Below are 144,179 nucleotides of genomic sequence, written 5' to 3'. Positions count from 1 at the left end.
GAAATCTAGCAGCTACAATGGCAAGGGCCTTGATGGTAAAGAAGTATTCTATCCCTTGCCAATTGATTGTTGTATGAATGGGTCCTAATGCTTCAATCACGCCCGGAGTCCTCATGAGGTTCCTATGTTTATTCCACAACTGTAATGGATCTCTAGGCTCAGCTCTTACCCATAAGTCTAATCTGTTTTCTTGTCTTTGGAAGGCATTATAGGCTTTAAGCCATTTGATTTGATTAACTCCAAACGAAATAAATGCCTGCAGTTGGATGTCCCCAACGAAAGGGCTGGGGTTCTGCTCTATCTCTTGATCTAACACAAGGTTATGCAGATAGAATTCACACAATAATCTTTGGACCTTTATTCCATAGTGCTTACAACAATTTATGAAATCATCAATAGTATTAATTTGTATAGGGGCTCTTGCTTTGACAGCCTTAATTTTCCATTGCAAATATCGTTCCATTAAAAACAAAGCATAATTCTTAGCAGGGGCTCTACATGCTAGGATGTCAATGTACAAAGAGCTTAAGGTATCCGTCTGTCTGATAACTACATCTAATCTATGAGTTACCTTGGCGACTCTTTCTTATTCCTTTTTCCATCCTTCAAAAACCTGGATTTCAGATAAATTGACATTCCTTAGCTGTTGTTGTAATTCTTCATACTTTTCTCTAGAAATCATTTGTTCTGTAAGTTTTTCTACTGCTTGTTGAGCTTGCATCAAACCCTCTTGCAGGGTTACTGTTCTCAGATCACTGTCCCACATGGTAGTGGTAAGTGGAGGATTTACTCGAATCTTCTTATTGTGTCACCTCATGTTTATGGTTCGCATTTCTTTAGAGGGTTGTGCCTCTGTCTGAACTTCCTTGTCGCAGGCCGATATATCATATGTTTGCACTTCAACGTGGGTAATAGCTAAATGTTGTTCTTTTTGGTTTTGAACGACAGTTTGGACTTGAATCCTCCTAACCTTTTTCTTGAGGGTCTCACCGGGGTGGTTGCATGTCTTACCCCCGAGGTCCTTTTTGCTCTCTTTCACATTTTCAAAACCCTAATTTGTTGTCAAAGTCGTGCTATCACATTCAACAATATTTGTTGTTCTTTTCGTAATCTTTTAATTTCTTCTATTTTCTTAGAAGGAACAATTGTCTGTTTACTCGAGCCTGGACTGTCATCTTGGCCAATTTCCTGGTTTTCTTCTTGGGGTGCCCCTTCGTTATTCTGACCGGGTTGCTTAGGAGTAAAAACCCTAGCTGGTTATGTTATTTCCTAGGTGACTTCTTTTCCACCCCTTCTTCTCCATGAAATTATTCCGGTGTAGTCTGGCTGGGAACAGATTCTTCCACTTCTGTATCTTCATCACTTTTATCTCGAGTTATACTTTCATCATGAACAGAATAATTCTCTTCTTCTTCTTCCTCGTCGCACAACTCTTCAGGTGTATTTTTATCCTGAGTAGAATGCTCCTTTGGTTCTTCTTCAATATGGAGGCCTAGGGGGTTGAGAGGTTGGGCATATTCACCCATATTGGCCAAAATTTGGGCCAGTTCATCCTCTTGCGATGGATTTTTCAATGGGCTCCCTTCGTGTTTCTCTACCTCTTCCTCCACCTGCCCAGACTGCTCAGTCTCTTCCTCTGTTTCTCCTTCCTTATTTTCCTCCATCTCTTTCTCATTCTCCTCTCCTTCTAATTGCGGGGGTTGCTCATCCCCTGAATCATCTATCTCCACTGGTTGGCTGGTATTCCCTCGGGAATTTTCCAGCCTCCCTCGGGAATTTTCCAGCCTCCCTCTGATCCATGCCAATCTAACTGATTTCCTCCGTTTCAATGGTCTATTTGATGTACTGGTAGCATGTTTTCGTTTTGGGGCTGGCAGAGTCAGTCCCCCGTCTATCGTGGCAATTAATTCTTCCCAACTGCTCTGTTGCTGAGCAAGACTATGGCTAACTATCAATCATATCAGCCCATGGTGACTTACTACCGATTCCACATGTTGTAATTTTTTCATGCTTCGGGCAACATCATGTAGTAAAGAATTTTAAAATGTAGGTAAGTTCACAGAGCATTTCTGTTTTAATACGGCTAAAAGCTTAAGGTGTCTTGGTCTTACCACGTCTTTTCAGCCTTCACAAGTGATGCAGCTCTGGATGATCTTCGCCAATTCTACCCACGGTTCTCCTAATGCTGCTGGTAGAACTCCCTTTCCTCTTATGGTCAGGTTCTGGCCTTCGTCTTGAATTTTTTTTATGATTTTTCGCAGTCTCTCCTTCTTTAGAATCCACACAGGTCCAGTGGCTGGTAGTCCCGAGACCTCTGCAATTATGTCATCAGTGACTTCTATGTGTCTCCCTCTTACCGTGGAGTGATATTCTTACAAGTTCTGCAAGAATTCTATTGCTACAGTCTCGTTGGATTCTTGTAGCCGATTGAGATAGACTATCCATCCTGCCCTTGTTAAGATTTCCCATGCAGCATCAGAAACTGTCAATACCTGTGGTTCTCTCCAAATTGATCTTCCTCCCATGTTTTAGCACACTGTAAAAACGTAGAAATGGCAATGGAACAACAAGCTGTTCAAACTGTTAAAAATACAGAGAAAATAACGAAACAACAAACTCGTTCAAATCCTGAGTCACTTACTAATTGCTACAGAGCATGATATGGAAATAGCTTAAGAACAACAGGTCATCCAAATTGAAAAATGATATACCGTTAAGCCTTGCTATTCCCAAGTAAAAGTTTCTCAAATAATAGTTTGACACGTATATCAGCAAATTATGAGGTCACCTGCTTCCCCCCTGCAATGTGATAGGCTATCCTCAGCCATCAAATGAGAGAGTGGCATGCTGAACTGCCATGGTACAGAGTCATAAAGGAACATCGTATACCAGAATGCCATGTTTATAAAAGGAATAGATTGTCGAAATCGAGGTGTATAGTAGGATTGCTTAACAAGTAAGAGAATGTTGTGATATGATGCGAGGCTGGGAGGATAGGACAGTTGACGTGCACAAAAAGTCTGATGCGGTCATTATCAACTTTTTCCATCATGATTGGTTGTAATAGATTTTCATGTGTTTAAAGGTTCGGGGAAGTGATATACATAATCTCATTTGACCCATTACAAAGGTATAAGACCAAGAAGGGTGTTGATGATTGCTATTGGTGTATAAGGAATGTGACTTCGATACCATCAACAGAGCTCTGTTGCCCACAGGTGTCCATAACCTTGACAGAGTTGTTTGTTTCACCCATGGAACCATGATCCTTTGTGTATGCTTTAGGAAGTGTTGTGCAATGTCAAAATGGAGGTCATTATGCTGGCTTGGTAACTAGTTAAACCATAATGCCATTCACCGGGAAGAAGTGAAAGGTGGGCAGGCCGGCTTGTGATGAGACCTCCAAGGACTCTTTTTTTTTGTGATGTGCCTCTTAGATCATATCCCTGGTGTGGTGGCCATAGTGGGAATGCCACTTCACTTTCTTCCTTATGATCATGGTAGGCTAGCTCTTGATGAGACCCCCTATCCTTCATTTGACAACCGATATCATATAAACATTTTTCTCTTTTTCTCTTTTATAAAGTAATTTCCTATTTCTACACAAAGGGTGGTTCAACACTCCTTAAGAGGAGGAATGGTGGAAGAAGTCTTAACATCTCAATAGAAAAATATATCCTTTTTTCTTATTCCTTAATAATGATGAAAGAAGATTATGGGAATTCAAAAAAGAACCATCATGATAAATATAACCAATCATATTAGTATTAGTAGAATAATGACAACAGAGATGAATAATTGTGTCCTATCCTCTTTCCTCCTATCAATTCAAAGAAATTTCTTGTAAAAATAGCGATTTTATGTAATTTACTGATTTCAGTGTGTTCTAGTTTTTCATAAGTGTATGGCTGTGCTCCAATAGACTCGAAACATCAGGAACAACAGGTGTCTTTGAATTAGAATGGCAAGGAGAACAAGAATAAGTAAAAGGAATACAAAAAATGTTGGTGTTTCAAAGGGAACAACAAAAAAATGCAAGCGTTGTTCCTTTGGAAAAGAAACAGAGAAAAAATACAAGTGTTGTTCCTTCGGGAAAAAGGAACAATAGAAAATACAAGCGCTGTTCCTTCAAGAAAAAGGAACAACAAAAAAACGCAAGTGTTTTTCCTTTGGAAAAGGAACAGCAAAAAAAATTGAAGTGCTATTCCTTTGGGAAAAAGGAACAGAAAAAAATATAAGTGTTGTTCCTTTGGGAAAGGAATAGCAGAAAATACAAGTTTTGTTCCTTCGGGAAAAAGGAACAGCAAAAACACAAGTGTCATTCCTTTGGAAAAGGAACAATGAAAAAAATGCAAGTGTTGTTCCTTCGGAAAAAAGGAATAGCAAAAACCAAAAGTGTTGTTCCTTTAGAAAAGGAACAGTAGAAAATACGAGTGTTGTTCCTTTGGGAAAAAGGAACAGCAAAAATGCAAGTGTCATTCCTTTGGAAAAGGAACAGCAAAAAAATACAAGTGTTGTTCCTTCGGGAAAAAGGAACAGCAGAAACCAAAAGTGTTGTTCCTTTGGAAAAGGAACAACAAAACGAAAGTGTTGTTCCTTCAGAAAAGGAACAACAGAAAAACAAAAGTGCACACAAGTGCTGTTCCTTCAGAAAAGGAACAGCAAAAACGACAGTGTCGTTCCTTCGGAAAAAGGAACAACAGAAAAAATGCAAGTGTTGTTCCTTTGGGAAAAGGAACAGCAAAACGATGGAACTGGTGAGCCTACAAAAAGGAACAACAAAATGCAGGGTTCCTTGAAAAAGGAATAGCAAAGTGGTGAGAATGCTATTTCTTCCTAAAAAGAACAACAAAGTGAAAAAAAATATGTACAAAAAATAATTTATGCTAGCAAAACAAAAGAATTATGTACAGGATGTAAAAAAAGTTGAATCACTTAATGAACTAGAGGTGAGGAAGATTTCTCTTCCTCCTCCAAAATTTGGATGTTGGATTCTTCGCGGAGTTACTGGTAGAAGGATTCCCGAGTAAGTGGTTTGTGGTATAGTCGAACTCAGAGGCCGTTCACCTTGAAGTTATGTCCAGATCCGTCAATGGTGATTAGAGTAAGGGTGCCATTATCATGTACCTTCTGGATTTTGTATGGCCCCAACCAACGAGTCTAAAGCTTTCCGGGAAAATCCTGAAACCTGGAATTGTATAGGAGCGTCGAATCTCCTTCGCGGAAGACTTTCTTTTTAATGAGGGTGTTGTTAGTGTCGGTCATGATGCCCTCCATCGGTGATCAAAAGCTCTTTGCATTATGCATAGGTAGGTGTCTCATCAATGTCAGTTTTGCATTCCGTTAGGCATGCCATAAAGCTGATGGAGGAGCTGGTCCTTGTTCCCTTCTTGGCTTTGCTGGATCAGGTCATATCAGTTAATGAGCTTATGTCACATTTGTTTTACTTTGTCTTGAAGTCCAAAGTCTTAGGTCTAGGGTTTCGGTCAAAAGTCTTTGCAATGTCATGAGTCAAAAGTCCATGAATCCCCAACAAGCCGGAAGGAGGTATGTAAATATGTTTCATGGATATTTTCATCAGGTACAACTCATTTATACCTTGGATTTAAAAACCATGTTTTTAAAGCCAAGGTCATGTCAATTTTGCAAAAAATAAGGAAATTTTCAAAATTCTTCAAAATGCCGGCAATAACCCTGGTCTCCTCACTAGAGTCCATCAGATGGTCAAACTGCAAAAAGAACGGAGTTAAAGCACCCAAAAAGTCAAATTCAAGACAAAGCAAACTCAAAACAGTGTTAAAGAGAATGTCAAAACAAAACATTAGAAAGTGGGTTTGGTAAGTAAATTTTTTCAAATTGGGCTTATAAAGAGTCAAATTCCCTCTAAAACACCCTCATTGTGCATCTAAGAGCTTGCAAAGAAGAGTGAGAGGGCGAAGAAGGCGAAAGGAGGCGAATTGCAGAGAATTTGGGTCATTTTCAGGTGCGCGACCACTCAGGAGCTGTGCGCGACCAGTTGGGCAGTGCGCGACCAGTCAGCAGCTCCTCCGCAGTGTTAATTCCTAACGGGCGCGACCAGTCAGGCTGTGCGCGACCAGTAAAAGCCCGTGCGCGACTAGTCAAACTGTCTTCCACAAAACCACTTCAAATTTGCTCAATCGCCCTCTTGCTTGCTAAATTGATCGAGGTAGGGTCTTCTAACATGCTGGATGTTTGAAATCAAGGATGTTGGGCTTGTGCTTATATATATTTGCTACCAAGAATGTGAAGAGGAATGGATTTTAGTTATTGCTTGTTCATGTAGGCATTATGCTAGGGTTGGTGTTCTTTTTCAAGGTTTTAAACTCCCATTTATTCCCTCCATTGTTTCCCATTAAATTCACAATTGTTATGATATGTCTCTATCTTATGTCATTTGCAAAGAATGTTAAATTTCCCATCCCCAATACCTAAACCCTATCCCTCCCTCACATACATTCCCTAAACCCTAATGCCCTCCATCTAATCTACCCAAAACCCTAACGTCCTTCACACAACAAGGATAACAAATAAACACAGCAAGAATAAAATGATGTGCAAAAAGAAAAAGGCAATATGATGGCAAAATGACAAAAACTAAAAGAAAGGCAATATGACTGTGCATAGTCATTACAAAACAGAGAACATATTTGCTGTGTATATTCAAAGCAAAAACAAAGACAATGCAGCTGTGTATATTTATCAAAAAGACATATTGCTTTGAGTATTCATTACAAAAATAATGTTGCTGTGTCTCCCAAAACCAAACCCTGTTTTTCCTTTTCCCTTCTATCCCCTAATATCCTTGTTTCAATACAACTTTTTTTTCCTGTTGAAGTTGTCAATGAAATCCCTTTTCCCCTATGACAAATGTAAAAGAATCCCTTGTTTCCCTTAGCATCAAATGTACATGAATCCCTTGAAAAACAGAGTATGCCTTATAATGTACAGTCAAAAGACAAAATCAAAGAGCAAGTTGTTGATGCTAGTGATCTATGATGCCCCATACCCTTGTTATACATGCCGTCCCTTACCCAGTGTTGAGCATGTATATCCTTTCTCTTGGTTATTATCATCCATGTTTCCCTAATAAAAACATTTCTTTGCAAATGATTTCCCGGTGATTAAGATGAGATTGTATGTTTGACAGTTTGTGAATTGTCCCTTAGAAATTCCCTATTTTTATATGTTTCTCTTTCCTTATGAAAAATCCCCTCCCCTAACATTTCCTTCATGATTTTGTTCCCCTTGAAAACAACATACAACTCAGTATTTTTGCAGGCAAGGGCAGGAGTTTACTTTATCTATTTTCTCCACTTTGCTCAAAAGCACCATGTCAAACACTAAAACCTATGAGCAAGGTGATGACCGGTCTTCTTCCACAGAGGTTGAGGTACAGCAGAGGCCTCGTAGGGGTGGTCATCATAAGAGAGAAGAGCCCACATCTTTAGCATAATTACAAGCTTGCCCTTTGGCAGTGAATTGTTTCCGTTATATGTCATGTTTTCAGTTCTGTGAGAGGCTTGCCCAGATTCATCACCACAGGGAGTTGGCCCGCTTATTTGTTTTGCACCTTCATGATGGGCAGGTCACTCTTGCAGGGGTGAATTTTGTGCTATCTCCGGAGGTGATTTCAGAGGCTACTGGGATACCAGATGTGGGTGAAGTGTGGCCCAAGTGCAAAATGCTGGATTATGTTTATTTTGAGCCATATGTCAGGCCAGCATTCATGAGCCACTTGTCGGGGTTCTTTCCTTTCAGATTCCTCCGAGGGGAGTATGCTCCGATCATGCGGCTTATCATGCATTAGTTCACATGTGAGGGGAGATTTTCACAGGTCTTCTCTTATCACATTTGCCTGTTGATGCACTTTACCCGAGTGAGGATGATGAACATCCCGGTTTTCTTCTTCCAGGACATTTAGAGGATGGTGTCCGTGTTTCAGAGGCGGTCCCCAGCTCAGCAGTATAGGAGTTTGTGCCATCATGGTCTCATTCAGCTCATTGTTTCCCATCAGTTGAGTCAGCAGGGCATTCCATGGGCAGACTTCATTTCTCATGAGTTCTTTACAGTGCCACCACAGCCACACCCGGAGCCAGAGGTCATTTATGAGGAGGGAGGTCCATCTCACCAGCCCGAGATCATTGTTCCGAGACAGGTTGCTTCCTCACCTCAGGTCACCTACCAGAGAGGTCACAGGACCTTGTTTGCAGCAGCTCGATGAGTACTTTCTTCACAGCAGGTGGAAGGGGTCTCGCCATCATCATCTACAGGTCAGCGAGTGTTATCTCCACACCAGGTGGAAGGGGCCTTGCGTTCTCCATCAACAGTACGGGAGGGAAAACAGCCCATGACAGAGGAGGAGAGAGCCGGTGACACACAGGTTGACATCATTGATCTTGATGCTCGCTCCCCCACTTCAGATTTGCATGAGATCATCCGACAGAGAGAGGCGGAAAACCACTTGTTGCAGCAAAAGCTCCAAATGGCTCAATGGACCATCACTTATCTGGAACAACGCACCAAACAATTAGAAGAGGAAAAAGAACTTGATGAGCTATGGAGGATCCGTAGTGATCGAACTTTGAACCGTAGGAGGCCCGGTGACCCATTGCCTGCTGACCGGGAGTCTTTGCTCATTCAGGAGAATGCTCGCTTGGAGAGGCTGTTGGAGAAGGCCAACCAGGACAAGAGGCTGCTACGGAACATGAAGAATCACTATTGGGCGAGGATGCATTTTTGCAAGGCGAAAATGAAGATGTTCCAAAGGAGGTTGTCCGAGGCCCGTAAGAGGAAGAAGAAGACCAACCCGCTCCGTATCTTGGATGAGGCCTCTCTCACTCACCATGATACTCATTAGCATCCTCCTAGCAGCAAACCCAAGAAATTTTGAGAGTTTTGAGGCAGTTTTGGCATTTTTGGGAATTTTACAGGTTTTGGCCATTTGACTGGTCTCACCCCGCGCGCGACCATACATGGGGGCAACTCAGAACGGGGAAAACTTTGCATTTTTGGAATTTTCATGCAAAAATACACTTGCCTATGGATGGGTTTCAGATTTTATGGAGATTTGGGCTTCCAAAAGCTCAAAATACATGCAAATTTTGACTTTCTGCCCCTATTTTGAGTTGCAGAAAGCTGTCTTGGGAGAAATGACTTTTGAGGGGTCAAATCAACTCCAAATTCAGAAATTCTAGTGGGGTTGGAAAGTAGACTCGCAGACCTTTCCAACGAGCTATCTTGCACCTGATTTGGACACCGGTAAGGCCCTCAAACAGAGCTATGAATGTGCATGACCAGTCAGTGTGATGTGCGCGACCAGTCAGGGAAATTTGCCTGTTTTGACCAGTTCGGCCAGCAAAACACTGTTTTCATCTTGGTTGACTTTTGAGGCATGTAAATGATGGATTTTTGTGTAATTTTCATGGCATTTATATGCTTTTACTCTCCTTCATCACTTCTAGAAGATTCTTTGATGTAAATGGTAAATATTTAATGCATGGATAGGTTCCCTAAGTTTTAGAGGCAAGTTGTTTTGACTGCCTATTATCTAGTGCTCAGTTTAGAATTAGTTGAAACAACTCCTAGGAAGCTGAGCTCGACCCCTAGAGGTGGGGAAAGGAGTTAGATCATCTATATTATGCCTTCTCTTTCTCATTTTCATGGTTGGACCTTTGAGGGAGAAGCTCCTATTGTATATTTTACTTGTATCTCTGCAATTTGAGGAAAAGGAAGACCAGGGTTTTGCAGACATCATTGGGATTCTTGTGGACTTTTGTGTTGATGGTGTGTTCTCTTATTGTAATTGTAAGTGTGTTTATGTGTTCCATCCCTTTCTTTACTGCTGCTAATTAAACAAATGAAGTGATAAAGTTTGAATTCATGCTTGCCATGCTCAGCTTTCAAATTTGTTTAATGTTTATGTTTTCCACTGTCTAGAGAGGATTCAAAGTCATTGTTTGCCCTCTTTAGCTTCTCTTTTTTCTTCCTTGATCATCCATCTCAGCTAAAGGCATCAGCACAAACTCCTACCTTGCCCCAAAGACCCACCTGCAGAAACTGTGTCAAATCCCCGCACCCTAAAATTGCAGATCCTCAATTTGCCACCAAAAAACCCCAAAACCCCCAAATCAACCTTTTAATCAGTTTACTAGCCTAATATCAGTGTCACTGTATTGGTCATCTCTGTCCATTGAATATTTTACTGAGATTGACCGGAGAGAGCCTTCTCATACCCCGTAGGGCTAGCTACGAGGTGAAATGGTTTGATGTTGCCTTGAAGGTTTACCTTCCTCAGCCTAGGGTGAAATCTCAAGCGCTAACATAGTGGCGACCATACTGGGGACAACAAATTAATCGTTTGCTCATTGACATGTTATTTCATAAGTCTTAGACGGAGCCTGAAGTTACGCCAGGTAGCCTTCGAAAACACTCTTGTTTTACATCAGCGTTAGTAGATAAACGCTGCTTCAGTCAATCTCCATGAGCTTGTGAACGTAGCGCTTCATTGACACTTTACCCCAGTACATGTAGCAAGTTCAGATCTGATTGTTGATGGTGAACAACGATCAGACACTTGAAAGGCTGAAATCTTTCACTGGCGACTCCTCCACTGAAAACTCTAGAGATCAATGTTTCATGGTGACTTCACTGTAGGGAGATCAGTAGCTTTGAGATTTTCAACATGGATCGGATTGCAAAAAGATATGCTCCCTTGAGCCGAGATCACATTCCTGGTTTTCCAAATAAAATTCCGAAGGTAGATTGGTCAAGGAATCTGCCTACATTTAATGATGATGGTAAGAAGGATGCTGCTTTACATCTAGTTAGATTTCATATGCATATTCGCAAGTTAAAGGTGGATTTTCCGGAAGATTTCTTGATGAAGATATTCTTGGCTACTCTGGAAGGTAAAGCCCAATCATGGTATGAAAGTTTGCCGCCTGCTTGTATTTACTATTTAAAGGATTTTCATGCCTTGTTCATTGAAAGATATAAGGACTCTTATCCATCATTGAATTTAGTTCAAGACTGTTGCAAGCATGCCTATAGTTTTATTGAAAGCCTTGAGAAATATTATGAAGATGATAATTTCATGGATGAAGAGATCATGGAAGCCATGTATGAAAAGCCGTTTCAGCAGCACATAGAAATCTTAGAGGATACTTGTCAAGATCAACAGGTTGAAGATGGCCATATGGCTGTAATTGATGAAAGAGAAGAGCTTGTTTTAGATCTACCTACAGAAGAAGACAGCGTGCAAGATAGCCAAGATTCAATTTTAGAATGTAATGCAGTCAACTCAGCTATTTCAGATCAAAATTCAGATCATGGTGACCAAGAATACCTTGTGCTGAAGCCCATCAAAGAGAGCTCTACTGTTGAGATCATAGACAGAGTTTTGGATTCAGATGTTCATGAACAACAAGGTGAGATCTTTGTGCAAGTAAGTGATGAATCTCCTTTCAATAGCTCAGTAATAAATGACAGTTTGAGTGCCCTATCATATGAACATAATTACTGTTTAAGCAGAAGAAAACAAAAGGCATTGTCTCCTTTGTCTGAAGAGGAGATAGATCAACTCTTGAAAGGTCCTGTTACAGCCCAAGCTACAATAGATTTGCAATGCATACATAGTCAGGAAAGTGTTGGGAAAACTTCTTCCTCTGTTGAAGAAGATGATTGTCTTGTAGATCAGCAAATAGATAATGTTTTCCTTCACAAAGATGATAATCCGGCTGTCATATCATTTGAAGATGACCTACCATATTGTCAGACTACCGAAGATCATAGCATTCAGGATTCCATTTCAGATTCTTCCTCATATGTCTCATGTTTTGAAATGTTATTTCAAGAGGAGATCTGCTCATCTACTTGTTCAGAATTTTTTGAGGACCAGGAACATACTCTTTTCGAAGCAGATGATGAAGGCAGATCAGAATTTGAAACAAAGGATACCTTGTTCTTTCAGCAGGAGGTGGCAGTGGCAAATCTTCATGTTCTTCAGGATCCAATGGCAAATTTGTTGCAGCCAGCAGTGATAGTGTTTATTGCAGTATTCAGTGATGAAGGAGAATATGGTCAACTATGTTTTTGGATGCTCAGTTATAGGTTTGTATTGTTGACCAGAAGATCTGATACGAAGAATCAGTCAAGAAGGCATCTGCTTGATTGGTTGCATTGGCATTTTGATATAGTTTGATGTATATTGTCTTGTAAGAAACACAGGTGGTTGTCATCATGATTTCAAATCTTGATGGACTGCTGCCCTTCCACAAGCTTTGTAAAGTTTTGTTTTAAGTCGGTCATGAGTCATTTGTGTTTGGTCTATTGAGTGAGTTTTTCCAAGTTATTTCAGTTTGCCATTGAGTCGGTTTGAGTCAAGTTTCAGTTAAGTTTTAGTCAGTTTTTAGTCAAGTTTCATTCAATAAATGTGTCAAAGTTTTGTGTCAAAGGTGCAAATAATGACTCCATAGCCCAAGGATTGAAAGGCACTGGTCTGCTCTCCCAGTGGTCTAAGGTTCTTGGTACCTCCAAGGAGCTACCATCCCCATTGGAGCCAATGTTAGTGTCGGTCATGATGCCCTCCATCGGTGATCAAAAGCTCTTTGCATTATGCATAGGTAGGTGTCTCATCAATGTCAGTTTTGCATTCCGTTAGGCATGCCATAAAGCTGATGGAGGAGCTGGTCCTTGTTCCCTTCTTGGCTTTGCTGGATCAGGTCATATCAGTTAATGAGCTTGTGTCACATTTGTTTTGCTTTGTCTTGAAGTCCAAAGTCTTAGGACTAGGGTTTCAGTCAAAAGTCTTTGCAATGTCATGAGTCAAAAGTCCATGAATCCCCAGCAAGCCGGAAGGAGGTATGTAAATATGTTTCATGGATATTTTCATCAGGTACAACTCATTTATACCTTGGATTTAAAAACCATGTTTTTAAAGCCAAGGTCATGTCAATTTTGCAAAAAATAAGGAAATTTTCAAAATTCTTCAAAATGCCGGAAATAACCCTGGTCTCCTCACTAGAGTCCATCAGATGGTCAACCTGCAAAAAGAACGGAGTTAAAGCACCCAAAAAGTCAAATTCAGGACAAAGCAAACTCAAAACAGTGTTAAAGAGAATGTCAAAACAAAACATTAGAAAGTGGGTTTGGTAAGTAAATTTTTTCAAATTGGGCTTATAAAGAGTCAAATTCCCTCTAAAACACCCTCATTGTGCATCTAAGAGCTTGCAAAGAAGAGTGAGAGGGCGAAGAAGGCGAAAGGAGGCGAATTGCAGAGAATTTGGGTCATTTTCAGGTGCGCGACCACTCAGGAGCTGTGCGCGACCAGTCAGCAGCTCCTCCGCAGTGTTAATTCCTAACGGGCGCGACCAGTCAGGCTGTGCGCGACCAGTAAAAGCTCGTGCGCGACTAGTCAAACTGTCTTCCACAAAACCACTTCAAATTTGCTCAATCGCCCTCTTGCTTGCTAAATTGATCGAGGTAGGGTCTTCTAACATGCTAGATGTTTGAAATCAAGGATGTTGGGCTTGTGCTTATATATATTTGCTACCAAGAATATGAAGAGGAATGGATTTTAGTTATTGCTTGTTCATGTAGGCATTATGCTAGGGTTGGTGTTCTTTTTCAAGGTTTTAAACTCCCATTTATTCCCTCCATTGTTTCCCATTAAATTCACAATTGTTATGATATGTCTCTATCTTATGTCATTGCAAAGAATGTTAAATTTCCCATCCCCAATACCTAAACCCTATCCCTCCCTCACATACATTCCCTAAACCCTAATGCCCTCCATCTAATCTACCCAAAACCCTAACGTCCTTCACACAACAAGGATAACAAATAAACACAGCAAGAATAAAATGATGTGCAAAAAGAAAAAGGCAATATGATGGCAAAATGACAAAAACTAAAAGAAAGGCAATATGACTGTGCATAGTCATTACAAAACAGAGAACATATTTGCTGTGTATATTCAAAGCAAAAACAAAGACAATGCAACTGTGTATATTTATCAAAAAGACATATTGCTTTGAGTATTCATTACAAAAATAATGTTGCTGTGTCTCCCAAAACCAAACCCTGTTTTTCCTTTTCCCTTCTATCCCCTAATATCCTTGTTTCAATACAACTTTTTTTTCCTGTTGAAGTTGTCAATGAAATCCCTTTTCCCCTATGACAAATGTAAAAGAATCCCTTGTTTCCCTTAGCATCAAATGTACATGAATCCCTTGAAAAACAGAGTATGCCTTATAATGTACAGTCAAAAGACAAAATCAAAGAGCAAGTTGTTGATGCTAGTGATCTATGCTGCCCCATACCCCTGTTATACATGCTGTCCCTTACCCCCTGTTGAGCATGTATATCCTTTCTCTTGGTTATTATCATCCATGTTTCCCTAATAAAAACATTTCTTTGCAAATGATTTCCCGGTGATTAAGATGAGATTGTATGTTTGACAGTTTGTGAATTGTCCCTTAGAAATTCCCTATTTTTATATGTTTCTCTTTCCTTATGAAAAATCCCCTCCCCTAACATTTCCTTCATGATTTTGTTCCCCTTGAAAACAGCATACAACTCAGTATTTTTGCAGGCAAGGGCAGGAGTTTACTTTATCTATTTTCTCCACTTTGCTCAAAAGCACCATGTCAAACACTGAAACCTATGAGCAAGGTGATGACCGGTCTTCTTCCACAGAGGTTGAGGTACAGCAGAGGCCTCGTAGGGGTGGTCATCATAAGAGAGAAGAGCCCACATCTTTAGCAGAATTACAGGCCTGCCCTTTGGCAGTGAATTGTTTCCGTTATATGTCATGTTTTCAGTTCTGTGAGAGGCTTGCCCAGATTCAACACCACAGGGAGTTGGCCCGCTTATTTGTTTTGCACCTTCATGATGGGCAGGTCACTCTTGCAGGGGTGAATTTTGTGCTATCTCCGGAGGTGATTTCAGAGGCTACCGGGATACCAGATGTGGGTGAAGTGTGGCCCAAGCGCAAAATGCTGGATTATGTTTATTTTGAGCCATATGTCAGGCCAGCATTCATGAGCCACTTGTCGGGGTTCTTTCCTTTCAGATTCCTCCGGGGGGAGTATGCTCCGATCATGCGGCTTATCATGCATTAGTTCACATGTGAGGGGAGATTTTCACAAGTCTTCTCTTATCACATTCGCCTGTTGATGCACTTTACCCGAGTGAGGATGATGAACATCCCGGTTTTCTTCTTCCAGGACATTCAGAGGATGGTGTCCGTGTTTCAGAGGTGGTCCCCAGCTCAGCAGTATAGGAGTTTGTGCCATCATGGTCTCATTCAGCTCATTGTTTCCCATCAGTTGAGTCAGCAGGGCATTCCATGGGCAGACTTCATTTCTCATGAGTTCTTTACAGTGCCACCACAGCCACACCCGGAGCCAGAGGTCATTTATGAGGAGGGAGGTCCATCTCACCAGCCCGAGATCATTGTTCCGAGACAGGTTGCTTTTTCACCTCAGGTCACCTACCAGAGAGGTCACAGGACCTTGTTTGCAGCAGCTTGACGAGTACTTTCTTCACAGCAGGTGGAAGGGGTCTCGCCATCATCATCTACAGGTCAGCGAGTGTTATCTCCACACCAGGTGGAAGGGGCCTTGCGTTCTCCATCAGCAGTACGGGAGGGAAAACAACCCATGACAGAGGAGGAGAGAGCCGGTGACACACAGGTTGACATCATTGATCTTGATGCTCGCTCCCCCACTTCAGATTTGCATGAGATCATCCGACAGAGAGAGGCGGAAAACCGCTTGTTGCAGCAAAAGCTCCAAATGGCTCAATGGACCATCACTTATCTGGAACAATGCACCAAACAATTAGAAGAGGAAAAAGAACTTGATGAGCTATGGAGGATCCGCAGTGATCGAACTTTGAACCGTAGGAGGCCCGGTGACCCATTGCGTGCTGACCGGGAGTCTTTGCTCATTCAGGAGAATGCTCGCTTGGAGAGGCTGTTGGAGAAGGCCAACCAGGACAAGAGGCTGCTACGAAACATGAAGAATCACTATTGGGCGAGGATGCATGTTTGCAAGGCGAAAATGAAGATGTTCCAAAGGAGGTTGTCCGAGGCCCGTAAGAGGAAGAAGAAGACCAACCCGCTCCGTATCTTGGCTGAGGCCTCTCTCACTCACCATGATACTCATTAGCATCCTCCTAGCAGCAAACCCAAGAAATTTTGAGAGTTTTGAGGCAGTTTTGGCATTTTTGGGAATTTTACAGGTTTTTGCCATTTGACTGGTCTCACCCCGCGCGCGACCATACATGGGGGCAACTCAGAACGGGGAAAACTTTGCATTTTTGGAATTTTCATGCAAAAATACACTTGCCTATGGATGGGTTTCAGATTTTATGGAGATTTGGGCTTCCAAAAGCTCAAAATACATGCAAATTTTGACTTTTTGCCCCTATTTTGAGTTGCAGAAAGCTGTCTTGGGAGAAATGACTCTTGAGGTGTCAAATCAACTCCAAATTCAGAAATTCTAGTGGGGTTGGAAAGTAGACTCGCAGACCTTTCCAACGAGCTATCTTACACCTGATTTGGACACCAGGAAGGCCCTCAAACAGAGCTGTGAATGTGCGCGACCAGTCAGTGTGATGTGCGCGACCAGTCAGGGAAATTTGCCTGTTTTGACCAGTTCGGCCAGCAAAACACTGTTTTCATCTTGGTTGACTTTTGAGGCATGTAAATGATGGATTTGTGTGTAATTTTCATGGCATTTAGATGCTTTTACTCTCCTTCATCACTTCTAGAAGATTCTTTGATGTAAATGGTAAATATTTAATGCATGGATAGGTTCCCTAAGTTTTAGAGGCAAGTTGTTTTGACTGCCTATTATCTAGTGCTCAATTTAGAATTAGTTGAAACAGCTCCTAGGAAGCTGAGCTCGACCCCTAGAGGTGGGGAAAGGAGTTAGATCATCTATATTATGCCTTCTCTTGCTCATTTTCATGGTTGGACCTTTGAGGGAGAAGCTCCTATTGTATATTTTACTTGTATCTCTGCAATTTGAGGAAAAGGAAGACCAGGGTTTTGCAGACATCATTGGGATTCTTGTGGACTTTTGTGTTGATGGTGTGTTCTCTTATTGTAATTGTAAGTGTGTTTATGTGTTCCATCCCTTTCTTTACTACTGCTAATTAAACAAATGAAGTGATAAAGTTTGAATTCATGCTTGCCATGCTCAGCTTTCAAATTTGTTTAATGTTTATGTTTTCCACTGTCTAGAGAGGATTCAAAGTCATTGTTTGCCCTCTTTAGCTTCTCTTTTTTCTTCCTTGATCATCCATCTCAGCTAAAGGCATCAACACAAACTCCTACCTTGCCCCAAAGACCCACCTACAGAAACTGTGTCAAATCCCCGCACCCTAAAATTGCAGATCCTCAATTTGCCACCAAAAAACCCCAAAAACCCCCAAATCAACCTTTTAATCAGTTTACTAGCCTAATATCAGTGTCACTGTATTGGTAATCTCTGTCCATTGAATATTTTACTGAGATTGACCGGAGAGAGCCTTCTCATACCCCGTAGGGCTAGCTACGAGGTGAAATGGTTTGATGTTGCCTTGAAGGTTTACCTTCCTCAGCCTAGGGTGAAATCTCAAGCGCTAACAGGTGTCATGCCATTTAGCTCGCTGTTGTTGGATCAATGCAGTGTGTTGAAGGGCAGAGAGCCTGATTTCATGTAGCTCATTGATCTGTTGTAATTTATTAATCTGTGCCTCGTTTAGATCTAGACCGACTTCTTGTGCTGTTCGTAGTGTTTGTATTTCAAATTCTATTGGGAAGATGGGTTCCTTTCCAAATACTAGTTGGTATGGTGAATAGCTGGTAGTGCTTCTCCATGTTGTTCTGTAAGTGCACAAGGCTTCTGGTAATCTTGCAGCGCAATCGCGTCTATGTGATGCAATGGTTTTTGTTAGGATTGCTTCTATTATTTTATTGTTGTTTTCTACTTGACCATCTACCTGTGGGTGGTATGGAGTAGTAATTTTATGTTGGATATGATAGTTTTGTAGTGTTGCAGCAATCTTGTTACCAGCAAACTGTGGTCCACCATCTGTAATTATGTCTCTTGGAAGCCCGTATCGGACAAATATACAGAACAGGAACTGTATGACGGAATCCTCTGTAGCTCTTGGTAATGCCTCTGCTTCAACCCATTTGGTGACATATTCTGTTGCTACCAAAATATATGTTTTCTGGTTCGAGAATGGGTTAATTGGACCAACAAAATCAAGGGCCCATCACTCGAATGGTTCAATAACTAACTGTGGATTCAAGGGGCATTTCGTCGGACTTACCAGGGCGTCCTGCTCTTTGGAAACTGTCACAAGCTTGAATGAACTTCTTTGCATCTTTGAAGATCATGGGCCAATAGTACCTTGTTTGCAGCACCTTATGTCCAGTTCTATGATTGACGAAATGTCTGGCACATGGTCCGTCATGATAAGCTTTCTAAATGTCAAAAATTTCATCTTCGCGAATGCATCTCCTGATGTGCATATCTGCCCATATATGGAATAGGTAGACCCCAATCCAAGAAAATCAAGTACTTCGCTAGATAATCTATTTTCGTTCATTGGGGGTCAGATGTTTTGGTAATTTGCCTACTGCTAAGTAATTTGCAACATTAGCATACCAGGGTGTTTTAACAGTGACAACAAACAAATGCTCATCTGGAAATTGATCTTCAACTACTACTGCGTCCATTGGTTTTGGCATTCGCGAGAGAAAGTCAGCTACAAGATTTTCTTTTCCAGGTTGGTCCTTGATTGTGATATCGAATTCATGCAATAAAATTAGCCATCTGGTTATTCTACCATTTGTGATTGGTTTATTTGCTAAGTATTTTATGGCAGAGTGATCTGTATACAAGATAATAGGATATACAGTAATGTAATGCCTAAACTTATTGAAAGCATGTATTATAGCTAAAAATTCTTTTTCGGTAACAGTATAGTTTAATTCAGCGAGAGATAAATTCTTGCTAATATAATAAATTGCATATGGTTTTTTATCTTATTCCTGCCCAAGGACTGCTCCAATAGCTATATCTGAAGCATCTGATGAAATTTGAAATGGCAGGTTCCAATTTGGACCTCTAAGGACTGGGGCTGTTGAGACAAGATTTTTCAGATCCTGGAAAGCATGGTCACATTTTTCTGTCCAAAGAAAGTCAACATTACCTGTCAGTGCATATAGAGGTGCAGCAATATGAGAAAAATGTTTTATAAATCTTCTATAATAACCAGAAAATCCAAGAAAACTACATACCTCTGTTTGAGTGGTAGGAGTGGGAATTAGCAAAATTATTTGAATTTTGGCCGGATCTACCTGTATTCCAGCTGCTGAAATATAATGGCCTCGAATAAGTCCTTCTATCATCATCATATATGTTGGGTCCCTATAATACTAGTGATTACCCCATTACTATTGTAGTTGCATCCCTTATTAATATTTTTGTGCCCCTATTATCCCCATATTGTTATTATTGTGCCCCATAGAATCCCTCTATTGTTATTTTTGTGGCTTTATATTATTATTGTTAGCTCGGCTGGGTTATATTGTGACTCCTTAGACTCCTATATATAGAAAGGAGGTTTTGTCATTTGAATTATCTAAGAATTATTCATTTATGTAATGTAAAGGAGGTTGCCCCCTCGAAGAGGCTGAATTCTAAGGCGTTGATCTATCTTTTCTATCTTTTCTTGAGCTGGTTTCATAACATTTGGTATCAGAGCTTTGGATTCTAGGGTTTCGCTGCTCCAAATAGGTCATCGTGAAATTTTCACTATAACTTTTTTTCTGCAATGTTTCAGAAGCTAAAAAAAACACCTGTTTGAGAAGAAATTGCACTGAACCTCGGGTCCAAATTTCAGAGGTTTTCGTGCTATATTTGCGGAGATATGATCTAAGGAAGTTGGGTTTTTTGCAGACTCCTGAATTACATTCCAAACAGGTGACCTGGGGAAAATCGTCATAACTTTCTCTCTGAGCATCGAATTGAAATTTCATAAGAAGGTATAGAAAGAGGACGGATTGTAGTTTCTTGTACATATTTTTTAGAGCCAAAGGTCAAAACAGTGACTCGTGGCATGTCGTACAAGTTCGCTCTACTAAACTAGTCTATAATCAAGTCACTGTGGGAGATTCCGCATAACTCTTCCTTCGAGAATCCAATTTGGATCAGATTGTTGGCATTGGAAAGAGGACACAGAGGGCTACTGTAGATCTCAATTTAAAAACTAGATGATCCGAAAGTACAGAGATACATCAGAGGCAATATCGAGCTCCTACAAAGTGAAAAAAGGTGTGTAGACTCTTTTAAATTTTTGATTAAGATTGGTTTGAAAATTTATTTTGAAGGAATTCAAAGGGCATAATAGAGCATTACTATCGGTAACTAATGGCCCTAGGAAAGAAAATGCAAACACCCAGTAAGCAACCTGAAAGCTCTAGCATGACTCATGAAGAAGAGGAAGAAATGCTACATGATATATCAAAATTACAAGAACAAATGCAACAAATGTCACTCTCGAAAAAGCTAACAGAAGCTAAGATAAATGGCGTGGAATCTAAAATAAAGGGTGTGGAAGCTAAGTTGGACGATTTGAAGATAGATTTGAAGACATATTTGAAGAGAGACATGGCAGATTTGAAGACAGACATGGCAGATTTGAAGACAGATTTGACAAATTTTCTACAAGAAATACTTACTAATGGTGAAAAGGTAGTAAAGGAAACTCATGATGCGAACAAAAGAAATGTTAATCATGATTTCTTAGACCCTAATGTGGGATCGAAGACCCACCATATTCCAAAAATCGATATGAGGAAGTTTCATGGCAAGGATCCTGCAACATGGATATTACAGATAGAACAATTTTTCGATCTCAATAATGTGCAAAACACACAAAAGGTACATATTGCAACTTTATATTTGGAACCAAACTAGTTTGTATGGTATCAATGGCTTTGCTCTCGTAAATAAATTATCACTTGGGCAATTTTTACGGAAGAATTGACAGCACATTATGAAGATACAAAAAGCAACACTTTTTTTAGCCAATTGATAAGTCTCAAACAAAAGGGTTCAATAATGGAGCACATTGAGGAGTTCCAAAAATTGAACATAAGGGTAAAAACTATTCCAGAGGAGCATAGGATTGACGTGTTCATAGGGACTTTAAAAGATAATATCCAACATGATGTTCGCCTTTGGGAACCTGATTCATTAGAGAAGTCATTCAGGTTAGCAAGAAAAATGGAAAGCAAAATTATGGCAACCAGGAAGCATACCACTCACCACTATAAAGATGGAAGTGTTGTTGCCCCTAGTCTTCCACAACCTATAAGGTTGACACCACAACAATTGAAAGAAAAAAGAGCAAAAGGGATTTGTTACAGTTGTGATAGCAAATACACTAAAGGTCATAAATGTGCTGAGAATAAATTATTCTACATAGATTGCGAAGAGGAAGAAGAAAAGGAGAAAGAAAGGTCAAAAGAAGAGGATATACTCCAGGAACAAAGCCTAGATAAATAAGAAATGAATCTGACCATATCTTGTAATGCATTGGCGGGAATTACCACTCCTCAAACCATCAAGATAGAAGGACAAATAAAGAAGAAAAAGGTAATAGTGTTGATTGATTCAGGAAGTACCCACAATTTTATTCATTGTAAGGTAGCAAAAGTATTGAATTGCTTCATATATCTAGCACCAAAGTGTCAAGTGATGGTTGCAAATGGAGGAACAATAAATTGCTCTGGAAATTGCCATAATATCAAGCTATCGATGGGAGAATATGTATTGACTAGCCCAATGCTTTCCATTCCAATGGGAGGTGTTGATGTTGTACTAGGAGTCCAATGGCTACAATCCTTGGGTACAATAGCTTTTAATTTTCAAGAACTTTTCATGAAATTTTCTGTGGAAGGAAAGGAAGTTGAATTAAGGGGTATTGTAGGGAAACCGAGAAAGATAATCATCTCTAACAGTATGACAAAGCTTCTAAAAAAGGAACAAAGGGGTGTAATTGCACAATTATGTTCGCTAGATGTTTCCACATTGGAATCATCTATTTCTTTAGATCTCCAAAAAGTCTTGGACAATCATTCCAAGGCATTTGAGACTCCCAAAGGTCTCCCACCTATTCGTGATCATGATCATGCTATTCCTATGATTCCAGGAAGTGTTCCTCCAAACATCAGGCCGTACAGATATCCCTATTCCCAAAAGAGTTAAATTGAATGTATGGTTGCAGAAATTCTCCAGTAGTATTAGTTCACAAGAAGGATGGATCATGGCGCATGTGTCCAGATTATAGGGAGCTCAACAAGCTCACTATTAAAGATAAGTTTCCCATTCCCGTCATTGATGAATTACTAGATGAATTGCATGGCTCAATTTACTTCACCAAATTGGATCTTCGTTCAAGATATCATCAAATCAGAATGAAGACTGAAGACATTCTGAAAACAACATTTAGAACTCATGAGGGTCATTATGAATTTTTGGTCATGCCTTTTGGCCTTACCAATGCACCTTCAACATTTCAAGGTTTGATGAATTCCATTTTCAATCCATTCCTTAGAAAATTTGTGTTAGTATTTTTTGATGATATACTAATCTACAACAAGTCTTGGAAGGATCATGTTGAACATGTTGACAGGGTGCTACAACTATTGGAGGAGAAACAATTATATGCAAAAAGATCCAAATGTTTCTTTGGAGTACAAGAGGTGGAATATCTGGGTCATATTATATCTCATGAAGGAGTTAAGGTAGACCCTAGCAAAATTAAAGCCATTAAGGAATGGAAAATCCCCACATCCATAAAGCATCTGCGAGAATTTCTTGGGTTGACGAGGTATTATCGCAAGTTTGTTAAGAATTATGGGAGAATAGCAGCACCTCTAATAACATTATTGAAGAAAGATGCATTTTCATGGACTCCAGAAGCAACAAAGGCCTTCATACATCTTAAAGAGGCAATGTGCCAAGCACCGGTCTTAGCTACACTGGACTTCACAAAAACCTTTATTGTGGAATGTGATGCTCCAAGAAATGGAATTGGTGTTGTTTTAATGCAAGATGAAAGACCCATTTCTTTTGAAAGTCATCCAATCAAGGGAAAGTTTTTACACAAAGTTATTTATGAGAAAGAAATGTTGGCAATACTCCATGCACTTAAGAAATGGCGACCCTACCTAATGGGAAGACACTTCAAGGTAAAAACGAATCATGATAGCCTTAAATACTTTTTAGAACAAAGATTATCCTCTGAAGAGAAACAAAAGTGGGTCACAAAGATGTTGGGTTATGACTTTGAAATCATCTACAAAAAAAGGAAGCAAAATGTGGTGGCAGATGCACTCTCAAGAAAGGATGAGGATGTGGAAGCATTGTTGTGCGCCATTTCTATTATCCAACTAGATTGGATAAACGAAGCAAGGGAGGAATGGAAGAATGACGAAGAAGTGTGGGCACTTATTTGAAAGTTACAACAAGATTCCAGTACGTCTGATATATTTAGCTGGAAAAATTATTCTTTATGGTACACAGATCACTTATACCTCTGTAATAATTCCCAACTAAAACAAAACATTCTTATGGAATTGCACACTTCTCCCTTAGGAGGGCACTTAGGATTTTTACAAAACTTACCACAGGGTTAAGAAGGAATTTTTTTGGGATGGCCTTAAATCAGATATTCAAAAATTTGTGGTGGAATGTTTGGTTTGCCAACAAAATAAAGTTGAAACAATTAAGACACCGGGTTTATTACAATCTTTATCCATTCCAAGCCAACGTTTGGAGGAGGTTTCAATGGATTTTATCACAGGTTTACCCAAGTCTGAGGGAAAGAGTGTCATCATGGTGGTAGTTGATAGACTTACCAAGTATGCACACTTTTGTGCATTATCACATCCATTTAAAGCCAATACAGTTTCTATTGCGTTTATGGAAACAATTCAAAAGCTACATGGAAACCCAAAGATTATTGTAAGTGACAGAGATCCCATTTTTACTGGAAATTTTTGGACATAATTATTTTCTTGTCTTGGTACTTAGTTAGCTCATAGCTCATCTTATCATCCTCAATCTGATGGGCAAACTGAGATAGTAAACAAATGTTTGGAAGGATATCTTTGTTTCTTTGTATATGATAAACAGACACAATGGGTCAAATGGTTGCCTCTGGCTGAATGGTGGTATAACACTTCCTTCCATACAGCAACAAAAATGACCTCATTTATGGCACTTTATGGATATCAGCCACCATCCATCACATCATATTTAAGAGAAAATTCTAAGGTTCAAGTAGTGGAACATCACATCGAACATCAACAACAAGTCCTCCAACTCTTAAAGGATAACCTCCTGTTGGCACAGAATAGAATGAAACAATAGGCAGATCAACATCGCAGTGAAAGAAGTTTTGATGTAGGTGATTGGGTATTCCTATGGCTACAACCATATAAGCAAATGTCCCTCAAGCAAGCTAAGAAGGATAATAAATTATCACCAAAGTATTATGGTCCGTACAAGGTGTTGTAAAAGATTGGTACTATGGCATACAAATTGGAGCTTCTTGCAACTTCTTGACTGCACCCAGTTTTCCATGTTTCATGTTTAAAGAAGGTTATAGGCGACAAGCTCCCAGTTCAAACAATATTGCTAGAACTTGACGCGGAAGGAAAAATTATATTGGAACCGAAAGCAGTCACAGAAACAAGAACTCGACAGCTACGAAATCGATCAATTTCGGAGTATCTTATCAAGTGAAAGAACTTATCTGTTGAAGATTCCACATGGGAGGATGAGAATTTTATACAGAAGCATCCATAACTACTCAAGCGTTGAGGACAACACTTTTCTGAAGGAGAGGGGCATGTTGGGTCCCTATAATACTAGTGATTACCCCATTACTATTGTCGTTGCATCCCTTATTAATATTGTTGTGCCCCTATTATCCCCATATTGTTATTATTGTGCCCCATAGAATCCCTCTATTGTTATTTTTGTGGCTTTATATTATTATTTTTAGGTCGGCTGGGTTATATTGTGACTCCTTAGACTCCTATATATAGAAAGGAGGTTTTGTCATTTGAATCATCCAAGAATTATTCATTTATGTAATGTAAAGGAGGTTGCCCCCTCGAAGAGGTTGAATTCTAAGGCGTTGATCTATCTTTTCTATATTTTCTTGAGATTGTTTCACAACAATATAGCGTTTTTCATGGCTCAAACAGAGCCTAGTGGCAATGCAACACTGTAGCATTTTTTCCAGTGTGTCCAATGCTGGATCGAAATCATCCCCGTATGGTGTAAAATCATCCATGTATACTTCAAGCCCTTCATTTATTAAATCTGAAAAAATGCTGAGGATAGCCCTTTGAAATGTGGCAAGGGCATTGCATAAGCCAAAAGGTAGAAGTCTGTAGGCAAATGTTCCTTAAGGACAAGTAAAACTAGTTTTGTCTTGGTCTTTAGGGGCAATCTGAATTTGATTGTATCCACTAAAGCCATCTAAGAAAGAAAATAATTTCTTTCCTGCCAAAGTGTCTAATACTTGATCAATGAATGGAAGGGGAAAGTGGTCTTTTTGTGTTGATTTATTTAGCTCTCTATAATATACACAAATCCTCCACTTTCCATTCTTCTTTGTTACCACAACAAGCAAAGAGACCCATTTACTATTGGAGATAGGGTAGATGAAGTTCACATCTAAAAGTTTTTGAAGTTCAGCCTTTACAATGTCTTTTAGATGAGGATTAAGTCTCCTTTGTGGTTGGCGAACAGGTCTCGCATCTTTTTCTATGTAAATGTGGTGCATACATAACTGGGGATCTATTCCTTTCATGTCAGGATAGTCCCATGCAAATTCTTCTTTATATTTCCTTGGTAGTTGGATGAGCTTCTCTTCTTGTTCGGAAGTCAGGTTGGCATTAATGTTTAAAGTCTTTCCTAGCTCAATTTCTACAATTTTGCTATTTGAGACAGAGGTAGTAGGTATTGTTTGATCGTGTGTATCTTTAAGAGGATCTTCTTCTAATTCATTATCAAATGCTTCTTCTATCATGTGACATTGTATGTGGGATCTGGATTCAACTTGACTAATAAATTTGTTAATGGCATCATCTTCTATTTGGTCTTTGAAATCAAGGGCCTCTTCTATGGTTAATGGAGATCTAATATTTTCGGTGAGGTATGATACAGGATGTTTGTTAGTTTTTATTATTGTGATGCTTGGCTGTGCCGGAGGGTATAAAGCTAGATTCTTGATATTAGCCCCCCTAGTTATGGTCATACTGCCTTGTCAGCAGCTACTATAAGCATTGGCAGTTGAAAGCCAAGGTCTAACTAAAATCAATGGATGTCCATCAAGTCATTTTTTGGGGTTTATTATCAGAAAATCGGAAGGATACTCCCAGGAGTCAACAGATACCATGACATCATGTAGTGTGCCTTCTAGCCTAACCACAGATTGGTCAGCCAGTTCTAATTTGGCTCTACTAATGTAATGCCCAGTTTTTGGCAAGTGGTAGTTGTTAAGATATTGATTACAGATCCTAGATCAACTAAGGCGTTTGAGAAGGTTTGTCCATTGATTTGTACAGTTACTATTGGATTTCCTGGGTCTTCATATTTAACGGGTGTTTCTTTTCCTGATAATAGGTGAGATAGAGTGCCAACTACTTGGACTTTTGGGTTATTTGTTATTTTCCTCCTTGGTTTCTTTATACATAGCTCTTTGATAGTCTTTGCATATATTGGGATGTCTTGAATGGCTTGTAGGAGTGGGATTTTTATGTACAAATTTTTTAGTTCTCCTAGAATGTCAAAATTAAGATATTGTATAGGCCGAGATATAATTAATCATTCTAGGAATGGGGGAAAGGATGTGGTTGCTTGATCATGAAATTGTTATCTGGTCACATCTTCTTCTTGTGGCGGTTGTTCTATAGGTAACTGATTTTCAACTTGAGTGGTTTTATCTCCCTCTGTTTCAATGATGCGCCCAGATCTTAATTGAAGGTCATTACACTCCCTTAGATCGGTTCCTATTTCTGATGTTTCAATTATTTGAATAGATTGGACCGGTCTGTTATTTGGATTGGGGTTGGGTTGGGCTGGGAGTTGTGGTCTTAAGTTAGACTGGGGATTTTGTTGTAATGCTGGCAGTGTAGGTTGAGGGAGCGGAATGGTTCCTACTGGCTAATTCATCGGTCTTTGCCAGTTTGTCTGCTAGGCTTGACTCTGTGAAGTAGGAGGGGACCATTGTGCTGGATATACATTGTTTTGCCAATATGGTGGAGTGTAGGGAAAATTTGGCCAATTGGGTTGGCTTGCTTGATTCGGCCATGAAGGAAATGGTTGTTGTAACCAATTCAGGAAGGGAGGTTGATTTTGCCACATTGTATTATATTGTTGAGCATGATATTGTGGAGGCTGAAAAGAAGAAGTTGGGTCTGAGATCATACCTAATTGTCGTGGCTACCATTGACGGCGCTGATTGAGTAGATACACCGGCTCTGGCTCTTCTTCTGCTTCCTTGTATACTGCTTTCAATCCAGGAAGTGAGGGACAGCTCTCTGTAGAGTGGTCTTTCATACAAATGGCGCAAACTTGGACTGCATCTAATGGACACTCCTTGTGACTGTGTTTCTTTCTGCATCTGGGACAGAAGATTGCCAAATTCTATTCTGCCTCTGCTTGCTTTTGTTTAGCCTGCATAATATCAAGTTGTGTTGTCAGTGTCCCTAATATGTCAGTTTTAAAATTTTCTAATAAATTTCCAATTTCTGCACGAGTTACTCCTTCTGCCGAAATTTTGTTATCTCTTGCAAATCGATCATGTTCTACTGGTTTTAGCCTCGTGCTACCTCTCGAGCTCCTGATACATAGATTAATAATGTCAGCAAAATTTTCCTGATAAATATCTCCTTTTCCCATAATATTTAGTGTTTCAATCCATTGTTCCTTCATTCCCCTAATTAATGTTGTTTTTAATACATTATCAGGTAAGGGTAATGATGCATAAGGAGATCTTTGAAGATTATACTGAAAACGTTCAACATACTCTTCTAATGTTTCATTTGGTCTAGCTACCATATGAAATATTTCATCTTTTCACTCTATAGACCTACAGTAATCTTGATATTTTTTTAGAAAGGACTCTTTCATTTGATCCCGGTTATTTATAACACCACCACCCAATCCCATAAACCATCTTAAAGCAACTCCTTTTAATGTAGAGGGAAATAATTTCAGTTTCTGGGGATCAGTGGTGTTACACTAAAATTTGTCACCATGACTATTTGCAGTTAGTATGGCTCCATCAACTGTCATACTATCCTCCTTGGCAAGTCTTATACCTCTGCTCTTCATGTCAAAATCCAAAAAAGAGAGAAAGTCCTTAAAAAGTCAAATAACTCTGGGTACGCAGTTTCTCTTAGCCTTAGTTGCGTGTACGCACCCCAAGTTCACAATACCTGCGTACTTGTACGCTCTGTCTGTAAGGGGGTGGGTGCGTACTCTTGTAAAGGTCAAAAGGCGCAAGTTTCACTTCAAAAAAGTTACTTGTGGTCATTTCTAGAGCATTCTAGAAGTTTGTTTGACGTGTATTGAGCGCCTCCAGATGGTTCATGTATCCCTATGAAAGAGGAACTTATCCCATCAAGAGGGGAGCTATCCCATTCAAAGAGGGGCTTATCCCATTGATGGTGGACCTGATTAACTTCCTCTAAAGCACTATAAATACAGGCATTGGGCCAGAGGGAGGAGAGGTTGAAAGCTGAACATTCCTAAGGGTAGATGCTGCTGGAATTAGGACTCCCTTATAGAGCTTGAGAGGAGAGATTCCCATCCTTTCCTAGCCTTATTTGGAAGTGGGTGAGCTAATCAAAGTAAAGGAAAACTCTTGTTGGACCCTGGGAGGGACTTGCACAACACCAAGGCTCAGGTTGTAATGGTTTCTTTTGTTTCCACTTAATACAAATAAACTCACTTTTCTCAACAGATTGTTATACATGATTTGTTTCATATACTCCTTGGTCTGTATGATGAATATGTGTTATTTTATAAGTTATTCAGGTGCTATGTAATCTTTTGGCTTGTTAGTGAATGCAGGTTTCAAAGAGAAGGAGGAGCTCATCCGGATCGGCGAGGCTGGACTACTACAAATCGTTGGACTAAAGGTATGTTATGAACACCTGATTACTTGTATTCTAAATGCATATTTAGAGAAAGGTAGTGTTTACTTGTCTTGTTTGTCACTAGAAAGCCTTAGCTTCTAGGGAGGTCGGTTTTGTCCGCCAAATTGACTCTTTCCACATGCTGTTACACTAAAATTTGTCACCATGACTATTTGCAGTTAGTATGGCTCCATCAACTGTCATACTATCCTCCTTGGCAAGTCTTATACCTCTGCTCTTCATGTCAAACTCCAAAAAAGAGAGAAAGTCCTTAAAAAGTCAAATAACTCTGGGTACGCAGTTTCTCTTAGCCTTACTTGCGTGTACGCACCCCAAGTTCACAATACCTGCGTACTTGTACGCTCTATCTGTAAAGGGGTGGGTGCGTACTCCTGTAAAGGTCAAAAGGCGCAAGTTTCACTTCAAAAAAGTTACTTGTGGTCATTTCTAGAGCATTCTAGAAGTTTGTTTGACGTGTATTGAGCGCCTCCAGATGGTTCATGTATCCCTATGAAAGAGGAACTTATCCCATCAAGAGGGGAGCTATCCCATTCAAAGAGGGGCTTATCCCATTGATGGTGGACCTGATTAACTTCCTCTAAAGCACTATAAATACAGGCATTGGGCCAGAGGGAGGGGAGGTTGAAAGCTGAACATTCCTAAGGGTAGATGCTGCTGGAATTAGGACTCCCTTATAGAGCTTGAGAGGAGAGATTCCCATCCTTTCCTAGCCTTATTTGGAAGTGGGTGAGCTGATCAAAGTAAAGGAAAACTCTTGCTGGACCCTGGGAGGGACCTGCACAACACCAAGGCTCAGGTTGTAATGGTTTCTTTTGTTTCCACTTAATACAAATAAACTCACTTTTCTCAATAGATTGTTATACATGATTTGTTTCATATACTCCTTGGTCTGTATGATGAATATGTGTTATTTTATAAGTTATTCAGGTGCTATGTAATCTTTTGGCTTGTTAGTGAATGCAGGTTTCGAAGAGAAGGAGGAGCTCATCCGGATCGGCGAGGCTGGACTACTACAAAGCGTTGGACTAAAGGTATGTTATGAACACCTGATTACTTGTATTCTAAATGCATATTTAGAGAAAGGTAGTGTTTACTTGTCTTGTTTGTCACTAGAAATCCGAGCATAGTTCTTTTCCTGTGTCAAGCTCGTTAAAAAATGAAACAAATCCTCCTCTAATTGAGTCGAGAGTTTGACTAGATCTCATAAATGTTAAGTTGTATATTTAGGTTAGTTATTTCAGTTTTTGCATAATTTTCTTACAGTTTAGGTCGAGTCTTTCGAATGATCTCGTACATGAACCTTCATTCCATCCAGCTTGTACTTAGTTGAATGAAATGAAGCTGGGGGGCATGCGCTCTAGCAGTTATGCTTAGGGGGCATCAAGCACAGTTTTCTCTCTGTTTCAAGCTTGTGTAAAAATGAAACTACTTTGAAGCATAGTTTTTCTCTGTTTCAAGCTTTTGTAAAAATGAAACCTATCTCGAGTCAATTTCAGTTATTTTCAAGACTCGTTAAACTCATGAAAATCCCGAGATTATTTTTCTATTTTTCATTCTCGTAAAACAAATGAAAATGCCGAGTTCTTTCCGTCTTTTCCTGCTCGTAAATTAAATTGAAAGTCGGCCATATGAGTACATTTTTATCATTTTTTCGAACTCGTTAAAACTTACGAAAAAGTGACACCTCAGAGTCATCTTTTAAGCCCTTTTCTGACTCCTAAAACATGAAAAGATTGCCGAGCGTTTCTTTTACACTCGTTAAAACGGAATTAAAAGACGGTCCCCTTATAGCTCTTTTCTGACCGTAAAAACAGGAAAAGATTGCCGGATTTTTGTCGTTTCAAATTTGATATTAAAAATAAAACGACGTGTCCTTGATCGCTTTTTACTTTTCAAGTCAAAGACACTAATCATGAAAGTACTCCTTGGTCGCAAGATCAAGCGGTTCTCTCAAGTATTATTTTATACTTTTTCGGGCTTGGGAGACACAAATTTACGAAAAAGTTCAACCCTGGAGTCTTCTTAAGTTTTTTCAGACTCTCTAAAATTGAAAAACGCCGAGTTTCTCCTATACTGGACTCGTTAAAATTTCACAGTAAAGGACCTGTTCGATTACAAACAGGAACGGACCACTCCTTCTTAGGGTTCGAATCTAAACTAAGTTGGACTCATCCGAAGGATGAGCTTATAATCAAGCATATGTTATCCTCCTCAAGCTTGTAAAAAATAAAGAGGTACTTGCCAGAAATGGTGGGGGAAAAGAGAGAAAAATGAGCCTACTTGTTATCCTTTGTCTCAGAAGAAGCCTTATCACCACTCTTGAACACGACACTTTTCATTCACCTGGGTTGGGAAATCCTTTGCCTCACAGTTGATCAAACCACATTGAAAGTCTTCAGCCGGGTATTAACTTTGGGTCAAATGTCACCAAGCCATCTGTTTGTTCGTTATGTGTTCAAGAGGTCACTGCAAATAAACCATTCATCTGCAAAATACCCGTCATCCATCTCGACCATCCCTGAGTCAGTCCTTACAGCTACATTTCTTCAACTTGATCTATGATTTCGTGTTGTGGGCTTGCCTGCAACGGGTCGCTTTCTATCGACATCAGCACATTATCTAGAGAGATGACCTAGAAATCGTCAGTACCTTGAAATCTACATGCATCAATGGCAGGTTTCTCGCCTTTGACGACGGTTTACATCATTGACTTTCGATCGAAGGACTCCGTGAAATGTTCGACATCAACTCATTCATTCACATCTCATGGATTGTACTGGGTACTTTGAGAACCATTGACATCACTGGTGGTCTCTCTCACACTTGTTAACAGTTTACATCATCGACTGGTAATCAAGTGGTTTCTACCATGTTCGACATCAACTCATTTATTCGCATGGATAGAATCGTACCTTTTCGGGAAGTAGAAATGAAGACCCTGGATCTAGTTTCCACCATCCAGGCTGCGAGGAGTTTTGTATTCATTGTATAGTAGACCAACTATAAACAGATGGCTGCGTCCATACTGTGTCTACACAAGTCTATGATTATGATGTACTACGAAATCATTCCTGTATCAGAGCAGTAGTTATTTTGTTAGTTAAAGTTTTTGATCTGAGTATGGGAATGCCTACCTCAGCGATGATATGATCTCATACATGTATTTTGTGTTGAATATTTGTAGGTTCCGACTGGGCTCTCCACAAGATAATCCTTGAAATGATAAAGTACTTCACCCTTCCTAGATGATATGAAACCCTAATCTACTACAGGCTTCGCACTTTAGGGGGCAATCTGTTACACTAAAATTTGTCACCATGACTATTTGCAGTTAGTATGGCTCCATCAACTGTCATACTATCCTCCTTGGCAAGTCTTATACCTCTGCTCTTCATGTCAAACTCCAAAAAAGAGAGAAAGTCCTTAAAAAGTCAAATAACTTTGGGTACGCAGTTTCTCTTAGCCTTACTTGCGTGTACGCACCCCAAGTTCACAATACCTGCGTACTTGTACGCTCTGTCTGTAAAGGGGTGGGTGCGTACTCCTGTAAAGGTCAAAAGGCGCAAGTTTCACTTCAAAAAAGTTACTTGTGGTCATTTCTAGAGCATTCTAGAAGTTTGTTTGACGTGTATTGAGCGCCTCCAGATGGTTCATGTATTCCTATGAAAGAGGAACTTATCCCATCAAGAGGGGAGCTATCCCATTCAAAGAGGGGCTTATCCCATTGATGGTGGACCTGATTAACTTCCTCTAAAGCACTATAAATACAGGCATTGGGCCAGAGGGAGGGGAGGTTGAAAGCTGAACATTCCTAAGGGTAGATGCTGCTGGAATTAGGACTCCCTTATAGAGCTTGAGAGGAAAGATTCCCATCCTTTCCTAGCCTTATTTGGAAGTGGGTGAGCTGATCAAAGTAAAGGAAAACTCTTGCTGGACCCTGGGAGGGACCTGCACAACACCAAGGCTCAGGTTGTAATGGTTTCTTTTGTTTCCACTTAATACAAATAAACTCACTTTTCTCAACAGATTGTTATACATGATTTGTTTCATATACTCCTTGGTCTGTATGATGAATATGTGTTATTTTATAAGTTATTCAGGTGCTATGTAATCTTTTGGCTTGTTAGTGAATGCAGGTTTCGAAGAGAAGGAGGAGCTCATCCGGATCGGCGAGGCTGGACTACTACAAAGCGTTGGACTAAAGGTATGTTATGAACACCTGATTACTTGTATTCTAAATGCATATTTAGAGAAAGGTAGTGTTTACTTGTCTTGTTTGTCACTAGAAAGCCTTAGCTTCTAGGGAGGTCGGTTTTGTCCGCCAAATTGACTCTTTCCGCATGACAAGTGGTATAGTCATATCCTCTACACAACACATCAAATTCAAATAAGAATGCATCTGGATTTTCTGATGTAAGGCCATGGAATGTAGGGATATGCTGGAGAGGAATTGCTTTCATAGGTGCGTTAGCTGCAGTATCCATAATGGGGTATTGTAGTGTAGAGGTTTGGGTGTTTGGCTGGTTCTGGGCCATTTGGTCAAATATATGCCAATAACCTTCTGGGATATCTAGGAGGGTATTCCTGGGTTGTCGAGGGGGAATGGCTCTAACGGGAATGGCCTTAACAACACTTCCTTTATCTAGGATGATGAGAGTGCCTAATGTCTGGGGGGATTCTTGAGTTTCTTCAACTTCATTATAAATGATTTTTGCAACGCTTCCCTTATCTGGGATTCTTAATAGCTGAATTATCCAAAGAGGAGATCTTGGTTCTTCAATTTCCCCGGTTTCTCCTCTTCCTTCACAGAGGTTGCTAAGGTTCCCTTCTTGCAATGATTTTGGGCTAGAATTTTCAATTTCTTGAAAATCTTGCTCTTTGGTTTGACTGTGCACCTCAACAAAGGCTATAGATGGTGATCCTATGGCCTGAAGGGAACAAGTAGGCTGCCTAGAAGTAACTTTTCTAGGCCCTACTAAAGGCCGAGATTATGCTTTCTTAAGGATTTCGTCTATAAAGGTCGATCGGCCAAGGGTCACCGACCCCTTAGCTTTATCAGGCTTGGGTAGAGGTTTAGGATTCTTTTCAAGATTTTCTGCTTAGTCATGCACACAAATCAAATACTAATTTCTACCCAAAGAAAACAGCAACAAGTCTGCAGGAAAGCGGACAGGGAAGTAGGGCTATTACATGCTCCGCACGCAGGTTCTTACCTTCCATTTTTAAAACCCAGCTCTTTCGTAGCAGGTTCTTACATCACTCTGGAAAAGAAACAAATGGCTACACTCTTCCCTGGCAACGGTGCCAAAATGTTGAGCAGTAAAAAGGGTCTTTTTCACCTCTATTTACCTCACATTAACTTGTCAATCCAGGAACGATTTGTTATCTCAAAGAGTGTATTTAGTTTGAGGCGGTCATTTGTTAGAGTAATGCTAGTAGTATAGTGCTCTAAATACAAGAGTAAACGGATGCTTGAAATAAGATCTACTTACAGAAAATAACCTTAAGACTCAAACCATTCACTCAGAAAACTATAGCAATTTATTAGTCAAGGGTACAGTAATGATAACTCATCCCTTTGTAAATTGATGTAATTAAAGATAATCAAGGAAAAGATCATCAACCTGGGAACTAGACAACAAATGTCAACGTTCACTACAGTCTTAGATCGTTCCACACACCAAAGCAATGATAATACAAATAACAGGAAATGGAACAACAACTAGTTCTTATAAATAAGATTGAACAACAAACCTTAGTCTAAGGAAATAAATGCAGCAATCGTATCCTACAGAAATCAGATAGCAATCTCTACTCTGAGGATAAATCGGACAGCAAACAGAAATAGAACGACAACTACTCGGCAATGAAATATAGAACAACAAATAGAGTTAAATGTAAATGTACAATGAACCAAAATAAATAACACACGCGGTATACTTAATATTAAGAGAAACAGTAATTTAACTTCGATACAAAAAGTATCAATCTCAGTTATAAAGAATAACAATTGTAATTCGTAATGGAACAACAACGTCAATTGAAAAACAATCGCAATTAAGTGTAAACCATAGATGAATATAGTAATACCAACTTATGAATGTTACAACACGGTTACTCTGTAATTGAACAGCAATGGCATTCTGTAAGGAACAACAATGTTATATCAATGATTAAAGGAATAGCAATGCATTACAAAGTCAGAATGAATAATACAACTTTCCTGTCACAGAGAACAACATTACTCAATTGAACATAAATCAAATATAACAGAACCGTGATGTAAAATAACAAAACACATCAGATTACCGAACAAAGCTGATAATGAAAACCACACACGAATTAGAGATAATGGTATATGAGCATGTGTTCCACCAAGGTCAGGCCCTTAGCCTCCAGGGACACACCGCTTGATATTACCCTAGAATCAAAGATGAAACGACAACAATATTTATATTAAAACATCAAATTAGAGTTATAGTGGATCACTTCTCAACAAGACTCGATGATTAAAGTTTCAAATACAAAGGATAATTACATGAAATCAACAACAGGTCGTCCCCCCGGGCTAGCAGTGTTGCCCCTTCTTATAACAACCGAGCGGAGATATCAATGATGAAAAAATAGTTAAGATAGCGATCCCTCAGGATCAAAGGATCCTGAGCGATTCACCAGACTGTTAATTTCCAGTTATCTATTTGTTCTCTTGCGCCGATTCGTTATCTCATTTTCCCTTTCCTGGCTGATACGCTCCAATCTAGATCATCTTGTTTGCATGCAGTTTCCTACTAGAGGGACAACAGTTAACTTTGCTCTATCTTTTCCTTTGGGACGTCAAACTTTCATTTTTTTCTCTTCCTGCATAAGAAAATGGCAATTATTAGTAGTTTTGTGTTGCATATAAATCCCTTAGATTTTGTCATCATTTCTTATTATCTGCCTAGTTCATGATGTAAATATGTTATGAGTTTTAAAGCAAAGATGACAAGATAAACGATAAAAACATACCTTTTTTAGTACTCCACACTAGGTAACCTTAAGGAAATGGAATTGATGGAACATCACACACAGTCATCCAACATCATCAAAAGAATCCTTAGAAGACAAGTTGGCCACTTAGACAGGTTGTCCTTGGGTCCTACTGATATTATGGACCTCTTATGCCATAGTCGCTCTCATGCTATTATTGGAAATAATACTGAGAGGGGGGGGGGGGTGAATCAGTATTATCAAATCACTAACTTTTTCATTTCTATACTTAGCTACTTCAGTTAAGGGAACCTGCGTGTACACGCAACTGTGTTTAATGCAACTAGTGTATATCCAGTAAACTTATGATTCAGTTAATCCATTATATGTTGATCTTTAATCAGTGTATCAGAACTTCATTAACCATATGAACAGTAAACAGGTGCAGTAAAACAAAACATATCATCACACATAAGAAGCACACATGAACACCATGATATAAGGTGGAAATCCAATGCGGGACAAAAACCACCCGCTGTTGGTTTCTTTAAGATAAGAAAAACCTGTTTACAATCTTGTACTGGCACAGACTCATACCAATACGCAGGCACCCACCTGTAGAAGGCTACAACCTTCTCTCATTCTTCAACTACTGCTGGAAGGGAGCTACAACCCCCTAGCTCTTGTACTAGCCGATCCGTTTACTAGTACGTAGGCGCCGGCCTACTGAAGGCTACAACCTTCTTGATTCATCACAACACCATAATATGAAGGCCATGTTTCATCCAATTTTCATACTAGACCCATCAACAACATTGAACCACAAAATCAATCACCACTACAATACAACCATCAACTACACTTGCATCATTCATTTTTGAATCACCGAACACTGAATCACTAAAACATAGTCACCAGAACACAAAGTAGGACACAAAACTCTGCAACAACAACCAGATCCAACTACAACTTCAAATATCATATCTCATAATGTATACACTACTATGATGAACTAAACCAGCGTGTATACGGGCTTTTACCAAATCCAACCTGCATACAGATCTGCAAATATTTACTCATAACTTTGCAGCTATTCCAAACATCAGTCATACCCAGATCATAACATTTATACAATAAAACATGTGTCAATAATTTAGATCTAGTCTATCCATGATCAAACCACATAATGATAATGCATTCCAAGCCTTATGATCCCGATCCATCATCCATCATCAACCGCATAGGTGCATCCTTGGTTCAGATCAAGCAAAGCATCACAAACCCATAACCAGCATACTAGATCTCACACTTCATCAGATATTCAATCCTTGCACTCTTGCCCTTTGGCCTAATGATCTTCTTCTCCTTATATAGGTTTAGGCCTCTCTCAATACCATGGTCCAAAACCACATAGGATCAATACCTTGGACCCAATACCTAGGGTCAATACCTTGGACCAAATACAATGGACCAATACCAAAAATACCATGGACCAAATATCACGGACCAAAACTTAGTTTTCCGATATGTACACACCTTTCCTTCTATGAAAGTGTGTGTGTACTCAATACGCACCTTTTGGTCTGCTAACCTGCGTGTATACGCTACTTTTCCTCAGTGAACCTGCGTATACCTCTCTCTGATCATTAATTCTTTGCTCTTAACTTGTTGCACTATGATCTGTCATCTGAGTGAGTTGCCATGAAGGAGAACACATGTATCATACTTGTATCATAATGCCAACAATCTCCCCCTTTGGACTTGATGGCAACATCCACACCAAGTCATTCTCCCCCTTTGACATCAAGGGCAAAGGGAGAACTAAGATATTCTCTTCCTTGATATACATTCTACTAACCATACTCCCACTGAGTACATGCTAAAATATCTGATTGAGCTCCCCCTTTGTACATGCTAAGATGTATTAATCTGTCCATGCTCCCCCTGAGCACATGCCGAGTCTGCAAAAATATTTTTCAAGAGAATAACATGACTCTACAACTCAACTAAGTGAGTATGACCTTCCTATCATCAATGACTCATACATACATCAATCTCCCAATCAAGTGGGGATACAACATTTTAACTCATCCACCCAACCAAGTGGGGGTATACCAAATGTTTATACATGACTGAAATAAACATTATTACATCATCCTTCCCATGCAAAGTGGGGTTAAAAATTGGGTCTTTTCATGACCTTTACATCAAATGATATACATGAATTTTATAAAAATGATTAGCAATCTAAACAAGACCATGATAGTCATCAACAACTATCGTACACCATATATGATCTGCAACATAAGCTTCTGTCACTAGCATCCAAACCTGTAACTTGCAATCCATTCTCTTGGCCAATCACAATCAGTAGCAAGGTGTATCAATAAGCATCATCACCAAAGACTTCTAAAAACAATGCCAACAATGCATTATTCGAATCATATGCTCCCCTGAACTTGTGCCATGCCATCATCAAATAGTGATTGAACCATATCAGACTTCTTTTTCCTGAATCTGTTCTGCTGCTTTTCTTCATAACATCATATACATGACTGTGCAGTGTCTAACTCGCGTATACACACGACTTCTCTTTATGGAACATGCATATGAGATTTAGAACACAGAAGTTTCACACTTTCAGCTCCCTCTAAGTCTGTCATGTCTATATACTCTGCTATGCCACATCTTTCTAGTTGTACTTCCTGTTTCTTCCATATATTCAATTGTGATGATGTTTTCTCCTTTTGGTAAGGTGCCAAAAAGTATTAGGTTACATGCATAACATCTTACATGTTTCATATTCCTTCTGTAGCAATCAACAGCTTTGTGACCAAACATATTGCAAGAAAAACAATATCCCTTAAAGTACCTGGAACGTGATGATCTTTCTGTGTGATGGTCTTGAACCATTCTACTACTACATCTGGTTGCAACATGTCCAAAATTATGACATACATAACATTCAACATTATTCATCGGAAGAAATAACCGTCTATCACTTCCATATTTAGAAGCAAAAGATTTTCTTTGAAGATTATCTTTTCTTCGTTGTTGATGGGTTTGACCTCTCATCTCCTTGTTGAGCATTTTAGATTTTACATTAGAGTTCCTTGTCTCACCTTGTGAGCTAGATTCACCTTCAACAGATTCATAAAAACCAAGACCAGTTTTGATAGCAGGTGATCTTTGACTACTGAGAATATCATCCAAAATCTTAGTACTATCTTGAAATTGTAATAGTTTATCTTTTTCTTCTAATTTACCTTTTAAGATATTTACCTCAACCTAATGTTGTTCTTCGTTTTCCAAATATTTCTTCTTCAAGATTTCTTCAGACTTTCTTCATTCTTCCACTCATTGCCTTAGTTTGAGAATCTCATTTTCTTGTTCTTCATTCTGCTCCTGTAGCATTTGACGTGCTCTGAAGGCACACTCCAACTGTGATTTTAAGCTAATAACTTCTTCTTTGAGGGCACTCTCCCTTTTGTTAAATAGATCTTGTTGATCTATGAGTTTATCTAATGCTTCATTTTCTTGCTTAATATCTTCAATCTGAGGTGATTCAGAATCTAAATACTTGCTTCCACTCAACGGCAGGCTGTCATTGTTCCTTTGAGCTGTCTTCTTCTTCTGACGCGCTTTCTTTCCCATTGTTCTATGGATCTCCTTCAAGCGATCAAGCTTCTACCAAAGGACTTGCTCTGATACCAATTGTTGGAAATAATACTGAGAGGGGGGAGTGAATTAGTATTAGAAAATCACTAACTTTTTCATTTCCATACTTAGCTACTTCAGTTAAGGGAACCCACGTGTACACGCAACTGTGTTTAATGCAACTAGCATATATCCAGTAAACTTATGATTCAGTTAATCCATTGCATATTGATCTTTAATCAGTGCATCAGAACTTCATTAGCCATACGAATAGTAAACAAGTGTAGTAAAATAGAACAAATCATCACACATAAGAAGCACACATGAACACCATGATATAAGGTGGAAACCCAATGCGGGACAAAAACCACTTGCTGTTATTTTCTTTAAGATAAGAAAAACCTATTTACAATCTTGTACTGGTGCAGACTCATACCAGTATGCAGGCACCCACTTGTAGAAGGCTACAACCTTCTCTTGTTCTCCAGCTACTACTGGAAGGGAGCTACAACCCCCTAGCTCTTGTACTAGCCGATCCGTTTACTAGTACGTAGGCGCCGACCTACTGAAGGCTACAACCTTCTTGATTCATCACAACACCATAATATGAAGGCCATGTTTCATCCAATTTTCATACTAGACCCATCAACAACATTGAAGCACAAAATCAATCACCACTGCAATACAACCATCAACTACACTTGCATCATTCATTTCTGAATCACCGAACACTGAATCACTAAAACACAGTCAGCAGAACATAGAACTCCGCAAAAACAACCAAATCCAACTGCAACTTCAAATATCATATCTCACAATGTATACACTACTATGATGAACCAAACTAGTGTGTATATGCACTTTTACCAAAGCCAACCCATGTACAGATCTCCAAATATTTACTCATAACTTTGCAGCTATTCCAAACATTAGTCATACCCATATCATAACATTTATACAATAAAACATGTGTCAATAATTCAGATCTAGTCTATCCATGATCAAACCACATAATTATAATGCATTCCAAGCCTTATGATCCTGATCCATCATCCATCATCAACTGCATAGGTGCATCCTTGGTTCAGATCAAGCAAAGCATCACAAAGCCATAACCAACATACTAGATCTCATACTTCATCAGATATTCAATCCTTGCACTCTTTCCCTTTGGCATAATGATCTTCTTCTCCTTATATAGGTTTAGGCCTCTCTCAATACCATGGTCCAAAACCATGTAGGATCAATACCTTGGACCCAATACTTGGGGTCAATACCTCAGACCAAATACCATGGACCAATACCAAAAATACCATGGACCAAATACCACGGACCAAAACTTAGTTTTCCAATATGTACGCGCCTTTCCTTCTGTGAAAGTGTGTGTGTACTCAATATGCGCCTTTTGGTCTGCTAACCTGCGTGTATACGCTACTTTGCCTTAGTGAACCTACGTATACCTCTCTCTAATCATTAATTATTTTCTCTTGACTTGCTGCACTATGATCTGTCATCTGAGTGAGTTGCCATCAAGGACAACACCTGTATCATACCTGTATCATAATGCCAATATCTATGGGCAAGGGAGCGACCAAAAACCCAAATTCACTCTCATAAGCCTACCTGCCAGTGAATGTGGAACAAAATTGTTAGTTCTATGCCAATGACTTTGGGATTTGAGCCACTTTTTCAGGCCCAAAGCCCAGGTCGTTGCGCAGAGCTGATCCATCTCTTCAATTCAGTAAAGTAACAAGGAAATAAATGTACTAAAGTAAATACTTGTTCAAGACCTTGATTGGATCCCTACTAGCCATGAAAGGCATTTTGTCAAACATATCATCAACATGTAATCTACAAGTGTAAATAATAGAGTTAAGTGTAGGGATCTCATACTTATTTGAGAATTTCCATGAACCATTGTTCCCTTATCTCATTTGTTGCATTATAATCGATTAGGTCATAGACACATTATCCATTCATATACAAGTAAAAACATGCCGAGAAGCATACATAAATGCTGTTATAAAATTTGCATATAACCAACATAATAGGAACAAAAATACAATAAACATATCAGCCATCAAATCCATAAAACATCAGTAACTTACACATGAAAAGCAAGGGAATGTATTTCTTATTAATGAATGCAATGAACCAACTAGATATGGGACTACCACGTTCCACATGACTGTAGAATGGTTGAGCCAAATCTCTCTTCATCCATTCACCCTCGTGCCATATTCCAAGCATGAATGAGGGATCTCATAGAACACATCAATCAAACTCAGCCACAGCTTCCAAAGGCCATCCACCTCAACCCATAAAATAGTGATTCCACCTCACGGTCAGACATCACTAAAACCAGCACCAGATTGGTCTCCATCCTAGCCATCCAGGGCTCCAGAGTGTTTGTTCCAACCAAGGCTCCAGGACTAGTAAATCAACCCACAATGGTCGTCAGGCTCCATAGCGTTTTTCCAACCAACGCTCCAGGACTAGTAACTCAACCCACAGGGGTCGTCAGGCTCCATAGCATTTTTCCAACCAACTCTCTAGGACTAGTATCTCAACCCACCAAGGGATCCAGAAAATTTATCCAACCAAGGCTCTAGGAATAGTAACTCAACCCAAAAGGGCTCTAGAGCATTTTCTCCAGGAACTAATAACTCAACCCAAGCTAAGGAAACATGAGAACCAACCAAAACAAAACAATGAAAATAAACCCCCAATCACCATGGCTATCTAGGAAATGGGAAGGCTATGAAACCCACTATCAATCCAAGCAACCTCCATGCCAATGACAGATCATGACAAAGAATCCACATGCATATGCCATGCATGTCCAAACTAGTGAAGAAATCATACATGCAACTCGATACATGAAAGAAAATTTGATGTAGCTGCTGATGTCAATGCCTTCTTGCACTTTCCTACTCTTCCTTTGCATTCTTTCTCCAAGAATCCAAGTATGTCACACCCTCCAAGAGTGCTCCAAAAAAACTCTAAGTATCCAAGAGGATGAGAGATAGAGAGAAAGAGAAAATGAGAGAGCTCCAACACTAAACTAACAAAAGGTTACCAACTAATCCTAATAAGCTTTTTTATGAATAAGGCCTCTACTTTCTTCATTTTCCATTATTTTTCTTCAATTTCCTCCTCACATGCAACTTGTGACCTTTTGCCTCCTTTTTCTCCTAATTTCCATTATTTTCATAAATAAATGTGCCAAAATACATTTTTGCCTCTTTAATGCCTTAATGTTGCCTTTGCCAATTTCCTTAGTCATAAACAACCAAATGAACACCCACTAGGATGTCCTTCCAACCATTCAGATTGGAATAAGTGTCCCAGTCATCTGTGGTTATTATTTTTATCTTTATTACATGGAATTTTCACCGGGGTTGTTATAGAACCCTCCCCCTTAGGGGAACACCATCCTTGGTGTTTAATGACACCTATAACCAACAAGATCACTGAAAACAAAACATACTTCCATGGAGCTTTATAACATAGCTTGTTGCAGTATTTACAATGACCATCGGCTAAAACAAAACATCATGACAACATGACAACATACTGCATAGTGGAGCTTTATAAAACAGCTCATTATAGTTTTTACAATCCACATATACACATATGCACATTCTCTAAACCAACAAATAAAGGATATGATGCCCATATAAATCAACAAGGGAATCCAGAGGCTCACACCTCCACCCTCAAGATAGTACCAAGATTCACCTCCTTCCCAAGAAGTCAAGATTCTACTGCCACAATCAAAGTTGCATCCAATGTCTAGCGTTGCAATCCCGTGCCATTTTCCCTCTCAATGAATAGTTGCCGACTCATTGTTCAAGGGTGCACCCAAATGTGCATCTCATTCCATATGGAAATGCTAATGACCAAAACCAATATATCCACGACCTTCCCTTCTATGCTACATAGTCCGTCGAGAAATTTGGTCGCCTCCTTCTTTGCAGTCACTCACCTTCCAAGCTCCATTGGCACCCCTATCCAGGGCAGTCCATCCCTTGGCAAGGCTTCGTCGCATTGGAAGATACAAAAACCAAGGCATATACTTGCCTCAAAACCATCATACCGGTCATAGCATGCTCATGGCAATCAATGGACACAATTGGGTACCAGTGTCCCACAATGGCCCTATTCTTGAAGTGATTTACAAACATGCTATTGCATATTCCAATTATTTTCACTATTGTTGTTGATTCTTGTAGTTGATTTTAATCACCCAACTAAGCATTTTCGCGCTTCCTGTATGAAGCACATAACTTCCATTAGATTCAAAATAAATTGAAATAACTTCAAATCATACCTCATTGATAGCTTGTCAATAAGGTACACTTGCAATCTTATTTACTTCTTGTCACGACAAGTCAAAATAACATCATGTATAAAACATCACATCGGGTTAGCTTAAAACATAACCATCATAGATCAAAATCATAAATCATATGCATAGTAAAAATTAAATACAATACTGATACTTATCCTTCATCGATCCTTACTTCTACCTTTGATCTTTTGTACACACACCGGATCGGTTGCCACACCCAGCAAACACCCAGTTCCTTCTCCTCCACCAGGTGCACATACACATAGTGTGCATCACACACATACACGCACACATGCATTACAACACCATGCAATGCATGCACCTGTACTTGACATACAACACATACGCCTACACCCAGTGTACATACGTATATGTGCACAATGTACATAAGAGGACATTCATCCACACACAATGTGCGACACCAAAAAATGCATACATGTACACCTGACATACAACACAACTCATACACTTACGCCCACTGTACAAAACAACACAATACATATGCCTACATCCAGTGTATAACACAATACATGCACCTACACTTAATGTACAACATAACATAAATACGTGTCTAGAGTGCAACACAATGAATGAATATGTCACAATACCATGACTACATAATGCACATACATAGTATCGCATGTTTGCAACAAAAAATGTATGATATGCACTCAATCCAACACGTACACCAGTAAGACATGTACCAAGCACCACCTGCACAACGTGTGCATAGAATCACATGTACACGACACCACCTGCACAACGTGTACACAATGCCAAATGTAGACTGCACCATTGTACAACATGTACAGAATACCACATGTACACAGTACCACATGCACGACATGTACACAACACCAGATGTACACAACACTACATGCAAGACATGTACATAGCACCACCTGCACAACATGTACACAACACTACATGCACACAACACCACTTGTACAATCATGCACACTACACCATATGTACATAGCACCACATGTACAACATGAACGCATCACAACTTGTACATAGCACTTCATTTCAAACATGTACATAGCATCATCTGTACACAATACTGCATATCCAACATTCATACAACACTATATGTACTACAACATGTACATAACATTACATATTCAACATGTACACACACTAAATATAAACCACACTGCATGCACACAACATCACAGGTGCAACAAGTACAACATATATGAAATATTCACAACATTTGTACCACATATCCAAAACCACACTAACTCTTTACCAAGAAACCTTGCTTCCAGTTTCTTATCCATGCTTGTCCCAGCATGCCGCAAACCACAATGCTTTCACTTTGCTGATGTATCCCGTAGTATAACCTGTCCATAACATAAGTAAAGGCATAATACAATCATACAATATAAATTCATATTCACATGATACTGGCCTCATATGTTTGTCATGACTACTCTTCCCACTTGATTCCTCATAGAATAGGAACCTCTTCATGCCATTTGTTTGCATAAGCAATCATTCCTCCACAAGAATGATTCTTGGTGACCCTGTCATACAATGACATAGATGCATAGACACATACATACATATACATAAACATTATCATAAAAAAATCATGATCCATGATGACCCTTTTAGATAACAACATACATACATACATATATGCATATAATCATTAGCATAAAGCAATCATGATCACAACATAAATACTATATATCAAGGTCAAGGCTAAGAGAACTTCTTTTATTCATGCACAAAATTGAGAACAATTGTTCCCAGTCATAGCCAAGGCATATGACACCTCAGATCCATTTACTTTACCTTTTCTAGTTACCTTTCTCATGAATATACTCCCACTTTCCATTTACACCAATGGACCCAGCCAGTCCAATTGGCATTCATCACTTACCTTCCGTTGTGCTTACTTATGCATTGAGCATCATCCGTGTCTTACATTACCTATCAGGTACCATAAATCTCTCCCTGAGCTCCATTAAATTTCCTCTTTCCCAACCAATTCCCAAGACTCTCAAAACAATAAAGGAAAGAACGAGAAGAAAACAAGAAGAAAAACATGGAAAACCAACAACAATACGACACCACAAACAAAGTGGCATGATCATGCACTAGACATAAAAATTTTTGCAAATCAAGCGCAAGTAAATCACAAAAGATAAAAAGCACAAGATTAACAATAGATGCCATGACTCAATCCCCATGGTTCCCAAGGAAACTCAACCAGACCCTTCTTCAAGGTTTCATGGAAACCTCTCTTTCCATGCAACTCCCTGCATCATACTTCCATCAACACATATTTGTCAGTGCATAAATAAACATAGCAATACATTGGTTACCTTACCTTGTTGTGCCAAGCATGTTGCTTGCAACTAAACACATCCATGCCATCTCTCAAGGGACTCCAATCCTTTGACAGATCCACCTGTAACTAAAGATTAGCTAATATACATGTCAGGTACATTTTCATGAATCTAGAAAATATCCACATAATGTCAAATAAAATCAAGGTTAAGAAGACTCCCTATATGCAAATCACTCGTTCGTTTGGAAATATGGTTTCCAAACATAGCCAAAGGAATTGTTACCCAATTCCTTTCTTTTACCTTTACCTTGCTACAACTGAGCCTTACTTTATCATGTCACCCAACTATTAATTATATAAACACATCAATTATTACCTTGTCATGCTAATACCAAGCATGTCTCCTACAACTGCTCACACATGTCAACCAAATGTTCCAAATATCGAGACAATCATATCTATCAACTTGAAATAAACCTTTACCAAGACTATCAATCATGTCATAATACATATTAAGCTTATAGTCATTAGACCTAATGCTACGACTATCACCTACTACACTCAAGTACATATCAATTGTCTCAACACGTATGTGTTAGTAAAACCATCTTAAAGCAAGATCATTGGAACACATACTCATATTATGAAATTCATCAAACATTCAACCAACTTGCAAACATAGCACATTAAATAAATCAACTAGGCACCAAACACTCAAACACCAAATAGTCATCATAATAGAACAACCAAGCACCAAATATACGACATAAAAAAAACTCATACCTTAGTATATATCAGGGGAGGTTATCTTGTCTACGCAATAAAGCTAGGTTAGTACAATACAACTTCACAACATATCAACTCAAACATACTTCATGATATCCATAATAGTAACTAACTAACATGTTCACGTCATAAGCTCATAAGCATTTGTTGTTCATGCATAAAAATCACATATGTATGATCAATATAGATTAGTACGACACTATATCACCAATATGTCAGCTCATACTTGAATATCACAACCATAACCATATGCATAGGTCAAACCAGGTTAACGCAATACATATAACATCAAGATCTTTAATGCAATGAACATAACCATCACATATATGACCAATCTAGATTACAACATCAAGATCTCATGAGATAACCCTACTTATCAAGTTAACTAACATATAACAACAATTAGTTAACATATAACATGCTCATCAACAACATATGACCTAATCATCAAGCTAACTATCATATAACAACAAGTTAACCTATAAATTTCTCATCAACAACATATAATGTGATCATCAAGTTATCGAACATAAAACAAAAATAGCAATGCATACAACCACAGGTTACTACCATCCTTGACTGTGTGACACATGTGGATATAACTACACTAATCAACTAACATATATCATGAATGTAACCCTATCATCAAAATACATGTACATAAACCTAATGTATATAACCTAATTCATATAATGATCCTTGACTTACATACCTACATGCCAAACATACAATACCTGTATGACGACATGTTCTTGCCTCTAGGTCTAATGCTACAAATTCACTTTGATGATCTGCATCTCCTGCTCTATCTCATCCAACACATTAGCATCATAACATACTAATAGCACCATTATGATCTAAATTGCATGCAATGACTTCACAAGGCATGTCTGACCTACTATTAAAACTATAACCAAGACCATGCATGCCTACCAACTGTATATAGACATATAACACATGAGTACAAACTCATATACAAATCATTCTAGCTAGATTCTAGTCATCAATGCATGACCCTATATGTTAGGTCCCTATACTACTAGTGTAACCCCTATTGTTATTAGTGCAACCCCCTTATTATATTGTTGTGCCCATGTAGTCCCCATATTGTTATGATTGTGCCCCATAGAAGCCCACTATTGTTATTGTTGTTCCCTTATATTATTATTGTTATGTCAGTTATGATTATATTATGACCCCTTAGACTCCTATATATAGAAAGGAGGTCTTGTCAATTGTATCATCCAATAATTGTTCATTTGTTTAATGTAAAGGAGGTTTCCCTCTCGAAGAGGCTGAATTCTAAGGTGTTTATATTTCTTTTCTATCTTTTTGTGAGTTGGTTTCATAACATTTGGTATCAGAGCTTTGGATTCTAGGGTTTTGTTGCTCCAAATAGGTCATCGTGGAATTTTTGCTATAAATTTTTCGCTACGAAGTTTTAGAAGCTAAAACAAAAAACCATTTGAGAAGAAATTGATCTGAACCTCGAGTCCAAATTTAAGATATTGTCTCGCTATATTTTTGGAGGTATGATATGAGGAAATTAGGGTTTTTGCAAGCTCCATAATTTCATCTCAAACAGGTCATCGTGAAATTTTCGCTATATTTTTTTTCTATGAAGGGTCAGACTCTAAAGTTAAAACCCATTTGCGTGTAAATTGTGGTGAAGCTTGGATCCAAATTTCAGATCTTGTGTCACTATATTTTCAGAGATATAATCTGAGGAAGTTAGGGTTTTTGTAGAATCCTGAATTACATTCTAAACAGGTAACCTTGGGAAAATCATCATAACTTTCTCTCTGAGCATCAAATTGAAATTTCGTAAGAATTTACAGAAAGAGGCTAGACTGTATTTATTTGTATATATATTTTAGATCCAAAGGTCAAAACAATGACATGTGGCATGTCATACAAGTTAGCTCTATTGAAACATTATATAATCAGGTCATCTTAGGAGATTGGGAATAACTCTTCCTTGGAGAATCCAATTTTGATTAGACTGGTGGCATTAGAAAGAGGAATCAAAGGATTACTATAGGAAATAATTTCAGATCCGAGAGAGCCACAATTACAGAGATACAACAAATTCAATATCGAGCTCTTAGAAAATGAAAAAAGAGGAAGAAATGCAACATGATATATCAAAATTATGAGACCAAGTGCAACAAAATTCACTCTCACAAAAAGTAACAGAAGCTAAGATGGATGGTTTAATGAAAGACATGGAAGATAGATTGGATGGTTTAAAGAAAGACACGGAAGCTAAGATGAATTCCGTGGAAGCTAAGATGGATGGTTTGGAAGCTAAGATGGAAGGCAAAATGGATGAGTTGAATGCATATTTGACAAAGTTGCTACAAGAAATGTTTACAAACAGAGAAAAGGTAGTAAAGGAAACTCATGATGAGAACAAAATAAATTTTAATCATGATTTCATTGACTCTAACATTGGATTGAAGACCCACCATGTTTCAATGATCGATATGAGGAAGTTTGATGGCAAGGATCCCGGAACATGGATATTACAGATGGAGCAATTTTTCGATCTCCATAATGTGAAAAACACATAAAAGGTACGTATTGAAACTTTATATTTGGAATCAAATCAGTTTGTATGGTATCGATGGCTTTTCTCTCGTAAACAAATTGTCACTTGGGCAATTTTTAGAGAAGAAATGATAGCACATTATGAGGATACAAAAAGCAACACCTTTTTTAGCCAATTGATAAATCTCAAACAAAATGATTCAATGATGGAGCACATTGAGGACTTCAAAAAATTGAACATAAGGGTAAAAGATATTCCAGAGGAGCATAGGATTGATGTGTTCATAGGGAATTTAAAGGATAACATCCAACATGAGGTTCACCTTTGGGAACCTAATTCATTGGAGAAGGCATTCAGGTTGGCAAGAAAAATGGAAAGCAAAATTATGGCAACAAGGAAGCCTACCACTCACAACTATGGAAGTGTTTTTGCCCCTAGCCTTCCACAACCTACAAGGTTGACACCACAACAATTGGAAGGAAAAAGATAAAAAGAGATTTGTTATAGTTGTGATATAAAATATACTAAAGATCATAAGTGTATTGAGAAGAAATTAATTTACATAGATTGTGAAGAGGAAGAAGAAAAGGAACAAGAAAAATCAAAAGAATAGGATATACACCAGGAAAAAACCCTATAGAATAAGAAATGAATCGAACCATATCTTGTAATGCATTGGCCAAAATTACCATTCCTCAAACTATCAAGATAGAAGGACATATCAGGAAGAAAAAGGTAATAGTGTTGATTGATTCGGGCAGTACCCATAATTTTATTCATTGTAAGATAGCCAAGGAATTGAATTTCTTCCTATATCTAGCACCAAAGTGTCAAGTGATGGTTGCAAGTGGAGGAACCATAAATTGCTTTGGAAAGTTCCATAATATCAAGCTATCCATGGGATAATATGTATTGAATAGCCCAATGATTTCCATTCTAATGAGTGGTGTTGATGTTGTACTAGGAGTCCAATGGCTACAATCCTTGGGTATAATAGCTTTTAATTTTCAAGAACTTTTCATGAAATTTTATTCGGAAGGAAAGGAAGTTGAATTAAGAGGTATCACAAGGAAACCGGGAAAGATATTCAACTCTAATTGAATGAAAAATCTTCTAAAGAAAGAACAAAGAGGTGTAATTGCACAATTATGTTCTCTAGAGGTTCCCACATTGAAATCACCTATTTCTCCATATCTCCAAAAAGTCTTAGACGATAATTCTAATCTATTTGAGGCTCCCAAAGGCCTCCCACCTATTCGTGATCATGATCATGCTATTCATTTGATTCCAGGAAGTGTTCCTCCAAAAATAAGGCCTTACAGATATCCATATTCCAAAAGGAGTGAAATTGAACGTATGGTTGTAGAAATGCTAGAGGTTGGTATAATTATCCAACCAAATTTGATAAACAAAGTAAGGGATGAATGGAAGAATGACGAAGTAGGGTGGGAACTCATTCAAAAGTTGTAGAAGATCCCAGTTCAAACAATATTTATAGAACTTGACAAGGAAGGAAAAATCATATTGGAACCTGAAGCAATCATAGAACCGAGAAATCAACAACTACGAAATCGATCAATTTCAGAGTATCTTATCATGTGGAAGAACTTACCCATTGAAGATTCAACATGGATGGATGATAACTTTATGCAAAAGAATCCATAACTACTCAAGCGTTGAGGACAACAATTTTTGAAGGAGAGGAGCATTTTAGGTCCCTATACTACTAGTGTAACTCCTATTGTTATTAGTGCAACCCCCTTATTATATTGTTGTGCCCATGTAGTCCCCATAGAAGCCCACTATTGTTATTTTTGTGCGCTTATATTATTATTGTTATGTCGGCTCTGATTATATTATGACCCCTTAGACTCCTATATATAGAAAGGAGGTCTTGTCATTTGTATCATCCAAGAATTATTCATTTGTGTAATGTAAAGGAGGTTGCCCCCTCGAAGAGGCTGAATTCTAAGGCATTTATATTTCTTTTCTATCTTTTTGTGAGATGGTTTCATAACACTATCAACTACATAAACCATGACCTCATGCATGACAACAACAAGCACCTCACATGCACTTGATAATATGTGATCACTGACATGCATAACAATGCATAATCAACCATACACACATGAAGACATATTCCATGACAACACCTTCAACCTTCAAATGGCAACATCACTACAACCATGATCAACACCATGCAAATGCAAAAATCACATGGGCTACATGCATAAGGAACACATATGAAACCAACATGAAATCATGACCAAAACATAGCCCAAGGAGAGCACAACCATGCTTTGATACAACTTTATAACACCCTCCTCCCACATCTACCCATGCAACCAGCCAACCGAGGTGAACATGCAACGAGAGGCCACTAGGATATGATTCACCCTCCTAGGTAACCTTAAGGAAATGGAATCAACAAAACATCACACACAGTCATCCAACATCATCAACATAACCCTCAGAAGAAAAGTCAACCACTCAGATAGCATGTCCCTAGGTCCTACTGCTATTCTAGACCTCTTAGGCCATATTCGCTCTCATGCTATGGGAAAGGGAGTGACTGGAAACCCAAATTCTCTCTCATAGGCCTACTTGCCAGTGACTATGGAAACAAATTGTCAGTGCTATGCTAATGACTCCGGGATTTGAACCATTTTTTCAGGCCCAGAGCCTAGGTCACTGCCCAAAATTGATCCATCTCCTCAATTCAGTAAAGTAACAAGGAAATGAAAATACTAAAGCAAATACTTATTCAAGACCTCGATTGGATCCCTACTAGCCATGAAAAGAATTTCGTCCAAAATATCATCGACGTGTAATCTACAGGTGTAAATAACATAGTTAAGTGTAGGGATCTCATACTTATCTAAGAATTGCTATGAACCATTGTTCCCTCATGCCATTTTCTGCATTATCATCTATTATGTCATAGACACATTATCCATTCACATACAAGTAAAAACATGTTGAGTGCCATATATAACTGTTGTCATAAATTGTGCATATAACCAACATAATAGGAACATAAATACAATAAACATATCAACCATCAAATCCATGTTACATCAATACCTTTACACATGAAAATCAAGGGAATGGATTTATCATTAATGAATGCAATGAACCAACTGGAGATGGGACTACCACATTCCACCCTACCGTAGAATGGCTGAGCCAATTCTCTCTTCAACCATTCACCCACATGCCATATTCTAAGCATGAATATGGGATCTCATAGAACACATCAATCAAAACTCATCCAGGGCTTCCAGAGGCCATCCAACCCAACCCATCAAATAGTTATTCCACCTCATGGTCAAAGATCAACAAAACCATCACCAGATCGGTCTCCATCCTAGCCATCTAGGGCTCCAGAGCATTTGTTCGAACCAAGGCTCCAAGACTAGTAACTCAACCCACAAATGTTGTCAAAATCCAGAGCGTTTATCCAACTAAGGCTCAAGGACTAGTAACTCAACCCACCAAGGGCTCCATAGCATTTTTCCAACTAAGGCTCCAGGACTAGTAACTCAACCCAAGTTGTTACAGGTCTCCAGAGTGTTTTTCCAACTAAGGCTCCAGGAACTAATAACTTAACCCAAGCTAAGGAAACATGAGAACCAACCAAAACAAAACAATGAAAATAAACCCACAATCACCATGGCTATCCAGGAAATGGAAAGTCTAGGCAACCCACTATCAATCCAAACAACCTCCATGCCAATGACAGATCATGACCAAGAATCCACATGCATATGTCATAAATGTCCAAACTAGTGAAGAAATCATGCATGCAACTCGGTACGTGCAAGAAAATTTGATGTAGTTGCTGGTGTTGATGCCTTCTTGCGCTTTCCTGCTCTTCCTTTGCCTTCTTTCTCCAAGAATCCAAGTATTTCACACCCTCCAAGAGTGCTCCAAGAAACTCTAAGTATATAAGAGTATGAGAGAGGGAGAGCTCCAACACTGAACTGACAAAAGGTTACCAACTTATCCTCAGAAGCCTTTTTATGAATGAGGCCTCTATTTTATTCATTTTCCATTATTTTCCTTCATTTTTCTCCTCACATGCAACCTGTGACCCTTCACCTCCTTTTTCTCCTAATTTCCATTATTTTCATAAATAAATTTGCCAAAATACATTTTTGCCTCTTTAATGCCTTAGCGATTGTCTTTGCCAATTTCCTTAGCCATAAACAATCAAATGAACACCCACTAAGATGTCCTTCCCATGAATCAGCTTGGAATAAATGTCCTAGTCATCCTTTGGTTATTATTTTTATCTTCTATTACATGGAATTTTCACCAGGGTTGTTACAAGTAAAAACACGTGGAGAGCCATACATCATCACTGTCATAATACATGCTCATAACCAACATAAAATCAACAAAAATATAAAGGATACATCAGCCAAATAATCCACATATAAACTAATACATTTACACATAAGATTTGAAGGAAAGAACCTCTTATTAATGAATGCAAAAGCCAACTCGATATGGGACTACCACGTTCCACCTTACCATAGAATGGCTAAGCCAATTCTCTCTTCAGCCATTCACCCTTGTGCCATATTCCAAGCATGAATGTGGGACTCAAACCAAAATAACCAACCAGGAATCCCGAGGCTAAACCACCTCACCCTCATCAATAGAAGCCTGTTTTACCATAATCCCTCCTGGATCACTAGCCCAAACAATAGACATGTAATAACAAGATTTACCATGATCTCCACCAAATCACTAGGCCAAAACAAGCATGGATGCCACTAAATTTCTCCAACTACACCATGAAGAATTTTCCTATCTCCTAGTCTCTCAGGCTTTACTGTAATCCACAGTCTGATCCAGGGATCACTAGGCCATAAACCAAGACTCCACCTTCTAGGATTTACCGTATATCCTGTCATTCACTGGAAAGGATTCCTTAGCCTAATCAAGGGAAACCGCTTCTAGGATTTACCGTATATCTTGCCATTAATTGGTTGAGGATTCCTAAGCCTACCGAGGCACAAAATACTTGGCTTTCCCATAACCCACAGTCTGCTTCAGGGGTCACTAGGCCAGTGGATTTATCACAATCCAAAGTCTAGTTTAGGGATCACTAGGCCATGTTTTCTTTCCTTCGGAGGTTCACCTCACTCAACTTCGCATCCATCTGACAATCTAACTCAACCAAAACATGAGAACCCCATCACACCTAGAAAAACCCATGCCATAACAACAAAGAACCACATGAAACACCATGCATGCCAAATATAGAAAGGAAAATACACATGCAAATCGATACCTGCAAAGAATCCTATTGGAGCTGCTTGATCCTGCACTTCCTTGCTTGTTGCTTCCTTTGCTTGTTTTTCCCTTCCTTGCTCCAAAGCTAAGAAAAAGCTTGTCGACTAACCTTCAGAAGCCTTTTTATTAACGAGGCCTCTATTTTATTCATTTTCAATTATTTTCCTCCAATTCCCCTTCACATGCAACTTGTGACCTTTCACCTTCCTTTTCTCCTAATTTCCTTTATTTTCATAAATAAAATGCCAATAAATGCCTCATGCCTTTCTAAAGCCTTTTCTATTTCCTTTTTCAATTTCCTTTAGCCATAATAACCAAAATGAACACCCACTAGGATGTTTCCCAGCATCCATCTTGGAATACGTGTCCCATGACCGTGGTCTTATAATTTTTTACATGGATTTTTAACTAGGGTTGTTACAGAACCCTCCCCCTCGAGCGAACACTATCCTCGGTTTTCAATGACACCTATAATGAATAAGACCACTGAAAACAAAACATACTACCCCTGGAGCTTTACTACATAGCTTGTTGCAATATTTACAATGACCATCTGCTGAAACATGACAAAAATATTGTTTACAGGAGCTTTATAACACAACTCATTATGGTATTTACATTAACCACATACACACATATGCACATTTGCTCAACCAATGAATAAAAGGATACAATGCCTGCATCCATAACAAGGGAATCCAAAGGCTCACACCTCCACCCTCAAAGTAATCCCAGGATTCATCTCCTTCCCAGGAAGTCCAGAATCCATTGCAAGGTCAAATCTGCACCCAATGTCTAGTGCTATAATCTTGTGCCACTTGTCCTCTCAATGAATAATTACCGGCTCATTGTTCCAAGGCACACTCCCAATGTGCATTTGATTCCATCTGGAAATGCTAATGAACAAAACAAATATATCCCTGACCTTCCCTTCTATGCTACACAGTCCCTCAGGAAATCCGGTCACCCCATTCCGTACGGTCACATGCCTTTTAAGTTCCGTTGGCACCCTCATCCCTGGCAATCCATCCCTTGGCAAGACTTCCTTGCATTGGAAGATACAAAAATTAAGGCATATCCCTACCTCAAAACCATCATACCGGTCATAGCATGCTCATGGTGATCAATGGACATTATTTGGTAGCGATGCCCCACACTAGCCCTGCTCCTGAATGCTTTAGCAACATACCGCTGCCTATTCCAATTCCTTTTGTTGTTGCTGCAAATGCTTCTCATCAACTTTGACCACCCAACCGGGTATTTTAGGCTTTCTTGTACCAATCACACAACTACCATTAGATTTAAAATAAAATGAAATAAATTCACATCATACCTCAGTGGTAGTTCGTCAATAAGGTACACTTGCAATCCTATTTACTTCCTGTCACAACAAGTCAAACTAGCATATTTGACTAAATCATTATGTATAAAAATATCACATGAGGTTAGATCAAAACACAACCATCATAGATCAAAATCATAAATCACATGTAACCATCATAAACTATAATCATAAATCACATGTAATCATCATAGACTAGAATCATAAATCACATGCATAATAAAACTAAAATAAAATATTGATATGTATCCTTTAATCAATCCTTTGCTTCTACCTCTGTTCTTTTTGTACACACACTAGATCAAATTCCACACCCAACAAACACCCAGTGCCTTTTGTTTTCTTCAATAAAGTACACATATGAAATTTACATCACAACATGTACATCCACACACAACATATGACACCACAGAATGCATACACCTACACCTGATTTACAACACATACACCTACATCCAGTGTACAACACAACACAATACATATTCCTACATCCGATGTACACCACAAAACAATACATACATCTACACCAAAGTACAACACGATACATATAAGTACATAGAGTATAACACAACAAACACACGTGTCATGATATCACGACTACACAGTGAACATACATATCACCACATGCCCGCAAAATAGCATGTATGGCATGCACCATATACCACATGTACACCAGTACCATATGTACAACATGTACACAGTACCACCTATACACTGCACCACCTGCACTATATGTGCACAACATCACATGTACACGATACCACTTGTATACAGTGCCACATGCAAGACATGCACACAACACCACATGTACAACATGTACACAACACCACACGCACACATAACCACATGTATAGTCATGCACACAACACCATATGTACGTAGTACCATATGTACAGCATGCACACAACCCCATATGTACATAACAATGCATATACAACATGTACATATCATCATATGTATAGAACACCACATATCCAACATGCGCACAAGACCATATGCACACAATGCCCCATATCCAACATGCACACAATACAATATGTATACAACAAAACATATGCAACATGTATATAACACCATCTATATTGAGCACTGCATATCTAATATACACACAACAACATATATACAACAAGCATACAACATCATATCTACACAATACTACATATACAACATCACACATCACCATAGGTATAATCACTAAATATACAACATGTACAACATATACACAACACTAGCACTACACATCCAAAACCATTTTGCCTCTACCAAGAAGCCTTGCTTCCAGTGTCTCTCCACCATACATGCTTATCCTAGCAAGCCGCAAATCACATTGTTTTCATTCCGTTGAAGTATCCTTCAACATTACTTGTCATAACTAAACATAGGAATAATACAAGCAGACAATATAAATTCATATCCACATGATACTAATATCATATATTTGTCATGACTACTCTTACCACTTGATTCTTCATAAACTAGGAACCTCTTCATGTCATTCACTTGCATAACAAATCATTCCTCCACAAGAATGATTCCTAATGACCCTGTCAGACAATGATATGCACACACACACAGATATATATATATACATATATCTATATCTATATATATATATATATATATATATATCTATATATATATATATATATATATATATATATATATATATATATATATATATATATATATATATATATATATATATATATATATATATATATAGATATATATAAACACCAACATAAAACAATCATGATCCTGTTAGACAACGACATACATACATACATATATACATGCATATATATAAACATTAACATAAACACGATCGTAACATAATTACGAAATGTCATAAGGTCAATGTTAAGAGAACTCTCTTTATCCATGCACAACATTGAGAACAACCATTCCCAACATAGCCAAGGAATCAGATGCCTCACATCCATTTACTTTACCTTTCATGTTAGCTTTCTCATGATTTTCCTACCACCATCCATTTACACTAATGGACCCATCCAACCTAGCTGACTATCATACTCTTACCTTTAGCTTCCCTTACACATGCACCAACTTCATCCGAGTCTTTCATTACTTGTTTGGTTCCACACAACTTCTCCCGAGCTTCATTAACTCCCTCCTTCCCCAACTAATTCCCAAGACTCTTAAAACATAAAAGGCAAGAAAAAATGCAACCAAGAATAAAACCAGGAAAATCAATAACAAGGCGACATCATGAACAAAGTGGCAAGGCCTTGAACTAGACAAAAACAAACTGAAAATCAAGCTCAAACAAATCATAAAAGACCAAAAGCACAAGACTGGAAACAAACACCATGGCTCAATCCCCATGGTTCCCAGTGCTTCCAAAGGAAAGCTCAACCTAAGCCTTCTCCAAGGTTTCATGGCAGTCTCTTTAACATGCAATCCCCTGCATCATATTTCCATAAACACATAATTGTCAGTGCATAACTAAACATAAAAATACACCAATTACCTTACCTTTCCGTGACAAGCATGTTTCCTTGTAGTTGAACACATATGTGCCATGTCTCAAGGGACTCCAATTCCATTGACATATCTAGCAATAGATAGACACCAATTGTTGTACCTATCAAATACATGTTTATAAATATAACACATACCCTCATAATGTCAGATAAATTCAAGTTAAGAAGACTTCCTGTATGCAAAGCACTCATTCGTTTGGAATTGCAGTTTCCAAACACAACCAAAGGAAATTTTCACCTAATTCCTTTCTTTTACCTTTTCCTTTCTACAATTGAGTCTTACTATGCACTATCACATCACCCAACTGTTAGTTATATAACACATAAACTATTACCTTGTCAAGCTAATACCAAGCATGTTGCCCTGCAACTACTCACATATGTCAGCCTCACGTTCCAAAGATCAAGACATCATGTATATTAATTTGAAATCAACCTTTACCCAGTCTAACAACCATGTCACACTCAACAATAAACTCACATTCATCAGTCATAATACATAATGCTACACCTATCACTTACTTACACTCAAGTACATATCAATTGTCTCAACAAATAAGTATTAGTACAACCATCTTAAAACAAGACCATTTCTTCATGCAATCTTATAGACACATACTCAAATCATGCAATTAATCAAACATTCAAACAAACTATAAATGTACCATGTTAGATAAATCAACTAGATGATCTAATAGACACCAAACACTCAAACACCAAATCGACGACATAATCAAACATTCAAGCACCAAATATACGACCTAAGCAAACTCATACCTTAATGTATCTCAGGGGAGGTTATCTTATATACACAATCAAGCTATATTATCACGATATAACTTCAGTATACATAAACTTAACCATAAATAACTTCATGATATCCATAATAGTAATTATCTAACATGTTCACATCATAAAATCATAAACAATTAACATTTATACATAATAATCACATATGCACAGTCAGTCTAGATTAGTATGACATAGTATCACAACATATTAACTCATACATGAATGTCATAACCCTAATCATTTTCATAGACCAATATAAATTAGTATGATACATATAACATCACTATCTTAATGCAATAATCCTAATCATTAACTAACATATAACAACAAGTTAACATATGACATGATCATCAACAACATATAACATAATCATCAAGTTAACTATCATAGAACAACAATAACAATGCATACAACCACAGGTTACTATCATTCACGAATATCTGACACATGTGCATATCACTACACTAATAAACTAGCATTTATCATACATGTAACCATAATAATAAAAGAATGACAAGCATATCAGTAACCCTAATGCTTATAACAAACATTAACAAACATACATGCATGCCCACCATACAAACCTGTATGATGATCTGCTCTTACCCCGAAGTCCATTGTTGCAACTTCACTTTAATGATTTGCATCTCCTGCTCTATTTCAACCAACACATTAGCATCATAACATACCAATATCATCATGATGACCTAATTGCATACAATGACCTTATTCACAACAACATTCACCATGAAAAAGCATGCATAACAACATATAGACACTGACGTGCATAACAAATGCATATACAACCATACAATCATGACGACACATCCCACAACAACATCATCACCTTCACATGGCAACATCATTGTAACCATGATCAACACCATGGAAATGCAATAATCACATGGACTACAGGCATAAGGGACACATATGCAACCAACATGAATGCATGACCAACACACCACCCATCCAGTCCGAGGGCTGAACCGTGCTCTGATACCACTCTATAACACCCTCCTCCCACATATACCCAAGTAACCGATCCACCGGGGAAAATATGCGACAAGAGGCCATTATAAGATTCAACCTCCTATGTGACCTTAAGGAAGTGGAATCGATGGAAACACACCACACAGACCTTCAACATTAGCAACATAACTCCTAAGAGCTATCCTAACCACTCAAGTGACCAGCCCCTGAGACCAACTAAATTTTTGACCATTAAACCCATAGATTCTCTCTTGATATGGGCATGCATGCGTTTAGGAGGCTCTGGATGCTCCCACAACATGGGTATGCATCTTTCCAGGGAATTTTCTCCTCAAACTTGTGCCTACATCTCCAGGATTTGTGCCATTTTTAGGCCTAGAGCCCAGGTCACTACCCAGAAATCCATGACACTTTTAGAACTAAAAGATAACAATAGAATAAGGATACAAATGAAATTATTTGAAAAAGGACTTGATTGGACCCCCACTAGCCATGAAATAAATTTCATCAAACATGTCACAAATATGTAATCTACAGGTTTAAACAACATATCTGACAATCGAGGTCTCACACTTATTTGAGAATCACTAAGAAGCATTGTTCCCTTATATCATTAGCTGCATTATCATCTATTAGGTCATAGATACATTGTTCGTTAATTTACAAGTAAAAACATGATGAGATCCATACATCATCATTGTCATAATACATGCTTATAACTAGCATAATAACAACAAAAATATCAAGGATACATCAACCATAGAATCCACATATAAAATAGTAAATTTACACTTAATATGGCAAGGAAATAATCTCTTATTAATGAATGAAAAAGCCGACCTAGTATGGGACTACCACGTTCCACCCGACCATAGAATGGCTGAGTCAATTCTCTCTTCAACCATTCACCCCAATGCCATATTCCAAGCATGAATGTGGGACTCAAACCAAAAGAACCAACCAGGGCATCCTGAGGCTAAACCACCTCAACCTCAGCAATAGAAACCAGGCTTTACCATAATCCCTCCTGTATCATTAGGCCAAACAATAAACATGTAATAACAAGCTTTACCATGATCTCCACCATATCACTAGGAAAAAAAAAGCATGGATGCCACTGGATTTCTCCACCTAAACCATGAGGACAATTCATGTCTCCTAGTCTCTTAGGCTTTACCACAATCGATAATCTAATCTAGGGATCACTAGCCCTAAGCCGAGACTCCAACCTCTATGATTTACCCTATATCTTGCCATTAATCGGTAAGGATTCCTAGGCCTAATAAAGGGTAACCACCTCTAAGCTTTACTTTATATCTTGTCATTAACCAGTCGAGGATTCCTAGGCCCACCGAGGCACACAATACCTGGATTTACCGTAACACACATTCTGATTCAGGGGTCACTAGGCTAGTGGATTCACCGCAATCCACATTATGGTTTAGGGGTCACTAGGACTTGCGTTATTTCTTTCAGAGATCCACCTCACTCAGCTTTGAATCCATCCAAAAATCCATCTCAAACAAAACATGAGAACCCCATCACATCATGGCTATCCGAAAATGGCATGGCTAGCCTGAAAACACCGTCACACCTGGAAAAACCCATGCCATAACAACAAAGAACCACATGCAACACCATGCATGCTAAATCTATCAAGTAAAACAAACATGAAAATCAATACCTGCAAAGAATATTGTTGTAAATGCTTGATCCTACTCTTCCTTGCCTGCTCCTTCCTTTGCTTGCTTTTCCCTTCCTTGCTCCAAAGCTGAGAAAAAGCTCACCAACTGATCCTAAAAAGCCTTTTTATTAATGAGGCCTCTATTTATTCATTTTCCATTATTTTCCTTGAATTTCCTCCTCACATGCAAGTTGTGACCTTTCACCTTCCATTTCTCCTAACTTCCTTTATTTTCATAAATAAAATGCCAATAAATTCCTCATGCCTTTCCAAAGCCTTTTCCATTTCCTTTGCCAATTTTCTTTAGCCATAATAGTCGAAATGAAAACCCACTAGTATATTTTTCCCACCATTCAACTTGGAATATGTGTCCCATGACCGTGGTCTTATATTTTTTTACATTGATTTTTAACGAGGGTTGTTACAGGAAACTTTAATAAGTGAACTGTATTTCAGAGGTGTATAAATTTCCTTCTCTGAAGGGACAAACTCCTATGTTCTCAATAATTAGGGATCCCTCTTCTGCCCCATGAAATCAATAAGTGTCGATATATAGTTCTATGAATAAAATGCAAAAACTAAATAAAGGGTGAAAGAAAAGAAAGCTTTCCTGCGCAAGGAGGTGAAGAAAGAAACTTCCTTGAGGTATTGTCTGGGCTCGCTGGTAGCAGAGCAATGTTTGTGTCCATGAAGTGACTTTGTTAGGGTACTGTCGAGGCCTACTAGTAGCAGGAAACACCAAAGATGAAAACGAAGACTTTGAAAATCCCTTTTTACTTGTGTATCTATATACTCCCCATCCCTAATCCAAATAGATGAGTTTGACTTGTCTTTGTTAGTGTGTCATCGATGAAGAGAATGGTAGGGACTATATCTTTAATTCAAGCTAAGTAAAGAAGATATGGTGATCAATGAAATGAATAATACTTCCTGAAGAGTTAGACTTGGTTTACATGAGTTAAGACCCATACAGAGAGCTGGAGTTCTACTAGTGTGTCACCAAGTGTATTAGCTACTACAACCACCCTCCAAAATTTTACCCATGCTTATATTTTGGAGCCTCCCTTCTTCCCACAGGAGCTCATCATTGATTGTTGTCAAGTATTCATGCTATCCTAAAGACTTATCTTTCCATATAGTGCCTATGATGTCTTGTTTTGATCCCAACCAAAACCTTTTCAAACACAATCCATCTCTTGCCCTGACAACTTTGTCGGTCTTCTCTTCAGAAATTGCACAATATTGGATGGAAGGCCAACCTTGAGGATTTGAATTGTGTAATACAGAGAGGTAGGAAAACCTTGAGCTCAAAAATTGCACAATCCTGAGAGGCAAGCCAACCTTGAGCTCAAAAATTGTGCAAAAGTTTCCCTCACCCTCAGAAATTGCGCAGTTCACTGAGCCAAGGAGTTGCCCAATGCCTTGTGGTTGGGAATTACAATATCCTTCTTGGTAGTGTGAATGGCTAGTTTCTTGAAAAAGAAAAAAAATAAGTGAAAAAGAAATCCCTAGAAAATAGGGAGTTGATAATTAGTTTCCCGAAGAGTGGCAAAAGTTGTTATTTTTTACTTTCTACCAAGTGTCACTTTTACCTTGATTTTAGGCATGCACGACATACCCCCTAACCAACATATATCTATTTAATAGATTCCCCTAGGGATCATTTTCACATTCAATATTGGATCTCTAGACTTCACAAGGAAATCAAGGAACCTTCCGTGGAGTTTGCAACGCTTTTCTGGGTGAATTTTTCTTTTGTTGTATTTTGTCACTTTTTGTCATTTCGCTTTTGTGAGTGTTGTTTTTCTTACTTATTTTCATAGTTTCTAGATTTTTGTCTTATATTAGCTTGTATAAGTGTTAGTTCATTCCATCATTCGCTTTTTACAAGTGTCATATCAACTTCTTGTTTTTACCCATTAGTGGTCGTCGTTTCGGCGACTCCCCATGCATGCTTGTTTTTCCTTTTGCATGTTGATCTTCTGCACTTGATTTTCACTGATCTATATTTCCTTAGTCATATCCACACTCTTACTTGCATTATCACTCTCCCATCCTCTTCCCGAGTAGATCTGCCACTTTCTTGGACAATAGTTGCCATGATTAACTATGCATTGCACAACTCCAAGGCTCAAGCCTCATGCTTGGCCTTAGAGACTACACAATGCACAATCCTTGGCTTTTCCAACTATGCATTGCGCAGTTCCAGGGATCAAGCCCCATCCTTGGCTACTGAGAGTGAAAAATGTACAGCCTCTCCTTAAGTATGCCCAGGTTGAGATTGTGCATTGTGCAGTCTCAAGTCTCAAGCCTATATTAATTACTAAGATTTCACAATGCGTATTTAATGAGGTCAGTATCTTCCCTCAGTCCAATAATTTCACAGTTTTCCCTCTCATTCTTGTGGTTTATGCCTTGATATTTCTTTGTGAGTCATTTTTCTTGAGCTAATTTATGTTTTCCATGAATGCATTTTTATCCTACATGTACTGCAATTTTTTGGAACTTCTCTTGATCAGTTACTCAGTCATTATGGCTCCCAACAAATCTGTCTCAAAGGACACTACCAAAAGCATAACCGAGGAGGAAATTGAGAGTACTCTCGTGAATTTTCCAGCTTTCACAGACACTTAGTTGTTTATAGAGAAAGAGTCAGACATTACATGGTAGAAGGTGAATGAGGTATTCTCAACAAAACGTTTTAAAGCAGTTCTTGAAGACCAACAACTTTACATGGATTTCTAGAGGTCAAGATTACAGAAGATTGTATGAAGGTACCTGATTTTTCGATGTGTAGACATTGCCAGCTGGATATTGTCACATACAGATAACAAGACTATGACTCTTAGTAGTACCAATGGACAAAGGCTTGCCTCTTTCCTAGAACATGATTACCAGCTTATATATCATTTTCTGTCAGACCAGGTAGTAACTCCTCAACCAAAAATTGATTCGTGTTTATTCCTTTAGGTAGGTCTTCATTAAATACATGAGGGAGAGATTGTTCAGTTCATCTCCCGATGACTGTTCATATTACTTATTTATCTATTTACATTATATTCAACCAATCATGAGGATTAGGTGTCAACATTCGCCCCCTTAATCTGAAGGGATGTTGGTGAGTCCAAGCATCATTCTGAATCGTTCAAGCTTTTTTCTTCCAAGCGCTTTGGTGAAGATGTCTACAATTTTCTCATTTGTGGAACAATGATGGAGATGGATTGTTTTGGCCTCAACATGATGTCAAATCAGATGATATTTAGTATTGATGTCCTTCATTCGATCATGGAACTTTGCGTTCTTGGCCAAGTTTATTGTAGAGGTATTGTCAATCATGAGTGGAGTTGATTGTACTTGTTTTACCTACAAATCTTCAAGAATTTTCCTGAGCCACACAATTTCTTTTGTTGCTTCAGCTTCTGCCACATATTCTACTTCTGTTGTGGAATCTCCTGGAACTGATTGTTTGCGTGATCTCCAGGAGACAGCTCCTAATCCAAGACTCATAGCATATCCTGAAGTAGATACCCCAGTTTCTTTGTCGCCATCGAAGTCTGAAACAGAGTATCCAATCAAGCAGAAATCATCCACCTGTGTATACTTGATTCCAAAGTCTTGAGTTCCCTTCAAGTCCCTTAGAACTCCTTTTGCAGCAAACCAATGTCCCTCACAAGGCTTTTGCATAAACCTGGAGAGGATTCCAACAGCAAACAAAATGTCTGGTCTGGTAGTATTTAGGTAGTTGAGACTTCCTACAAGCTGTCTATACTTTGTTGCATCCTCAAATTCTTTTCCTTCAATAGATGTGAGCTTTAAGTTTTGTTCTATTGGAGTAGTAAGAGGATTGCACTTTGTCATGCCAAACCTGTTCAACAGATCTCCAATGTATTTCTTTCGAGAAAGAAATTTGGACTTCAGATGTTGGGTTACTTCAATACCAAGATAGTAATGAACATAGCCCAAATCAGTCATTTCAAAACTTTTCCCCAATTCCTTCTTTATGGATGAAATGTAGCTTTCATTGTTCCCTGTCATCAAAAGATCATCTACATATACCACAAGATATACAACTATTTTTCCAACTTTCTTGACAAATAAAGTTGCATCATCAAGATCATAATGTTTGAAATTGAGTTTCAGAAGATGCTCAGTTAGTTTTTCATACCAGGCTCACGGTGCTTGTTTGAGGCCATACAAGGACTTCACCAGTTTGCATACTTTATGTTCATGTCCTTTCACAGAAAATCCTTCAAGCTAGGACATAAAAACATTCTATTTCAGATCTCCATTCAAGAAAGAAGTTTTTACATCCATTTGATGAAATTTCCAACTGTTCTGAGCTGCTAAGGCAAAGAGTGTCCGGATGGTAGCCCATTTTGCTGTGGGGGAAAAAGTCTCCTCATAATCGACCCCTTCCTTCTATGCAAAACCTTTTGCCACAAGCCTAGCTTTGTGCTTGTCAAGTGAGCCATCAAGTTTATACTTGTTCTTGTAGACCCACTTGCAGCCAATTGGTTTGGTTCCTAATGGAGGATCAACCAGCTTCCAAGTGTCGTTCTTTATGAGGGCATCATACTCCTTTTGCATTGCTTCTTTCCATTCATCATGAGAAGTAGCTTCTTTGAAGGAAGTTGGTTCAAAATCTGTAGACAAGTTCAATTCATAATCATAAGAAACATCCATATCAACAGGTGAATTAGAGTCATCCACATCACCTCCATTTTGTTAGTTTGAATTTCTAGTTCCTGTCTTTCCAACCTCATCAGGATGAACACTTTCAAGTGTCTTTGTTAGCCACTTTGGGGGACCTTTCTCAGTTGGTCCAGGCTGCTCCGTTGATTGAGTTGGGACTAAATCAAGATTGAGTCTCCCAATTCTATCAATCACATCACTTAAAGCATCATCCATTGTTGGAATTTCATGCGGGGGAGAGTGTTCTTCAGAAGAAGATTCCACATGTTGATCTATTATAGGAATCCCCCCTTCAAGATGTGGAATCTGATTATCAAATTCTTGAAATGATTTTGCTTTTGCAAATCTATCCAAGCGATCAAGTTTCCACTCAACAACATTTTCAATTTTGGATGATTCAAGAAAAATTACTTCTCTAGATACAACAAACTTCTTATTTACTTCATCATAGAGATGGTATGCTTTGGAGGTGTTTGAATACCCTAGAAAGATACACTTACGACTTCTAGCACCAAGTTTGTTTCTATGTACCTTTGGTATCAAGGCATAACAGGTGGAACCCAAGACCCTAAGATGCTTTACCGAAGGAACATGTCCATACCACATTTCATATGGAATCTTGTTTCTTATAACATTAGATGGACATCTATTCTTTATATATGCAGCACATAGAATAGCATTAGCCCAAAACATTATCTTTACATTTTTGAAGAAGAGTATGGATCGTACCATATTAAGATTGTCCTATTCATTCTTTCAGCTACACCATTCTGTTGGGGATTATAAGGCACAAGTGCTTGATGTTTGATCCCATGTTGGCTAAGATACTTTTCAAATTCATTTGATGTGTATTCTTTTCCATTATCAGTGTGAATAGAACCAATATGAGATTGTGCATCATTTTCAATCCATTTATGAAAATTCTTGAATGTTTGAAAAGCATCAGATTTGTTCTTCAATAAATAAACCCAACACATTCTGGTGTAGTCATCAATAAATGTCATCATATATTTATTTCCATTTGCAGAAGAAATAGGCATTGGACCACATAAATCTGAATGAATGAGTTCAAGTTTTCTATGTGCTCTTGAATGTGAATCATGAAAAGACTATTTGCTATGCTTTCCTAGAATACAAGCATCACATTGCTTAAATTTCCTAGGAATTGTAGGCAAACCAGCAACACCATTTTTCTTCAACAAGCGAAGGCTGTCATAGTTCAAATGTCCAAATCTAGCATGCCATAATAAACTTGATGGAAGTGTACCTTCTTCATGATGAGAATTGTATGAGAAATGTTGTGCACGAGCAAAGGTTCCTTGCAGCTTGAGAAGCCTTTCTTCTTCTATTCCCCTCATGACAAGTGAGTGGTCAGATGCTTTTCTTACCTCAAGCTTGCCATCAAACATATGAATGGAGTGACCTTGCTGGCGGATGTGGACCAAGGACAACAAGTTTCTCTTGAGTTGCGGGGGATATAAAACATGATGCAGAAGAAAGTCTGGAAGACCAGGCAGTTTAAGCCTGATTGTGCCAAGCCCTGATGGCTTGATTTTTGATTGGTCTGCAAAGTATACTGCTCCATCAACATTGTCAGTGAAATCTTCAAAAAAAATCTTTTCTGAGTCATGTGGTAGGTTTCTCTTGAATCAAGCAACCAATCATTTTTCCAAGAAGCAAGTGAAGCATTAAATAAATATTCATTTACTCCAATGTTACATTGTGCCACAACATAGTGAGTGGATTCAGGTGCTTTACCTTTGCCTGTATCATTATTTTTACCTTTCTGTTGGTTTCTTTTTTGCTCAATTTTGTCCCATGGTAGCTTACATGTAGAGGCATCATGTGATCCATTTCTTTTGCAACGTATGCAATGCAAATCTTCCTTTTCTCCTTGAGAATGTCTACCCCTCCGCCTCTAAAATATCTTCCTCTTCCTCTTCGACCACCTCTTCCTCTTGTAGAATCTTAAGCATGATGCTTTTCTTTATGAGCAAGGCACACAACCTCTTCAAAAGATTCAGGGGTTGTCTTGTTTCCAAAAACTTTCTCTCTTTTAGCAAACTTTTTCACAAGAGAGTCAAAGGTGATATCTTTGAGATTTCCATTTGCTTTCAATGACTCAAGATAATTGGAGTAAGTAGGATAAAGTGCCTTGAGAAAAGTGATAAGAGGAATATCCAATTCAACCTTACTGTATTTGATATCATGCATTATAGACTTGATCATTATTTTGCAGTTCAAGAGTGAAGAGTTTAATCATGATTTGAACAACTTCAAGTGCAAAATGTGAGTCATAGAGTTCTTTCAACTTTTGTAAGGCTTCAAAGGTAGTTGAATATGATGAAATATGGTGACTCACCTCTTCATTTACAGATGTTGCGATTAATGCATAAGCTTTGTTGTTCTTGTTTTCCCAAATGACGAGCTCTTTGTATGAGGTAGGCTATACTGGTTCATTGTCTCCATCTCCAACACATACTCCTTTCCACAACTCATTGAAAATGAGGGTGTGTTTTATCATCCGGGACCATTCAGGATAGTTCTCCTCGCCAATGAGAACTATTCCCACCATGGATATGATTGAATGCATTCTTTAAAAAATTACTTATACTGATAGAAAAATACTTCTACTGGGAAAATGTGCTTCAAAAATAATACAGCCTTATTCTTCCTTCTTGAATTAATGTACAAAGATCAAAACTATATTCTATGCATATAGAATATCGCCATCTTTTTATTTTTTTATTTTTTGCATTACAATATGGTTGCAATTCAAGAGAAATAGTATCAACTGCTCAAAAGCGAATCAGAAATCTGATGCAAATCAGAATTTGCCAAACACTTGGACAGAAATATAAATCCCTATGCTCAAATCCTATGCTTTATACCTTGACTGCATACTTTCTCATTGGAAAAATACATCTCTTTCCTTTTCTGTCTCTCAGTCTTCAATGATGCCTGATGCTTGGTAAGGCATCATGTGATAATTAAATAAGTGTTCAAACTCAGCTTTTAGTGAGTCTTGAAGGGAGTGGCGTATATCCCACTTCTAAATGTGGACGGATCCCACAAGTAGTACCGCTGCACACTTCGACTTCCCGCTCAACTTGAATGTGGACGGATCCACAAGTAGCAGCCACCGTCCGCAGGCCAAAAACTTAGGCCAACGCTAAAAATACCTGGAGCGTATACATTCAACAGGCGTATATATAATATACATGAAACATCGTTTATATCAACGTTTACCAACGTTTATATAAGTGTTTTCATAAATGGACCCTCATAATCAACCCCTGTAGTGTATACATTCAACAACTTATATATAATATACATGAAACATTGTTTATATCAGCGTTTACCAGTGTTTATATCAGTGTTTTCATAAATGAATTGAACCTGGAGCGTTGTTATACCAGCGTGGAGGGAGATCGTTCTTATTGATTGAGATTTGGGCAATGAATAAAGCGCTACCTCATCCCATACAGACACACTCCCATCGCCATAAACGCTCAAACATATTTTACATGGAAAAAAGCAATATTTAAATGCAGCATTATTCAAATAGTTCAATGTCTCACGCACCAGCGTTCTTCAGAAACACTCACCATACCAGCATTCTTCACAAATGCTACTATACTCAATGACTTTCTGAATTTAGAGAATAGTAGATAGAATACGCAGTAGACAGAGAGGACAGAGAGCACAGTAGACAGTGGAGAGAGAACTCAGTAGGCAGACTCCACAGGGACAGAGGACAGGGAGCAGTAGGCAGAAGGGAGTTACAACTATATTTGGTAGTTGGGTCTAATACCATGTCAGACCAAGCAGTAACTCCTCAACCAAAAATTGATTCGTGTTTATTCCTTCAGGTAGGTCTTCATTAAATACATGAGGGAGAGACTGTTCAGTTCATCTCCCAATGACTGTTCATATTACTTATTTATCTATTTACATTATATTCACCCAATCATGAGGATTAGGTGTCAACATTTTCTGATGCCATAATCACTCATGGATTCCCACTTTTATGCGGTCACCAGCTACCTCAGCACAAAGGATGTCATCAAAGGTTGGGTGAAAGATCCTTCCAAATTCTGCCAAACACCCAGAACCACTTACGATACCAAATCTCTCCGGAAGGGTTATGTTGGGTGAGGAGCATGATTATCTTCTTGATTCAAAGGTCTCAGCTGCGTTGGACCCTAGTTCATAAATGGGTTGACAACACCGCCTATATGATAGCTGCTAGGGGGTCTTGGGGGGGAAGCAAAGACTAATTTTAAAGAGCTCCCCCCCAGCGGGGCTTTGGGGGATGTGCCCCCAAAGCTAAAAATAGATGAAAATGTTCCTTGTAAAATATTGTAATTTCATAGTCAATCTAGGTCATTCATTAGGCAAATGATCTTACGGTAGAAGTTATGTTAATTTAGGGTTTTTTTTTCCCTAGAAGGCCACTCTCGATTTATATGAGGGAATTTTATTGTGGTGGTGTATGATTATTTTGAGAGAGATAAAGGAGTTTGTTTTAGAGTGAAGAGGAAATTATAATGGATCTGTTGTAGGTTCTATCTCTTCATTTTGCAGGAATTTAAAAGGAAGGATTAGTTGTTTCCTCGTGCATGTAACCCAAATTAGGTGAACCACATATATCTGCGTCTCTCTTGTTTTATGCATTTTTGTATTTTTGTTTACGCAATATTTTATGTGTTCCATTTCTCTATAATACATAATTTTCTAACAAATGGTATCAGAGCCAAAGGTCTATTTGGATGATAAACTCACAGGAGAGAAGGGTTCCTAGTTCAAGTGGGAGAAATGGCAGAAGATGGTAGGTTTAGGGTCAAGAAATTTAACGACCAAAAGTACTAGTTGTGGGAGATGCAAATGGAAGATTATATGTATTAGAAATATTTGTACCTACCATTGAGTGGAAAATCAAAGAAGCCGACGAGTATGATGAACACAGAATGGGAGATTCTCTATAGAAAGGCAATAGGAACAATACGAATGTGTTTAGAAGCATCGGTGACATTCAACATTTCAAAGGAAACAACAACAAAAGGTTTAATGATAACATTGGCCAAACTATATGAAAAACCCTTAGCGTCAAATGAGGAATTTCTTATGAAGCATCTATTTAATATGAATATTTCAGAAGGTGGATTTGTTACTGATAATTTAAATAAATTTAACACGTTTACCAATCAATTAAGTTCTGTAGGGGTAAATTTTGATGATCAAGTTAGGGATATTTTATTTCTATGCTCATTTCTAGAAAGTTGGAATAACTTAGTTATGGCTATTAGTAACTCTATCTTTGGATCTAGTACTTTAAAGTTTGATTATGTTGTTGGTTCCATCCTTAGCGAGGAAATGCGATAGAAAATCTTTGGTGAGACATTGGGTAATGCTTTAACTCCAATGATAAGGGGAAGAAAAATGGAAAGAGGAAGGGGCCTTTGAAATTTTAGTAAGTCAAGAAAACTCATATCAAAGTCTAGATCAGGGATAGTGTGTTGGAAATGTGGGAAGAAACGACACCTAAAGAAATACTGCAAATCTCAAAAAGGAAAAGAAGGAGATGGACAAAAAGAGAACGATCATGAAACAAATATGATAGGTGATATGTTACAATATGCTTTGATTATTTGATTATAAAATATTATTGATACCTCGGTGGTTGATTCAGGGGCTTCATTCCGTGCTACACTTGATAAGAAACATTTTCATGACTATGTTGAAGGAGATTTTGGACATGTTTGTTTCGGTGATGATAAACCTTGTAAAATCATTGGAATGGGTAAGTTTTTTTTATAAAGAAACAAATTGAAACCAATGGTTATTTAAGGAGTTAAGGCATGTTCCATATCTGACGAAAAAACTAATTTAAACAAGGCAGTTAGGTAGTGAAGGTCGTGTAATTACATTCACAGACAAAACCTAGAAGGTCACTACGTGAGCCATGGTAATAAAAAATGGAGAAAAGGTTGGTACATTATGAAATGGTATTTCTAATTTTGTTAATGCTTTAAACTCCACAGGAGAAGATATGACGTTGTGGAATCATAGGCTCGTGCACATGAGTGAGAAAGGGATGCAAATTCTTCACTCAAGAAATATGTTGCCAGGTTTGAAGCACGTTGATTTGGATTTCTATGAGAATTGTGTTTACAGAAATATATATATATATATATATATATATATATATATATATATATATATATATATATATATATATATAAAATAAAATAAATAAATAAAAAATAAAAAAATAAAAAATAAAACGAAATAAAAATAAATAAAAATAAAAATAAAAAATAAAATATAAAATAAAAAGATAAAATAAAATAAAAATAAATAAATAAATAATAAAATAAATAAATAAATAAAAATAAATAAATAAATAAATAAAAAGAGTCATATTTATTAGGGTTGGGAAGGAAAAGAAGAGATAAAAATTAAATCCTATGCATACATATGTATGGGTACCAACTCAGGTATCATCTCTTAGTGTCTCTCGTTATTATGTCACTTTTATTGATGATGCAACTAGAAAAACCTGGATGTATTATATTCAGAAAATGAGACAAGAAATAAGTTGAAGTGTCTCAGATCAGATAATGGAGGTGAATAATGCAACAAAGATTTTGATAACTACTGTTCAGAACATGGAATTCGCATAGAGAAGACAATTCTAGGAACACCACAGGAAAATGGTGAGTCAGAAAGGATGAACAGGAAAATCATGGAGCACACAAGGTGCACAAGATTGCATGTAGGATTTCCCTTACAATTTTGGGTAGATGCTATAGATACTCTTGTTTTTCTATTAAATAGAAGGCCTTCAAGTTCTTTGGATGGTGGTATTCCATAGGAGGCATGGTCAGGTAAAAAGGTAAACTACTCATTTTAAAGACTTTTTATTGTGAAGCCTTTGTCCACATTAATAAAGAAAATATAACAAAGGTTGAGGAAAAATCAATGAAATGTACCTTTATTGGATACAATGTTAATGATTTTGGTTATCACTTATATGAGTATGAAAATCACAAAATAATTAGGAGCAGAGATGTCATATTTAACGAAAAAGTCTTGTATAAGGATCGGATGCAGGAAAAGGATCAGGAAAATGAAAACAAAGAATATGTAGTTCTTGATGAGATCACAAAAAAATAAAGGTGCCTGAAAATCGTAATGATTAGCAGCCACAACAACAACAACAACAACCAAAACAATGACAGGCACCTCAAACACTTGAAAGTGGTATTAAAATATCTACCAGGATAAGTAGACCCTTGAATGATAATCTCCTTCATTATATTATATATTGTTGACTGATTCTGGTGAACCAGAAAGATATGAAGAAGAAATGAAGATGGAAACCAGGAAGAAGTGGGAGCAAGCCATGGAAGAAGAGATGGACTCCTTGATGCATAACTAGACTTAGGACTTAGTCAAGTTGCTTGTAGGTAAAATAACATTGCAGAATAAATGGTTTTACAGGTTAACGAAAGAAGATGTAGCAAAATGGAAGTATAAGGCTAGAATTGTGGTGAAGGGGTTTTCACAAAAGAAAGGTATAGACTTTGATGACATTTTTTCTCCTGTTGTTAAAATGACTTTGATCAGAACTATTTTAAGTCTAGTGGCAATAGAATATTTTCATCTTGAGAAGTTAGATGTAAAGACAACCTTTCTCCATGGGGATTTGGAGGAGAAATATATATGCAACAACCACAAGGGTATTAGGTTAAAGGGAAGGAGAAATAGGTGTGAAGGTTGAATAAGAGCTTGTATGGCCTACATTAGGATCCAAGGAAATGGCATCTAAAATTTGACAAGTTTATGTTTGAACAAGGTTATACTAGAATTCATTTTGATCATTGGGTTTATCTTAAGAAACAAAATGATGGAAACTATATTATATTGCTATTGTATGTAGATGAAATTCTTGTTGCAGGGTCTAACATGCAGGAAATAAATGTGCTCAAAGGAAAATTGACAGATTCATTTGCAATGAAGGATTTGGGTGTTGTAAAACAAATCCTTGGTATGAGAATAACTAGAGACAGGAAAAATCACAAATTAACATTATCTCGGAGTGAGTACATAGAAAAGGTGTTGGAAATATTTAACATGCAAAGTGCAAAACTAATTAGTACACCTTTGGCTAACCATTACAAACTAAGGAGATGTGTCCCAAGACCTAGGAAGAGATGGATTATATGTGTAAATTTACATATGCATCAACATTTGAAATCTTAATGTATGCAATTGTCTGCACAAGGCTTGATATTGCATAAGCAATGGGAGTTGTAAGAAGGTATATGAGCAATCTAGAAAAATAGCATTGGATGGCAATGAAGTGGATTCCCAAATATTTGAGAGGTACCACAAATCAAGCATTATGCTATGGTGGTTCAAACATTTATCTATAGGGGTATGTTGATGCAAATATGCCAGGTGATAGAGATAACAAGAGGAGAACCACAGGGTATGTGTTTACTGTAGGTGGAAAAACTATCAGTTGGGTTTCAAAATTTCAAAACATTGTTGCACTTTCAACAACAGAAGCAGAGTATGTTGATGTTGTAGAGGCTTGTAAAGAAATTATTTGGCTGAGTTGGGAAAGAAGCAGGAGATGGGTAGGTTATACAGTGACAACCAGAGTGCCATTAATCTTGCAAAGAACTCAACATTTCATTCCAAAAATAAACATATACAATTCAAGTACCATTTCATATGGTCTATGTTGGAAGATGGACAGTTGAAGCTGAAAAATATACACACTAGGTAGAATCCTACAGACATGTTGAAAAAAGTTGTAACCAAGGAGAATCTGAGATCCTGCTCAATTTCAATTGGTCTTCAAGTATGATGATGAAGATGAAAAACAACCAAGTCCAAAGTGGACACATTGTCCAACAAATGAAGCAATGGTGGAGTTACTATAATCAGTATCTAAGTGGGAGATTGTTGGGTGTGGAGGTTGATTATCTTCTTGATTAGAAGGTCTTAGTCATGTTGGACCCCAGTTCCTAAACAGGGTGGCAACACCATCCGTATGATAGCCACCACAGGGGTTCATGGGTAGCGCCCTCGAAGCTAAAAATAGATAATAAAAAAATTGCCTTGTAAAATATTATAATTTTGTAGTCAATCTAGGTTGTTCATTAGGTGAATGATCTGATGGTAGAAGTTATGTTAATTTAAGGTTTTTTTTCCCTAGAGGAAAACCCTCTATTTATATGAGGGAATTGTATTGTAGCGATGTATGATTATTCTGAGATAGAGAGAGGAGGTTGTGTGAGAGCAAAGAGGAAATTACAATAGATCTTTTGTAGGTTCTATCTCTTCCTTTTGTTGGATAATATAAAAGGAAGGGCTGGATGTTTCTCAATGGACGTAGCCCAAATTGGGTGAACCACATATATCTATGTCTCTCTTGTTTTATACATTTCTGTAATTGTGTTTCAGCAATATTTTATGTGTTACATTTCTCTATAATATGTAATTTTCTAACAACTTCTCAATACTTGATAGTATTATGTTGTCAAATCTATGGCTAAAGAAGTACTGAGACCCTTCCAGAAGACTAGGAATTCTTGCTTAATCAAGTTGTGAATGAAGGAAAACCATTCAAATGGTTATATTTTTTGGCTCAACAGTTGAGGATTCATGTGACTAATGATAAGAACTATCCCAAGGGTAAGCAAGCCATATTCTACATGCTTCCTTACTTTTTGGATGAAATATGTGCTCAGAATTCATTTCTTGGCACAAATTGGACCTAGTCACCAAGAGAAACTGTCATGCACATTTACCACAAGTTGTTTTTCGAGTGAAGTTACAAAGGAGTAATTGAAAAGCTAACTGATCACTTCCTCATTCCATTGTACAAGTTAATCTTTGAGGAAGATCCACCTTGCATGTCCCGTGAGGCAATGGAAGAAGCATCAAAATTAACAAATTGGTTTGCCTCACCGGATGGTACTTTCCTCAGAGTGTTTGGTGGTAATAAGTATCCACATCTTCTACCGAGGTATGCCACTGAAACGTTGGTCATGCAAGAAATTCTTATCATATTTCCATAGGATTATCAAGAGTTTTACATAGGAAGAAGAAGGCACCTTGGCCCATTCTTCCTTTGCAAATTGGATTGTACAAGATCAATAATTTGATAGGTTGCAGACACCGAAGGCAAGGAGATATATAAATTCACATTCATTCATTTGGACTTCAATCCGTATGATCCTAGGAATGTTTGCAAAGAACACTGTGCGAGGATTCATTTCAAATGGCCAAGAGGGATATTTTATGGCCCGAGGAGGAAAATATGAAGAATCATTACAATGTCTCCAAGTCAGCTTCATAGGAATGTCACATGTTACTCCTTAGAAAGAAGTCACTCCAAAGGCAAAACTAGTAGAAGGAGCAACCTAGTGCGTGAAAAAGGGAAAGAGGAAAGTTTCACATAGTCTAACGGAAGAGCATATCTGCAAGATGAAATCATATCCAATGATCTTGAAAGAAGCCATGGTAGAAGAAAATAGGAGGAAACAGAGGAAGAAAGAAGAAGATATGAAGCAGAGGGAAGAACAAGAGCAGAAAAAATTGGAAGAAGAAAGGAAAAAACAAGAAGAAGAAGAAAGGAAGAGAATAGCAGAAGAAGAAGAAGCACAGAAACAGGCCGAAGAACAAGAACAAAACTGACTACTAAAGAGGAGAGAAAACAATTGCAGGAGAAGGAAATTTATTAAGAAATCGAAGAATGTATTGTGATTCAAGAAATGTAGGTGGAACTAGAGTCGCTAAACCAATATGTTGATCTCATGCCGAGCACTCAATAGGTCACCATTCAGTCTCCCCCCTCCTCCAATAGCAGAGAAAACTCCAAGTGGAGAAGGAAATTGTTCCTCTTGATGATGGTTCGTTCATGGATACATACAATCTAACTTACGATGAGCTTTAGAAGAATATTGTACAAGTGAGAAAGAAACATTTTCCAGACGATCTTACGTCCCTTGTATTCATTAGAGAAAGGGTGATTGTAACGGGTACCAAGAGAAATCCAAAAGACATTGTTGCATCTAGCTTGGCCTTCACAAGTGCTACCATGTGAAATACAAACCATCTCATGGCCAAGAATAGGCAGATGGAAAAGAATTTGTAGGTTGCAAGGAAACAAATTGAGCAGCTCCAATCAGAGGTCCAGAAATCAGCTCCTGTGCACATATATCTGGAAGAACTTAAGGCAACCATACTTGGTGAAGTATTGACATTGGGAGAGACTGTGCAGAGCCTTTATGAGGAGCTTGTCATTGTGCATAAAGCAATCGTCTACTTGAATGACATGAAGCAGAAGTGAAAAGATAATGCTAAATCCCTCAAGGCTTTCCATACATCCATCATTGTTGTGCATGAGTGGTCAAATCAACATAAACGGGCACCATCTAAATTGGAAAAGAAAAACAAGGAAGCATGCAGAGTTAGAGAAAGCACAAGTTCATATGATCATCCAGAGTAACAAACAACTCGCCTTATTCATCACCAACATTCAATCCTCATATGCACAATTATACAATAGCATGGATTTCATGGTTAAATCACAAAATATCCCTTCAGTCGGCTCACTCATCGAAGCCAAGCGTAGGAATAAAGTCAGGTAGGAGGTCGAATAATACTTGGAGCAACTCATGCAGATCACCACCAAGGAATATTTGGAGGTGAACATGAACAATATGAAAAATTACATTGGTGGCCATGTCCAGTTCAACGCCATGTTGCTCCTGCTGAAGAAGGAAATTCAAACCAGTTCCAAATCAGTCTACCCAAATGTAATGGAGGCTAGAGTCTACTTCCAACTTGATCCCATCGCACTGTTTGGGGAATTAATTACACATTAAAAGCCTTGGTACCACTATGTGACTAAGAAAATATAAGTTGAAGTGGCTGAGATGGAGTTTCCCCAAACTCAATCTTAACTTGTTTTGTCTTATTAGGCTGTCTAGTTGACTCTACCTAATTTCGTCTTACATGGGTATGAGCATATTGTAATATTGTTTTCTAATAAATTGTAAGTGAAATTCCAATTGTCAGTTGTGGAATTTGAAGAGTCGTTTTGTAATGAAGTCCAAAGGTCATGGCGGGAGGAAGTCAAACAATCATAAGGGAAGTCAAAGATTCACAAAGGGTGATGAATAGTCACTCCTTTTATTATAATGTACCCTCATTAGTCATGTAAAGGGATTTTGGCTTAGGATAAGAAGCTTGGGAGTTTTGTTGAGAGCCTTGGCTTCTCCGTAGCATAGAGGGAGTATATTTATTTGGAGGTGTAGGTGTTGGCTTAATGTTCCACTATTGGGACTAGTGGTTCATTAATTGTAAATGTATGCTTTGGACTTTCAGTTTAATAAAGCTTAGAGTTGACAAATTTTCATGCATATATTGTGAATATAATAGGAATATTCTTACTATGTTTGCAATATATGTTATTCCATTAACGCTAAAGCTTATGAACTATTTTGTTTGCATTAGTATGAATCTTGTTGAATGCGTGTTGTTGTAGATTTCCATCATGGTTAACTTGTGATGTCTTTTATGCTCGTGTGTTCCTTTCAAGTTATGTACTATTACAAGATTCTAAGGGGCTCACTCAATTTTCCCCTTTTTTTGTTAGAACCTTTCATGCATTGCACTTGACCCTTCACAAAGCCATACACTTGTTTTTCCAAAGTCACGAATACATCATTCTATGTTATCGCAACCAAGGCATAACCCTAAAACCCACTATATTGGCAACCAAGTTGTATTATGGATGGAGCTCCTATTCCAAGTGGTGTGAGGTCTAATTGGGACTTCATATAGGGGAGACCCCCTAAATGTTGGTGGGGCCAACACCATCAACGGAAGGGAAAAGAGAAGAAGACAAGGAGAGAGAAAGAGAAAGATAGGGAGAGATGGAGAGTGACCGGAAGAGGAAGGGAGGTGGAGATAGATAGATATGGAGAGAGAGAGTGGGTGAGGGGTGAAATAGAGAGATAAATAAGGAGAAAGGGATGGAGATAGAGATATCAATAAAATGAAGATAGATAGAGGAATATAGAGGGAGAAGTAGAGAGAGAGTGTGTGTTGGGGGAGAGATAATGAGGGAGTGATAAATAGATAAGAGGAGATAATGAGGGCAATAGAGATAGAGATGGAGAAGGGAGAGAGAAGGCGAAAGAAAGGTAAGAATAAATAAAGATTTAGATAAATATGGAGATATATAGAGAGAGTGGGGAGGGAAAGAAATATAGAGAGAGAAGGAGGGAGGGAGGGAGGGAGGAGAGAGAATGAGAGAAGGCCCATAAAATAAAGTTGAATGAGGGTTGTTGTGAAGGGGGGGATGCGAGAGTGAGGGAGATAGATTATGGGAAAGAAAGAGGATGAGTGAGAGATAGAGAAAGTGATAGTGGGGTGGGGGGGAGAGAATGAGAGAGGAGAAGGGATTAAGGGAGAGTGAGAGAGAATAAGAGAGGGAGATAGATAGATAAAGCTAGAGGGTGGAGAGAGATATTAATGGGGGAGAGAAAGACAAGGAGTGAGGGGAATATAGAGAGAAGAATAGAGGGAAGGAGATAGAGATGGAGCTATAGAGGGGAAGGTATTGGAGAGAGGGAGCAAGGAAGGGAGAAATAGAGAGGGAATACAAGAGAGATACAAAGAAAGAGAGAAAACTAGAGGGAGAAAGTGATAGGGGAGAGATAGAGAGATTGTTTGAGGAAGCGAGGTAGAGAGGATATAGGGAGTGAAGAAGAGAGGATAAAGGGAGTGATGGAGAGGAAAGGAAGGGAGTGAGGAAAGAGAGAAGAGGAGAGAGAGAGAGATAGGATATATATATATATATATATATATATATATATATATATATATATATATATATATATATATATAGATAGAGAGAGAGAGAGAGAGAGAGATGAAAGGGGAGATAAAGGAGGAAGAGAGGGAGGGAGATAGTGAGGGATTGAGTGAGAGAGATATATAAGAAGGGAGGGAGGTATATATAGTCATACATGGAGGTGGGGAGAAGGGGGGAGAGAGAGGGAGTGGGGGTGGAGGAGAGAGAGAATGGGGGAAGATAATGATAGAGAGGGAGCGAGAGAGGGAGAGAAATATCAGGAGAGAGGGAGAGAGGAGAGTGTGAGAGAAGGAGAGAGGAAGGGAGATAAAGACATAACTAGAGGGGGAAGAGAGGGAGAGTTATAGAGAAGAGAAGAGAGAGACAAAGAGACATAGAGAGAAAGATGGAAGGAAATAGATATATACCTAGAGGGGGAATAGAAGCAAGAAGAGAGTGACATAGAGAAAGAGGGCGAGGAGGAGAGTGGGAGAGTAAGATATAGAGGTAAGAAAAGAGAGAGAGATAAGTGAACATAGAGAGTGAGTGAGAAGTGGAGAGGGAAACCAATAAATAAAAAGTTAGATGAGGAAGACAGAGGGAGAAGAAAGGGATGGATAAAGGGGTAGAGAGGGAGATAGAGAGAGAGGGGTTATTGGGGGAGGAAGAGGAGGGAGGAGATGAGGGGGGAGAGAGACAGGAGTGATGGTAGAGAAGAGTTTAAAGAGAGGGGGTGAATTAAATTTACAAATTCGCACACACATTCTATAATGCATGTGCAGTCCTGCCAACATCCACCAAATCTGAAAGGTAGAGGGAGGAAGGTAGCTAAGGCATTGATGGTTGTGGATGTTAGTATTAGGAATGCATGCACATTCATTATAATGCATGTGAACTTTTGTCAATAATGGTCTATGTTTATACTATTCAATTTCTAACCAAAATTTATGCTTTCCACTCATCTGACATCAAAATCAAAATTGGGTGAACAAGAATAGAAGAGAAGCAATAAAAAACCATTGATATTAGTTTTTGTGTAATTGGAAGGAGGATTTTTGTCCACTTGTGTTATTTGGAATCAATCTTTTGTCTTGTTGTCTAACTAGAAGACAATTTTTTGTAATTATACTACAATTTGAGTAATTTGAAGATAATTATTGTCTTTTTGAGTAATTAGTAGCAAATTTTGTCTTCTAATGTTGGACGACAATTTTTATCTTCTAGTGTAATTATAAGGAAATTTTTATCTTGTTCCATTGTCATTGTGACAAACACCCTCCAAAATTGCCTACACTTGAATTTTGGAGCCTATTGAGGATCTTGCGATTAATCATTCCATAGTAAATTCTTGGTCAGTTGATGCATTTTTAAGTCTTCAAGGTCCCTGTTGGGTTATAAGTGTCAAAGTCACCTACTCGCACATGCTCAATCTACAACGAGTTCATGAGTGCATTCTTTTACGTAATCTTGTACATGCATAACACAGTCCATCAAGACTATACCTATGTAATGATCAACCCATGTCGACAGTCAGGGTGTGCTTTCATTGACAGTCTCTCACTTTTGGTTGTGATTGTACTTTTGTTTAAGAGAGTTTTCCAAACTGTCGCTTTTGCACTCCTTCACTTTCTTGAGTGTTGTTTTCATGTTTTCTATTGTCGCCTTCACTTGCTTTCATCTTAATTAGTGTCTTTTTCATGTTATCTTGGCTCTGGCATGTGTTGTTTTCACCGTCATTTACATTTCACAATTGTCATTAACACTTTTCTCTTTATATAGTAAATGTTGTCTTTTGGCATGGTAAGTGTTTCTTATCATGTAAAGTGGAGTTTTGGCTTGTTTCAAGGGGTAAATTTGGCATTGATGAGTCCTCCTAGTCATGTAGAAATGTTTTACACTCATTCCCAAAGTTTCATGCACTGCCACACAAGTGTCGTCACTTTCGTCAGAAAGTGTATCTTTTATGTTGCACTTGGAGATGTATGTTGCATTGTTTTCACATTGAGGGAATCATGTCATTCTTTTTCTTTTAGTGATAAATGTTGCGTCATCAACTGTTCCAAGTGTGTGATCATGATCTAGTTTTTTCTGTGCTCACTTGAGCCTCACTGATCCCATACTTAGCCTTATCTAGAAAATTTCATTCCCAGGCAACTTGACTTCACTCAGCATTCTTGAATTGCGCATTGTGCAGTATGAAACCTCAATCCCTGACAGTGCCTCTTGGAATTGCACGCTGCATAGTCTCATTGCTCAGTCCTAGTCCTTAAGCTATAGAATTACACAATCCTTGCATCCATCTAGCCTTTTCTGTGAATTGTGCAATCTTAAGCATCAAGCCTCAACCTTGAGCTCTTGAACTTCAAAACTACGCAATCACTTGGCCTCTCTCCCTCCACAACTACTTATTGGGAAAATTCAATCTTCAAGCCTCAAGATTGAGGCCTTTAACCCCTCAAATGTGCAATATCCTAACCTGTTCTCTTGTCTAAACAATGCATTAGGCAACTTCAAGCCTCAAGCTTGACCTCTTGAATTCCTCAATTGCACAGTCACTCGACCCAAGCCCTTCAAAACTGCGCATTGTGTAGTCTCAAGCATCAAGCATCCAACTTGATCCCTTGAGTTTGTCAATTGTGCAATCCCTCTTCTCAGGCCTCCAAAACTTAACATTGCATAGTTTCAAGGCTCAAGGCTCTAGCCTGATTCCTTGAGTCCCTAAATTGCACAATCCTTTAATTGTTTCCATCCTGAACTATGAATTGCATATTCTCAAGCCTTAGTCTCGAACCTTGGCCTCTAGAACTGAAAAATCATTGAGTTAGTCACTCAACCAGTCACTAGTTCTAGCCCTAACAAGTGATTTCATGAAGCATCTTAGGCTAGGGGTTTATTGGACTGATGTCATCTCGTCATGGGTGGATTGCAGTCACAGGTATTCTATTATGTCATTACAGGATGTTGATGAATGACATAGAGAAGGATACCATGTTAGAAGACACCTCAAAAGCTAAGGAGATAAGATGATCATCAGGTAAGAAGACGAAGGAACACTGGATTACAGCAAAATACCCAATATCAAGACCACATGAAGACTCCATCTGATTCACAACCCTTTGGAGGGAAGATATGAAGAACAAAGAATATGTCTGATGAAGACAAAGTATTGGATACATCTTTTAATGGATACAAATCAATAAGAAGGACAACTTGGCACTGCCACATCATCATGCAGTCCATGTTATCAGTGTCATGTCATGTCTAGTCACGAGTCATTAGTCTCCACATCATTTTCATATTATGAAATTCAATATTGGGGAAATGTAATGTAAATTGGAAGTCTAAGATTCATCCATGTAATATGAAAAGCCACGTAGGAAGTTGAAAGGTCATTGAAAAGTCAAAAAGTCATGAGGTAGTCCAAGAGTCACAACGGAGGTGAATGGGCATCCCATTTGTTATATATACACCCACATTGCTCATGTAAAGGAATTTTCATGTTGGCTCCTCCTACCAAGCATTGGAGAGGAAGATAGTTGTTTTGGAGGAGCAAGTGATTGCTCTAATGCTTGACTATTGGGGCTAGTGGTGTTCACTGTCTTGATGTATCTTGGAACTTTTAATTAATTCAGAAGCTCGTTGAGCCAACATACTTTCATGCATATGTTGTGAATATTGTAAGACTATTCTTTGAATGTTTGCAATGTATGTTGTTTTCATCTGTACTAAGGAAATTAAACTATTTCGGTAGCTTTCGTACTTATATTTTTGAAGGTATGTTGTATTTTCTTTCACAATCATTGCTTCCTTGTGAACTATTTCATTGGTTGATTAACGATTCATTCATATGTATATGCTCGTGTGCCTTTTCTAAATTAGTATTATTACTTGTTTTTAAAGGACCCACTTTTAACTTCCCTTTCAATAGAAGGACCTTGATATTATCCACAACTGAACATTTCACAAGGTATACTCACTTGTTGATTCAAGATTACCTGTGCGTTACTCTCTTGTGATGAACTTTGTAGCAAAGGAAAATCTATAAGAATTAATGGCTATCGAGCTGATACCCTGGATGGGGCTACTATTCCAAATGGTACGAGGTATAATTGTGAATTCACATCTAGGAGACCCCCTTGGTTGTCAAATTTCCAACAACCATAAAAAAAATGGCACTAGAAAGAGGGCCAAATGACATGTCGTGCCCATTGAGTCTGCATTGAATCTCTTCTCCAAAATGGCTCTTTCCCAAATCATAATCCCGAGATGTTTTTATAAATAGATTGATCTTACCATCACTGCAAAAATTGGTGAGCCTAGGTATTATACCAAACATGTTGCAACTCCTAAGGGCTCCTCAAATCAAATTATCAACCTAAGGTTTGTATAAACTTAGAGGTGATAGTGCTATATGCACAGTAGGTTAGATTCTACTCATGCCACCCTCATTCATGACATTAGATCAAGGTGTTCAAAGACCATTCCTCCTACTGAACTATAGTGAAATATTGTTGATGAAAGCACAATTCAAAAATGATTCTAACTATGAAAGTGAAAATGCCATTTTCTCAACTTGTAGATGCTAATTAATCATTTCATGAAAGGAAAAGGGACAGTCTACTTGCAAAACAAAAGCTACTCTATATTTCATAATTCATCAAACCAACATAATTTAATGTATCATCTATCTATTTCACACCTGCTTGAAAATAAGAAATCTAACTTGCATCATGCTTGTGATTTAAAAACACTAATTCTACTTTGTTTTGCAGTGAGGAAAAGGAATGGTTGGAGTGGTCTAGGAGCTTATCTTGATCATCACAACATAACTTGGGGTCATTATTCATCTTGAATGAGCTAAGGTTGAAGTGGAGAGCAAAGCAACTGAAGAAAAGTGGTGCTATAGGCTTGCTACAGGTGTTGCTATAGGAGGTCCTGTATTGCTACAAGAGGAATTGTAATGCTACATGAGGGGTTTTGAGAGCATTTTTAGGGTTGAGATGATGTATTGAGGGCATGAAGAGGTATATGAAGGTTGGACATACTGAAGGAAGGTTGAGGAAGTTTCCTAGGCAAGCCCAGGACCTCTCAAAGGTTTGTTTTATACCAGGATGAATGCCCATGGTGTCCTAAATTTCCTATGCAAAGTGACTGTGGAAACAAAATTTTTGGGGAAAAATTGAGGGATGGAAATAGAAGATGGAGAAGTCAAAAATGGAGGTGAAATATGTTCCCTCCCTTGCATATCAACACAATCCTGCAACCAACCATATACATACATCCATTGATCATTAACACAGTGATATAAACTATGATGGAAAAGATGAGTTGAATTTGAATAACATCTATGTTATGCCATAACACTACTTTATCACTGAACTAAATCTTAAGTTATAGAAAGTAAATATGAAGAAGGACAACTAACTTCTTTATATTTCCAAGAAATCATAAACACAATGTTTTGGGGCTGAGATTGTGAATCCTTCCAATCATTCTCCCTCAAGATAGGTGATGTAGAATCTTGCAATCACAGGTTTTTATAGCTTAACCTCTATTGCAATGAAAGAAAGCTATGAAATTCTTGGAACTAAGAAAAAAATAAAAGTACAAAAGAAGGACCAAAGCCTTTGGGTTGGACCCAAACCCAAGGGTCTCAACCCTCTAAAACTAACTTAGATGTAGCTGGATAACCAACTCTCATTATCAAAAAGTAAAAGTCACATACATCACATGAAAGTAAAAATAACAATTTCAATCTTTGAGTTCAATAGTTATACCTATATGAATAAAAAATTTGAATCCTAATGAGATTTCTATATTGTTTATTTATACAAAAAGGTAGCTAATAGAAGCTCCCTTGAAAATAGGAGTGATTCCCTCCTTGATCTCGGAAATGGTGGATCTAGTCCCTTTTGAGCTTCACTTTTACTAGGAGTTACTTGGTTGTCAATGAATTCGAACTGGTTAGAGAGGATGTTGTGATCCCAAGTCAAGTTATGGAGTTAAGTAGGTGGACAAACCCATAGATTCTCTCTTGGTTGTCTCGATCAAGCCCCTACATAGTAAATGCCTAAAAAATGCTTCATTTTCCTGCAATTAAACCACATTATGCCACATACTATGACAAACACATTTTACTCTTCTTACTAAGCATATTATAACCAAAAATGTGAATCAATGTGAGAAAACGATAGTTTTAAGGTTGGAGGGTGGCATAATGATCTTCAATGTATACCTATTTATGGGACTCATCATCAACACCCTGTTGAAGGTGTTGCTCATCTTCTAAGAAACTTAGTCATCCATGTGAATATCGTTCATGGTATTGGTGGCCTCTATGGAATCTCAAGGCACCTTATATAGTGTGCCTTTTTGTGGGTAAAAATCTGGATTTGTCTCTATCTTAGTCCATTCCTTTTTCTCTTTTGTTTGGTTCCTTCCTTCTTCTAAGCCTAGCAGCAAGGGTGGATTGAGTTTGTGTCCAATCCGTCTGATCTTCATCCTCTGCACGACTCTCTTGTACAATGGTGTTCTCTCTAAGGCATTCCTTATCCTTTTAGGAGAGTGATATTCTCTAACTTGTAGATTGTGGGGTAAGGCATGCCATATTCTCTAGCAAGCTTGCAAAATTTTTGTTTCCAACATTCTAAAAGTGTCTTCAAAGTTAAGAATGTATTTCTCTTGGGTTGTAATGTATTTTGATGCTAAAAAAACATCAAAGGATATGAGGTTATGATTTCTAATGATAGCCTTAGGGCTCACTAGCTCTGTTATGATATACAAGGGATCCTTCTCCTCTTTTGTCATTACCTTTTTCACCTCCTCAGCCCTTGTCTCTTCATGAGTCAACCAAGATTCTAAAGCCATTAGTTTCATGTCTCCCAATGTTGAATTGGGATCCCAAAAATTCAAATCTGTAGAAATGAAATTTTGCATGTAGAATTCATCTAAATTTTCCTTGTCTTCCATACTAGTTTGTTTTCAAAACTCAATAAACTTCTTGTAGTCCTGAAAAGGCAGAGACCCATATTGTGATAGATTATTTATTTGGAAATGCAACCATTGTTCTTGGAGGAAGAGAGCATAATAATTTTATGTCTACCTGCATTGTGGGGCTTCCATATAGATACTTTCCATGGTAGAAAGTTGTGTTTCTTTCTCATGCAACCTCTCTCTCAACCTTGTGTTTTATACCTGTAGATTCTCCTTCATAATAGACTCCCTTAGTCTCAAATCACTCAATTCCTTACCCATTTAAATGACTTTCTCCTCCATGAGGCCCACATCTTCCACATTCTTGGATTTTGAAATTTGTATCCACCTGTGGGTTCTACCTCTCTCTATGTCTAGCTCATAGAGGAGTGGGATTGAAAATTTTTCAAGGGTAATTATTCCTCCTTCAATAAATTTGTAGCAGGACCCCAAGCTAGGTTGCCGATCAAGTTCTTGGAGCTCTTGGAGGTATTTTCCAATTGAATTTGAGGTGGATTCTTCTTTCTATTGCTTTTTTTTCTGCTCCTGTATCTTTCCATGTTCCTCCTATAAAAAAATATCTCTCGTGTAGCTTATCTTCTTCTACTTGCTCAAAGGTCGCTTATGTCCTCGGTTTCTTGGAGGTCACTGACCAAGTGGTGGGCCTACCCACAGATGCTACAGGTGACTTGGTTTTGGTTTTAGGAGAAGTTACCTCTTCAATATTTCCTTCAGTGGGTCCTACTTCTTCCTTTTTACTTGGTGATTCATCAATAATGATAAGGAACCGTGTGGGAGTTTGTGGTTTCCATTTTCTAATTATGGTGCTTTTCCTAGTTCTGAAATATAGGGGACCTTGTCTTGGTTGCCTCCTCTTGGGCTTGATAGGTGTTCCCTTGGAGATAGACTTGTTTGATGTGGTTATTTCTCTACATCTTGGGGTTTAGAAGTCTCCTTAGGGCTTATTGTTCCTTCTACTTGTTTCTTCCCCTCTTCTCCTTTAATTTCTGCTTCTCTTTCCTCTACCTCTATTGCCTCCTCTTCCTCTATTTTTATTTCCTCTTCTTCTTCTTTTTTGCCTCTTCCTCCTCTGTTTTTTCTTCCTCTTCTTCCTCTATTTTTCCTTCTTTACCTCCAATGCTAGATGCTAGTGTTTCTCCAGGTGTGATGGATTGGGCTTCTATGAAGGTTTCCCTATCCATGTCCACAAATTTAGTCCATAGGACAAGGATCCTTAAGTGTCTCAAAGCATCCATTACAATTAAATTGATGAGGCCATGGTGTGATAAGTGTGGGTGCTTTCCTTCCCTCACCATCTAAATCATCTCCATGATTGACTATAGGAGGAAATGGAGAACACTAAGTCTTTGAGGGAGAGGCAATTACGCCTTGAATCTCAACTCATGGATTAATCTGAAGTGGTAGGCATATACCACACTCAATCTCCCTTCATAATATATATACTTGAGGATATGGTAAGCTACCTCACCCCAAGGGTAAGGTAGGCTTTCTCTTCTTACTCCATTCTTATTTTCTACGTGCTTCTCTTTCAAAATGAAGAAGTTCTTCCTAGCTGTGACACTCACTGCATTTTCTTCTTTGATCCACCAAATTCCTAGGGGTAAGGTGGTCACTCTGCTTATGGTTTCAGGACTTAGAGAGCCCTCTGATAATAGTAGTGGCATTGTTTTATATTTGAGAAAGTAATGCCATGGAAAATTCATGACTGATATTATCATCATACCCTTTTAACAACTCAAAGAAGCTAAACCATTGGTGTCTTCTAAATATGTCAACTACAAGAGGGTGTTGGTGAATCCTCTTAGTGTCTGAGGGTTCTCTTATGTTAAATCCTCCCCCCATTTCTTCTACTTTCCCTCCTTGGTTCTACTTAGGTGTGGAATTTTAATTTTTTTTAAACAATATCAGTGGTGAAGTGATGTTAAATTCCTTGGTAGCAGTGAAGGAGAAGGATGCTAGAATTGATATCAACCTAACTCTTTTTCTTTGCTTCTAACCACAACAATTTCCAAAAATACCTCCTACTGCTTAATTCATTGTTACATGCTATCTTTTTCAAGAAGTCATGTCATGTAAATGGATGTAAAAACAAGGAAGGAAGATTCCACTTACTTCTTGTAAAAACACCTTTGTGTGTGTATGATGGTTTTGAAAAAATTTCGAGCCATTGTGGCTCCTTTTTCACCTTTCAATTTCTCTTGTAGCTCCTTCTCAACCCTCCTATAGCATCTCAGAGTTGCCTGTAGCACCTGTAGACAGGGTTTGAAAATTCTCGGTGGTACCCAAGGTGGTATGATACAATATCTCATCCTCCCTCTACCTGTTTTTGGAATAAGTGTCACGCAAATGAAGTCGAACCCAATACATAATATTCTCCTTGGGGTAAAATCTTGGAGCTCTTTGGTGACATGGCATATACACAAGTTTCCTTTTGTTGGACCGTTGTCCCCAATCCTTGTAATCATTTCCTCTCTCTTCGTGATTATCACCCCACTCTTCGTGAACACTAACTCACTTTAAGTTGACATCTCCACATTGCATCGGTGACTAATGCAAACTTAATTTCACTGGCTGAGGGTGGCCAAGTTCACTGGCCACCTCTAGCCTATTAAAACTCCTTTCTCAACTATTACACATTTTAATAATTTTATGCATAGGGAAGAGGTGATGGTTTCCATACCTGAGCCTACTTGTGGATTTAATTTTTGGATATGGTTGCATGCTAGAGCTAGGCCATATAACATCATCATCTCAAAGGGAGTTGACTATTTTTCTTGTTTCTTGTGCATGTCTTCATAACTTGACGATACCATGACTGATAACTTTATTTTGTGTGTGTAGCTGCCTCCCTGATGTCAAAGCTTCTGTTTCTAGTGGAATGCCTTTATGGGGATGATGTTTACCTTCTTGGTTGCAAAAATGGCTTCATCATGCTTTCTATGTGTGGAAAAAAAGATCTTGGGGATTTTTGTTGTGACTGCATAGGTTACTACAGTAGGAGTTTTCTCCCTTCAATAGTCATTTAATCCTTCCTTGAAGTTCTCATCTTGCATGTTAATTTTGAGAGGAAGTGATGACAGGTCATGAGGAATTGGTGTAGATGTTGGAGATATAGAAAATAGGTGTTTTTGTGTTTTTTTTTAGAGATAGGACAAAGTGGAAAATTTGAGCAATTTTTGGCTAAATGGAAAGAATGGGTGGTGATGAAAGAATCATTGGAGGACCCCCCTTTATCATTTCATAGAGGAAGCATGGCTTTCTGGTCTGTTCTTCTCATTCAATCCCCCTCTCATAGCTTCACAGTCTCATCCTGTAGAATTACAGGACCTCATGTAGCAATACAAGTCCCTCCTATAGCATCATAGTAAGGAGGTGAAATTCAAGTTTATTGTTAATTGCATAGTGGAGAGAAATGGTTATATGAGTGGAGAGTATGTGTGTGGATGGGACAATGGATGGAAACTTACAGGTTTAGTCTTGTAGCCATAGAATCTGCTAAATGTGTGTAGTCCTGCAAAAGAAGAAGAATGTTAGCAGAAAATGTGTAAGATCTCCTTCCATGAGTTTCTCTTTTCTCTTTTGTTTTTTTTTTTTGAGATAAGAAGGTTGCCTATGTAGAGGTTTTCAGCCTACATGCCTGCCCTAGGTGCCTCAGAGGAGGTTTTCACCTGGGCATATTTTATTTCTTTTCCCTTTTTTCTGCTCCTGGGTTGCCTTAGAGAGGTTTTCAACTTAGGAGTCAGCCTTATATGCCTTGTGGAGGTTTTCATCTAGACCCTCTTATTATTATTCTTATTTTTATTTTTTTGTGCGCTTTTTCTTTTTTTTTTTATAACTTTGTTGGACTGAGGGATATGAGCCTCCTAATCACATTTAACTCTTTGTTGACTAAACTAACAAATTCTTCCTTAGACAAAGGTTTCTTGTACAATTTCAACCTATGACCATTAACAAGTAAGGGAACCCCTTCCTCATCAATGGTTATGATTTGGAGAGGCCCATTCTCATGACACTTTTCTACTAGATAGGGACCCAACCATCTTATCAACAACTTCCCCTTGAAATCCTTAAATCTAGACTCATATAGCAAGGCCCAATCTCCTCCTTAGAAAGTCCTTTATCTGATGTGATTTTCATGCCAAATTTTCCTTTGTAGTTGGATTACCTTAGTGTGTATGAGAGCTTTCATTCTGAATTCATCTAGACCATTGAGTTGGAGCAACCTTTCTTGTTGTGTTGAAGTGAGATCCAAGTCTAACTTAACTTCCATCCTCAAGGTGTTGTACTCAAATTCAACAGAAAATAGGGTCTTATTCCCATAGAATAAATCAAAGGGAGTGAATACAGTGTTTCCCTTCTAAGTGGTGTTGTAGGCCCAAGTAGCTTCGACAAGTCTATCTACCCAATCATTTCTTTAGCTTCTAACAACCTTTGTAAGAATGTTCTCCAATGATCTATTGGTGACTTCCACCTACCCATTTACTTGAGGATGATAGGTAGGAGATGTTTTTTGCTTGATGTGGTGTTGCCTCATGAGATGTTCAATCAGATTTGATGTGAATTGTGCTCCTTGATCAGTGACTACCTCCCTTGGATACCCAAATTTGTAAAATATGTTCTCTCTTAAAAACTCAACAACTTTCTGCTCAGTTGGTGATTTAAATACCTTTGTCTCATCCCACTTTGTCAAGTAATCAGTGCACACAATGATGTACTTCTGATGTCCCAATGGCGGATCAAATGGCCCAATAAAATCCATGCCCCACTTGTCAAATGGATCTAAGGGTACTTAAGGTTGTAAGGTAATTTCATCCTTGGGTGTGGGCTTTCACATCCTTTGGTACTGATCACATCTAGTGGTCTGTCTCCTTACATATTGATGTAAAGTGGGCCAACAATAACCAACCTGTAAAATTTTAAAGGATGTCCTCCTAGCAACAAAATGACCCCCACAAGGTCTATTGATCCAAAATGGATCTAGAATAGACTTCTAAGTCTAAAGTGTTCCTCACAGAGGAAAATGAAAGTCAAGTGCTGCTCCTGGAAATAGTCCCATTGCATAGATCTTTTCATTCTAAATCTACTACAACTTGAATGGGATGAAATGGAATTTGGATGATGAAGTTGTCACAGAAATAAGGTTGCCTTTGTCCTTTGAAAAGGAGGCAAATTCTTATGAAAATGGCCTAAAAGGCTCATTGAAGAAATCACATCGGAAAAAGCCAAGGGAAGGACTTAATGCAAGGGCAGAAGGACCCCCGATCAACGATCTCCGATATATCAGATCAGCGGTAGGCTACACCCGATATCAAGACCCTAGGCAGAGCGATATGCGATTGAATCGGCGATCGGGGCAATCGGCGATTAGAGGAGCAGAGGCATAGACCCCACCAATGCGATACGCGAGGTGCAATATCGGCAATCAATGAATTGGCAGATCGGCGGTCGGCATAACCAAAGGGAAGATCCCTGGGCCGTTGCGACAACAATATTGCGACATGTGATAAAGAGATGGGCCGATGTGCGATTGCACGTGGACCGTTGGATCGGGTGCATAGATCAACGGTCAGGATTCGATCGGGGTGATCAGCGATCGGGCGATCGGTGAATCCCTAATACAAAGGGTCATTACATGCACCATGCGACTTGCAATACCGATATGGCAATAAGGGCCAGATTCGATGGGTTTATGGACCCAACTTCATAAGTTTTGAAATCCAAGAATGCAGGATTTCTTTGTATTTCCTGTGTATTGGGTTTTTTTGACCATTTCGCTATACAATTGTGACAAGCAATATTTGGACGGACCTGATAGGTTTTAGGGGTGATTCAATAATATTTGAATTCCGATTAAACGTTCCATGAGGCGTTTTCCTATGTAATTCCGTTATTTGGATGTCATGGCTAGAGGAAGGAAAAAAGATTGGGTTTCCCCACGCCAGCGATTCCTTTCCATTGTAAACGGATTCTTGTGGTGAACAGTCGGATTTTCCATGATGGAGGACTATAACCGACGTGTTACAAATGCATAGAGCACACAATTGCAGAAGATGGCTGAGTGAGCGTAAAGAGTTTTAGAGTCACTTGAGAGGTCGAGTGAACCAGAGAGCTCAATTGACAGCATCGAAAAGTTTCCAAGGTCACTGGAAGGTTGTTGAGAGTCACTTGGAGGTCAAGCAAACTATAGAGGCACGCAGAGGCTGAGAGAAGCTCAAAGAGCTCAAGAGTCGAAGAGCCAGAGCCAGAGCCAAGAACAGCAAAGAGATCAAATGATCCAGCTGTTGCTGGTGTCCAAAGTGTGTTGAAGACAGAAGAAGGCATTCCAGAGACATTGAAAGAATTCTGAGGGAGTTTTTGCAAGCTAGAGCAAGATCGCTCAGAGCACTGATTGAAGGAATCTAGTCCAGAGAAGCCTAGATCTATCTGCAGAAGTATGGACAACCAGTAGGATAAGATGGTATTCTAAGCCCATTGTTTCTGTGTAAACCAATGGAGTTGAGTGTGGAGCTTGTAAAAAAATTGATGCCATAATCCTAGAGAGCCTAGTTGAGTTGACTACAGGCAAGGAGATGTAGCCCAAGAGGTTTGGGTGAAATCCATATTATATTGCTATTATGTGTGTTTGTTTATTTGACACTTTACTTACTGTCACATGTATTTAAATATCAGCATAAGAAACATAACTTAAAACACTTAACAGTTAAATTAAAACTAAAAGCATACACCTATTTCAAGCACTTTTTAATTCCGCAATTGGTTAATAATAAGGTCTTGGGAATATATAAGCTTTGGAAGTGGGAGAGATTCTTATAAGCTTGACAAGAAGCCTTTAGAGCCCCATTTACAGATCAGGTGGTATCGGAACCTGAGATTGATTAACCCCACCTTCAGGAAGGTGATATCAAAGCTGGTTATACCAGAGCAAGTGGTATCAGATCAGAATGCTTGATTGACAGAGTAAAGGATTGCTTGTCGGAAAGGTGTTTGGGTAGTCAAGGATTGATTGTCTGATTGATTGTATGCTTGTTAGCAAACTGACTATTGTTTGAGTTTGCAGAGGTGAAGGGAAAGCTATTGTTAGCTGATTCCAGGAGAGGACAAGAAGGAAGAAGGGCTGAAGGCATTCTTCTTATCCCAAAGGACCTCAAAGTAATCCTTGAAGCACAAGAGGTTTGTTGCAAAAGGTTTCTTGAATAAGCTGTTTGTTAATCTTGTTTGAAGTTCCTTTGTTCATTTTGATAATGACAACTTCTACAAATGAGTCCTCAAATTCCTCCTGCATCACATGATTCTTTGAGGGAGACATGAAGCAAGACTTGTTCATCATGATGGACAAGGTGAGGGAAATGTATGAGGATGGAAGGAAGAGCAGCATACTTAGAGAGCAGTTGAATTCCGCAAAGGAAGAAAAGCAGTTGTTTTCTGACAAATTGCAGGAAATGGAGAGGCAACTTCATATTACAAATATGAACCTGAAAGGGATGCATGAGTTGGAGACACAGCTCTTTGTTGCCAAAGAAGCCTTAGTCAAGTATCAACTTGAAGAAGAGGTAAAAAATTCATGTTTGTCTTCAAATTCTTCTAAGAATGTCTATATTGGTTCTTTTGAAAAACATACTAGAGGCATAGGTTCCAAGTTAATGTACAAGATGGGTTATGAAGGAAAAGGCTTGGGCAAACATGCACAAGGTATTGTTGAGCCAATAATAGTTGAGCAAAGGCCTAAGTATTTGGGTCTTGGCTATGGACAGTCTTATGGAGAAATTTCCAAAGATGCCATGAAGACCATTGAAACAGTTCCAAGAAGAAGTTTTGTTTCAGGTCTTCTACCTCAAGATTGTGAAGATTATATTCTTGGGGAATGCAATAGTGTGAAGCATACTTTGCAGAAAGAAGGTGTATATCAGCATATACTTGAACCAGAGAGTTGTGGAAACTCTGAAACCATTGAAGAGGTTGATGGTGTCCCAAAGGGAGCTACTTCTTCATTCAATTCACCTCCTCAAGAAGGCAATAAAGGTCAAAGAGAAAGGTATAAATCTGGTTCTAAACATATTCCTTTTGATTATGTTCACCATGGTAAATTTCCATATAAGCATGGGAAAAGAATTGCATGTTCCTTTTTTGGTTTGGATAACCATAATGTTTCTAGATGTTAGAAGAGAATGACCACATACAGGAAACTTTTGAAGGAAAGGAATCAAGAAGCCAAAGGTCCATTGGGCAAAGCAAATCATGTTGTCAAGAGGATACACCTATGATGCACTTACTGTCATAAGCAAGGACATGTTGCTGCAAAATGTTGGACTCTGAATCCAACAATGCTTCCACAAAAGTTGAAGAAGGTGGAAAGAGAAAATGGCAGAAATGGAAAGGAAGTTTCCATGATTGATGTGTTTCAGGATGAATCACATGTTGATGCTGATATGCAAACAAAGGTAACACCTTTGAAATGGATTGGTAAGAAATGGTTAGAGTTCTTATCCAATTGATATTGCATGTCTTTTGATTTGATGCATCTATTTGTATTTCCTTGTTAATGGAATTCAAGTTGCAGGTTTTTACCAAGAAGGTGAATGGAAAGAGCTGAGTAGGAGACTCACTTTATTTCTACAACATTATATTCAGCTCAGCTTCAAAAGTATAGTGTGCTTAAGCGAAAGTTGAAGGATGAAATGCATGCATGAGCATGATATGCATGAACACAGGGATGTTGATGTTTCCTTGTATTTGAACATGTATGTGTAATTAACTTGAAGGGTTGATTGCTTTGTTTTTAAACATGCATGCAATATTGACTTGGAAAAAGTTGATTTGGTCTCCAAGATGGAGATAATGATGAAGTGTTTCATCTTTGAAAAAGCATGTGGAAAAGATGTAAAGATATGCTTGACTTGAAGGGTCATTTGGTTTAAAGGCATGTTTTGTGGGCTTGTTATTTAGTCCATCATTTGTATGTAGATGTAAAGACATGGAGGTGTTCACAAGATGTGAAAATCTATTTCTTTTGTTGAAGCAGGAGTTTAAGCCATCCAGTTGTTGTCTGTATTTCTATTGTTGTTAACAGTTGTTGTTGACAGCATGTCAAACAGGTACAAATGAAAGTTTTTGTGAAGTAGATGTAACTTCACATTGGTTTGGGCCACCTTGGATCAATGATCAAGGAAGAGAAGTTCAAACTACCTTCTGTGACTATCTCAGCAGGAGTTCTGCATGAAGTCAAGGAGGAAAACAGTTCTTCCCAGGAGGACCAACACATCCAGGAAGGAAAGTGGTCAAAGGCTTTGGTTCAGAGGCACTATGCAAGGCAAGTGTATGGAGGCTGAAAGAAGAGGGTGTTGTTACTCTCATTTACTGTTCAAATCAATATGTCAGTCTTTTGGAGACCAAAAGTTCTTTTAGTGGGAAGGTGTGATCCAAAATGGATCTAGAATAGACTTCTAAGTCTAAAGTGTTCCTCACAGATGAAAATGAAAGTCAAGGGTTGCTCCTGGAAATAGTCCCATTGCATAGATATTTTCATTCTGAATCTACTACAACTTAAATGGACTGAAATGAACTTCGGATGATGAAGTTATCGCAGAAAGAAGGTTGCCTTTGTCCTTTGAAAAGGAGGAAAATTCTTATGAAAATGGGCTAAAAGGCTCATTAAAGAAATCGCATCAAAAAAAGCCAAGGGAAGGACTTAACGCAAGGGCAGAAGAACCCCCGATCAGCGATCTCCCATATAACGGGTCAGAGGTAGGTTGCACCCAATATCGAGACCCCAGGTAGAGTGGTATGTGATTGAATCAACGAACGGGGCGATCAGCGATCAAAGGAGCAGAGGCATAGACCCCGCTAATGTGACACACGAGGTGCAATATCGGCAATCGGTGGATCTGCGGTCGGCATAACTGAAGGGAAGACCCCGGGCCGTTGCAACAGTGATATTGCGACATACGATAAAGCGACGGGTCGATGTGCGATTGCGCGTGGACCATTCGATCGGTTGTGCAGATCAACGGTCAAGATTCGATCGAGGTGATTGGCGATCAGGTGATCGATGAATCCCCGATACAAAGGGTCGTTACATGCACCATGAGACTTGTGATAGCAATATGCCAATAAGGGCTGGTCCTGATGGGTTTATAGACCCAACTTCATAATTTTTGAAATCCGAGAATGTAGGATTTCTTTTTATTTCCTGTGTATTGGATTTTTTTGACCATTTCGCTATGCGATTATGATAAGCGATATTTCGATGGACCCAATAGGCTTTTAGGGGCGATTCAATAATATTTGAAGTCTGATTAAACACTCCACGAGGCATTTTCCTATGTATTTCCATTATTTGGTTGTCACGACCAGAGGAAGGCAAAATGATTGGGTTTCCCCATGCAGATGATTCCTTTCCATTGTAAATGGATTCTTATGGTGAACAATGGGATTTTACATGATGGAGGATTATAACCAATGTGTTACAAATGCACAGAGCACACAATTGTAGAAGATGGCTGAGAGAGCACAGAGATTTTGGAGTCACTTGAGAGGTCGAGTGAACCAAAGAGCTTAATTGACAATAGCGAAAAGTTGCCAAGGTCGCTGGAAGGTTGCTGAGAGTCACTTGGAGGTCAAGCGAACTACAGAGGCACGTAGAGTCTGAGAGAAGCTTAGAGAGATCAAGAGTAGAAGAGCAAGAGTCAGAGCCAAGAACAGCAAAGAGATCAAATGATCCAGTTGTTGCTGGTGTCTAAAGTGTGCTTAAGACAGAAGAAGGAATTCCAGAGACAATGAAATAATTCTGAGGGAGCTGGTGTAAGCTAGAGCAAGATCGATCAAAGCACTGATTGAAGGAATCTAGTCCAGAGAAGCCTAGATCTGTCTACAGAAGTATGGACAGCCAACGGGATAAGATGGTATTCTAAGCCCATTGTTTCTGTGTAAGCCAATGGAGTTGAGTGTGGAGCTTGTAAAAGAATTGATGCCATAATCCCAGAGAGCCTAGTTGAGTTGACTACATCTCAAGGAGACGTAGCCCAAGAGGTTTGGGTGAACTCCATATTATATTGTTGTTATGTGTGTTTGTTTATGTGTTTCTTTACCTACTGTCACATGTATTTAGATATCAGCATAAGCAACAAAACTTAAAGCACTTAACAGTTAAAGGCAAACTAAAAGCATACACCTATTTCAAGAACTTTTTAATTCTGCAATTGGTTAATCATAAGGTCTTGGGAATATATAAGCTTTGGAAGTGGGAGAGGTTCTTGTAAGCTTAACAAGAAACCTTTAGAGCCCCATTTTCAGATCAGATGGTATCAGAGCCTGAGATTGATTGACCCCACCTTCAGGAAGGTGATATCAAAGCTGGTTATACCAGAGCAAGTGGTATCAGATCAGAATGCTTGATTGACAGAGCAAAGGATTGCTTGTTGGAAAGGTGTTTGGGAAGTCAAGGATTGATTGTTTGATTTATTGTATGCTTGTTTGCAGACTGAATATTGTTTGAGTTTGCAGAGGTCAAGGGAAAGCTATTGTTAGTTGAGTCCAGGAGAGGACAAGAAGGAAGAAGGGCTGAAGGCATTCTTCTTATCCCAAAGGACCTCAAAGTAATCCTTGAAGCACAAGAGGTTTGTTGCAAAAGGTTGCTTGAATAAGCTCTTTTTTAATCTTGTTTGAAGTTCTTTTGTTCATTTTGATAATGAAAACTTCTACAAATGGGTCCTCAAATTCCTCCTTCATCACAAGATTCTTTGATGGAGAAATGAAGCAAGACTTGTTCATCATGATGGACAAGGTGAGGAAAATGTATGAGGATGGAAGGAAGAGTAGCATACTTAGAGAGCAGTTGAATTCCATGGAGGAAGAGTAGTTGCTTTTTGAAAAATTTCACAAAATGGAGAGACAACTTCATATTGCAAATATGAACCTGAAAAGGATGCATGAGTTGGAGACATAGCTCTTTGTTGCCAAAGAAGCCTTAGTCAAGTATCAGCTTGAAGAAGAGGTAAACATAACATCTTCAATGGAGACCATAACATCTTCAACAATTACGTCAGGATCTACTGTGGATCTTTCTGCAAGCTGCAACACTGTGGCGGTCTTCCTCAAAGCCCCTTGGAGATTGAGCTTTAGCATGGTTTCCCTAGCCATCACATTGATTGCAGCCCAAATATCAATCAAGGTATTAGGGACCATAATTCCATCAATGTGCACATCCACTATTGGGCTACCAAGGTCTATGTATTTTGGGAAGATCACCCTCCCAAGCATCAAATCAAATAGTTTCCCAACAACATTGATGGTGGGGGTGTCTCTTTTTCTTCTCCCAGGATTTTTGAAACATTTTTCCTTGATAAGCTTATTATAGATTGGAACATATTTAATGGCCTGGAGAATGGGTATCTTAACACACAAATTCTTCAATTCTCCCAAAATTTCAACCTCTTATGGGGTGTGTTGGCTAGGGTGGATCAAACTTTCAAGAAAGGGAGGTGGATTTACTTGAGGAGCACTCTCTTCCTTCTCTTCTTCAAGCTCATCAGGTGGATAAGGTGGATTATTATCTGGGAGCTGTGATGCAGGTAAATTCTTAGTGCGGACACAAACAATTCCTCTAGCCCAAGAGAGCGGGTCTAGCCACAAACAAACAATCTATGGAAAATCTCCTTAAGCTAGAATCAAATAAGAGGGCCTACCTCTTAGAAAGTTATTCTGCTTGGTGATGATCCTACTTCCTTACTTCATCTACTTTCTGTTTCCTTCCTTTGAATACCTGAAACAAGCAAACAAACAACAACAAAAAACGTGATAGCATACAATATTGCATTCAACCTACTTAACAGGTCAAGGAACATTAAGCCATCGAATGTAAGATAATACTTCAATGTAGGAAATTAATCAATAGTTGTATTCATATAAGTTCAAAAAGAGATTACAACCAATGCCTTGACGTTGTTGGTCTCCTCCAACGGATTTGGGTTCCCATACTTCTGCTAGCATCTCATGGATAGCCCCAACAACGGAATTTTTAAGGCCTCTTCCCTTTAGTCTCAAACCAAACCAAACACACTATTCTCCCTCAAACATACACTAGAAAGCTACAAGCTATAGATGTATTGTTGATTATTCAAGCTCCAAAAATACCAATACTAAAAACTAATGAAGCTTATAAAAGGAGGGGTTTATATATCCTAGATATAGGGGAGATGGTTCCTCTTATCATGGTAGAAGGATTTATCTCTTGGGTTGGTTCCATCCTAATAGGGGAATGGAACCAAAACTGACTTCCTCAGCTCCATCTAGCCCAACCATTTACCAGACTTCCATTACGAAGCTTCTAGACCTGGAAGCTTCGACTCCATATTTAAAAAACTTTCAAAAAGAGGATCAGCGCAACTGAGAAAAGGCTCAGTGGCATTGTACGGTGCTAGTCCTGATTTTAATCTCTACAAATCGATGCGAGGAGGAAACTGATCAGTAGCATCGATCTTGTAAACTGGGGTAAAAGGAATATTCTTGGGAAATGATGCAAAAGGGAATCATTCTACTCATGAAGAGGGACATAATGGGAGTTTCCTCATGATGGGAAAGCATGCATGGTTTACTATAGAGGTCCTCCCAGATTGTGGATGGGGAGTACATGGACAGTGGCAAAATGTTGTGTAACAGATGCCCCCTAAAGCATGAAGGTCGAACTAGAGTGAGGGGTGAAATTCTTTACAAGTAGATGTTGGGAACCCGAGTCCATCATCGGAAAAACTTGCAATCAAGCATAGATACATATACATAACTGAAAACTTTGACAAATGATACATGAATCTTAGTATGGATGCAGCCATCCAGATAATGATCATGTAAATGGATCCAAGGCATGGGTGCAACCATCCAATAGAAAGGATCATAACGAAACCAAGGTATGGTCACATCCATCCAATAATGAGAAGGATCGCATATAACAACTCATGGTATGGTTGCAACCATCCATCTAAAAGAGACATGTATATCAACATGATCATGTCACATTGCCTCGCAACCTGGAATTCTGTAATCTGAACCCAGGGTCTTGCGCTCCAAACGACCTAATCAAAGTACAAATTCTAACATGTGAATGAATGCGTTGAAGTCAAATATGCTAGAAATTCGCTTGATTACCAGTTAATGATGTGAACCGTTAACAAGCGTGAGAGAAACCACAAATAATGACAATGATTCTCAAGGTACTAGTAGCACAGTTCACAGAATGTGAATAAAGGAACTAAAGTCGAACACATGTGAAATCACCCGATCGAAAGCCAATGATGTGAACTTATCGTCGAGTGCGAAGAACTTGCCATTAGGGCATGAAAGCTCTAAGGTACTGGAAGGGAGTCTCTCGGCGAGCATCCTAGATAATGAGCTGAAGTAGACAAGAAGCGAATGTGTCAAAGGAGGGCCATGATGTATCCCACATCATCGACATGAGACAAAGGGATGCAAATGATTTCAGATGATACAAAGAATCAGGAGTAAGTGTAACTGGAAAGGGACTAACTCTTGAACATATCGGTGACACAACTTCGGAGTTTGGCAACTTTTGGATCCATAGGATTGGTGATCATGATGACGTGCTAGAGATCAAATGGAATGCAAAAAAGGATGGCCCAACTGAGGAAGGTTAATGATGAAAAGGAGGATATCCCAACCCGACACAAAGCAAAAAGTGTCATGTTCAAGAGTGATCTGCCAACACGACTGATAGAATTTCCAATTTTCCCCCACCATTTCTGGCAGGTACCCAAATTATTTTTTATCACAAGCTTGAAGGGGATAGCATGTGCTTGCACTGTAATTTCATCCTTTGGATGAATCCGACCTAGTAAGTTTAATGAGCCCTAGGAAGGAGAAGTTCACGTTCGTCATGGCGACAAATCCAATGTCGTTTAATATTTTAATGAATCCGACAAAGGTGTAACTCAGTATATTTTTCATATTTAGAGAGTTTGAAAAAGACAACGAATAAAACTCCACACGGGCCCTTTTCATACATTTGTGTCTCTCGAGCCCAAAAATGTAGAAAACGATACTTGAGAGAACCACTTGACCATTTTAGTCAAGGAGTACCTTTTCGTAAATAGTTTATCCTGGCCCAAAAAAGAGGTAAATGTATATTGGGTAAACGATGTTTCGCAACCTTTAATGAGTTTAAAACGACAAGAGATCGACAATATTTTCGTGTTTAAATAGTCGAAAAAGAGCTTGAAAGTGGACCCCCCATTTTTATTCTCTTTTATGAGTCAAAAAGGGAAAAATACTCAGCGATCTTTTCATTTGAGTTTTATGAGTCGAGAAAATAGCTTAAATGTGACTCCAGTACCATCATCAGTAGTCTGTCGCCTGTCACTACACAAAAGGTAAATGCATTATCCAATTTTTGAGGCAAAATAGGTCAAAAGAATACATTTAAAAACCTAATATTTCATGAAAAATTAATAAAATGAGGAAAAAGTAATTATTTTTTACCATTTTACCTTGTGTGAACAACGTTTCACCCATTTGTGCCCTACAATTTCAGGAGCAGATTGCGAGAGATCTAGGAGGCAATTCGATGATCTGTCCATTGCAGGTAAGAGTCAAGACCTTTAGCTTCATTTTCATGCTTGTTTTTCGTATTTTTAACCATTTTTTGGATTTCTTGAGGAGGATTTGGCAAAACAAAATCACCCTCGGTTGGGGTGATTTCCAGGCACGGAATCACACCGATCGGGGGTTATGAACACTATCAAACGCGTCATATATGCTACTATTTTTAAAATAGTCACGCCGACACCATGAACATAAAATTTTCAAGTTTTGCCCAAGTTTCTCTAATTTAATCCAAATTTCTCTAGCCAAGAATGATTATTGACTTGATTTCATGGTTTTTGTAGGGAAAACATTGCAAAAAATGGTTTATTTGAAGGAAAATGAGCATGAGGACATTGACACACAAGCAATGGCAAACCAAAATTTCTTGAATGCCTTGAGGAACTGTGGGCTTCTCAAATTCTTCCTCACACCAGGTCTTCGAGCTCAACCCGAATTGCTACAATATCTGATCAGTCTCTGGGATGTCAATCGGAAGTTTTTATGATCCGAGACCAAGAGCTGGAGTTTGAAACTTCCGACATTCATTGCAAGGCTGTCCCGAAGAGGGGAACCAATCAATCTGGATGGGTCCAAGCCTATTAGGGCAAGTGTGAACATGTTGCTCGCAGAACACTGCCCGGAAGTACTAAAATAAAAAAGCGGCAAGATAGAGATCATGAGCATTCAGGATCTTGTGCTGAAAGTGCTACTACTGACCATCAAGAGAGTGGTTGGGGCTCAAGCACAGCATGAGTCTAACAAGTTGAAGTTTCACTATGCTATCGACTGCATAGCGCCAACTATCTTCAACTGGGTAGAAGCCATGAAGGTAAACATGAAAAGCCAACTATCTAAAGCCAAGGTGGGAAACCTGAAGCAGTTCTGCTATGGTTCCATTCTAGTGACCTTCTTTTTGGAGCAAGTCCTACTATTTCACTACCAACTTGGTGAGGTGGAACCACCATTTCCACGAGACCCAATGATGGTTCGTTGGAGTGCATTAATGCCTAGGCTTACCAGGGGCCAACAGATGTCCTATAAGCCTGCCTTCTTCTCATGGATATGGTGACAGCTGATCGTAGTAAAGGATTGGCCTTATAGTGGTAGTGACTTCTGCGTGATCCAGATATGCCGCTCCAAGAGGGGTAAGATTATGACGATGGATGTAAAACCTAACAATTTTAATTTTTGATTTTTTTATTGTTTTTGAAATGCGTGCATTCATGACATTTTGATTTTGTAAATGCAGATGTGGGACCAGAGCATCTTGCCGGGATGTCCCTGATTTCTAGGCACGTTGCTCATCAGTTTGATATCGCTCTGTATCAAGAAGGAAGCGATAATGAGAAGGAGATCGCGCGGAACCTCAAGGGATTGACCCACGGTATCCTAGAGTATGCCATGTTGGGTAACATCCCACGCCAGTATCAGAGACACACAATGGGGGTATCAGATTGGATCCACCAACTGCTGACTCCTGTAGTACAAGGAGTTACATGCTACGATGAGCATCATGCCGATTAGTTCATAGGTCTAGCATTCCACATTTTTTAGGCCTGTGAGCCACAGATGTATTTGAACACACATATTATTTTTTTGGGTTTTGATGTATGACAAAAACTATCGACATATATGTGTGTGTGTGTGTGTGTGCGCTATGTTTCCTTGCTTACTATGGTACAAATGTTTCATCTTTGATTTTTTACATGTTTCGCAAATGTCTATCCAACACATAATTAGCTAATGCATCTGTCAATGTTTTCATATGTCTAGGAATATGATGATATGTAATGTAATCAAAATTTCTCTCCAATAGATGAATACATAGATACATTCTCAATATCTGAGTGCTTCTGATGGAATAATGCCCATTGAGTTGAAGAATAACAAGTTGTGAATCAAGGTTAACAACCAATTCCCGGATGTCAAGAGTGATATATTTTGACAACAATTCGATAACTGCGTTATACTCAATGATGTTATTAGTTGTTCGACCTAGAAAAATACCTTGAAGATCAATCAACTCACCATGGGGGTCATAAATGGCCCACACCACAGATGATAGATTCCAGGTACTACGGAAAGCACCATCAACAAAACCTATGTGATGAGACACCAACATCTGCAAAGTAGGTAGAAACATAATAAGCATGAAAGCTACTTGAAAAAAACCACACCAAACCACACTGCACAAAATGAATGACACATTATTGTACAAAAGTAGCCATGCAAGATGACCTGAGCATAGTACTTTTTGATATAAATCCCATTACAGGGCTTGTCTAAGGGATTGACCTCATAATCAATCAACTCATAGGCCCCTTTCTATAACACACATTTAAAAATGTAGGGCCCATGCCACATGGGTTTGAACTTTCCTGCCCCCAGCTTATCATTAGCCTGATCATACAGAAGAACCAAATCGCCCTCAGAAAAAGCTCGAGGAGAGATAAACTGATCAAAATGGGATTTGACCTGTTTTTTCTATGCTTCGATGACCAAAACAGCAATATGGTGAGTCTCATCCAGTCGTTCTAAATAAAATAGGTGCTCTTTCCGAGGTGAGGACTCGAGGAGAAGTTCGATAGCCAACTTGAGGGATGGAATTTTGCACTCAATCTGTAAAGTTTCTTCCAAACCGTAGACTAGCTAGAACAATGTGAATCCAGTTGTGTCCTTGGTCGAGGTTCGGTAAGCCCACAAAGTTGAAAATACCATGAGATGCCAATTTGACTTATGCATCCCAAAAGTGCGTTGAAGCATCATAACTAAGACTTTGTTAACATCTTCAACTTGGCCATTGGCCTGAGGGTAATATGGGGTTAAGCCATCATGGTGCAAACCCAACGTAGAAGTCAGCTCAGCCATCATGTAATCTCGAAAATGGGAACCATGGTCGGTGACAATGGCCTGAGGCACTCCAAACCCAGAAATAACGTGATTGAATAGAAATTGCGCTGTCGTTTTACCATCTAAAGAGTATGTAAGCATCACGTCAGCCCATTTGGTGAAATAATCCACAGCTACGATAATATACCCATGCCCCCCGGTCGAACGAGGGTTATAGGTCATATAGTCGATGCCCCATTTGGCAAAAGGACCAACGGTAGTAATGGGGTGTAGGTGAGCGGGTGGGGTGTGCATTTTGCGCTGATAAATTTGGCACTCATGGAACTTGTGAACAACAATGATGCAATCCTTGAAGATGGAGGGCCAAAAATAACCAGCGCGAAGGATTTTTTGAGTAGTAGCATATCCAGACAGGTGACTACCACATGCGCCAGAATGGTAGTCATTCAAGACTCTCTCAGCCTCCTTGAGAGTGAGACAGCAGCAAAGAATTGAATCGACACTGATGCAGTACAAAGTATCTCCAATGATATGGTAAGGTTGAGATTGATGCCAAATGCTTCAGCAATCATCCTTGGTCAACGCAAACTGAAAGGTGGATGTCTGGAGATACACGATGATATCACTGTACCAGGGGTCGAGAGTGCTAATCAAGAAAATATTCTCATCCGAGAGCTGCTCATCGGCACCAGTAGGAAGAGAAGCAAAGGGAAGGGAGAAAATCAACTCAACAAAGACCAAATATTTCTTAGATTTTGCAGTAGTGAACACCAAATCGAATTCTTGGAGGATGACAATCCACTTCGAATACTTGCCCCCCAGCAACTAACGAGTTAGGATGTAGGTCATTGGGTTTCATTCGGAAATCACAGTGGTAGTGCGGAGGAGAATGTAATGCCAAAAGCACTGAACATCCTATACGGAAGCCAAAGCCAATTTCTCAACATGAGCATAACGTGTTTTGGTGTCGAGAAGATTGAGACTAAGGTAGTAAATAACATGTTCATTGCCTTCGTCATCGTCCTATACCATCACCATGGCAATGGTACTAGAGGCTACAACTAGGAGCATTGATGAGGACGGATTTTAGGTCATCGAAAGACTTTTGGGCAACCTCATCCCAAAGTAATGGTGTTCCTTGCTTGAGAAACTGGGTGAACCCTAAAGCTAGCTCAGCATAGTTCAGTACCAAACGACGAAGGAAATTTGCTTTTCCCTACAGACTCTACAGTTGATGCAATGAAGATGGAGGGGGTAAATTTACTATGGCCTCGACTTTAAGAGGATCAAGGAAAATTCCTTCATTCGAAATGATAAAGTCGAGGAGTCGTATGGATTCGACACAGAAGACAAATTTATGTGGATTCAGCCAAATGTTGTAGTGTGTATAGTGAAGAAAACTTTTCCAGAGATGATCAGGATGATCATGGTGTTTACGAGAATGAGTGGGGAGATCATCCAAGTAAGGCTGAATAATGTTTCGAATGTCATGGAACACATAAGACATCGCTCTCTGAAATGTAGCCCCAACATTCTTAAGGCCAAAAGGGAGCTTTTTATACGTGAAGGTCCCCCATGGATAGATAAAGGTTGTCTTATCTTGATCAGCTGACGCAATGTTTATCTAGTTGTAACCAGAAAAACTGTCCATAAAGGAAAAGAATTCACTCCCAACACATTCATCAATGATCTGGTCAATGAAGGGAGTGGGGTAATTATCCTTTGGATAGGCATGATTAAGATCATGATAATCGACACAAACGCGAATAGTGCCTTGTTTACTTGTCACCGGTACAATATTCAACACCCAATCTATAAGAGGGATCAGATAAATAAATCCAGCTTTCAGAAGTTTTTCAACTTCACCCTTAATGGAGACCGCTTTTCTAGGGTGCACTGGATGAAGCCGTTGGCGAATGAGCTTGCATGAGGGTAAGTTGGAATCTCGTGTACAACTACACTTGGGTCAATGCTGGGCATTTCTTCATCTTCTTAAGCTAGAATCAAATATGAGGGCCTACCTCTTAGAATGTTATTCTGCTTGGTGATGATCTTGCTTCCTTACTCCAGCTACTTTTCGTTTCCTTCCTTCAAATACCTAAAACAAGAAAACAAACAACAAACGTGATAACATACAATATTGAATTCAACCTACTTAATAGGTCAAGGAACATTAAGCCATCAAATGTAAGATAACAATTCAATGTAGGAAATCAACCAATAGTTGTATTCATATAAGTTCAGAATGAGATTACAACCAATGCCTTGACATTGTTGGTCTCCTCCGACGTATCTGGGTTCCCACACTTATGCTAGCATCTCATGGATATCCGCAACAACGAAAGTTTTAAGGTGTCTTCCCTTTAGTCTCAAACCAAACCAAACACAATATTCTCCCTCAAACATACACTAGAAATCTACAAGCTATAGATGTCTTGCTGATTATTCAAGCTCCAAAAATACCAATACTGAAAACTAGTGAAGCTTATAAAAGGAGGGGTTTACATAGCTTGAATAGAGGGGAGATGGTTCCTATTATCATGGGACAAGGCTTTATCTCTTGGTTTGGTTCCATCCTAATAGCGGAAAGGAGCCCAAACTAACTTCCTCGGCTCCATCCAGCCCAAACATTTACCAGACTTTAGTTAAAAAGCTTTTAGACCTGGAAGCTTCGACTCCATATTTAAAAAACTTGCCAAAAGAGGATCGACACGACTGAGAAAAGGCTCAATGGTGCCATATCATGCTAGTCTTGGTTTTAATCTCTGTAAATTGGCACGAGGAGGCAACTGGTCAATAGCGTCAGTCTTGTAAACTAGGGTAAAAGTAAGATTCTTGGGAAATGATGCAAAAGGAAATCATTCTTCTCATGAAGAGGGACCTAATGGGAGTTTCTTCATGATGGGACAGCATGCAGGGTTTACTATATAGGTCCTCTAGGATTGTGGACAGGGATTACAGGGACAGTGGAAAAATTTTGTGTAACAGGAGCACTCTCTTAGACTGAAGGTTGATCTCCTGGATTTCCAAAGCATAAGCAAGATAGGATGACTCTCCACTGTAGACCTATTGTGTCTGCTTGTTGTTCGAGTTCAAATTGGGTTTAGCAGGCATTTGAGGTCACTTAGGTGGAGTAGGATGAGTGAGTTGTGGTTGAGGTTGGCGTGGAGGTAGTAAAGCAGGAGGTTGGTTGGCTTGAGGCCTCCACCCTTGTAATGGGTATCCCCATTGAGAAGATTGGGTAGGATATGGCTAAAAATAATGGTCGACAGGTTAAGAATGGGTATGGAGGAGAATAAGACCAAGAAGGAGGTGTGGAACATGATGGACGAGTGGAAGGGTACTAAGGATATAAAAGTGCATTCTGATTTGGATTATAATAAAAGTAATGGGCACTGTTGAGCCCTAAACTTGTATCTTCCCTATACACCTTTCTAGTTTTTTTTCCATTTACCTGGACCTCCTAAAGCTGTCAAATCATTGCATATTAGTCTAAAAAGAGCATATAAAGTGGTTTCCTAACTATGTCTTGTGTCTACTGTTTGATTTAGATTTTTGCTCATTCAGCTGCGAAATCTTGTCACTTTCCGCAGCCAGCTCAACTTTCCGCAGCCTTTTTGTTAAAGTCTATGTTACAGGTGTCTTCAGGCAAATCCAGCCACATGGGCAAGTTGCAAATGACGTGGACATGGACCATGTCCTATTGGCTCAGTCGAATCCATCAAAGAAGGCCGTGGTCAAAGATAGTCAAGCGGTGGTCAACCTAAGAGTCCTACGGTGACAGAACTCTGTTTTTCACCACGTGAAGACTTGCGTGGTCGTTCCTAAATCTCAGGAGACGTGTTAACACTTGTGGACTGCTCCATGAACCGAATCCAACAGCCACCCTCCTTAGATTTAATCTTCACGGCTACCATAATGCTAGATTCCTGGACGTGGTTGTTCACGTGTCTTTTATCAGCGCAAATTTTAGGAAAGTAGTTATGTCATCCTCTGTTATAAATAAAGCATTCTCATACGCATAGTAACTAGCTTTTGGAATGTAATTTTGACTGTTAACGAGCCCACTGTGCCGTGACTTTATTTCTGTGTTATGACTGCATTTTAATACATGAGAAGACTCTGTTTATAAGCTCAATTCGTGGTTGATTGCTGACTGCCCAAGGTTGTGCAGAGGACCCCTGTACACACAAAGGTTTTGTTAATTGTTGTATAGTTTCATGCTTTATTTCTTTACGTTCCTTATGCCATAATCATTTACTTGTATATATTGCACTGCTTATGGTATTCATGTTGATTGTTGTCCATAGTTTTTATGCTTTCTAATGTTGTTAACTGATTAGTGTCTTTGTTTTAGATTACAATAGGCAGCCCGAGCATTTACACATATTTTTATAATGACTAATGACATGGAATTATTCTTGTCCTTTTGCTGATTCATTTTTCTTAGTTCTTAGTTCCAGCACTGTTTTACTTATTTCAGTTTTGCTCATTTACTCTTCTGCAAGATAGATATTAAATTAATCATGTCATTTTCAGTTACCTCCGAAAGCCAGAGCGAGACGAATGGTGAGGGATTGAAGTATGAATGCCTAGTTTGATATTAGTTTATTTTTCTGCAAGTTAGTTATTGAATTGTTCATGTCATTTTCAGTTACCTTCGAAAGCCAGAGCGAGACAAATGGTGAGGGATTGAAGTATGAGTGTGTAGTTTAATATTAGTTTTATTTTCTGCAAATTAGAAATCAGATTGCTCAAGTTGTTTATGATTACCTCCGAAATCCAGAGCGAGTCGAATGGTGAGGGTTCAGAATATGAGTTGATGTAATGTGATTTTATTTTACTTTGCTTGCAATTTTTGGATTTCTTTGAGTTCAATTTCTTTTATATTTATACAACAGCAAGGATACTGGGTTTCATGGTCACTAGCTCACTGTTTATTTAATTAGAATAGTGGCACATTTTCATTCTCTTTTAGGAATTAATTTCATCATTGCATGTTTAAAACCTTTTTGAAAATTTTAAAGTTTGGAAATCATTTTAAGGGACACCATTGCCTTGAACACTTATATCCATACTTAACTTTTAGAATTGCCGTCTCACATTAGGGAATCAACGAAGATAAACCCAAAAACAAACTAAAAATCAAAAACGACAAAAATTAAGAAATCGGTTATCTTGCATATATAGTGCGCCTCACTTCAGCAATTTACGACTCCCGAGCTGACAATAAATATAGAAATTTAGGACACTCTAAATTGACCAAACATTTTGGCGCCATTGCCGGGGAAGTAAAACTAGGTAGCCAATTTCTTAAAAAAAAAACAAGAAAATTTCAAGGGAGGTAAAAATTGATAACTTCTCAAAGTATGCTCTCCTCTTGCACCTAGTGTAATCTGAAGGATCAGAAAAGAGAGCTATTGGTTTAATAATTTCTTGAGTATGATCTCTTCTTGCACCTAGAGTGATCTGGAAGATCAGAAAGAGAATTATTAGCCCGACTTGAAGAAAAATAAAAAATGACATGCATAGAGCAAGAGATTCTAGGGGAAGGTTTATAGCTAGGGCCAAGAGTTCGATTTTTACAACTCCATCTACTTCAAGGCATAGACAAGATACACCTCCATCATCTCCAACTCACACTCCCAGCCTTAGGATTCCTGGAATTCAAGGGGCATCAGCTGAATTAGGAGACTCTCCCACACTATCCACCGAATTTGACTTAGGAAAAGAACCTTTCTTTATTTCTACAGGAGAACAAATTGTAATCAAGGAAGTAGAATCACTTCAAGAAGAAGAGGGAGAAATTCCTCCTCATTCACCATTAGTAGAAGAACCAGAGGACTCTGAAATCTCTGAGGAAATTATCATGACAGAGGAAGTAGTCAACAGATTTGGAGGAGGAGGAAACAATGGAGGAGGTAGAGGCAAAAATGGGGGAAATAGGGATGGAGATAACTCATTTGTATTTCCTATAGTTGATGAGGAATCTTGTATAATAATGAAAAACATCTCACCATCTGTCCTCCCAAAATTTTATGTGTTGCGACGTGAGGATCCTGAAACATTTCTATTTGAGTTTGAAGTCGTGTGCCGAACTTATGATTATATGGAAGACTCTCAAAAACTCAAATTGTTTCCTTCAACATTGAAGGGAGCTGCTCTGAAATGGTTCATGGGATTAGTCACTCAATCTATTAGGACTTGGAATGATATGAAACAAACATTTTTGGATAGATACCTGGACTATTGCATGCCCACTAATCATAAGGATGAGGTATTCAAAATGGTGCAAAAATAAGATGAAAACTTGGAAGATTTACTTGAAAGATTTCAATACAACCTCAAATGAGCAAAAATGAGTAACTTAGATGAGGAGACCTTGAAATCCCTTCTATTAAAAGCCATTAGAGATGAATGGATAGATATTTTAAACATGATGGGAAAGGGAGATATTTCTCAACTTCCACTTCATGATATAGCAGAACTATGTGTCCATCTCTCAAGGGGAAAATCTAAAACCAGAAAAGGGCCTAGAGATCCTTCCCTCATTAGAGCAAACAAATCTGCAACTAGATCAGTAAGTAGGACTGAGATTGGCAACATGCTTGATAAGTTCAAAACTGATATTTTAGGGAGCCTTAATGAACAACTAGACACCCTTAAAATACAAAACAAGCAGAAAGCAGAAGCTGAAGCTTTGGCCATCTTTTCTCCAAACTGTAGGAAGAAACATTCTTTAAGGGAATGCCCCTTGGATGAAAAAGTCGTAGAAACATGTATGATTTGTTCAGAAAACCATGAGACCAAGGATTGTCCTTCAATTCCTAGGCTCAAAGCTGTCTTTCAAGAAGATCCAAATTCAATTGAGTCTCTCTGCTTTGTTTCAAGGAGACATTGGCAGGGGAAACAAAATCAAGGGTTTAACAACCCCATGAACTTTCAACCCCCACCAAATTGGAATCCTTGGAAACAACCTTGGTCCCAACCTCAAAATCAATTTCAATCATGGGTACAAGGTATGCAAAATCCTTATGGGAGATTTGCTCAATTTTATCAATTTCCTCCATCTTTTCAAAATCAACAAGCTCCACAACTTCCAAATCAAAATCCACAACTTTCATTTCCATTTCCACAACAACAACAACCTTCTCAACAAAATTTAAATTCTCAACTCTTGCTTCCATTCCAACAGAAGACAAATCAACTACCATCCCAGCCATTGCCAAATCCTAATAATAAAAATCCTCAAAATGCTTACATGGTAGAAGGACAAATGTTTCCTACCTATATGATTGTTCCTCTCAACGATGTACAACTCAGATCTGGTAGAGTTTTAGAAAAACCTTCTATAGATACTCAAAAGCAAAGTATTTCTAAGGAAGATTCTCTTGAAGCCAATAAAGGTTCTGAAGCATCTCTTCAAAACCCAAACACTCAAAAAGAAAAAGAAAAAGAGTCAACCCCCACAATTCCTATAGTTGAGCAACCTGCATCATCATCCACACCTCCTTTTCCTGAAAGATTACAAATTGATAAAGGAGTGGAAAAACAAATCTTGTTGCCTGACTATGATTTCCTAGATGAATTAAAGAATGTCTGTATCAAGATTCCCTTGCTACAAGCCATTAGAGAGATTCCTATTCTAGCAAAAACAATAAAGGAGTTGAGTCTCAAAAGACCAGGAAGGAAACCAAGAGATACAAGAAGAATCCTCCTGGTAGGAAAAATTGCAGATATCATAATGGGAAAAATTACCATGCAGAAGTATGTAGATCCTGGTAGTCCAATTGTCAAAACACATATCAATGGGGTAGAAATTCCAAATACTTTGATTGATTTAGGGGCTGCTATCAACATTATGAGTAGATAGACTATGGAACAACTAAAACTTCCTAATCTTCTTTTTGCACCTACTCTACTGTAACTTGCAGATCGACCAATTATCAAACCAGATGGTGTATTAGAATACATTTTGGTCTCCTTAGATTCTTGGGAATATCCAATAGATTTCATGATTTTGACTCCCAAGAGTAATCTAGGAGGGCACCCACTCATCTTAGGAAGACCTTGGCTAGCCACAGCTGATGCTTTCATTAGTTGTAGATCTGGGGATATGTACATTTCTGATGGTAGTTCGACAAAGAAATTCAATTTGTATCCTCCAGCAAAAGCAATTACAGAAGTAGGAGATAATGAATGGGTCAATGATGAGGACACTATACAACCTGTCTTTACCATTTCTGAAATCAGTGAAGATAGTCAAATTCTGAACACATTAAAAAATCTTGAAACATCTTCAGAATATGACCACACACAATTTCAGTTAGATTCTGACATTGAGTATTTATCATCTAGAAAAATGTCTCTTTACTCTATGGAAGATTTTGGTAGTTCCGCCATTGAGATTTTCCAGGTAAAACATTGAATATCAACAAAAACTTGGAAAAATCACAACAGGGAGAGCTAACCAAAATCTTGCAAAAACATTCTACTTCATTTGCATGGGAGTACACTGATATGAAAGGTATTGACCCTAAGACTTGCATTCATCACATCTACATCGAGGAAAACAGTAGACCAATGAGACAACCTCAGAGAAGGATGAATCCAAACCTTAGGGAGATAGTGTTGGAAATAATACTGAGAGGGGGGGTGAATCAGTATTATCAGATCAATCAAACTTTTTCAATGCTCAGAAACATATACGCTACTTCAGTTAGGTGAACCAGCGTGTACACGCTACTGTGACTAAATAAAACAGCGTATAAGAAGAAAACTCATAATTTAGTTAGCTTATTCTTCAATTAAGTTCATCAGGACATTATTCACCACATTAACAGTAAACAAGTGCAGTATAACAGAACAGATCAAAAGCCACACACATGAACACCAAGATGTAAGGTGGAAACCCAATGTGGGTGAAAACCACCTGCTGCAAGTTGTCTCTATCTTTCTTTAATATGAAACTTCAGTTTACAATCTTTTGTACTGGTGCAGCCTTATACCAGTACGCAGGCTACAACCTGCAGAAGGCTACAACCTTCTCTCGTTCTCCAAACTTCCTTGGAAGGGAGCTCCAACCCCCTTTGCTCTTGTACTAGCCAAGATACTAGTACGTAGGTGCTGACCTACAATCTTCTTTCCTTCAGGTACCACCTTTCATACATTTTCAGACTGGATATTCCTGAAGCATAACATTACAATCTGTAGACCCCAATTCATTCAACTTTCACAACAGATCATTGAAGCATAAAACAACCAATACTTGTATTATCAAACTTTGAATCACTGAACCACTGAACCCTGTCAATCACCAGTTACCAGAACACAGAGCAGACTACAGAACTCTGCAATAACAGTCAGACCCCACTGTAAACCCAAAATCAAGCTTCAAAAGATATACGCTACTTCAATGAGCAAAACCCGCGTATACACGCGCTTTTACCGAAGCCAACCTGCGTACAGATCTAAAAATAAACTTTCTCAATTTGCAGCTGTACCAGACATCAGTTAGACCCAAAACATAACATTGCGACAATATGCAGATCTAGAAATACGCATAATCAACCATATCATGATAGTGCATTTCAAACCATTAGATCCCGATCTATCCTTAGATCTAGTCTTCCATCAACTGATGTGATCTCTCCTTGGCTTAGATCAAGCAACCCAGAACCTGCATATCAGATCTCTTTCTCTCTTAGATATTCAAGCCTTGTCGAAAGATGATATTGCCTAATGATCTTCTTCTCCTTATATAGTCTTAGGCCTTGCTCAATACCAAGAACCAAAACCATAGTAACACAATACCATCAACTTCAAAACTAGGGATCGACACGCCCGTCGAGACACAATGGTCCGAAATCATAGGCACAACTTCCAAGGACTAACCACCATGGACCAAAGGTACTTTTCCACATACACGCGCTTTTTCTGAATCCAACTAGCGTGTACACGCGACTTGGGCTTAACGAACCTGCGTATATTAACTTCCTTGGCATGCTGTACTAAGATCTGTCTTCTGATTAAGTTTCCATCACCTGTACCAACCTCTGAGCACCTGTACCAACCTCAGAGTGAGTTGCCATCAAGGACAACACTTGAATCATAATGCCAACAATCTCCCCCTTTGGACTTGATGGCAAACACCACACCAAGTCACTCTCCCCCTTTGACATCAAGGGCAAAGGGCTGTGCTCCCCCTGAGGACATGCTGATACCTCTGCTTGGCTGTGCTGACTCATGCTCCCCCTGACAGTAGGCCAGATCTGCAAAAGATGTTCTTCAACAAGAACCAAGACTTATACACCATAAGGGACTTTCCTATCACCAAAAAACTCAATACTTACATCCATACTCCCTACCAAGAGGGGACATATCAGAAACAACCAATTACATTACAGCATTCATCCCAGGCATAGTGGGGAAACCAACATAGGCCGTTACATGACCTTGACACCATAAAAGAGATATCACAAGAGAGATATATGACATAGAGACAACAGATCTAGACCAAGACTTATGAAAGTCATCAGCAGCATATTATAAACATCTTTTTAGATCAGCAACCAGGATTTCTTTCTGAGCTCCTTTTCTTGAAATCAACAACCAAAACATCTGAATGCCAACAATGTTTTATGAGACTTTTAAGCTGCTCCCCCTGAACCTGTGCCTGCTGCACCTCCTGAAACCATGCCTGAAGAATTCTGACATACCCACTGCTGTTCAGAACTCCAGAGTTTGCCCTTGCTGTTCAGAACTTCATATACGCGATTCCTCCTGCATGAAACGGCGTATGGACGCGGATATAATCTCTGCAACATGCGTACACCATACACGCGACTTTCCCATCATAAATCCGCGTGTATACGCGTATATACCTTTCGTAACTTGTGTATACCAACTTTTCTGTAGAACAGACAAGCTTCAACAGCAGGATGAAGCATCAACTACTCCCAGCTTTTGTCTGAGATATTCAAAAGTTTCCCTGGGCAGTGGTTTTGTGAGAATATCAGCAACTTGTTCCTTAGAAGGAACATACTCCAACTTGACCTTCTGCTCAAGCACTTGTTCCCGAAGAAAATGGTACTTGATTGGTATGTGCTTGGTCTTTGAGTGCATGACTGGATTCTTTGAAATGCTGATTGCACTTGTATTATCACATAATATAGAGACGGGTGGAGTGCAAGTGATTTGAAAGTCCTGCAAGGTCTGCATCATCCAAAGAAGTTGTGTGCAACAAGATGCTGCAGCCACATATTCTGCTTCAGCTGTAGATAAGGCAATCGAACTCTGTTTTTTGCTGAACCAAGATACTAATCTGGAACCCATGAAGAAAGCACCACCACTTGTGCTTTTCCTATCATCCACACTTCCAGCCCAATCTGCATCTGTGTAAGCATGAAGAGTGAGATCTGTATTTCTAGGATACCATAAGCCATAGTTTTGGGTCCCTTGAAGATACTTGAAGATTCTTTTGACTGCCTGAAGATGAGTTTCCTTTGGGTTGGCTTGAAATCTTCCAACCATTCCTACTGCATGTGTAATATCTGGTCGAGTACCTGTCAAATAAAGCAAACTCCCAATCATGGATCTATAAGTGGGTTGGTGAACTGCTGCTGATTCATCATTTGCACTGAGGCTGCATCCTGTAACCATGGGTGTACATACTGGCTTTGACTCTTCCATGCCATACTTCTTCAAGATCTGCTTGAGGTATTTGGTTTGAGATAAGAAGATACCTCCTTCATTTTGTTGGATTTGCAATCCAAGAAAATATGTCAATTCTCCAAGAAGTGACATTTCGAATTCTTTCTGCATAACCAAGGCAAAGTTTTGACTCATAGTCTCTTCATTGCTGCCAAAAATAATATCATCTACATAAACAACAAGAATTAGCAATTTGTTATTTTCAACTTTTATATAGAGATTGCTATCTGCTGATCCTTTTGAAAAGCCTTGTTGGTGAAGATATTTGTCCAACCGATAGTACCAAGCCCTTGGAGCTTGTTTGAGTCCATAGAGTGCCTTTTTCAATCTGCATACAAGGTTTGGATCATTCCCAAGAATGAAACCATCTGGCTGCTCAATATATACTTCTTCTTCTAAGTCTCCATTCAGGAAGGCTGATTTCACGTCCATTTGAAATACCTTGAAGTTTTGAAAGCTTGAGAGAGCAAGGAACATTCGGATGGCCTCAAGTCTTGCCACAGGAGCAAAGGTCTCTTCAAAATCTATTCCTTCTTGCTGTGCATACCCTTTACAAACAAGTCTGGCCTTGTTTCTAATTACTTCTCCATTTTCATTTAATTTATTCTTGAAGACCCATTTTGTTCCTATTACATTCTTATCTTTTGGTCTAGGAACTAATTCCCAAGTGTTGTTCTTTTCGATTTGCTCAAGTTCTTCATCCATTGCTTTGACCCAACATTCATCTTTGCATGCCTCTTTCACATTTTGTGGTTCAGTGGAGGAGAGTAGTGCCAAGTAGCTTGAAGCTTCTGCAAGTGTCCTTCTTGTTTGTACTCCTGCTTCTTTCTGCCCCACAATCTGAGTTTCTGGATGATTCTTTTGAACATATCTGGATGGAGTCTTCTCTTCTATTCTTGTCTGCTCCTCTGGTTCTTCTTGAGATTCTTCTTCTTCTTGAGGTTCTTCTTCTTCATCATTTCGCCTTTGAGAGTAACCTTCATCTTCTTCAATGTCTTCATGATGAACTTGCCTAGGAATATATCCCTTCTCATCAACCACTATATCAATACTGTCAACAATTCTGCCAAGTCTTTTATTGTAGCACTTGTATGCTTTGCTATGTGGAGAATAACCAAGAAGAATGCCCTCATCTGCTCTAGGTTCAAGTTTGCCAAGTTGCTCATCAGTATTCTTAATATAACATTTGCTCCCAAAGATTTTGAAATGCTTCACGGAAGGAGTTTTACCACTCCAAAGCTCATGAGGTGTTTGAGTGCTGTTTACTCGGACATTTGTTTTGTTAAGAATAATAACAGCAGCATGTGCAGCTTCACCCCAGAAGGTTGCAGGAGTACCTGATTCATCGAGCATAGCACGAGCCATTTGTTGGATAGTTCTGTTCATTCTTTCCACAACCCCATTTTGCTGAGGAGTTCTAGCTGTAGAGAATTCTCTTCTTATCCCATGTTCATCGCAGAAATCGAAAAATTCATTTGATGTGAACTCCCCACCTCTGTCAGATCTGAGGCACTTAATTTTGTGTCCTGATTCATTTTCAGCCAATGCTTTGAAGGATTTGAATTTTTCGAATGCTTCATCTTTGTGCTTCATAAGCCCTAACCAAACAAACCTTGAGAAATCATCAATGAATAATATCAGATATTCTTCTCCTCGAGGTGTCCTTTTCCTAAATGGACCACATACATCTGTATGGACTAGCTCAAGAGGCAAGCTAGCTGATCCTTCCTTCTCTGGAAAGTTAGTTCTGGTTTGCTTTCCAAACTGACAAGATTTGCATATGGTGTTGTCTGGAATTTTGATATCTGGAAGATCGCGAACTGCCTGATATTTGCATGCTTTCCTTATTTGTGAGAAGCTTAGATGTCCCAACCTTCGATGCCATAACCAGTGCTCTTCATCCTTGCTAAGATAGCATTGTTGTTGTCCTTCTTCAAATATGTACAGATTATTTGGAGTTCTTTTGCCTTTGAGAACTGTTTTACCTGTATCAAGATCACGAACAAGACATCCATTCGATCTGAAAATAACCTCGGTTTTTTGATCACACATCTGGCTGACACTTAGTAGATTATGCTTCAATCCATCAACATACAAAACATTTCCAGCCTTGACCTTTTCTTTCAAAGGAGCAATACCTTTTCCTTTTATAGTTGCAGGAGTATCATTTCCAAAAGAAACTTTCTTTCCCTTTTCTAAAGTAGAATAAGATTCAAGTTTTTCTTTATCACCTGTCATATGTTTCGAACATCCACTGTCAATGTACCATAGATTTCCTGTCCTTCTGCATAAAAAGCTATCCCACATCTTTCTGTTTGAGGTTCCTTTATTCTCCATTTTTTGGTGCTCGTGGCTTGTTCCTTTTTCTCCTGAAACCTGCTCCTGCATTCAGAGTCTTTATGACCAAAATTATTGCAAATAGAACATTCAACTTCATTTTCAAGAACCGAAAAGTTGTTATAGGTCCTCTTTATAATCCCTGTCATACTTCTTTGTTTTTGAGCTTCCCTAGTCATGATTGTTTTATATGCAACACACTGAGCTGCTTTGTGACCAAAGTTATGGCAAGAAAAGCATTGTCCATTGAAGAAGCTTCTGCGGTTATTGAATCTACCAGCCAACTGATTGTAATTTCTATTTTCATCTATTCTTGAGCCAAACTGAGAAGATTTTACCTGTGGTTGGTTGTAGCTTTTGTTCACCTTTAAGAAGGATTGTCCCTGATAGTTTCTGTTTGTAATTCGTCCCTGCTTTACCTGATTATCTTCATTGTTCTTCTGCTCATTTCTTCTTGCTGCATCAAGATAACTTTTTGAGGTGGATGCTTTAGAGGTTTCTCCATTATAGCCCAAACCTGTCTTGTTTAGAGGAGACCGCTGCACATTGATAATCTCATCCAAAGTTTCAGATCCTTTGACAAACTTAAGATTAATAGCTTTTGTTTTCTCAATTTCTTTTCTGAGACCAACAATTTCACCTTCTAGTTTTTCAAGATGTTTTTCCTTTTCATCAATTTGAAATTGCAAAGTATCAATGATCACACTCTTTTCTTCTATGCATCTCTTGAGTCTAGTAATTTCATTATAGAGATTATCCACATCTACAGCATCCTCATAATCATCATCTTCAAATGCCATTAACAGCTTATATTTATTACCTTGTTCATCTTCATCACTGTTTGATAAGCCATCACTATCTTCATGGGTGTAGTAGCTTTTCTTATTTGCACTTTGTTTCTTGTTCCATCTAGCAGGTTCTTTTCCTTTATCCTTATAAGGACATTTTGCAGCATAATGACCTACTCTTCCACAAGCAAAGCATTTGAAAGGTAGCTTACCTCTGAACCTTCCAGAACCCCTTTGAAGATTTCTGACAAAATTTGATTCTTCTTCCTCTTCTTCTGGAACATGGCTTGCTTCATAGTAATCTTCTTTTCCTGATGCCTTAAAAGCAGCTTCCCTTCTATCAGATGGACCTCCCTTTCTCATTTCATAAGCAGTTAGAATTCCATGTAGCTGAGACATAGTGAGAACACGGAGATTTTCTTTTTCTTCTATTGCAGATACTTTAGATTCAAACTTGGGGGATAATGATCTTAGAATCTTTTGAACTACTATAGTCTCTTTTATTTCTTCACCCAAATTTTTCATGCAATTAACAATCTCATCTACCCGAAGAAAATAATTAGCCACACTTTCATCATTATACATCTTGAGAGTCTCATATTGAATCCTGAGAGTTTGAAGTTTAGCTTGCTTTACCTGTTCATCTCCTTCATAGCTAGTGATCATTTTGTCCCATATCTCTTTTGCTGATTTGAAGTGCATGACCTTCATGAATTCTGTTTGGGATATACTTCCTAATAGAGTACTGACTGCTTTTGCATTTGTTTCATACTGCTTTTTCTCAGCTGGATCTGTAGGAGTAGCTGAAGGAAAAGCATAGCCTGTTTCTACAATGTTCCAAACTTCTGTACCAAGAGATTGAAGATATGCAGTAACTCTTACCTTCCAATAATTGAAATTTGTCCCATCAAAAATCGGTGGCCTGATTGATGCTTCTTTCTCGTAGTTGCTCATGATGAATGATCTCCCTTCAAGCGATCAAGCTTCTCTGAAGGACCTGCTCTGATACCAATTGTTGGAAATAATACTGAGAGGGGGGGTGAATCAGTATTATCAGATCAATCAAACTTTTTCAATGCTCAGAAACATATACGCTACTTCAGTTAGGTGAACCAGCGTGTACACGCTACTGTGACTAAATAAAACAGCGTATAAGAAGAAAACTCATAATTTAGTTAGCTTATTCTTCAGTTAAGTTCATCAGGACATTATTCACCACATTAACAGTAAACAGGTGCAGTATAACAGAACAGATCAAAAGCCACACACATGAACACCAAGATGTAAGGTGGAAACCCAATGTGGGTGAAAACCACCTGCTGCAAGTTGTCTCTATCTTTCTTTAATATGAAACTTCAGTTTACAATCTTTTGTACTGGTGCAGCCTTATACCAGTACGCAGGCTACAACCTGCAGAAGGCTACAACCTTCTCTCGTTCTCCAAACTTCCTTGGAAGGGAGCTCCAACCCCCTTTGCTCTTGTACTAGCCAAGATACTAGTACGTAGGTGCTGACCTACAATCTTCTTTCCTTCAGGTACCACCTTTCATACATTTTCAGACTGGATATTCCTGAAGCATAACATTACAATCTGTAGACCCCAATTCATTCAACTTTCACAACAGATCATTGAAGCATAAAACAACCAATACTTGTATTATCAAACTTTGAATCACTGAACCACTGAACCCTGTCAATCACCAGTTACCAGAACACAGAGCAGACTACAGAACTCTGCAATAACAGTCAGACCCCACTGTAAACCCAAAATCAAGCTTCAAAAGATATACGCTACTTCAATGAGCAAAACCCGCGTATACACGCGCTTTTACCGAAGCCAACCTGCGTACAGATCTAAAAATAAACTTTCTCAATTTGCAGCTGTACCAGACATCAGTTAGACCCAGAACATAACATTGCGACAATATGCAGATCTAGAAATACGCATAATCAACCATATCATGATAGTGCATTTCAAACCATTAGATCCCGATCTATCCTTAGATCTAGTCTTCCATCAACTGATGTGATCTCTCCTTGGCTTAGATCAAGCAACCCAGAACCTGCATATCAGATCTCTTTCTCTCTTAGATATTCAAGCCTTGTCGAAAGATGATATTGCCTAATGATCTTCTTCTCCTTATATAGTCTTAGGCCTTGCTCAATACCAAGAACCAAAACCATAGTAACACAATACCATCAACTTCAAAACTAGGGATCGACACGCCCGTCGAGACACAATGGTCCGAAATCATAGGCACAACTTCCAAGGACTAACCACCATGGACCAAAGGTACTTTTCCACATACACGCGCTTTTTCTGAATCCAACTAGCGTGTACACGCGACTTGGGCTTAACGAACCTGCATATATTAACTTCCTTGGCATGCTGTACTAAGATCTGTCTTCTGATTAAGTTGCCATCACCTGTACCAACCTCTGAGCACCTGTACCAACCTCTGAGTGAGTTGCCATCAAGGACAACACTTGAATCATAATGCCAACAGATAGTGAAAGAGGAGCTCCAAAAACTACTCAATGTAAACTTCATTTATCCAATTTCAGATAGTCGATGGGTTTCTCCTTTGGTTATAGTACCTAAAAAGAATGGTAAATGGAGAGTATGCATTGATTACAGGGAATTGAATAAAGCAACTTTGAAGAATCACTTTCCTTTTCCCTTTATCGATCAGGTATTAGATACTTTAGCAGGCAAAAAGTACTTTTCATTTTTAGATGGTTTTAGTGGCTATAATCAAATTCAGGTAGCACCTGAAGATTAAGATAAAACCACATTTACCTATCCATGGGGAACTTTTGCTTACCGAGTGCTTCCTTTTGGATTATGTAATGCACCCACAACATTTCAAAGAGCAGTACTAGGAATCTTTTATGATCTAATCCATGATTGTGTAGAGGTTTATATGGATGCTTTTACAACTTATGGTAATTGATTTGAAGAGGCATTAGAGAATTTGGAAAAAGTCCTTATAAGATGTAAAGAAACAAACCTTTCATTGAGTCATGAAAAATGCTTTATGATGTTTACTGAAGGTATTGTTTTAGGACATCACATTTTAGGGAATGGGATTAAAGTTGATAGATCAAAAGTTGAAGTCATCTCCAAGTTGCCTATTCCCAATTTTCAAAAAGATGTTAGAAGTTTTCTAGGATTTATTGGGTACTATAGAAGATTTATAGAGAACTTCACCAAAATAGCATCTCCACTCTTCAAATTGCCTACAAAAGACTGTGAATTCAAATGGGATCCTGATTGTCAATTAGCATTTGAAACTTTGAAAACAAGAATATCTGAAGCACCCATCTTGAGAGGGCCAAATTGGAAACTTCCTTTCCATATTTCTACAGATGCTTTAGATACAGCTCTAGGAGCTGTGTTGGGTCAAAAGGATTTAGTTCCTTATGCCATTTACTATACCAGTAAAAATTTGACTCCCACTGAGTTGAACTATACTATGACTGAAAAAGAATTCTTAGCCGTTGTTCATGCAATCAATAAGTTTAGACATTATATAACAAGCTATGAAACTTTTTTCCATACTGATCATTTTGCGATTAGATATCTAATGAAAAAACCTGTTACTAATGGCAGAGTTACAAGATGGCTCTTACTTTTATAGGAATTCAATATTACTGTGTTGGATAGACCAGGGAAACAAAATACAGTAGTTGATTTCTTGTCTAGGATCAAAAATACTAAAGAAGATTCTCCTAGAGAGGATAAGTTTCCAGATGAATATTTATTTGCAGTAACTACTAAGATTCCTTGGTATGTAGATATTGCTAACTATTTAGTTATAGGGAAACTACCTCCACATTTATTTCCTAGTGAAAGAAGAAAGATTATTCAGGAGAGTTCAAAATATTCATGGATTTCTAACGAATTGTTTAAAACAGGGCCAGATTTTGTGATCAGAAGATGTGTTAGGGAAGATGAAATGCCTGACATCCTCAAGGCATGCCATGACAAACCATGCGGTGGAAACTTTGCTGACAAAAGGATGGCCTATAAAATCCTTTCTTTAGGCTATCATTGGCCTTCCCTCTTCAAAGATACAAAAGAATATGTCAAAAGGTGTGACAGCTGCCAAAGAGTAGGGAAACCAACTCTTTCAAATGAAATGCCATTATAACCACAGGTACTCATCGAACCCTTTGAAAAATGGGCTTTAGATTTCATTGGACCTATTAATCCACCATCTAATAAAAAGAAGTATATATTGGTATGTACTGATTATGTCACTAAATGGGTAGAAGCCAAAGCATTACTTTCTTCTATTGAAAATTCAGTTGTTAGTTTTCTTTATGAGGATATTTTTACTCGCTTTGGTGTCCCAAGAGAAATTATGACAGATCAGGGAAGTCAATTCACATCCAACATGATGGAGAAGCTGATGGAAGATTACAAATCAAGCACAGAAAATCTACTCCCTACCATCCGCAAGCAAATGGCCAAGTGGAGTCTACAAACAAATTTATTGAAAGCATCATCACCAAAACTGTTCATCTACATAGAAGAGATTGGGCAGAAAGGCTTCCTGAAGCCTTATGGGCCTACAAAACTACATGGAGGAATACAACAGGACATTCTCCCTATGAACTTGTTTATGGGAAAGAAGTCCTGCTCCCCATTGATTTTCAAGTCAAAACTTTCAAGATGGCAGTTCAGTTGGGGATGGATCTATCAGAAGCCCAAAAGCACAGAATGGAGCAGTTGAATGAGCTGGATGAGATCAGACAAGAAGCAATCCTAAGAACTGATCTAGTTCAGCATCAAAGAGCTAAGTGGCATGAAAAATACATCAAAGAGAAAATGTTTCAAGAGGGAGATGGGGCATTACTATTTGATTCCAAGTTTAAAGACTTCAAAGGTAAATTTCAGACTCATTGGCTTGGGCCATATGAGATTGACAAAGTCTTTAGCAATGGAGCGGTAAGAATCAAGACCATTGATGAATTTCAAACTCCTCTTATTGTGAATGACCACAGATTAAAGATTTATCATAAGCCACTCTCAAAAGAGGAATTTGTCAAAATGTTTCAAGAGAATTCTGTAATAAGGCTGGTGAAGAAGAATCCTTCTTCTCCACCAGCCTAACCTTTGTTCCTTTCTGTTAAAAGAAAAAATAAATAAATAAAAATTGTATAAGCCTGAAAACCAATCACTGATTGGCAGTCTTATACAGAAAATATAGAGTGAAAATCAGGAACACCTGACACCCTATATTTTCCAAAAAAAAAAAGATCTCTCTTTCTCTCCCATTTTCACTTCACTTCACTTCATTTTCATTCCACTCCATTTCATTTTCATTTCACTCCACTCCATTTCATCCCACTCCATTTCATCCATTTCATCAATAAAAGTCTCTTTCATGACCATTTTCATTCAGTTAGTTATTATCTATCCATCTTCATTCAGCCAAGTGGTTGTTGTGTCAGTTTTCGCAGCTGGAATCAGTTTCCGCAGCCAGAAGCAGTTTCCACAGCCACCACTCTGTTTTTCAAATTGACAGTCAAGATGTTAGTTCAATAATCATGAAATCAAATGCATGTATGACCGAGGACATATTATGAAGACATGGAGCATCTAAAAGCATCAATAAGGAGCGGTTAATGGACAACAAATGGCAAAGATTCCAAGGTATGAGTAAAAATTTCTTTCAAATAGCAATTAAAAGCACAATTTTTCATAGTTATTAAACCATAAGCTCCATTATATGCAATGATTGCTATGATAGCTTCATAACCATTCCACGAAATTCCTCCACGAACCATGCATTTATTATCTAAACGGTCTCATGATTAATTCTTGGGTTTAACTCGTATTTAACTGCACTTTCACACTCCACCTGTAATCATGGGACGTGACCGATTTAATTACGGCTCCTCTCCACCGCATAATTTCTGCAGCCATTTCATAAACGTGTTAACATCTCCTCCGCAGCCGTTTAGTTTAAAAATTCTGTCGGGTTCACTTCACTCCCCTGCCATTTTATTGAAGCCACAGCTACATTACCACCTCGTTCACATACGTCTCCACTCCACTTCGTGAACTCACCTCGGCTGCCTGTCCTCTGTTTTCCGCTTACAGTCCCTGAACATTCCCGTTACCTATTCTCCAGTTTCCATTTTCAGCCACTATGTTCTTCTCTATAAACCCTGTAACCTAGCTATCTTACCTCTGCTAAACCCCTCACACGCAGATGAATTTCAAACAGAAGAAAGGATGGGTCGGTTATTGAGGGCAGAACCGGAAGGGCCCAAGTTCTTAGAAGGATACCCTCAAGTGAAAGACTTACTGAAGAAGGCAAAATGGCTACGTTTCATTCAAAAATTTAAGGGCCACAATAAGGAGATAACAAAAGCTTTTGCAAGGTCTTTTAACGGCCAGGTGGTGGAAATTGGGGACCTTAAGTTCACAGTCACCGAAGCATCCATAGCAGCTACTACAGACCTGCCCCAGGAAGGTGAACGCTGGTTCAAGAACAAGAGTTTGGACGAGCAGGCTTGGAGAGTCATATTACACAACCCAGGTATGGACGTAACTGTATTCACAAGAGGAATTCATGTTCATGCTTTAAAAGAGGAGTGGGCCAGCTTACTGTTAATCATTCAAAAGTTCATTACTTGTGAAGGCCATTTTGGGGCAATGTACATGTATCACACTCGGTTATTGATGAACGTTTTAGAGAACCAGGCCCTCAATCTGCCCTACTTTTTATTGTTGAGCTTGAAAAAGATGTGCACAATAGTCCAAAAGAACATAGAAGACATAGAACCTCATTTGTATCATCATGGGCTTGTGATAATTCTAATTGAGGATCAACTGAAGAAAAATAGGGATACCTGGGAGCGGTTTTTGGTAATAAACTATTTCCAAGAGCCATCCAAGGCACCTGAAAGCATTACACCAAAAACACCAAGAAGGAGTAGGAGAAAGGAGAACAGTGAAATAATTCAAGACCCTCCTATTATCAAAACCAAAGAAGTTGATCAAAAGAGAGGGAGGAAAGAACTAAGGATAGAAAATAGAGAAAATTGAAAGGGAAAAGAAACATAGAGGATGTATACCAATCACCAGAACCTTCTTTAGAAGAATACCATCAAGTATTGTCTAAGAGACTAGTGCATCTTCGAAAACAAATGTCTACAGCCAAGAAGAAAGAAAAGGGAAAACAGAGTATGGAAGAAGAGAGTACTAGCCCACAACCTTTAAGAAGAAGCAACAGGCTTAGAGGAAAGTGGAGGAAATCACAAATAAAAGGACCCCACTTTATTGACTTGGGTGGGGAAACACCGGAGAAACCTCCAGCTGGTCGTAGCCCACCTCATCTCCAGCCAAATATTGAAACCAATCCTCCAGATGTTGATATGAGTCCTTCTCGGCTAGAGTTAGAAATCAGTCCTCCTCAACAAGACTTTGGGGTCAGCCCAAGGAAAACACCCGAAATAGACCCAAATCAGCAAGATGTGTATGATTATCTAGAATCCTTAGAGAAGACAGCTGCAAGCCCAAGCACGTCATCCACTCTGCCTCACACAGCACAAGTCCAATCATTGAAACAAGAAGTGTTTGAATTGGAGGTCTTAAATAGACACATTAAACAAGAAAATGAAGAATTAAAGGAGCAAAGAAGATTGGACAAGATCATTCATGACAACACTATGTTACATCTAGGACTGTGGTAGAAAAGAATAGGAAATTAAAGAAAAAGTGCAGGAAGTTGAGTAGGGAATTGATCAGTCTCAAATTCAGATGTTTGATGAGGAAGCCCAAGATGGTAGTAGTACCAAGGAAGAGGAGAAGAGGACTAGATGTACTGGCAGAAGCTTCAGAGCACATGGACGAAAGGGGGGATGATCAAAATTTTGGTTGCATGAGGACATGCAACACCTTCACAGTGGGGGTATGTTGAGCCCCAAACTTGCATCTTCCCTATACACCTTTCTAGTTTTTTTCCATTTACCTGGACCTCCTAAAGCTGTCAAATCATTGCATATTAGTTTAAAAAGAGCATATAAAGTGGTTTCCTAACTATGTCTTGTGTCTGCTATTTGATTTAGATTTTTGCTCATTCAGCTGTGGAATCTTGTCACTTTCCGCAACCAGCTCAACTTTCCGCAGCCTTTTTGTTAAAGTCTATGTTACAGGTGTCTTCAGGCAAATCTAGCCACATGGGCAAGTTGCAAATGACGTGGACATGGACCATGTCCTATTGGCTCAGTCGAATCCATCAAATAAGGCCGTGGTCAAACATAGTCAAGCGGTGGTCAACCTAAGAGTCCTACGGTGACAGAACTCTATTTTTCAGCACGTGAAGACTTGCGTGGCCGTTCCTAAATATCAGGATACATGTTAACACCTATGGACTGCTCCATGAACCGAATCCAACAGCCACCCTCAGATTTAATCTTCACGGCTACCATAATGCTAGATTCCTAGACGTGGTTGTTCACGTATCTTTTATCAGCGTAGATTTTAGGAAAGTAGTTATGTCATCCTCTGTTATAAATAAAGCATTCTCATACACATAGTAGCTAGCTTTTGGAATGTAATTTTGACTCTTAACGGGCCCACTGTGTTGTGACTTTATTTCTGTGTTATGACTGCATTTTAATACATGAGAAGACTCTGTTTATAATCTCAATTCGTGGTTGATTGCTGATTGTCCGAGGTTGTGCAGAGGGCCCCTGTACACACCGAGGTTTTGTTAATTGCTGTCTAGTTTCATGCTTTATTTCTTTACGTTCCTTATGCCATAATCATTTACTTGTATATATTGCACTGTGTATGGTATTCACATTGATTGTTGTCCATAGTTTTTATGCTTTCTAATGTTGTTAATTGATCAGTGTCTTTGTTTCAGATTACAATAGGCAGCCTGGGCATTTACACATAGTTTTATAATGACTAATGACATGGAATTATTCTTGTCCTTTTGCTGATTCATTTTTCTTAGTTCTTAGTTCCAGCACTGTTTTACTTATTTCAGTTTTTCTCATTTACTCTTTTGCAAGATAGATATTAAATTACTCATGTCATTTTCAGTTACCTCCGAAAGCCAGAGTGAGACAAATGGTGAGGGGTTGAAGTATGAATGCGTAGTTTGATATTAGTTTATTTTTCTGCAAGTTAGTTATTGAATTGCTCATGTCATTTTCAGTTACCTCCGAAAGCCAGAGCGAGACAAATGGTGAGGGATAGAAGTATGAGTGTGTAGTTTAATATTAGTTTTATTTTCTGCAAATTAGATATCAGATTGCTCAAGTTGTTTGTGATTACCTCCGAAAGCCAGAGCGAGTCGAATGGTGAGGGGTCAGAATATGAGTTGATGTAATGTGATTTTAGTTTACTTTGCTTGCAATTTTTGGATTTCTTTGAGATCAGTTTCTTTTATATTTATACAGCAGCAAGGATACTGGGTTTCATGGTCTCTAGCTCACTGTTTATTTAATTAGAATAGTGGCACATTTTCATTCTCTTTTAGGAATTAATTTCATTATTGCATGTTTTAAAACCTTTTTGAAAATTTTGAAGTTTGGAAATCATTTTAAAGGACACCATTGCCTTGAACACTTATATTCATACTTGACTTTTAGAATTTCCATCTCACATTAGGGAATCAACAAAGATAAACCCAAAAACAAACTAAAAATCAAAAATGACAAAAATTAAGAAATCGGTTATCTTGCATATATAGTGCGCCTCACTTCAGCAGTTTATGACTCCCGGATTAACAATTAATATAACAATTTAGGACACTCTAAATTGACCAAACAGACACCTTGCATGCCATGTTGATATGGTTGAGGTCCTTGAGGCCTTCTTTAATTAATGAAGAAATTTTTCTCTGACCCTCCTTCTGCCCCTTGGTATACAACTTTGAGGCTTGGAAAAGAGGGCCATTTTTCTGTTTCATGATTTTCTTCACAAACTATGTAGACTTCTATGACATCCAATGGGCATTTATTCCTCAAATGTCTTTTAGTGCATCTAGGGCATAAAATAACTAGTTCCCTCTCTACTTCCTCTTGCTTTATTTTTATTTTCATGGTATCCATTTGCAATGCAAAGGTATGCAACATTTCACTCTTTAAATTCTCCAAAATATTCCCTATCTCATTCTTGATGGATGTTGTGGAGGGAGAGGAACTGACCAAGCTTTGACTAACCCTACCCTTTTCCTAGAAACCCTAAAGTGATTCTTGAATACATTTTTTATTTCATAATAGAGTAATTGATATATATCTCCTCCAAAAAGCATGTTAAGGGTTTCCAACATATCCTCTCTAATCCCTCGGAGAAGAACTGGCTTAAATGACTTAGGATCAAGGGTACAGTTGGGCCTCCTATAGTCCTCTAGGGATTCATCAGGTCCAAGGGTCATCCTAAATATTTATTCCTTTGTTTATTTGGACCTACAGTAGTGCCATTACTTGTTGTTGAAGGCCTATTACATTTGGGCCCAAGTAGTGATGCTACCCTTAGTCAAACCCATAAATCGGTGCAAGACTACATCTTTAAGGGTAGAGGGGAACAAATTCAACTTCTACTCATCAAAGGCATAGCCATAGGTCCTACAAACAAAATCAAATTCAAACATGAAGGCATCAGGATCCTCGGAGGTTAATCCATGGAAGTGTGGAAGGGAAGCATGGTTTATATTCTTCATTCGAGCCTCTCCATTGGTTTCTTTGATGGGGAAAACCTCATTGTTCCTGTTTTCATCCATAGTTTGGGTAGGTGAAGTGGGTTCTTCTTCTTCCCCAATATTTTCTTCAAAAATTTCAGGTTTCTCACCTAGATGGTCTTCTAACTCTCCTGTAGTTAGAGAGAGAAGTTCATAGTCATGGAAGAAGAGTGAAGGTTGACTGCTTTAGGGTGTGGGGTTTTTGGTACGAATTTTCCTTGATTATTGCCACTCCTACGAGGCATGAAATATTTTTTTATTTTTCACTTTTTCAAAACTAAATAAAAAATAGAAAACAATTCCTAAGCAGAAACAACATCTACTTGGACACCTCCCCAGTAACGACGCCAAAAAGTGGTGATCCATGGTATTGCACCAAGAATGTTGCAACTCCTAAGGGATCCTCAACTCAAATTATCAACCCGGGGTTCATACAAACTTAGAGGTGACAATGTTATATGCATAATAGGTTAGATTCTACTCATGCCACCCTCAGTCATGACATTAGATAAAGGTGTTCAAAAACCATTCCTCCTACTGAACCATAGTGAAAGTTTGCAATTGAAAGCACAATTGAAAAATTATTCTAGCTATGAAAGTGAAATTGCAATTTTCTCAACTTGTAGATGCTAATTAATAATTTCATGAAAGGAAAATGGATAGTTTATTTTCAGAAGTAAATCTACTCTATCTTTCATAATGCATCAAACCATAAACATAATTTCATGTATCATCTATCTATTTCACACTTGCTTGAAAATCAGAAATATAACTTGCATCATGCTTGTGATTGAAAAACATTAATTCTACTATGAGGAAAAGGAATGGTTGGAGTGGTCTAAGAGCTTCTCTTAATCATCACATCACAACTTGGGGTCATTACTCATCTTGACTGAGTTAAGGTTGAAGTGGGGAGCAAAGCAAGTGAAGAAAAATGGTGCTACAAGCCAACTACAACTGTTGCTAAGGAGGTCTTGTATTGTTATAGGAGGACCTGTAATGTTATAGAAGTAGTTCTAGGAGCCCTTTTAGGGTGGATATGATGTATTGAGGGAATGAAGAGGTAGATTAAGGTTGGAGCGAGTGAAGGAAGGTTGTGGAAGCCTCCTAGCCAAGCCAAAGATCTCTCAGAGATATGTCTTGCACTAGGATGAATGCCCACAGTGTCCTAAGTATCCTAAGCAAAGTGATTGTGGAAACAAAGTTTTGGGGGAAGAATTGAGGGATGGAAAGAGAAGATGGAGAATTCCAAAATGGAGTTGAAAGTGGTTCCCTCCCTTGCATATCAACACAAACCTGTAACCAACCACATACATACATCCATTGATCATTAACATTGTGTTATAAACTATGATGGAAAAGATGAGTTGAGTTTGAATAACATCTATTCTATGCCATAACACTACTTTGATCATTGAATTGACTCCTAAATTACAGAAAGTAAATATGAAGAAGCAACTAACATATTTCTATTTTCAAGAAATCATAAACACAATGTTTTTGGGCTGAGATTGTGAATCCTTCCAATCAATCTCCCACAAGAGAGGTGATGTAGAAGCTTGTAATCACAAGTTTTTATAGCTTAACCTCTACTATAATGAAAGAAAGTTATGAAATTCTTGGAACTAAGAACAAACAAAAGTATAAAAGGGGGACCAAAGATGTAGCTTAATAACCAACTTCTCATTACCAGAAAGTAAAAGTATCATACATCACATGAAAGTAAAAATAACAATGTCAAGATCTGAACTCAATAGCTACACCTAGCTGAATCAAAAAATAAAAACCTAATGAGATTTTCATCTTGTTTATTTACACAAAAGGGTAACTGACAGCAGCTCCCTTGAAAATATGAGTTATTCCTTCCTTGATCTCAGAAATGGTGGATTTGGTCCCTTTTGAGCTTCACTTGTACTAGGAATTACTCGATTGTCAATGAATTCAAACTGGTGAGAGAGGATGTGTGATCCCAAGTCGAGTTAGGGAGTTAAGGAGGTGGAAAAACCCCCTAGATTCTCTCTTGGTTGTCTCCATCAAGCCCCTGTGTATTAAATGCTTAAAAAATGCTTCTTTTTCCTGAAATTAAACCACATTAGGCCACATACTATTACAAACACATATTACTCTTCTTACTAAGCATATTATAACCAAAAATGTGAATTAATGTGAGAAAAGGATAGTTTTAAGGCTAGAGGATGGCATAATGATCTTCAAGATATACCTATTGATGGGACTCATTAGAATCTACTCATAACCTATCCCAATTTAAGTTTGATGGTGAGGGTGAATTAACTCTTCGTGAACCTCTGTTTCAAGTTGTCAATTTTTTCCTTTCTATTGGAATACATTGCAAGTATGCCATAGCTAGATTTCTCACCCTCACATTTTCAAGGTCATGTTAAGAGATGATGCCATACATTACCTTTTGCTTCTATCCATTCATTCGAGAAACTTGTGAAGGAGATTCATAAAGCATTTGATAGGTATGATTACCGAGATTTTCTTAAAATAATTAATCAACTAAGAGTGAATCCTAATGAATCAATTAAGGATTTCTCTGATCAATTCCTTCACCTTTGTTATGAATTTCCTGGAGAAGACACAAATTGGGATTATTTTAAACAAATGTTTAAGAATTTGGTTCATATCTCTTTGCACGGTGAATTTGAACCTCTTGATGTTTCTGCTCTCCTAACTCTCGTAAATCATGAGAAAACTCTAATTTTAGATGAGGAACCTACTATTCCTCTTGTTCCTTGTCCTCCTCCTTTTCCAGTACCAGTTTGGGTGCTTCCTTGTGATGATAATAAAGTTTTGAAATATGTGAATCAAATTCCAAATCCATCTTCTCATCCTCCTGCTTTTCATGATTCACATTCAATGGAGGAAACCCTGGAATGTTTCATGAAGCCTAGGGTGTAAACTAATTATTTCATTGCTCAAGATGACAGTAGCGCTCTTAACCTTAATCTTGAATCTGGTTCCATCAAAAGTGTTACTTCTTCAAGGGACATCTGTCATCCTATATCATCTACATACCATGAATATTCATACCATGATCTTCTTGATCAATTTTCTCCACCAACTAGCTCTTCACGCTCTCTTGATTTTCCCGTTGTTGGTTAAAATTGTGATCAAGTATGAGGGAGTCAAATTACACAAGTAGAGGGGTAGGAAAATGAAGAGACCTTTGATCTTTCTTCTCTTTTTCAAAATTCCCCATGTCAAGATAATTCTCATCCATCCTTGGTTTATTTCCAATCTAAGAATATTGACGAGGAATTAAAAGGAATTTACTTACCTAATTAGTCTGAATTCTTGAGAAACAATCATTCTAATGATGATGACTTTGTTGATGTATTCAATGATGAATTCATAAGTGCATCAACCAATATTTCGGTTCCTCCAAAATATTTTGATTTGTAAGATTTAAATCTAGAATCTGATTCGGTTGAAGAATTTTCTCTTATGGAAACTTCCTCTTCATCTCACTATCCCTTGTGTTCTGCCATTTGCGATCCATCAACTTGTGATGAAGATGCTCCATGCTCCTCAAGTTATTCATCTGATAAGATAACTTATCTATCGACACAAGGTAGCAAGGTTATTCATGATGAAGAAAACAATGAAATTATAGAGCATCCATTCCATCCCTTATCATCTCTTGTTTTGTATGGGGGCAACTATTCGAATCAATGTGATCATGAGATTTTTCTGATGCATACATTCTGACTTGTAATCATAAAAATATTATTACTTGATTGATTTGTTTCAAGAATCTGATCAAACCAGTGATGTAGATGGTTTCCATCCAGATAGTGGCTATCTTATTAACTTAACTAATAACAATTGTCCACATGCAATTTGTGATATAACTTAGTTTACAAAATGTTTTTATCTATCTTTTCAAAGTTCTGGAACTTGTCACAAAGTCGAGACACTTCAACTCTTGTTGATGGTTATGTCAGGTTCTCGTGATCCTGGTGAAATTTTTGAACCATGTGAGATATGGATTTTCCCACATAATAATTTCATTCATATTGTTTTGCTAGATGTAAACTGACTCTTGATGGATTTCAAGATTTCTCATTACAATTTTCCTATTTATCGAGATCGAGTTTCAAATCATATTTTTGTAGTGAAATCATCCTCATAGTGCACACCTTTCACAAATGTGCAGAATCACAAAGTTGATCAATTCGAAGATTACCTTTGGTCGAAGAGTTCATATTTGTTGAGTGCTATGATGAATAATCAACTCCTAGTTTTTCTTGTGAATGTATCCATGACACCATAAATCCTCTTGAGTGTTAGCAAGTGCTTGTGTTATTTTTTTAATCAAGTTCCTCTTTTCCATCCATTACATCCTGATTGGTTTTGTATATTTTCTATACTTGCATTCCTTTTCAATTATGTCAATTATTATGATTCTTGTACAATTTTTCACCAGTTACAGGACAATGTTTTGTCATATTCGACATGAGATGAAGTTTGTTCTATTGTTTAGAGAATTCGTGGAACTGTTCAAATTGATTTATCCTTGTTAATTACAAATTGGGAATATGATGCTTTAATCAACCCATATGATCATGATTCTATCTCTGATGAATGTCATTCAACATTCCATTTTCCCATTAGCACATCCAATGATAATTGTTTTACTTCCTTTGATCCTTACGGTTTATCATCTCAATATCTAGATACTAGCCAAGCAGCTGAGGCACTTCAACCTTCGCTAATGGTTATGTCAGGTCATCATTATCTTGACATGCCCAATGAATATGATTAGATCCATTTTACCTCACAATATTCTCATCCTGACCTTGTGCTTCTAATTGAAAATTCATCTTCTCAAATATTTCAGGTTCTCAAGAGGACTATTTCAAATTTTACAATCCAATCGCTGAATGGTTGGAGCAATCCTACTTGGTGAGCTCCATCACAAATAAAAAGTTTCGGTATTTTCTCATGCTTTCTAAGAAGGATGGAACAGATGAAGGAACATTCAAAAGAAGCTTTTGAGGTTTGTATATTTGTAATTTTCATCAAAGAGGTAAGATCACAAACTAGTTAAAAGTAGTGACTACAACACATATTTTTGCTAATAGGCAAGACCTTCAATTTTATGTGGGAGCTCTTATATTTTCCTTTGCACATTATTTTATATTTGTTTTAATTTCTCGTATATTTGTGGATGCAAGTATGAAGAATATATAGTGGTTACATTGAAAATTTCATTATATGTAACCCTGGCCTTCTAGTTGGTTAGTTTAGGAGTAGGTCTAGCTGCATATTAGTTTACCTACACATTCATCCTGTACTCATTTTCTGTAGCCTATTTTGTGTTTTTTGTCATTTGTCTCGCACTCTGTTTTCGATCTAGCCTCCTTTTGATTTTCCCTTTTGGTTTTGTTTCTTTTTATGTCTTGTCTTTTCTTAAATAAGACTTCTCATGAAATATGTTCCTTTTGGCTCAAAAGGAAATGTGGAAAATAGAAAAGGGATTTGTGACACTATGACATTTGGCTAATTATCAAACCTTCTTCTCTGTCTTGATATTCTAATCGAAGATACGATCCTTTTATGTGGAAATCTCTGCATCAAACCATGATATACATGTTTATTCTAGAAACCTCATCCCTACTCTTGGTTATTTATGTTTTGTTGTTCTCCATGCTGATTTGATTGAGTAGAGAAGGACAAGGGGAAATCTAAGCTAGAAAATTAAAATTAGAAGTCTTATACATACTTCTCTCAAGGGACAACCTCTTCTACTTTTAATAAGTCGGGATCCCTTTTCCACCCATGAAATAAATAAGTTCCAATGTAGATTTATATATAAAATAAATAAATAAAGGGTGAAAGAAGAGAAAGGCTTCCTACGTAGGGAGGTGAATCAAGTAACTTTGTCGGGGGTACTATCCAGGCTTGTTGGTAGTGAGTAATGTTTTTTTTCCTTAAGTGCCTATGTCAGGGTATTGTCCAGGCTTACTGGCAGAGGAACAACACCAGAGATGAAAAACTATACTCGGAATATCTAAAACTCACATGTTACATTACCCTTGCCTTATCTTGAAACAATGTGATATTTCTAGTGTTTTGTTTGTATTCAACCAAGAAGGAGTGAAGGGGAATATGTTTATGCATGGGGTAAGTGGGGAAGCCAGGTTAATCCAAAAAATGAATCAATAATTCCTGAAGAAATAGACCTTGCACAAAGATTTTACTGAGGCAGAGAACTTGGAGTTCTACCAGTGTGTCGCCAAGTGTTGTTGCTACGACAAAAACCCTCCAAAATTTTTCCTACAATTGAATTTTGGAGCCTACTTAGGAACTTGCAATCGGTCATTCCATAGTCGCTTCTTGGTCAGCTTATTCCTTGTCAATTCTTTGAGCTCCCTCTTGGGTTATAAGTGTCAAAGTCAGCTTCTCACACATGCTTAGTCTACAACAAGTTCATGAGCACATTATTTTATGTAACATTGTACATGCATAACAGAATCCATCAAGACTGTGCCTATACAATGATAAACCTATGTTGATAGTCAATGCGTGCCTTCATTGATAGTCTCTCACTTTTGGTTGTGATCGCACTTTTGTTTCATTGATTTTTCCAAACTGTCGCTTTTGCACGCATTCACTTTCGTGAGTGTCGCTTTCATGTTTTCGACTGTCGAATTTGCCTACTTTCATCTTAATTAGCTTCATTTCAAGTTATCTTGCCTCTAAAATGTGTTGTTTTAACCGTCATTCACATATCGCAAGTGTCATTCACACTTTTATCTTTATATAGAAAATGTCATCTTTTGGCATGGGAAGTGTCGCTTATGATGTGAAGTGGAGTTTTGGCTTGTTTCAAGGGGTAAATTTGGTTTTGATGAGTCCTACTAGTCATGTAGACATGTTTTGCACTCATTCCCAAAGTTTCATTCACTGTCGCACAAGTGTCGTCACTTTCGTTGCAAAGTGTATCTTTTGCATGGCACACTTGGAGACGTATGTTCCACTGTTGTCACATTGAGGGCATCCTTTTGTTCTTTTTTTTGAGTGATTAATGTTGTTTAATTGACTATTCTGAGTATGTGATTGTGATCTAGTTTTCTCTCTTCTCACTTGAGTCTCACTGATCCTACACTTACCCTTATCCAAAAAATATCGTTTCTTGGAAACTTGACTTCACTCAGCGTTCCTTAACTGTGCATTACATAGTATCAATCCTGAATCCTTGACCTTGCCTCTTGGAACTACACATTGCAGAGTCTTAGTGCTCATTCCTAGTCCTTGATCTCTAGAACTGCACAATCCTTGCCTCCAACCAGCCTTCTCTAAGCATTGCACAATCTCAAGCATCAAACCTTAGCCTTGAGCTCTTGAACTGCACAACTGTACAATCACTTGGCCTATATCCCTCCACAACTGTGCATTGAGAAAAGTCAATATTTAAGCCTCAAGCTTGAGGTCTTAAACCCCTCAACTGCACAATCTCTCAGCTTGTTCTCATGTCTATATTGTGCATTGGGAAAATTCAAGCCTCAAGATTGACCTCTTGAGTTCCTCAACTACATAGTCACTTAGCCCAGACCTTCAAAACTACATAGTGTCAAGCCTCATTCATCCATCTTGATCACTTAAGTCCCTCACCTGCACAGTCTGTCTACCCAGGTTTCTAGAACCGTGCATTGTGTAGTCTCAAGGATCAAGACTCTAGTCAAATTCTTCAAGCCCCTCAATTGCACAATCCTTTGACCATGGCCATCCTGAACTACGCATTCCATAGTCTCAAGCCTCAGTCCTGGACCTTGGCCTCTGGAAGTGTAATTCATAAGTTAGTCACTCAACCAGTCATTGGTTCTAGCCCTAACAAGTAATTTCATGAAGCATCTTAGGCTAAGGGTTTATCGAACTGATGTCATCTTATCATGGGTTGATTGCAGTCGCAGGTATTCTATCATGTCATGAAAAGATGATGATGAAGGATATAAAGAAAGAGACCATGCTAGAAGACACCTAAGGAGTTGAGGAGATAAGATGATCATCAGGTAAGAAGACAAAGGAACATTGGATTATAATAAAAGACCAATGATCAGGACCGCATGAAGACTCCATCTAATTCACAACCCTTTGGAGGGAAGATATGAAGAACAAAGCATATCACTCATGAAGACAAAGTATTGGATACATATTTTAATGAAGAAAAAGAAACAAGAAGGACAACTTGGAACTACCACATCATCATGAAGTCCATGTCATTAGTTTCATGTCAAGTTAGGTCACGAGTCATTATTTTCTACATCATTTGTGGATTATTTAAATTCAATATTGGATAAATGTAATGTATAGTGGAAGTCCAAGATTCATCCATGTAATATGAAGTCATGTAGGAATTTGAAAGGTCATTGAGAGGTCAAACAATCATGAGGGTAGTCCAAGAGTCACAAGGGAGTTGAATGGGCACCCTATTTGTTATATATACACACTCATTTCTCATGGAAATGACTTTTCACCTTGGATCCTCCTACCAGGAATTGGAGAGGAAGATAGTTGTTTTGGAGGAGAAAGTGACTACTTTAATGCTCCACTATTGGGGCTAGTGGTGTTCACTGTCTTTATGTATCTTGGAAATTTTACTTAATTCAAAATATTGTTGAGCCAACATGCTTTTATACAAGCCCCAAGGGTTAGCTCAATTGGTCAAAATCAGTGCCTCATCGTTTGGGAGGTCATAGGGTCCATTCTGCCCGAATCCCTTGGGGTTAGGCCTTGCTAGTGGGTTGCGGGGCTAGATTCCCTTCAGGATCGATCAACCCAGATTTTTCCGTGGATGTAGTGGCCACCCATTGACCAAGGTGTCTTTGAACCACAGAAAAAAAAAAAAAAAAATACGCTTTCATACATATGTTGTGAATATTGTAAGATTGTTATTGAATGTTTGGGATGTATTTTTTTTTCATCTATACTAAGGAAATTGAACTATTTCGACAGTTTTGGTACTTATCTTTTGGAAGGTGTGTTGTCTTTTCTTTAACAATTGTTGCTTCCTTATGAACTATTTTGTTGGTTTATCAACAATTCATTCATATGTATATGCTCATGTGCCTTTTCTAGATTATTATTATTACTTATTTTTAAAGGGCCCGCTTTTCTCTTCCCTTTCGATAGAAAGACCTTGATATTATTCACAACTAAACATTTCACAAGGAATACTCACTTGTTGATACGATATTACCTATGCATTACTCTCTTATGCTAAACTTTGTAGCCAAGGAAAATCTATAAGAATATATGGTATTCAGGTCGATAACCCAAATGGGGCTTCTATTCCAAACGGTGTGAGGTATAATTGGGACTTCATATCGGGGAGACCCCCTTGGTTGATGGATTTCCAACAACCGTCAAAAAAATTTGTGCTAGAAGGAGGGCCAGATGACATGTTGTTTCCGTTGATTCTGCTTTGAATCTCTGATCCAAAATGGCTATTTCCCAAATCATAATCCCAAGATGTTTTTCTAAAGAGGTTGATTTTACCATCCCCCCAGAAGTTACTCATAACTTGTACCAATTTAAGTTTTATGGTGAGGGTGAATTAACTCTTCATGAAAATTTGTTTCATGTTGTCCATTTTTACCTTTCTAATGGAATGCATTGCAAGGATGTCATGGCTATATTTCTCACCCTCACATTTGAAGGTCATGTTAAGAGATGGTGGCATACATTACTTGTTGCTTCTATCCATTCATTCAAGAAACTTGTGAAGGATCTTCATAAACCATTTCATATGTATGATTACTGGGGTGTTCTTAAAATAATTAATCAACTACGAGTGAAGCCTAATGAATAAATTGAGGATTTATCTAATCTATTCCTTCACCTTTGTTATGAATTTCCTACAAAAGGCACAGATTGGGATTTCTTTAAACAAATTTTTAAGAGTTTGGTTCATATATCTTTACACGGTGAATATGAACCTCCTGATGTTTCTACTCTCCCAACTCTTGTAAATCATGAGACACCTCTAATTTTAAATGAGGAACCTACTATTCCTCTTATTCCTTGTGCTCCTCCTTTCAATGAAAATAAAGTTTGGAAATCTGCGATTCAAATTCCTAATCCATCTTATCACCCTCCTTCTGATTTTCATGATTCACATTCAATGGAGGAAACCCCAGAATGGTTCAGGAAGCCTAGGGTGAAGACTAATCCTTTCATTCCTCAATATGACATTAGCACTCTTAACCTTAATCTTGAACCTGGTTCCATCAAAATTGTTACTTATTTAAGGGACATATGCCATCCCCTATCATCTACATGCCATGACTCTTCATACCATGATCTTCTTGATCAATCTGATCCACCAACTAGATCTTCACACTCTCCTGATTTTCCAGTTGCTAGTTTAAATTGCAATCAAGTATGAGGCAGTCACATTACACAGGTAGAGGGGAAGGAAAGTGAAGATACCTTTGATATTTCTTCTCTTTTTCAAAATTCCCCATGTCAGGATAATGCTCTTCCATCCTTGGTTTATTTTCAATCTAAGAATCTCGGTAATGGATCAAACATAATTTAATTACCTAATTAGTCTAAATTCTTGGGAAACAATCATTCTAATGATGATGACTTGTTGATGTAATCATGTTGAATTCCCAAGTAAATCAACTAATCAATCGGTTCCTATAGAATATTTTTATTTGAAATATTTAGATCTAGAATATAATTTAGTCAAAGAAATTTCTCTTATGGAAAATTCCTTTTCATCTTGCTATCCCTTGTGTTCTACCATTTGCGATGCATCAAATTTCAATGAGGATGCTCCTTTCTTTTCAAGTTATTCATCCCGTGAGTTAAATTTTAATCGACACAAGGTAGTAAGGTTATTCATGATGAAGAAAGCAATGAAATTATAGAGCATCCATTCCATCCGTTATCATCTCTTGCTTTGTATAGGGGAAACTCTTCTAATCTGTGTAACCATGAGATTTTTTCGATGCATACATTCTTAGGCTTGTGATCAGAAAAAATATCATGACTTGATTAATCACTTTCAAGAATCTGATAAAACCAACGATGTAGATAGATGCCATCCATATAGTGGTGATCCTGTTAACTTAACCAATAACAACTGTCCACATGCAATATGCGATATAACTTAGTTTAAAAAATATTTTTATCTATCTTTTCAAAGTTCTGAAACTTGTCAGGAAGTCGAGACACTTCAACTCTTGTCAAAGGTTATGTCAAGTTCTCAGAATCCTAGTGAAATTTTTGAACCATGTCAAATATGGATTTTCTCACATAATACTTTCATTCGTATTATTTCCCTAGATGCAAACTCGTTCTTTATGGATTTCAAGATTTATTGTTAGAATTTTCCTATTTATCAAGATTGAGTTTCAGGTCATACTATTGTAGTGAATTCATCCTCAAAAAAATATCTTGTATCGAATTTAGGGTTGGAATGTGCACCTTTCGCAAATATGTGGAATCATGAAGTTGATCAATTTGAAGATTATCTTTGGCCAAAGATTTCATATCTGTTGGGTGCTATGGTGAATAATCAACTCCTAGTTTTTCGTGAGAATATCTTCATGACACCATAAATCCTCTTGAGTGTTTGAAGTGCTTGAGTTATTTGTTGAATCAAGTTCCTCTTTTCCATCCATTACATCCTAACTGTCATAGCTCCAAATCTCACTCTTATGGTTTTTGATGCTGCACTCATGGCCTAGGGCAACCCCTCCTTCCAGACCTGGTCCAAAATTTAAAAAACAGTGTTTTATCCCCTATACGCGACATTGCCCTGAGCTAAATGCGTGTATACGCGGGTCTGTGTATGCCCAACCCGCGTATATGTCTTAAAACACTTAAAAAATATAAAACTCCTTAATTTCAGGCGGAGATCGCGGGTTTTACCTCCTGATCACCTGTTAGTGCCTGTGGCCCAACTGTTCCCAACGAATTCCCAACTAAAAAACTAATTTGGGAGAAGTATAAAAAGGCTTCAATGGGAAGGCCTAAGGGAGGAGAGAAGAGAGAGAAAGGTTATTATGCTGAGACTTCCCTGACCAAGTCTGAAAATCCTTGTGCCTCCTACACTTCCCCCATTTTTACAGGAAAC

Source organism: Pinus tabuliformis, chromosome J (genome assembly GCF_031772625.1).
Source record: "Pinus tabuliformis cultivar Carrire ecotype Pingquan chromosome J, CPIR1, whole genome shotgun sequence".
NCBI classification, from domain to species: Eukaryota; Viridiplantae; Streptophyta; class Pinopsida; order Pinales; family Pinaceae; genus Pinus; species Pinus tabuliformis.
This window is presented reverse-complemented; position numbering follows the sequence as displayed.